General features: G+C 44.7%; 1 protein-coding gene and 1 pseudogene across 1 annotated transcript; one reads left to right on the top strand and one right to left on the bottom strand.

Annotated features, from left to right (window-relative positions):
* Nucleotides 1–19974: 19974 nt before the first annotated feature.
* CDH3 (cadherin 3) lies at nt 19975–65699 on the bottom strand. Its single transcript, XM_039223235.1, has 16 exons — nt 65640–65699; nt 65316–65436; nt 38750–38835; nt 37544–37669; nt 37185–37340; nt 36950–37094; nt 35353–35528; nt 34560–34688; nt 33096–33281; nt 31464–31705; nt 30939–31084; nt 29988–30212; nt 26109–26315; nt 23391–23521; nt 22858–23004; nt 19975–20825 (listed from the first exon to the last, which is right to left on the bottom strand). The coding sequence occupies exons 1-16, from the start codon at nt 65697–65699 to the stop codon at nt 20616–20618; spliced, it is 2493 nt and encodes an 830-aa protein (XP_039079166.1). The 3' UTR covers nt 19975–20615.
* Nucleotides 65700–92074: 26375 nt separating this feature from the next.
* On the top strand, nt 92075–92363 carry LOC120225459 (annotated as a pseudogene).
* Nucleotides 92364–115719: the final 23356 nt, after the last annotated feature.

Raw genomic sequence — 115719 nt, 5'->3', positions numbered from 1 at the left:
ATATATAGTATCTTAGCAACTAGAATAGCCATATCAGCGACCCTAGCTGGAGAATGTGACTCTTGATCTTGGGGTCAGGAGTCTGAGCCTCATGTTGGGTGTAGAGATTACAATAAACATACAAACAAACACACTTTAAAAAATAATAATAAAAATGAAAAAGTAACTTTCTGGGATTCCTGGCTGGCTCAGTCAGTAGAGCATGAAACTCTTGATCTCGGGGTTGTAAGTCTGAGCCCCACATTGGGTATAGAGATTACTTAAAATAAATCTTAAAAAAAAGTAACTCTTCTTCTCTGGTCCCCTAGCCACTCTGTTCCTCTCCCCAGAGGAAAGTACTATTACCATTTTTAATGTATTCTTCAGAAATAAACTACCTAATTCTACCTGTTCTATAAAGTAACATGTGTTTTACTCAACAGCAGATAGTGAGCAGCCTATCACATCAATAAATACAGATTCCCAAAAGCATTTTAATGGCTGTATCATTTTCCACTGTTAGATGCCTATACTTTATTTTTTAATATTTATTTATTTTGAGAGAGAGAAAGCATGTGCACGTGTGTGTGTGTGGGGGGGGGGGGAATCCCAAATAGGCTCTCCGCCATCAGCTTATATCGTGATGCAGGGGTCAATCTCCTATACAGTGAGATCATGACCTGAGCTGAAATCAAGAGTCAGACACTTAACGACAGAGCCACCCAGGCGCCCCAATGCCTATAATTTATTAAACTAATTCCTTTTCTGGTAGACCTAGGGGGTTTTCCAGTATTTATTCTAATAAACAATGTTATGAGAAACTCATTTACATATACACCTTTGATGAATCGTACGGATAGGTCTTTAGGATAAATTTTCCAAAGGGAGTTACTGAGTCAAAGATAATGTGCATATTTCAGGGGGTTGAACTATATATTGTGCCCACTAGCAAGGAGAGAGGGTATTATCTTTAAGAGGTCTGGCAGCAGACCTGGTACTGTGAGGTCTTTTGTTACTAAAGCTACTTTAGAGGTTATTCGTCAGCAAAGCAGTGTTAGCCATTCCCAGGACCTCCCTGTGGGGTAGCAGGAAACGGGGTGGCTTCTCCAGCAGAGGAAAACAAGTCTTTATTAAAATGCAATTCACCAAGAACGCTTTATTAGTACAGATCTTGGCCTTGCATTTGGGCAACTCCCATGGAACTACGTCTCCTGGGAGAAGATGAGCAGAAGTCAGGATGTGCCAGGCTCCTTACCAGCAACCCTACTTCCCTTCATCACTACACAGTTAATATCATGCAATATCATGCACTGGAGCCAGATGGCCTGGATTAAAATCCTTGTTCCTCCACTTCCTGGCAGTGTGACTTTGGGCAAGTTTAGAATCTCTCTAGCTTCAGTTTGCCTTTCTGGAAAATGGGGCTAATGATACCCATCTCCCAGGGTTGTTCTGGCATTTAAATGAGTTAGTATACAGGGGCGCCTGGCTGGCTCAGTCAGTAGAATAGGTGACTCTTGATCTTGGGATGGTGAGTTTGAGCCCGACATTGGGAGTAGTAGAGAGTACTTTATTTAAAAAAATTTTTTTTAATGTAAATTTATTTTTGGGGCACCTGGGTGGCTCAGTCAGTTAAGCGCTTGACTTTAGCTCAGGTCATGATCTCACAGTTTGTGGGTTCGAGCCCCGTGTCGGGCTCTGTACTGACAGCTAGCTCAGAGCCTGGAGCCTATCTTCGGATTCTGGGTCTCCCTCTCTTTCTGACCCTCCGCCCCAAATGTTAATTTATTTTTGAGAGAGAGAGAGATAGACAGACAGACAGACAAAGCACACGCTGGGGAGGGGCAGAGAGAAAGAGGCAGACACAGAATCTGAAGCAGTCTCTAGGTTCTGAGCTGTCAGCATAGAGCCCAACATGGGGCTTGAATTCAGGAACTGAGAGATCATGACCTGAGCACAAGTAAGATACTCAACCGACTGAGCCGCCCAGGTGCCCTGGAGTAGAGTGTACTTTAAAGAAATTTTTTGAGTATGTGTAAAGTGTATATATAAAGTGCTCAAGGGGTGCTCAGTCGGTTAAGTGTCCAACTTTGGCTCAGGTCATGATCTCATGGCTCGTGAGCTTGAGTCCCGCTTCAGGCTCTGTGCTGACAGCTAGCTCAGAGCCTGGAGCCTGCTTCAGGTTCTGTGTCTCCCTCTCTCTCTGACCCTCCTCTGCTCAAGCTGTCTCTCTCTCTTTCAGAAATAAATTTTAAAAAATTTATATAATGATTTTTTTAAAAAAAAATAAAGTGCTCAAGACACACAGGACATGCTGAAAATGTGCTGTAATTATTAACTATCACCAGGTACCTGCCCTGCTAGGTACCCACAGTCCCTACCCTCAAGGTGTCCTCAGACTAGTGGAAGAGATAGTCAGGTAAAGAGGCATTTATAATTCAGGGTGATAAGTGCTAATGCAGGTGCTAAGGAAACACTCATGTGAAGGAGACTTCAAACCCAGAAGACTTCCTGGAAGAAGTGACATTATGGAAGGAACCAAGTCACTTGTAGGCTAAAGGAGGGGCAAAATGGTATTGAGAGTTGAAAGGCTAGCCATTAATTAACTCCCTTTACTGGAAATGTGAAGATGGGATTCAGAGAAGGTTTTCAGTCTTGGCTTTCAGTTCAGCATTTCTTAGCAACCCCCTGAGTCCCAGGTACATTGTGTGGTGCTGCAGTAAGAGTGTGGGCTGGAGGGGGACCTGGCTGGCTCACTCAGTGGAACGTGCTACTCTCTATCCCAGGGTTTTAAGTGTGATCCCTGTGTTGAGTATTGAGGTTACTTAAAAATAAGTAAAAATCTTAAAAAAAAAAAAGAATGTGGGGTGGGAATATTAAAGCAGAGGCTATCAGTGAGCTCAAGACATAAAGGAGGAAATGGACACAAAACACATAAGACTTAGACTCTCATGGTGCGCCTGGGTGGTTAAGCCTCAGACTCTTGGTTTCAGCTCAGGTCATGATCTCATTGTTCGTGAATTTGAGCCCCACGTTGGGCTTTGCGCTGACAGTGCAGAGCCTGCTTGGGATTCTCTTTCTCTCCCCCTCTCTCTGTCCTTCCTGTTTTCTCTCTCTTTCTCTCTCAAAATGAGTAAACTTTAAAAAACTTAAAGGGGCGCCTGGGTGCCTCAGTTAGTTAAGCATCTGACTTCAGCTCAGGTCATGATCCCATGGGTCTGTGGGTTCAAGCCCTGCGTTGGGCTCCGTGCTGACCGCTCAGAGCCTGGAGCCTGCCTCAAATTCTGTGTCTCCTTCCCTTGCTCACATTCTGTGTGTGTCTCTCTCTCAAAGACAAATAAACATTTAAAAAATTAAAATTAAATTAAATTACTTAAAAAAAGAGTTAGACTCTCATGAGCTCTACTAGTGTAAGGAATAAAATGTCAAGGGAGCTGCTAATTCAGACTCTCCTAGGATTATACGGAAGGCTCTGCAGAGGAAATGCTTGTAAGAGCTTATCAGATTCAGGGACAGATGTGGTGAGAAGGAAAGACTTACCAGGTAGGGGAACAGCACAAGCAAAAGAGAGGCCATAGGAAAGCTTATGTTCCAGAAGAGTGACTTGCCCAGTGTGGCTTGTGGGGCCTGTATCTGGGGAGAGCTAATGGGTGGGCAGGACTTAAGGCTGTAAGGTCAGTTTAGGCCACAGTTTTGAGAAGACTTCATATGACATGCTACTTGGACTTCATCTAGTAGGTCATGGGAACGGAACCGAAGTGTTTAAGCAAAGAAGGGACATGATGAGATCTATGTTCTGAGAAGGTCACTCTGGCACAGATAGGGGAGGGGTAGTCCTTGAGGCGGTGAAACTGAAACACCACAGTATTTGTCTTAGGCAAAAAAAATCTGGTGGGCAGAGAGAGGACAGGCAGAGCATTTGTAAGCAGCCCTCTGAAACACTTGAAACGAAAAACCTGAAGTTATTCCCTGGTGGCTCATGAGTCAAGATGTCTAATATCCCTGGAAAAATAAACTTGCTCCTGACCCCAGCCAGCAGGAGCAAGCGCAACCTGATATGCTTGTTGATTAGCATTAGGGAAACTTTTCCTCTTCGATTGCGGGTCAACTGAATTACTAGGGGAAATAAAAAAGAGTGACGTATAAGAATGAAATGACTTGATTTTATTGTTTTTTCCCTAATGGAAACAATATATGAGATCCACGTTTAAAATATTTCTCAAGGATCATAAAGTACATTCCACCAAAAACAATCTTGACTTCATTTCCACTGAGACATGGAGAGGGAGGGAGGGGAGGGACGGAAGGGTGGAGAGGTATCAGGAGGAGGAGGAGGGGGGAACACTGGCAAAGGGCCAACATCACAGGAGGGAGAAAATGGCAGGCAAGGGAGGGTGATGTGTTGGGCCTAGAAGTGGACTGCATGAGGACCTTGGAGTTAGGAAAGCCCGAGTTCAAACCTTAGCTGCTTCCCTACCTATCTTATCCCCATTTTCTTTTTATTTCCTACTTGTTTTTTAAAGATTTTTTGGGGCGCCTGGGTGGCTTAGTCAGTTAAGCGTCCAACTTTCGCTTAGGTCATGATCTCGTGGTTCGTGGGTTCGAGCCCCGCGTGGGGCTCTGTGCTGACTGCCAGCTCAGAGCCTGGAGCCTGTTTCAGTCTGTGACTCCCTCTCTCTCTGACCCTCCCCTGCTCATGCTGTCTCTCACTCTCTCTCCTAGAAAATAATAATAAATTTTAAAAAAAAAAGATTTTTTATTCTTATTTTATTTTTTTATGTAGGTGTGTTTCGTTTTTAATTTTTATTTACAGAAAACCTTGGTTTATGAGCATAATTTGTTCCAGAAACATGCTTGTAATCCAAAGCACTTGTATATCAAAGCAAATTTACCAATGAGAAATAATGGAAACTCAGATGATTCATTCCACAATCCAAAAAAAAAGTCATATATGATTACAATACTGTAATATAATACAAAATAATAAAGAAAATACAAGATATAAAAAAAATAAACAGATGAACCTGCACTTACCTTTGAAAACCTTTATGGCTGGTGTGAGAGAGACAAGATAGAGGAGGGTTATTGTATAGGACAGACTTTCACTATCACTAATGTAATCACTGCTATCTCTTGGCTCAGTGGAATCTGCTTCTGCACGGGGACCACTGTATACACTCACATGCATGTTGACTATAGAACAGTATTAATAAACTCTTGTCATGTACTGTATAATGTAACTGGCAACAGGGCAGTAGAGGAAAGTATCTATATTTGCAGGCAGCCTAACCTAGAATGAAGCAAAACATTCCTAATCTTACTCTTGTTTGGAAATGCAAAGGACTGTCCATAGATAGGTGCTCTGAAGTGACAAAAAATACAATAGTGCCAGTTGTAGGCACCTTCCAATGTTCTGAAAAATCACTGACTTCTGCCCAACACTGTGGCTGAGACAGAGCATTGGAGCATGGGAGACAATAACCCACAGTCCCACAGAGAAAGAGAGAAGAACCATTGGCTCAATTGTGATCCTGTGATGTTCAGTATCACGTACTACTTATTGCAAGACATTGCTTGGGGCGCCTGGGTGGCTCAGTCGGTTAAGCGTCTGACTTTGGCTCAGGTCATGATCTCACGGTTTGTGGGTTTGAGCTCTGTATCAGGCTCTGTGCTGACAGCTAGCTGAGAGCCTGGAGCCTGTTTCAGATTCTGTATCTCCCTCTCTCTCTGACTCTCCCCTGCTCACACTGTCCCTCTCTCTCTCTCGCTCTCTCAGAAATAAATAAAACATTAAAAAAAAAAGACATCACTCATTTGTCAAGTTAAAATTTATTAGAAATGTTTGCTGTTCTTGCAGAACACTCACAGAACAAGTTACTCCCAATACAAGGTTTTACTGTATTTATTTTTTTATATTTATTTATTAAATGTTTACTTATTTTAAAGAGAGAGAGCATAAGCAAGGGAGGGGCAGAGAGAGGGGGACAGAGGATCTGAAGCAGGCTCTGTGCTGACAGCAGAGAGCCCGATGTGGGACGTGGACTCACGAACTGCGAGATCATGACCTAAGCTGAAACTGGAAGCTCAGCTGACATCTACCCAGGTACCCCTGTATTTACTTTTCTAGAGAGAGCACGAGTGGGGGAGGGGCAAAGGGAGGGAAAGAGAGAGACACACACAGAGAGAGAGAGAGAGAGAGAGACAGAGAGAGAAAGAGAGGGAATCTTAAGCAGGCTTCATACATAACGTGGAGCCTGACAAGGGGCTCGATCTTATGACCCTGGGATCATGACCTGAGCCAAAATCAAGAGTCAGATGCTCAACCAACTGTGCTAGCCAGATGCCCCTCCCCATTTTCTTACCTGTCAAATGGGGGTCATAATATCCTTATCATATTGCACAATGAATGTTATTGGGTCTATACCTTAAGATTAGATTGCTCTGGCCACCTGATTGGAACGGGTTAAAAGAAAAAAGAAAGTACTCTGCAGACTGCTTGGCTTTTTTTACATGTTTTCTTAAGCTCTTGAGACAAGGGGGTTATTATTATTATCATACCTTTACTTATTATCATTTCCTTTTGAAGTTCTCATTGGCCACTTGTTTTTCAGTTTTTCAGCTGCTCTTGTTGAAGCTTTCCTATGAAAGGGTTAGGGTTAGGGTTAGGGTTAGGGCTCATTGATACATGGGGTCATCCAACTTGGAGGTGCTCTCTTAGATCTTCAGTATTGGGGTTGGCCCGGCGACATTCTACTTCCCCCATCCCCACGCTTTCTTACCGCTGGGCCTGCCAGGAAGCACAGGGGTAGACAGGGTACCTTGTTCCTCTTATTGCCTCCGCCTCCCAACTGCCTGGCAACTCACACGATGATACAGCAGGGTCCATGAAGCTCTGTCTCTCCTTCATGCCCTGTACTTTGGTCTTGCCCCTCAGCTTTTGCTTCTCTCCCCAGGAAACCACTCCAAAGAAATGAAAATTATGACATAAAGGACTTGAAGGGGCTCCCCACTTCTCCTTTACTCTTCCTCTTCCTTCCTCTCTAACTGTTGGCCACTTCCTTCTTCCAACTCTAGCGGGACGCGGGACGGAGGCTGTGGGAAGCCCATACCAATGCCCCTCCCTTCCCAGGTCCCCGCCTGCGTGCAGCCCAGGCTCTCCCCACAGCCCAATTCTCATATGACCGTACTGCATCTGAGCATCTGCGCTGACGTGTCCCAGAGGCACCTCAAAATGTTAAAAATACAGACATGTCCAAAACCAAAGTCATCATTGCCTTTCTCCAACCTGTTCCTGTAATTTTCTTAATTTCAGAAAATGTCATCATTATCAACCAGTTGCCTAGACCAGAAACTTGAACATCTAGTCTGTAACACCTTCCTTTTTACCTTTTTTTTCCAACATTTTTATTTATTCTTGAGCGACAAAGAGAGACAGAACACAAGCATGGGAGGGGCAGAGAGGCAAAATCCAAAACAGGCTCCAGACTCTGAGCTGTCAGCATAGAGTCCAACATGGGACTTGAACCCACACACCGTGAGATCATGACCTGGGCCAACGCCAGATGCTTAACTGACTGAGCCACACAGGCGGCCCTCTTTTTTTTTTTTTTTTTGAGTAAAATCTACCCCCCATTTGGGGCTCCAACGCACAATCCTAAGATCAAGAATCACATGCTCTACCGACTGACCAAACTGTTGCCCCTGTAACTCCATCCTTTCACTCACTGATCAGCCATCCAATCCTCCCAAATATCCCTAAATCTACCCACTTCTGTCTACTCCGTACCACCAGTCTTGTCCCACCCATCATCACCCCTACTTGGGTCACAGCAATGTTTTCTGTGTGAGTGAATAGACTATTTAAAGTTTATCTATTTTCTTATTTTTAAGTAATCTCTATACCCAATGTGGGGCTCATACTCATGACCTCAAGATCAAGAGTTGCATGCTCTTCTGACTGAGCCAGCCAGGTATCCCTCCGCGTGTGGCTATTCAGGTTTAAACTTAATAATAAGGTAAATTAAATGAAAAAACATTCAGTTCCTCAGTCACACTGGCTACAGTTCAAGTGACATGTGTGGCTAGTGGCTACAGTGTTGGTCAGCACAAATACAAACCATTCCCATCATCACAAAAAATTCTATTGATGGCTATTCTATTCTATCCTAGGGTTTCTCTCTGCATGTTTAGATAGAAAATATTAATAATAATAATTTAAAAATTCATAGTCTCACTTTTCCTTCTTTTTTAACAAAAAATGGCACACTTTACACATTGTGCTCTAACTTGCTTTCTCACGTGGGAGATACCTTAGAGATCTTTCCATATCAGTGCATAAAGAGCTTCTTCTTTCTTTGCTTTCAGTTGCAGAATATCCATCCCAAGCCGAGAATGTGGCAGAGTCTGAGGGATGTTACCAATATTTTGCTCTTATAGACAAAGCAACAACCACGTTGAATGGCCTTGAACATCTGGAATTTTGCATATATGCAAGTATATGTAGGACACATGCTAGAGGAATCATTCTAGAGTGCCAGTTTGGTCATGCCCCTCTGCCTGCTGAGCACATGCTGATTCTCCTGATATTCTCTAGCTCCTGACAAACTTCTACACAGCCCTCAGGTCTCAGCTTGGTGTCTTCTCTTCTGGGAAGCCCTCCCTGACTCCATACCAGGTCAGGCCAGGTTCCTCCAGGTCTCCTCCCTCGGTCTGGAGCTTTATGAAGGAAGCATGGGGTGGGGCTTTCTTGTTTTTCCATATATCCTCAGGGCCTGGCACTCAGTAGGGGCTCAATAAATATTTGCTGAATGATGAGGCAGGCACCAAGTCCTAGTAGTTGTTCTTTCCAGTACTCCATGGGCTCCCACACCTCATGGAGCAGGAAAGGAGAACCCCAGAGAGCAGGTGATTCTGTTGGGAAACTGAGGCAGAGAAGTGGCAGCCTTTTAATCAGCATACCTTTTTTTTTAAATTTTTTTAATGTTTATTATTTTTGAGAGATAGAGAGAGCACATGCAGGGGAGGGTCAGAGGGAGATGGAGACACAGAATCTGAGGCAGGCTCCAGGCTCTGAGCTGGCTGTCAGCATAGAGCCCGACACAGGGCTCGAACCCAAGAACCATGAGATCATGACCTGAGCCGAAGTCGGACGCTTAACCAACTGAGCCACCCAGGCACCCCAATCAGCATCCTTTTTTTATTTTTTTTATTTATTTTTTATTTTTTATTTTTTATTTTTTTTTTAATGTTTTATGTATTTCTAGGAGAGAGAGAGAGACAGCGTGAGCAGGGGAGGGTCAGAGGGAGATGGAGACACAGAATCTGATGCAGGCTCCAGGCTCTGAGCTGGCTGTCAGCATAGAGCCCGACGCGGGGCTCGAACCCACGAACCGTGAGATCATGACCTAAGCGAAAGTCGGACGCTTAACCGACTAAGCCACCCAGGCGCCCCATAGCATCCTTTTTTTAAAAATACATTAAAAAACGTTTATTTATTTTTGAGAGGGAGGGAGAGGGAGAGGGAGACAGAGGATCCAAACTGGGCTCTGTGCTCACAGCCCAGAGACCAACACACTGCTCGAACTCACAAACCATGAGATCACAACCTGAGCTGAAGTTGGACGCTTAACCATCTGAGCCACCCAGACACCGCAATACATTTTTTTAAGTTTAGTTATTTGAGAGAGAGATGGAGGGGCATAAAGAGGGAGAGAGAGAATCCCAGGCAGGCTCTGCACTGTCAGCTCAGACCCAATGTGGGGCCTAAACTTACGAACTGATAGATCATGACATGAGCTGAAATCAAGAGCCAGACACTAAGTTGACTGAGCCCCCCCAGGCACCCCTTGATCAGCATCCTGACTCCAACCTCTTTTTTTTTTTCCAGTCCACCCCATAGTTAGTAATAATCATAATAACTATAAGGATTAATACTTATTGAGGACTTGCTATAAGCTAAGTGTTATTATAAGTTTGTTACATGCATTAATTTATTTGCTTGTTATAGCAACCTTGTGGGAATGTACCCTTGTTATCCCCTTCTTAATGAGTAGAGAAATTGAGAATTTGTCACGAATGACAGAGTGACATGAACCCAGGCAGTGAGGCTACAGAGCTCATGCTCTTAGGCACTCTGCCTACTTGTTTGCTGTTCTTAGGGGCCTTTCCTTTTTTCCAAAGCCCACTGCGGCTCCTTACTGTCTCAAGCCCAAAACTTCTCTTAAAATTTTTTTAATGTCTTTATTTTATTTTGAGAGACAGAGACAGAGGGCGAGCAGGGGAGGGTCAGAGAGAGAGGGAGACACAGAATCCGAAGCAGTCTCCAGGCTCTGAGCTAGCTCTTAGCACAGAGCCCGATGAGGGGCTCGAACCCACGGGCTGTGAGATCATGACCTGAGCCGAAGTTGGCCGCTCAACCGACTGAGCCACCCAGGCGCCCCAAAACTTCTTCTCTTGTCCTCTCCTTCCCACCCCCACTGCCACCCTGGTTCTCGTTGTCCCTGTTTTCCCTGCCACCGTGGTCCCACCTCCCCTGCCTTGGCTTGGTTTATTTTCTACTTCACTGGGTTCCCTCAAGACTTGAGCTAGACTGGGCTCCCTATTCACTTGCTGTAGCTACTCTCTGGGGCTCAGTCTTCTTACCTGTACAGACAGCACTTTGATGGCAAGTGAAAGCAGGGGACTCTTCTTTCTTTCAGCCCTTATCTAACTCCTATATATCCTTTAAAGCTGACTCAAAGGGCTTCCTCCTTCAGAAAGCTTTCCTGGATTTTTCCAGTCCCTAAAGTTCCCTTCCACTTCCCTTGAAAAGTAGGCAACTTTTAACACCCAGATTAGCACACATAATTTTTCTTTTACTTTCTGGATGTAAATTGCCACCCAGTCTGAAGACAGTGAATACTCTTTGAAAGAATACATGAATCGTAGAGCATGGATTTTAATTTTACAGCTTCTTTCTTTGAAATGTTCACTGTTTATGGCATCCTTGAGTTCTACCTTCACTAATCTTCACTAAATATTGTTTCTTTAAGTGGATTCACTATTTATTTATTTTAAAAATGTTTATTTATTTTGAGAGAGAGAGAGAGAGAGAGTCCACTGACGCGCATGTGCAAGCGATCAGGGAAGGGGCAGAGAGAGGAAGGGAGAGAGAGGATCCCAAGCAGACTTTGCACTGTCAGTGCAGAGCCCAAAACAGGGCTCAAATGAGATCGTGACCTGAGCCAAAATTAAGGGTCAGATGCTTAACTGACTGAGCCACATAGGCACCCTTAAATGGATTCACTATTTAAAACTTAAGGAAATATTTATTTATTTATAAAATGTATTTTATTTTAAAGTTTATTTAAGTAATGTCTACACCCAGCACAGGGCTCAAACTCATAACCCCAAGATCAAGAGTCACTGTGTGCTCTTCTAACTGAGCCAGCCAAGTGCCCCAAGAAAATACATTTTATTTCATGATTTTATTTTAAAGTTTATTTATCTATTTTGAGAGAGAAAGAGAGAGAATGCAGAAGAGGCAGAGGGAGAGTGAGAACCTCAAGCAGACTCTGCACCATTAGCATCGAGTCTGATGTGATGCTCGAATTCACGATTGTGACCTGAGCTGAGGTCAGTGGCCTGAGTGAGCCACCCAGGCACCCCAAGGAAATCTATTTTTAAATGCAAAAACACTAACGATAGTATAAATGGAAAACCACCATCATTTGCCGTAACCAGAAAGTAAATATAAATATAATGATGACAGAGCAATGCTGTTAAATTCTAGGCCTTCTAAAAAAAATTTTTAATGTTTGTTTATTTTTGAGAGAGAGAGAGAGAAGGAGTGAGAGAGAGAGGGAAAGCTGAGGCGAGAAGAGAGAGACAGAGACACAGAATCTGAAGCACACTCCAGGCTCTGAGCTGTCAGCACAGAGCCCGATGTAGGGCTCGAACCATGAGATCATGACATGAGCCGAAGTCAGACACTCAACAGACTGAGCCACCCAGGCGCCCCTAAGCCTTCTTTCTGTGGTTAAGAGAGAGAACTGTTAAGTCTTAAGTCATTAGACTTGCTAAGCACAAAAAAAGAAGGACTCTTTTCTTGATGCAATCAGGATTGCAAGAAAATTGAAAATAGAGTGAGTTTCCCTCTGTGTGAGTTAGGATCATTTAATACTTCCATACCTGCCTGGTATATCGGTGAAAATCGTCTCAAATCCCGCCACAGACAGGAAGCCCTCATTCCACGAAACAATGGCTTGGTCAGGACAGAACCAGCTTCATCTCTCACCTATGCCACTCTCCACCCTCAGTTTGATCCTGTGTAAAATGGGATGATCATAAGCGTTCCTGGGTCCACTATCAAGGTTAAATGAGATGTCACACGTGCTGTTCCTGGATGCTCTCAGCTCTGCTGCTTACCATCTGTACATGACCCCAGGTGACTTGCTCTGTCTCCCGGGGCCTCAGTTTCCTCATTTCTGGAAAGGAATTTATAAAACCTGCCTTGAGAATTGCAAAGCACCTTTATTCAACAAATATTTACTGAATGCCTGCTATGTTCCTGTCACTATTTTGTGGGTTGAGGATGTAGCAGCAAAGAAAGGGGACAAAAATCCCTGCCCCAATGCAGTTAACCTTCAAAGGAAATGGGGAGGAGAAAAACTAAATAGGACAATAGATAAAATATATAGGGAAACAATAAACGCTATGAAAAAATAAGGTATGGTGAGGGGGCAGGGTTGCCAGTTCTAAACTGGGTAAACCAGGGACTGAATCTCTGACAGGTTGATATTTGGATGATGTCTGAAGGAGGTGAGGGAGTCCTGAGATATCTGGGGGAACGGCATACCAGGCAGAGGACACAGCAAATGCAAAGGACCTGAGGTGGGAGCCAGCCTAGAATTTTTCAGGACAAATAGGAGACTGATGTAGTCATAACAGTGTGAGTGAAGAAAAAGACCAGTAGGAGGCGAGGGCCCAGAGGCCCAGGGGTCAGATCCTAGAGACATTTATAACTCTGTTTATGATTTGGAGTGAAGCTTTAGCATATTGCCTGGTCCATGGTCAGGGCCTAATTCACAGGAGCTGTAATGATAATAATTCCTGTAATCACTTAGCACTGTTTCCCCACAATGCCTTGGTTGTCAGGTTCCACGGTGACCCACAGAGGCCTGCCCTGCCCTATCAGCTGGCCCTGGTTTACTGGAAGGCAGGGGGCACAGAATGGATGGAACCCAGCCCAAGCATTCCTGACCCACCCATCCCCTCAGATTCCTCCTCGGCCCGCCACACCCCTGCAGCTTGCTGGGCAGTGGGCACAGGAATGCTGAGGCAGCTGAGGGTTGGGCCTAACTTGGAGGAGGCCAGATAACAAGCAGCAGCAACAATAACAGCAGTGACCACTTACTGAATGCTAACTGCACATGAGGCGGAGAGCTGAGGGCTTCTCAAGTGTTACCTCCCAGCAGCCTCTTCTCAGCCCTTTGAGAGAGGGGCTGTCTTAGGGGCCCGAGGCTTGGAGAGGTCACACCCTCGGGTGACACATTCTGTGCCCTTTCACTCTTCCCCAGGACTCTGCCCCACCGGACTTCAGGGACCCTTTCTGACAGGCTGCGCCCCCCCCCGCCCCCCCAGTGAAGAATCTCACAGCTCCTGCCAGCCAGCTCCGCAGCTGCCCGCAGGCCTGGACAGGTCCTGGCTGCAGCCTCCTTAGTGGCTGCGGATGGAGCAGAGGAGGAATCAGGTTTCGCCAGCTCTGGGAGAGAACCCAGGGTGCTGAGTCAGGCCTTTTTCCAGGGCCTCTTAGGCTCCACCTCCAGCCCTGGCATAGTCAGCAGCCCAGAACTGGGCACACTGGGCCACACTCCTTACCCGTCTGCCCTCACTCCCTACTGCCCTCTCACTCTTGCTCTGCTCCAGGCACACTGGCCTCCCTGCAGAATCCCACCCAGTACACTCCTGCCTCAGGGCCATTGCACTTGCTGCTTTTGTCCAAACACACCTGCATACTTGCTCCCCAGTATCTTCCACTCTTTGCTCAAGTGCTCCCTTCTCAGTGAGGCCTCCCCCGACTACTAGAACTGCCCTGCCCCCAGCCCCAGCTTTCCTGAACACCATCCCAACTTTAACTTCTACAGCTTCACCTTTCACTGTGCCATGTATTTTATGGATTTATCTTTTTTTTTTTAAATGTTTTATTTATTTCTAGGAGAGAGAGAGAGAGAGACAGCGTGAGCAGGGGAGGGTCAGAGAGAGAGGGAGTCACAGACTGAAACAGGCTCCAGGCTCCGAGCTGGCAGTCAGCACAGAGCCCGACGCGGGGCTCGAACCCACAAACCGCGAGATCATGACCTAAGTGAAAGTCGGATGCTTAACCGACTAAGCCACCCAGGCGCCCCTTTATGGATTTATCTTATTTATGGTCTTTCTCCCATTGAATGTTAATAGGATCACCTTTTGACTGGGCAGGAAGGGCCTCTGCACTGTGCTCTAAAAAGCCCTGTTCTGAGGCCAAGGAGTTGTGACAGCTAGTACCTGGGTCTGCCTCCCTGCCTTCTGGACCTCTCTCTACCCAAATGGCTCCAGGCCCTCCCCAGGTCTGTCCAGAGGGCAGCCCAGGTATATACTCCTAGGCTCAGGGGACGGAAGGCTGTCTGATGGGATCCATGGACAATGCTTGGATGCATGGGCTGAGGTGTACACACAGGAATGTCATGGTGTGGATGGAGCATGAGGTGAGTAGAAAAGTGGATTGACCTTCGCTCCTAGGCTGGGTGCTGACTCTGCTCGTGCAGCCACATTGTGGCTCAGGACTCTGGATGTCTGGAGATCTGGGAAACCTGGCCCTCCACATAGCTGTGAAGACATGCTTGTTCCAGCAGGAAGATAGAGTATCTTTTATATAACAGTGCAGTCAACTCCTATGATATGTGGGCCCTACACACAATTTTCCCCAGAGTCCACAGTGTATTAAGCTGGGACTGTGAATATTTTCTGCATTTCTGTATCTCCAGCACGTAAAACAGTGCCTGGCACAGAACACATGCTCAGTAAATAGTTAAGTGAATGAATGAAAAAGCCCTGAGGCAATGCGCCACGTAATCAAGGGAACCCCAGAAGTGGTTGGAAATGCTTTTCAGGAGCGCCTGGGTGGCTTAGTCGGTTAGGTGTCCAGCTTCCGCTCAGGTCATGATCTCACAGTTTGTGAGTTCGAGCCCCGCGTCAGGCTCTGTGTTGACTGCCAGCTCAGAGCCTGGAGCCTGTTTCAGATTCTGTACCTCCCTCTCTCTCTGACCCTCCCCTGCTCACACTCTCTCTCTCTCTCTCTCTCTCTCTCTCTCAGAAATAAATAAAACATTAAAAAAAAAAAGGAAATGCTTTTCAGTGTTAGGGCCTCAGTGTTGCAGGGTCAGGTAGGATCAGCTCTGCCTTGCATGGGGGACCCTCTGCCATATATGAGGACCCTCTCCCACCACATGCCTGCGCCCACACCTCCATTATAGCTGGAATTTTTATTCTTTTTTTAAATTAAGATTTAAAAGGCTCAGTCAGTTAGGCACTGGACTCTTCACTTCCACTCAGTTCATGATCTCACAGTTCTTGAGATTGAGCCTTGCATTGGGCTCTGTGCTGGCAGCATGGAGCCTGCTTGGGATTCTCTCTCCTTCTCACTCCACTCCTTCCCAGCTTGCCTGTGAGCTCTCTCTCAAAATAAATCAACATTTAAAAAAAGACTTTATTTTTAAGTAATCTCTACATCCAACACACGGCCTCAACTTACAACCCCAAGATCAAAAGTTGCAAGCTCCAGGGGTGCCTGGGTGGCTCAGCTGGTTAAGGGTCTGATTTCAGTTCAGGTCATGCTCTCCCAATACATGAGTTAGGGCCCTCACTGGCTCTGTGCTGACAGCTCAGAGCCTGGAGCCTGCTTTGGATTCTGTGTCTCTCTCTCTCTCTTTCTCTTTCTCAAAGATAAAAACATTTAAAAAAAAAATTTTTTTTTAAGTTGCAAGTTCCACCAACTGAGCCAGGCAGGTGCCCCTAGAGTTTTTATTCTTAATAATAAAAAGAGCTCATACCTGGGAATCAAGGAAACCTGGACCCCAAAACTCTGTCATTTATTGTCTATATATGGCCTTTACTCTTTACTCTCAATTTCCTCTTAAAAAAGAAAGCATAACACCTGTCATGGCTGTTGGTGGAAGAATGTAGGTAACTGACTCCACCCATGTGAAGGGTATGGCCAGTCATTGCCCAATATTGACTGCCGCCGTCACCGCCTCCACTGCCGGCACCAAAATGTCCAAGGCACTTCCTGGCACACAGCAGACTCCCGTGCAAGGTGCATGCCAGTCAAGGAGACTGCTCCGCCTCAGATTCCCTTCCGGTAGACCTTGCCCTCAGTCGCCAGAGTGGAAGGCGCTGTGGAAGGCAATAGAACACTCCGTGGCACTGATGAATAGTGCCCTCTGCTGGGCATGTGGGGAAAGGCTTGCGGGGAAATCACGGCTGTCCTCACTACTTTGTGCAGACAGGGAATGTCTCTCTCCAGGTGGGAAGTGCAGTTTCCACTCAGGCTGTGGGTGTGGAGATAAAGGAGCAGGAACTGGCCCTTTCAGTCTGGCCACAATCTATACAGTAGAGCTAATACTTATGCAGCTTTGTATGCCAGGCACCCTTGTAAACACTTTATAGATACCAACTCATTTACTAGGACCTTTTTACAGATGGGAAAAATAAGGCACATACACTGGAAGTGCTGGGAATTGTATCTGTGCCCTGAACCATGCCTCCTTAGCGGAAGGTGGGAAGTAGCTCCACCTTTAGCCAGAGTTGGCCCTGTGGAGTTGCTGAGTGAGTTTGGAACTGGACATATAAGGTATGGGCTGAAAAAGGGGCTTTCCAGTGACAGCCCCCACCCGCTCAATGGCAGGCCACCGAGCTGACCTCAGGGCCCCTTCCTGACTGGCCATCCCTCGGCATTTCCCTGCCTGGACCTTCCTGCAGAGCCTGTGTGGGCCTGTGGTCAAGGAAGGTCCGTGCCTTGCAATGGAGGCCATGAATTTGAGGCCTCAGCTACTTACTCACCTTCCAAGGATGATAGTCATTTTCCTCAAGCCTCCTCAAGGGCCTGGACAAGCCCACCTGGGAAGACGGGTCCTGTCTGCAGCCCCTCAGCTCAGGTCAGCAGCAAAGGAAAATGCACCGCATGAAGTAAGGCCTGGGCGCTGCCCATCTCAGCCCCGCTGGACGATCTTAGGGGATTGCTTGCTTTTGGAACCTCTTTCTTTTCCCATCTGAAAAATGGCAGGGGTGGAGTAGGGACACCTTTCAAAGTGCTCTGCATTTGGGGGTTTTTAAGGAGAAATACTGGGAAGATGAGGCCAAATAGGCAGGTCTCTTGGCCATCTACACTCTATTTCCAACAATTTCATTTTTGAAATTGAAAGATTTTTAAGGAATCTTAAATTCAAAAAATTTGAAAGATTTTTAAGGAATCGCTATACCCAGCATAGGACTTGAACTTTCAACCCTGAGATCAAGAGTTGCATGCTCCACCAATCAAGCCAGCCAGGCACCCCTCCAACAATTTCATGTTTTTTTGGATTAGAGATCTGTGACTTTGCTTTTAAATCTGGATGGGGGTGGGGGTGGGGGATCATTTGAAAGTATGAGCCCAAGCAGTCCTTTCAGCACCAAGCTGTCATCCTTGACTGAACCCTCCGCTTGGAAATAAGCAGCCTTGATCCCAAACAGGGCCACAGCCCCCTGTCACCCTAATGAGACTCATCCCTAGTCACTGGAAGACTGGCTTTGAAGTATCTGCAAAGATGGGTGCTCCAGGGAATTTATTTCAACATTAAGGGCAAAAAACTAGAATCATTCATGTCCATGGATGGTGGGGAGATTGAATACATGCTGACATCCACACTGGGTATGTCGTAGACATTAAGTAAGGCAGCTTCCTAGGCCGTGCTATGAAAAGGTATAATGCAAAATGTGTAATGCACAGTGGGAAAAAGATCGGAAGGATACATACCGAATGGTTGCACCACAAAACATGAAGGATTAACACTCAGGTGGTCCCCACTCGTAGAACCAAGCACACTGGTTATGCTGAACTCTGGAGTGGTTAGCACTGGTACCTTATCATATTTGGACTCCTTAGTATAGGCCCTAAAGACCAGAGTCCTAAAATCCCATTTTGCAGATGAGAAGTAGGCCCAGAGTGAGAAAGGGATGTTACATAATCAATCCCATCCCAGAACCCAGGCTGGTTTTCTCCAAATCCCTCGGAGGCTGGTTCCTATTTCCATTGCCAGGGGAATCTAGATTCATCCACAGAGATCAGGCTTGGCTAGAAAAAGCCACTTTTTCTCCTCACCACCCTCCAAAAATCCCAGGGGAGGAAGGCCAGTATGCAAAGTGGCTGTTTGGTTTTATTATTAGTCTCAGCTGAAGATAGGGCTTCAGGCTTTATTTAGGCTTTTCAGAGAGGAGTTTAAGATAAGGGGCAGCAGGTGTTTGCTGGCTGAGACACCAAATCCTCTCACCTTATCAACACAAGCAGCAGGTCCCTGGTAGAGGGAAATTTGAGGCCACAGGAACCAGAGGCTGCAGCTTGAGTGAGAGCCAGGAGGTGGCCTTGACCTGCGGGCGAAGGAGCTGTGGAGTGAGGATGGATAAGGTTTCCCACACAATTTCGTTCCCCTTTGATTTCCCATCCATGATCTGGGGCATCAGGACACCCTCAGTCACATTCTTCAGAGCCTTGGTAGCAAACTTGACCGGACATCGGAATTGCCTGAAAGGCCAGTTAAAGCAGATTGCAGGGTCCCACCTAGAATGGCTGATTCGGCAGGTAATGCAGAGGCTGGCGGTCTAGGCACTGCACTCTGAGTACCATTGCTTAAAGAATTAGTCCCTCTTGTGGAAAGAAAGCTAATAATTCAATTCAGCAATCCCTACAGCTTCACTTGAGACACTTTTCTCTTGGTTCATCGCAAAGAAAATGGTAAACTTCGCTGTAACAAAGGAACATATGGACTAGTTCTTTCCCTGCTGTCTTTTCATCCTTATTCGTGCATCCAACTATTGTTAGGAACGCTTCAATTTCACGCACATCCTGGCTGAGTTCTCTAGTTTTCTGTCTGGCTTGATTTTGATGATGATCAGGTGCCATTAAAAAAAAAAAAAATACAATGAGGCCATTCTTTAAAGGAGAAAAATCCCCTCAGAGGGTGATTGTGACGATTTGTTTAAAGGAAATAGTGGAAGTGTTATTTGGCCCTAAAATGTATTAAATAAATGGTAGCTATTACCAGTGAACACAAATTGTACCTACAGTATGCCAGATATTAAGTCATCCAGTCTCCATAAAAATTCCCCATTTTCTTGAGGCAAATAGAGGTTAAATCAACTTGCTAGGAAGAAGCAGTATCAGATCCTCCCCACCCTCTCCTTGCCTTCTGATACAGAGCCCACCACACATAAGAGGAAGTGCTTGCCCTACATTATACCAGTCACTGTTCCAGAAAAGATGTTGCCTGTAGTCCTGGTAGGGTCCAGCCCAGGGGTAAGGAAGCTAATGGTTCTGCCACACAGAAGAGCAGCTCAGAATTTGTAGAGAGGGGCGCCTGGGCGGTGGCGGAAGAGCACATGACTCTTTGATCTCAGGGTTGTGAGTCTGAGCACCACATTGGGGGTACAGTTTACTTAAGTAATTTGTGGAGAGAAGGCAGGCTCACCTTCATCAGGCCTTCCTGGGCACATATTCGAATCCTGAGCTTCCTCTACCATCAGGACCTAGGTCCTTCTCCTAGGTGAAGCCAGGTTAGAAGTGCTCACTCCTCTTATACAACTCTGAACCCTCTAAAACCCGCTGAATTGGACACCAAGGTGGGTGAATGGTATGGTATGGGACTCACAGGGAAATAAAACGGCAATTAAAAAAAAGTTCACTCCCCTGGTACCTCTGGGAAAAATTTCTTTAATAAAAAAAGTTGTAGTACATTTACACGATTGTCATCACCCTTATCTACAGCGCTCAATAGGGAAAATAAAAAATAAAGGACAACCTAGTCGCGCTCAGTATAAAAACGCAGTAATTCATTCCAACAGGAGACCTGGTTGCCTGAAGAAGAGACAAACGTATGAGGGCACATAAGCCAAGCAGCCGAGGTCTGGGCTTCTGGAGGAATCCAGGGGACGGTTGAGGACCCGCCTCTAACTTTTTGAAGATAGTATTAAAAAAAAAAAAAAAAATCCAGGTTGCAATAAGAGGCCTCATTCTAAGGAGAAGGGTCCATTCCAAAGAAAACATCACTGGGGGGCGGAGGGGATGGTCAGAGTCTCTCCAGTCACAGGACAGAGCCAGACATTGTACAGTAGGTTATAGAGTCCTGGAAATTTGTCCTCAAAAGCAGCCCTGGCCCCGTCTGCGAGGTTTTCAGAGGTGAAATTGAACTGCCCATGGCCTTCTACTCTGAAAGGCTTAGAGACCAACCCTTAATGTCAGACTTGACGCCTCTCTCCTCCAAGTTGCTAAGGTCACTTCTTGACAAGCTCCCAAGTTCTTGGTTGAGGGGAGGACTCAGGCTCCTTGGAGATGCCACTGCAGCCAGCCGTTAGCCCGGGTCCTGCTGGAAGGCGGCCTAGTCATCCTGGCCACCACCATACATGTCCGCCAGCTTCTTGAAGCGACTGCCCCACTCATTCAGATAATCATAGTCTTGGTCCTGGTCAGAGGCTGAGGAGGTGAGGGAGCTCAGGGACGCAGCATCAGAGCCGCTGCCCTCGTAGTCAAACACCAGCAGGGAGTCGTAGGGCGGGGCCGTGGGGTCCGTGTTTGCCGCCTTCAGGTTCTGTGGCGACAAGAGCGGGTGGTTAGGAGCAGCGGTCAGACACGCGGCAGCTGTGGGAGCTCAGGCACATTAGTTCACCCTGCCCCGCCTGCGCTTCCTCATCTGTGAAGACCTCTTTTTCCTCCATTAAGGTTTGAAGGGTGAAATGAAATAACGCGCATAGATACTTAGCCCTGAGCCCGGTACACAGCAAGTGCTCAGTGTGGCAGGTCAAGAGGAGGGAGGAACTCTGAAACCAGACAGCTCAAGTCAGAACTCAGGCTTCACGTACTAGTTTTGTGACCTTGGGCAAACCCCTTAATCTCTAGGTGTTGTTTTGTCTGATCTCTGCAACGGGAGACTTCAAATAGTTTTAGAGAAACACACTAATACATGTAAATATGTGCAAAGTGCTTATGAGAATAGTACCTGGCATATAGGGGAACATGATCTTCCTTATTTGTAAAATGAGGATAACACTAGGATTCCTTCCCTGCAGTCGATGTGGGGATTGAATGACACGGTATTTGCAAACTATCTGACACAGGGACCTTTTGGAAATGGTCTTCATCTAACTGGAGGGAAAAGTTCCAGGTATTTAGCTCCAAGGCATCTTCTCAAACCATCTGCTCTGAGCAATTTCCCCAGACGCTTTTGTTTTTGCGTAGCACTCTCAGGCCAAACAACAGAGTCTAACTTTACCAGACTACTTCTAGAAGGCAAGAAGGGGAAGCAGAAAGTTCAAGCCCAAGTGAGGTATTCTGACAAGCCACTGGGCCCTCTGCCCATCATTGCTTCCTCACACTCCCTAAAACCCATCCATCTATCTTTCCTCCCTTCCTCATATCCTTCTTTCCTTCTTCCCTCCCTCTTACTGAGCACCTCTATTTTATGGGGCACCTGACTGGCTCAGTCAGTAGAGCATACAACTCTTGATCTAGGGGTCATGAGTTCAAGCCCCACATTGGGTGAAGAGCTTACTTTAGGAAAGAAAAGAAAGAAAAACCTTCATTTACTGCTAGTGAGGTACCAGGCTGTGCTAGGCTCCTATCATTTATCTTCTATGTACCTAGTTCAGTGGATCTTACAATCCTATCTGTACATTTGATTTTAAGCTTGGGGAGCTTAAAAAAAAATAGAGTCTAAAAAAATAAATGAATCCCTGGATTCCAGGAATGGTTACTTTTCAAAATCCCACAGATAATCAAATGTGTGATCAGAGTTAAGAACACTTGAGACACTCAGCTATTGTCAACAATAACTATCATTACCTAATATATGCTACATGCCAGGGGTACCTGGGTGGCTCAGTTGGTTAAGCGTCTGACTTCAGCTCAAGTCATGATCTCATGGTTTGTGAGTTTGAGCCCCACGTCAGGCTTCTTGACAACACAGAGCCTGAAATCTGCTTCTAGTTCTGTGTCTTCCTCTCTCTCTGCCCCATCCCAGCTCACGCTCTTTTTCAAAAATGAACATTGAAAATAAAATTTTTTTTAAATAAAATAAAAATAAATGCTACACACCAAGCCAGTGGTTCATAGACTCTTATTACTTGGGAATCTTCTTAAAATTCCGAAGCCCAGGCCACATCCAGATCAATTAAATCACAATCTCCATGGAAAGTCAGAAATGTCAGTTTTTTAAGTTCCCCAGGAGATTTCAGTGTTTGGGGACCACTGTTCTAGGTGCTTACTCATCTGACCCTTAAAGTGACCTTTAACAGAGGGTCCTCAACTCTGTTCCACATTGGGATCACCTCGGATTTTTAAGCACTCAAACCCAGGTAGTCTGCCTGCAATTTTCAAGCAACTGTTATGTATGTTGAATAAATGAATAAATGATTCCTAACCTACTGTTAACCACTCTGCAACTTAGGGTTTTATGGAGGAGAAAATAGAAGCCGAGAAGTTAGCCAAATATGTCAGGGGGTCACACAGCTGGTTGGTGGGGCAACTAAGATTTGAACCCAGAGCCAAGACCCAAAGCCCATGTCTTTTCTCTCATGCTGGTGCCTGAATCACAGGCTTCTCCTGGCTGGCCCCCTACGCCTCACCTCGATGATGAAGTTCCCAATCTCATCTGGGTTGGCTGGACGTGGACGGTACATGGGTGTGGGGATAAAGGATGGCGCCACGTCATTGCGGAGAACCACCTCAGGCCTGGCCTCCAGACCCCGGTGGAGTTGGGTGATGTCATAGTCCTTCATAAAAATCAAGAAGAGCATGGAATTGAAAAGTGAACTCCCCCACCGTTTGCATTTCATCCCATTTCCCTGCCACTTGGATGTTCTGATTCACGGGTAGGTCTTAATCTTTGTCAGATATTTCTGAAAGCCCTTGTTCCCATAGCCCTCCTCCAAAATTAAGCACAGGCTCAAGGTCATTTTAGCTGAGGCCAAAGGGACTACAGCAATGGACGAGACACCCTCTCAGAAGAGAAGGGGTATCAATCTTACATGAAGACGGATGCTTCAGGCGAGAGTTTGGTCAATGTAGCTAACGTGGTTATGTTGGTTAACCCAACCATTCCTGCCAGCGGCCCTGGAGGCATCCATTTCCCAACCCTTAGACCTTCCCAGTGCCTCACCTGGTCCTCCTCACCGCCTCCCTCTTCGCCATAGTAGAAAACATTGTCACGGGTGTCATCTTCTGGGAGCAGAAGGGGCTCCTTGACCTTCCTCTTCTTCCTCACCAACAAGAGGAGGACCAGCAGGAGGACTGGAAGAGTTAGGAAGGGTAAATATTCACCCCCCCACAACCACAGAGCTGGCCAATACCCCCAACCCTTGAAGCTCCATCTAATTTTAGACCCCTCCACTCGGCAGCCAGGGTTGAAAACACTTCAATGGCTCCCTTGCGCCTAGGAAAACCCCCAACTACTTATCAAAGTGTACCGGATTGGGCCCCCCCACTTTCTGCACACATATACACTACCATGTGGGTCTGGTCACATTTGCCTCCTTGGGGTTCCTCAAATAACACCTACCAGTTTACCACTTCAGGAGCTTCATGTGGGCTCTTCTCACCTGGTACATTCTGCACGCATGGCTCTCATCTTTCAGGCCTCAGTCTACTATCCCCTCCTCCTAGCAGCAAACTGACTTCATTCCCACAGCAATAAATCTCTACCATTTATTGTCAGTCTTCCCTTTTTGGTGATATTGGTCCTCATGGAAATCCTCTTCTATGGGGATGGGAATCTCCTAGCACGTGTTACTTTTCAACAAGACTCTTTTTCAGTCCCCAATGACCCCTACATTAGCCACAGATTTTAAGTTAAAAAGCAAGACAGTACAACTCCGTGGCATAAGTTGAACTTAGGTGCAAATGCTATTTTGATATTTCAAGAGAGGAACTGGCTTTAGTAATATGGTTTGAAAGGTTGGCAGGCCATGTGGACATGGGAGTATTGGCCAACTAATGCCTGGCTGTTCTCCCCAATGCCAGGACTACCCCCCAGTTAATCCCACATTAAGAAGGGACCCCAGGGGGGCGCCTGGGTGGCTTAGTCAGTTAAGCGTCCGACTTTCGCTTAGGTCATGGTCTCACGGTTCGTGGGTACGAGCCCCGCGTCGGGCTCTGTGCTGACAGCTCAGAGCCTGGAGCCTATTTCAGAGTCTGTATCTCCCTCTCTCTGACCCTCCCCTGCTCACGCTGTCTCTCTCTCTCTCTCCTAGAAATAAAGAAAAATATATATTAAAAAAAAAAAAAAAGAAGGGACCCCAGGGCCATCTCTGGATACAGCAATGTGAGAGGATACAGCCACCATTTAGTTTTAGCACTTTTTTTTTTGGCCTGTTTATGCAATTCCTGTTTGTCTCTGGCCGAACAAAAAAGACCTAGCCTTCTTGGGGAGTCTGTGGATTATCAACATGCACAACCTATGTTGGATATACTGTAATCTTGGCCTCCCCTTTTCCTCCTCACAGAGTCTGGGGAAAGGCAGGAAGAAGGTGAACTGGACTTCTCAGTTGCACCAAAACTTATGTGTCTGCCTACTGTCATCTCCATTTGGACTGCCTGGCAATTCTCTTCCCATGATCCTTTTCAAATTGGTTAGTGGAAACTCCAGTTTCTACTTGCTTGGGTATTAGAATCCTTGATGGTTCTTCTCATTACCACACATGAATCTGAATAGATTCTTCCTTGAAATATGACCATTTCTCACCATCTCATTCCTAGAATATGGCAATAGCTTCTTAATGGTCTCCCTGTCTCCACCCTTACCCCTGTACAGTCGTTTAGTAGGAATCCTAGAAAATTCAAGTCCAATCACATCACTGCTTTGTTCTAAACCTGGATGATTTTCCATTTCATCAGATCCTCACAAGAGCCTACAAGGTGCAACAGGATGCACTGCCACACCCTTCATCTCCTTTTTTTCCCTTTTGCTTTTTCCACTCCAGCCATTTGTTGTTTCCACACGCCAAGCACAGTGGTGCCTCAGGGCCTTTGCACTTGCTGTTCCTGAGATATTTGCATGATTTGGTACCTCACCTTTTTCAGACCTTCACTCGAATATCCCTTCTCAGCAAAGCCTTTCTTACCCATCCTTCCTAGGATGGCAGACCTCTTCCCTCTGCTTCTTTTTCTCCATACCAACCCCAATTTCTCTGCCAAATGATTTACTGTCTGCTCTCTGCACTGCAAATAAGCTCCAGGAGGCCAGAGAGTGGTCTGGTCCATAAAATGCTGCACCCCCAGCACTGGAAGTAGTGCTTGGTATATAGTATGTGGATTCATTAAAGCTTGCCTTTGTTGAATTCGTACCTGATTGTATGTTTTTCTGTGTAAGGGATTCAGAGAGTGGAAAAAACAAATGTGATAGGTTCTACTTTTAGAGTAAAGAACTTAGCTTGTAACTAAACACTTCCACCCACTAGACTAATGACTTTCAAACTCTAGCATACATCAGAACCCGAGGCCTTGTCAAAACACAGATTACTGGGTCTTACCCCTAAGTTTCTGAATCGATGGGTCAGGAGTGGGCCAGAGAACTGGCCTTTTTAACAAGTTGTTGGGTAATGCTAATGCCATTGGTCTGGAGATCACACTTTCAGAACCACTGCTCTAGCCTCTAGATGACATGACAGCTGGGATGGGTCTGTCTGTTCATCACTATATCCCCAAAGCCTGGCACATTCCAGAAACTCCATCAATATCTATCCACTGAATGACACTCCTAGAATTAAGAGTATCAGGAACAAATGGGCAATGTTGGGGATGTCTTAGTCCCAGCAGTTCAGAGTAGAACTGGGGCTTCTAACTACCCCATCCTGAGAGGGGAGAGGGCACTGGTACTCACGCAACAGGGCGAGGACAGCCCCCAGGACGGGGAGGAGGAAGCCCCCATTCCAGGGCTCGGGGCAGTTCACCACATGGCCATGGCAGTCACACACGGTGGCTTTGATCACCGTCAGCTGTTCCTTGTTGCCATGGTCAGACAGAGAAAGGTGCACATCATATGCGTCCTGCTTCAGGAACTTCTTCAGGGACAAGGACACTGTGTTTCCTGCAGTGGACAGATAACATTCACCGTGGGAGATCACAAGTGGAACCGAGTAGATCATGTTGGAGGTGTGAGGAGAGGGCCTCTACATCTGGGCAATAGGGACAAATAGATATCCATCCCCAAAGCACACTTATGCCAAGTGTTAAAAACTGACATTTGGCCAAAGCCACCATCATGGAAAGGATCATTGGGATGGAAAAATATATTCATTGGGGCACCTGGGTGTCTCAGTCAGTTACGCATCTGAACTCCTGAGTTTAGCAAAAGTCATGGTCTCACAGTCCGTGGGTGTTAAGACCTGTGTGGGGCTCTGTGTTAACAGCGTGGAGCCTTCTTGGGATTCTCCCTCTCTCTCTGCCCCTCCCCTGTTCATGCTCCCTCTGTCTTCCCCCCTCCTCTCTCAAAATAAACAATTTTTTAAAAAATAAATTATTAATCATCTCCCCCTTAAAATCAATAGTCACAGTATTTTTAAAATAATGCAGTTTTTTAAAAAGTCTGTCATACATGGCCAATAATTGCTCAGCACCATTAGCTGCTAGACTGTTCTCTGCCTGAAAAAAAGAATACATTGGAATACATTCTTCCTGAGAGATAACTAACTTGTGAACCTTGAGATCAAGACCTGAGCCGAAGTCAGAGGTTCAACTGACTCAGCTACGCAGGTGGGCTAAAGCCATTTTTAGTTCAGAGTTCAGACTCTCTGGCCTCCTCTTAGCAAGGCGGCCGGAGGGAAAATCCACCCTGTTCTCATTCAGCAACAGCAGGCAGGCAGACAGGTAGCCCTGCAGGCTGAATACTTAGTCCACCATGCAGAGGACAACGTGGGGTGTTTCACGGAAACATCCCTACCACCACCCTGGTGATTCTCAGGTGCTGATGATGATGGTGGTGCCAGTGACTAAGTGGGCACTGACTGGGTGCCATGCCCTATGCTTCTCCACTACCACTTTAAGAGGCAGGTACTATTTTTTTAATATTTATTTTTGAGAGAGTAAGTGGGGGAACGGCAGAGAGAGAGGGACAGAGGATCCAAAATAGGCCCTACACTGACAGCAGAGAACCTGATGCGAGGCTCAAACTCATGGACTGCAAGATCACAACCTGAGCTGAAGTCTGACACTCAACCCACTGAGCCACCCAGGTGCCCGAAGAGACAGATACTATTATACTCATTTTATGCAGAAATTGAAGCTCAGGGAGGTCAAGTAATTAACGTGAGGTCACACTGGGGTAGGGGTTGGATTGACTCCCCTGACAACAAGGACATGATCAGGTAGAAAAACTAATCTAAGGGGCCCCTGGGTGGCGTCCGACTTTGGTTCATGTCATGATCTCACAGTTCCTGCGTTTAAGCCCTGGGTCGGACTCTATGCTGACAGCTCAGAGCTGTTTCGGATTCTGTGTCTTCCTCTCTATCTCTGCCCCTCCCCTGCTCGTGCACGTGTGCGTGCTCTCTCAAAGATAAATAAACATTAAAAAAAAAAAAGTAAAGAAAAATTAACTTAAAACCAAGAACCAGGTTTCAATACTATCACCAGGTGTTGGTACCAGTGGGCTTTGGTCATAGTGCTCACACCTGACTGAGCCAGATCTGTGATTGCTCTCGGGAGACAGTGGTGATGAAGGTGACTGCTCACACCTACTGGGCACTGATGTACCAGACAAGATGCCTCTCGTGTTACCACTTAATCTTCACATTAACTGTATGGAAGGAGGTACACTTATCGGCACCATTCTACAGATAGGGATAACTGAGGAACAGTGAGGTTCAGTAACTTGTCCATAATCACAAAGCTAATAAATGGAGCAACTGGGCCTTGAACTAAGGCATTCTGGTTCCAGAGTCCATGCTCTATAAATGATAAGGTCAGGGATGGGGAAAAAATGGCTTCTAGGCCACAAGGGGGTAAAAGGAGTCCAAGTTGTCTTCTCAAAGGAAAGGTGCTGGCCATATATATCCAAATCACAGAAATCATAAAATTGAGATGATATGGGTGTCTAAAGCAGGTCTCCTGAGTCCTTTCAGGGCCTGGTTCAGCAGGAGTAATAGCCACTGGACATTTGGATCCTTCGGGGCAGAACCTGTATATATTGGTTCCCCATTTCCTTCCTGAGGGACCTTAGCCCCAAGAGGAAGGAGGAGACATTTTAATCCAAAGTGGATATTGTCTCTCCAGAGGCCTTCCTGACACTTGGGGTTGGATCTGCCTTTCTCATACAACTCTCGTCCTCACCCGCTTGACGCCAGGTTAGACCCCTTTTCAGTCCTGTGACAACTCAATACCATGACAGACTGAGAACCTCTGAGTGGGTGGAAAGAGAATGGACAGGGAGGTGGACTGGAGCAGAGGTGCGGGGGAAAGGGACTGTGGCTTCAACTTCTGCTCCACACTTACCTACTCTGTGCCCTGGGGCATGCTATTTAACCTCTCTGAGCCTCATTCTCATTTTTTAAAAATATTTTTTAATGATTATTATTCATTCTTGAGAGAGTTAGAGAGACAGAGCACGAGTGGGGTGGGTCAGAGAGTGAGGGAGACACAGAATCTGAAGCAGGCTCCAGGCTGTGAGCTGTCAGCACAAAGCCTGACGTGGGGCTCGAACTCGTAAACCATGAGACATGACCTGAGCCAAAGTCAGACGCTCAACCGACTGAGCCACCCAAGCTCCCCCCTCATTCTCATTTTTAAATAGGTATAAAAATACTGACCACAGAAGGTAGCAGAAATATTAAATAAGAAAAAGTACCTTGCGTATTGTCAAGGTTCAATAAATGATAGGAAGCAGAGACCTAATGGTAAATCAGACCGCCTGGATTCAAATTCTAGTGGCCATCATTTTCTAGCCATAATGCCTTTGGCAAGATAATTTAACCTCTGTAAGCCTTGGTTTCCTCATATGTAAAATGGGTGCACACACATGTATGTGTGTTAATACTACCTTCTTCACAGGGTTGTTGTGAGGATTAAGTAACCTAATTTATGAAGCATCTGAAGTGGTGTCTAGCACATAGTAGGTATGCTCATGGCATGTAAGCTGTTATCACTGCAGGAATCCTAGCTCTTTCATTATGTGATACTGAGAAAGTCACACCCTCTCTCTCCCAGCCTCAGTTTTTCCATCTGCATAGGAAGGTGGTTGTACTAGAATAGTCTTAAAGGGCTACTGTAGAATCCCACAGGCTAACACTAATAAGCAGCAACAATGTTGAACAGCACTTCTCCAATATTTTGATTTTTTTTTTTACAAATAGTTTATTGTCAAGTTGGTTTCCATATAACACCCAGTGCTCATCCCCACAAGTGCCCTCCCCCATGTCCATCTCCCCCCTCCTCTTTTTTTTTTACAGTAGGCTTCATTTCATGCCCAGCATGGAGCTCAATCAGGGGCTTGAACTCATGACCCTGAGATCAAGAGCTGGATGCTTAGGGGCACCTGGGTGGATTTGTCTTTTTCCTCTCTTTCTGCTCCCCACCTCCCCAACTGGTGCATGCTCTCTCTCTCTCTCAAAATAAATAAACTTTTAAAAAAGTCAGATGCTTAACCAACTGAGCCACCCAGGCGCACCTTGGCTGACGTTATTAACTCTGTGACACGAGATGCTGGGAATGTGTACAGGGTCCTGGTATGGGGCAGACACCCACCTACTACCCACCACCACTCAATTACCTTTCTCATTGACCTCTGCTGTCCAGTGGATATCCGAGTCATGTGTGAGCTGGGCCTGGAAGGGGGAGGTGTGGGGGGACAGGTCCTTGTCCGTGATGTTCAGCACTTGGGGCACAGGGCTTTGGTTGCAGATAATGATCTTTCGGGGCTCAGGGACAGGGCCATGGTCGTTGATGTCCATAAGTGTTAGCAGGAGGGTCCCCGTGCCAGTGGTGGGAGGGTTCCCTGTTGATAATTACACACAGCATCCCTTTTAGTATCTGCCCTTGGTTGGGGCGATTCCTATGACCTACCCAATCAGCCCAGAGAGGTTCCTGTTTACTGCTCAGCTGTAACTTTTCAAGAGCTTCTATGCACTGCCCTGGGCTCATCATAGAGCAAACCGGTGATAGTTAATCCATGGCAGTCATGCCATCTTTCTCATAGCAGACGTTCTCAGTGACCAGAGCTTTGTTACAGCCACTTCATCCATATGGCCACTACCAATCTACCACAAAGGGAAACCTACTGGCTGTCTCAGGACCAACGCAGTGCTTGCTGATGAGCTTTAGGGATGCTTCCCTTCACAGCCCTGCGGTGACCTCTGATCTGCCTCCAGGCTTGCTTCACTGTGTCAAGCAGCGATGTCAAATCACAGCCTAACCCCCATTCCTGCCATGGTATGACATCACTAACCATCATGGCGCTTTCCAGGCAGCCTGTTTCAATCAGTCACACGGCCAATTCTGGGCTTGGTGAACCACACACGTGGGTTGAAAGAAGTCATTCTCCTAACACTCAGGTCTTGGGGAAACCATAGCCAGCCAATCCTGGTCTCAGAAAGACTCCTCTGCAAGTCACCTTTGACCCTCCAGATTGGTTTGCTGACATCCTTCCCTGACACTGTGGAGGGGATGAGCTGTCATGGGCTCCAAAGGTACCCAAGTGGAGGGACCAGGAGGAAGCTCTCACCATCATCTGTGGCCAAGACCATGACTTCGTAGATGTTGTTTTTCACAAACCGTTCATCCTCACGGTCTAAGACCCCTGTGGCAGTGACCTGTCCGCTGTCTGGGTCCATCGCTAGCCACCCTGCTGGGTCTCTCAGGATGTGGTAGCTGAGTGGAAAAGTTGAGAAGAATCACATCCATAATACTTAGAATTCTTGTTGTCCTTCAAAACCTACTCATTCCAACTGGCAGGTGGGGTTATGGGTATGGGGGCTCCTAAGCAAGATCACATGAACAATGCATCTCACCCCTAAATGGGAGCCTGAGCAGCAGATAGAGGGCGCAGCAGGGACGCATGAGAGAGAGTGGGAATACCTGCCCCCTAGACCTCAGCCTTGGGGAGAGTAGGAAGGCAAGGCCCCGTGCAGGGGTGATGTTCAAAATATTTAGCAATCTTTCTGGTAATGAGACCAAATTCAGCCATAATAAATAACCCGTCTAGTACTACTAATGCTGTTGGATGCATCTGAGCCCAGCTCTTGTGTACCTGATCTTCTGATTCCCCCTGTCAGGGTCCTGTGCAGTGTAGGTACAGACAGACTCCCCGACAGAGATACCCTCCTGGACCTCGATGACTTTGGAGGGTGGGACAAACACAGGTGCCTCATTCACATCCTCCACATGGACCACGACGGTGGCCGTGGAGGTTGGGAGCTTCACCACAAAGGGAGCCTCATTGGTCACTTCAATGTACAGTGTGTGCTGGTTTTTGGCCTCGAAATCCAAGCCCTGAGGAAGAAGAAGAAAGAGAACCTGAGCTGTGAATTTGTGAGGAGGCCCCATGCAGTGCTTTGAGGTCAGAAGGAAAGGGCCCACGGTGAGGGGCTCAAGGCTCCCAGGAACAACAACGCTACCCTTTCCATAAAGCCTCCTGTACTTTGGGTGGACAGCCAGTGGGGTCTCTCAGAGCACCCCTAGACCAGTAAGCTCTACAAGTGGTTCCCAATGGGGTGGTGGCCCCCAAGGGGGCGTCACAGAAAGTTGGGAAGGCCTTTCTGGTTATCATAATGATTGGGGATGCCTCTGGCATTTATAGGCTGGGGCAGGGACACAAAGAACTGTCCCACAGGCCGTGACTTGCCAATACCCCCTTGGACATTCATGTATTCGTGGGTGTGAAAAATCTGTTTATAATTACAGTCTAGAACACATTTTACATATAAACTAAGTTTTTGGTGTGGTTTTAATATATATGGACTTTTCTAGGAATGCAATCTTCTGAGGGGAGCTTATAATTTGATTTGTTCAGACCCTTCCCAAAAGCAGTTTATCTGCTGTCCTGTAAGACTCCAGTATGACTTGTGGTGTGTATGAGCCACCAGAGTGACACACATAACTCGCTACAGGCGGATGAGTCTACAAAGAGATACAACTGACCACTTCATTATATGTTCTAGTATGTTCCCAAAAGTCTACATACAGGAATAGCTTATTATCAGTAACTTTTCCTGTAAAATTCTTCTTTATTTCACAGTTGGGGCAATCTATTTTTCTAGAAATTATGTAAGTTAGGTAAGTTTCATTACAAATGAAATTCATTTCACAATGTAAAAAGGGCATTACAAAGTTTTTGCTGAAAGAAGGGGATAGTTTTTAAAGTATTATATAAACCTCTGCTTCTCAAACTAGGCTCTTCTAAAAGCATCAATTTTTTTCAAAGCCTTTTTGAGAGGCAACCATCTCTCCAACTACTAAATAACATAAAACATTTTACTATGCAAAAACCTAGACATGTATTATGGATTAAATGCAAAATCTGCAAGCATTCCAATAAAACAGAGCCCCTGTGTGTAAGACTGATTAGAGACAGCCGCTGGACATCAGATCACCAGGATCTGGCAGGAGGGCCTCTGGTAGATCTAGGAGGAGGATCTGCCTTAATCACAACAGTGACTTTCACCTGTTTTATGAATGGAGTCACTGGGTGAGACTTAGTTTGCACAAAGCAATACACTGACACAAGAGGGATGGTAAAGGGTGAGAAGCCACCGGCCTGGTGCACTCCCTAGTTGAATGGTTCAAAGTAGGAGTCCCAAGGCAGATGATGCCTCCTTCTCCTGGAGGCTACAGACCTGACTGCCCCAGGTGTGGCCCCTGTCTAAAGCCCAAACAGACTCACCTTCCTGGTTGTCAGAATGCCCTGGTTGCTCTTGGGGTCGGTAGTGATGGTAAAATGATCCCCATCGTCACCTTCCAAAATGCGGTAGGTGGCATGCCATGCCGGTGAGCTGGGGGCATCCAAATCAGTCACCATCAGCCTCTGCACCTCATGGCCCACCGCGTTCTCTGGCACTTGGGCCTCGTACTGGTGGTGTGGGGAGCACAGCACAGTTAGAGCAGAGACTGATCACCCTGAGACTGTTCCTCTCTTCCCCAGCTACGGATCCTCCACGTAATTCTGCGGGAGCTGCCTGCCGCTCAGTCTCTCTGGGACCACCCAACCCCCATACCAGTGTTTCAGGGCACACACAGATGCAGAATGTCCCAGCTTCTGGGACAGACCACAGGGATGTTGGGCCTGCTTTTCCTACATCCAGGGGCCTAATGCTCCAGTAATCTCACTTGTCTGGGCACCCTAAACCCTGCCATGTGTAGCCACCCATCTAGCTGAGATCAGAAAAGTATGAAGAAGGTGGCAAGAAGGACTAAGGTGCCTGATTGCTTTACGGCACTGACCAGGAACTTTTTTTGGAAGTTCTGGAATAAGTGGCAAACACTGGGACCTTAGCTGCTCAGAACACATTTTTAATCAAGTCTAAAATAATATTCAGTAGCCAGAGTTATCTAAAGATGGAAGGGGGGTGGGTGTCATCCTGACTGGTACTGAGTCCTCTGTTGCTGGAGGTATACAAAGCATTCACTGGGCGAAGGTGGACAGGTACAGGTGTGAGACAAATTATAAGTTTTCATATCAACATGGGTTTTTTTCCTTTCTTCCCTCCTTCCTTCCTTCTTCCATTCTCTCTGTCCCTCCCTCTCTCTTTGTAAAGTAACCTCTACCTCTAATGTGGGGCTCACACTGATGATACCAAGATCAAGAGCCACATGCTCCCCTGACTGAGCCAGCCTGGGGCCCCTCAACAAGGATTCTCATATTGACCACTTACGTACCAGGGATTGTGTTATGAACTGTACATAGATTATGTCATTCAAAACTCAGAACAATGCAGCAGGTATTACTATAGTCTCCATTTCACAGATTAGGAAATGGGGCACAAAGAGGTGAGGTCGTTTTTCTCCAGGCCCACATCTAGTAAGTTGTGGGACAGGACTGGAAGCAATGTGGGCTGTTTCCAGAGTTTCATGAGAAAGGAAAACCTGAGGGATGTCTAAGTGGCTCTGTAAGTGAAGTGGCCGACTCTTGATTTTGCCTTGGGTCATGATCTCACGGTTCAGGAGTCTGAGCCCTGCATGGGGCTCTGCACTGACCATGTGGAACCTGCTTGGGATTCTCTCTCTCTGCCCCTCCCCTACTTGTGCACGCATTCTCTATCTTTCTCTTAAAATAAACAAACTTAGAAAAGAAAGGAAACCTCAGTCCCTCATCATAGGATGAGGAAAGATGGACTGAGATGACATTTACCTTCTGAGGGTCAAACACAGGAGCATTGTCATTGGCATCGAGGATTTCCACTATGGCCACTGCTGTGGTGGTAGAACCATCGCCATCCATGTCTGTTGCCTGGATGGTCAGTGTGTACTCAGGGACTCTCTGGGGAGGAAAGCAAAGTTCAGGCCGAGGGGTCCCTCAGCCTGGGCTCGCAGAGGCACAGCCCTGGATGTATGTGGAGGAAGGGGAATGTTTATCTTCATCACAGGGCTCTCTTGAATCCCTGCCCCACTGCTCACCCACCGCAGAAAAGAACAGAGGCAAAGGGTGGAGGAGGAGGGGAAACGCAGAACCAAAGTGTTCTCCTGGGCCAATTTCGAGGTGGAGCCTGGGCATTGCCCCCTGACCCCGGGTTGATACAGAATGGGAGCTTTGCGTGGGGATTTGGGTGAAGGTATTAATTAGGAAACAGTAGGCGACTCCAATAGCCATGGAGCTAATTCTACTTTGTAGCACACAAGGGACAAATCTGGGCAATGCATGCTAAGTGAGCCATTCCTAGAGGAAATGAGAAAACCTATAGAAAATATCAAACACTTGCATTTTACAGCTGCCTCCTCAGCCTTAACGAGATCACTTGGCAGCATGCCAGTGGCCCAAGAGAGCGGTGGACCATCAACATAGGAACACAGCAGCAGCCCTTCCCCGCGGACTTGGATTCTCACTGCTCTGTCTTGGCCTTTGGGGGCGTGGCTTCTGCTCTTGAATGCCAGACCACAGCCTGAGCAAGCCTGGGTAGGCGGCACTTTCCCTAAAGGCCACTCACCTCACGGTCCAGGCCACTGGAGATGACACTAATGGTACCCGTGCTCCGGTGGACAGTGAACATGAGGTCATGCGGGTCCTTTGGCTCTTGGCTATGGATGGAGTAAGCAACCACCCCATTGTAGGTGTTGATGGCATCGTCCTCATCTGTGGCTGTCACCTGCATCACAGAAGTGCCTAAAGGGGAGAAGGAATGAGTGAGCACCCTTCTCTGCCAGCCCCGATTCCAGCCTTGCCTACTTCTGGAACTCTGAGCAGCTCCACCCTGCTTATCAGCTTGGACCCAAAATCCACTTTGCGGCTGACTGCTAGGTGGTGTCCATTTTCCTTTCTCTGCTTCCTTCTTAGAAATAAAATCCTCATAATCATTTTAAGCTGAGCACATGGCCTGCCTGGAACAAAGATTATGTCCCATCCCTTCTTGTAGCTAGCTGTGGCCTTGAGACTAAACTCTGACAAATGGGATATATGACTTTGGGGTCAGTGTTTTTCTGAGTGTGGGGCATATTCTTCCCATCCCTTCCCTCCTTCCAGGTGTAATGGCTGGAGCTCCAGCAGCAACCATGAGGTAATATTGCAAACAAAGCCCAAAGATCAGAGCAAAGAGAGAGAAGGAGCCTAGGGCTCCCACACTGCAAAGCACCATTCTAGTTTTGATTGCCCACCTCTAGACTTCCTGAATATAAAGAGAAAATAAGGTTCCATCTCATTTAAGGTACTCTTTTTCTTTGGGAGATTTCTGTATTGGCAGCCTAACCAATTCATACTTCTGGAATTCTCCACAACTCAGAGAGGAAGAAGAGGAGAACCCCTCCCCACTAGCATCGGTCTTTGAGGTCATTATGTGTTATATCTAATCTTCACAATTCTTTACGAGTAATATAACTCCCATTTGCAGATGTGAAGATTGAGGCTCAGAGGTCAAGAACTTGCCCAGGGTCACAGCAAAAGAGGTCACATGTTAAGAGGCAAATCAAGATTCAAACCTAGATCTTTGTAACTCTAAAGCTGGTGGTTCCCAAACCTGAAGCTTCTGGGAAACTTTCAAATATACAGATTGCAAAACTGTATATTTAAGATCATCCTCATTTAGGGATCTTGGGAGGGAGGAGGGGGATCTGAATTTTTAAAGATTTTTTGTTTTTAAATTTTTAATTTTTTTTAAAGAGAGAATGTGTGTGCAAGTAGGGGAGTGTGTCAGGGAAGAGGGAGAGGGAAAGGGAGAGGGAGAGGGAGAGGGAGAGGGAGAGGCAGAGGGAGAGGCAGAGGGAGAGGCAGAGGGAGAGGCAGAGGGAGAGGGAGGCTTAAGCAGAATCCACGCTCACCTGCAGACAGGCCTCAATCCCACACCTTGAGATCATGACCTGAGCTGAAATCAAGAGTCGGATGCCCAACTACTCAGCCACCTGAGCAGCCCGGGAATCTGAATTTTTAAGAGTATCCCAGGTTATCTGATGCACAGCCAAGGAAATCAGATATGGAGGGTTTTTCCAGCCTTTGAGGGTCTGAGCTGACCTCCAGATGGTCCTAAAAGTTGTCCCAAGGCTATGTCTTGGTCCAACAGACCTCTCTAGCTGTCCCCTCCCCAATCCTCTTACCGGGTAGTACCCCTTCCAAAACGCTCCCTCTGAAAACATCCTGGGTGAACTTGGGCTTGTGGTCGTTCTGGTCGGTTACAATGATGGAGATGTTCATGGGGTCTTCCACCGAGGCACCGTTCTCTGATACAGCGTGGCCAAAGAGCTGCAGGTGCACAGGTCCAGGGTCAGCCTGGCCCACCCTCCCCACCTGGCCATGGGCCCTGTTTCTTATTGGATGCTCCAGGTTACCTACCTCATACTTTGCAATCTTCTCCCGGTCCAGTGGCTTATTTAACAACAACCAGCCTGTTTCCTTCTCTATGGTGAAGACACCCTCGGGGGGACTGTCTGCTCCAGGCCCTGTGATGCTGTAGAAAATCTTGGTGCCTCTGTCCTTATTAGATTTGAGCTGGAAGCACAAGAAAATAGCAGCTGACAAAGTGACAAATCCCTCACAAGTGCAACAAAAGTGGGGAGGGGTGAAGCAATGGTGCCTTGTCAGAAACTATTCCCGGTACAGAGGCTTTCAGGAGCAAGAAACCTTATAGTCAGGGCTGTGGATGAGAGTCTCTGAAGCCACCAGTGACTCCCTGGGAGAAAGCACAGTCATACCTGATTCAGCTTCTGGGGGAAGGGACCCTTGCCGTTTTCAGGGACAGATATCGGTGGAACCACCCATTCTCTCTTGCGTCTTCGCAAGATATGGTTGGATGGGAAGATCTTTGATGCTTTCCTCTCCTGCAAGGAGAGAAGACCCCTTAACTCAGACACGCAAACAGCTGGAAGATACTCAACATCCTCTCACTTACAAAAGTTAAGGGTTAGAAGATCTAAATAGGTTTATTGCAAAAAGACACATTGAAAAGAATCCTAAGTATTTATTTATAGAGAACCAATTAAATACACTAGAATATATCTATCTAGTGGAATTGCTATACAGCTCTAAAAATTAGGAATGAATAAAAAAGAACAAGGTATACTAAACTACAGTATAGTTTAGTATTTTATTTAACTTAGAAAATTACTATGTACCAACTTTTGTGTAAAAATGTAGGAAAATAAGTCCATGTATTAATAGTGGCTTATATATAAACAAAACCTATTTTTAAATGCAGAAAGAAGGTGCATACATGTGAATAGTATACGTTTTGCATAAAAAAGAGAAGGAAAAAGAGTATTTTTATATCTGTAAATACATAAAATGCATAATAGGTATGTAATATAAATAAATATAGAATATATAAATAAACTTCAGAATGAAAAAAACTGGTAACAGTGGTTATCTGTGTATTCTCCTGGAAAGGACATTAGGTAGGTGCAGAGAAACAAACGGAGTTTATTCACTGTGTAACTTTTTAATATTTTAAAATTGTTGAACTATGTGGACATATTAGCTATTCAAAAAATTAAAAGAAACAGAGAAATGTGGCCGAGTGCCTCAGGTTTGTCTTCCTAGAGGCTCATGGGATTGGTAGCCTTGTGTTGGAATCACCTTCCCTTGGGGTTTAGCAAGATGATAGGGGAAAGAAGAAAAGGGTGGTGGGAAAGAGAATGGGGGTTACAAAGGGCACTGGGCCATTGCTCACAAGGCAGTTCTTTGCCCCACTGGCCTGACTCTCTGGTGCCCCTAGTGGAAGGGTGTAGGCATTACCCTGCTTAGATCAGTAGCCATGCCCATAGGTGTGGGAAAACTGAGGGTGTCTTCTGAAATGGTAACATGGTTCATAACCCAGCAACCTCCAACTCCTGGCCAACGGCAAACTGGGCATGCATAGAGAATATCTTTCTTCCACCTGGCAGGTGCACATGGTGTTTTACCTGGACTGTTCTAGCATTCAGCACAGCAAAGTCACCATCAGTGCTAAGCAGGGCTGACTCTTGCCCAGGGCAGTCGACAAAAATCACTGTGGGGAAGAGAGAAGCAGAGTATTAGGAAGAAGGGGGCTTCTGCTACCCTAGTGAAAGACAGTAGCCCCCTGACTGGATCAAAGATGGTTTCAAGCCTCTGGAGGAGACCTGGCTTTGGTCTCCACTGTAATCAAATATGAGTTCCAGATGGGGATTCCAAATTCGGCCTCAAGAAGGAGGACCACATTGCGGTTTGTGGGCCAAGCTCCTTTCTTTGTTCATGAGACCAAAGAATCAAGATCATACGCATTCAGCAACATCAGCCCCAGACGGCCTCATAAGACATAGGGTTGACCGAAGGTCATGGTTGGAGGCAAGAGATACTCAGCATTTCAGAAGACCATGAGTCCACCTACATGCAATATTCATCCTGCTACCCACACAGATCATTCTGGACAATCTCTAGCTGTTTCAGTTTGTCATGTTCCCTCTGAATTCCCCCTGCTTAGCCACCTTTTAAATAAGCACTCTGAGGTGATAACTACCATTCACTAAGCCAGAGACTGGGCCCATTTCATCCTTACAACTGCTTAACTAAGGTAGGTATTAGCTCCTTTTCAAAGATAAGAAAACTGAAGTTCAGAAGCCATATCAGCCCATCTTCAAAGCATTCACTAGAGAGTACTTAACAACCAATGTTCTTACCCACCCTTCCTTGTGGCCAAAGCATGAAAAGAGGGTGCCTGCTGAGGGCACACCTGGGCCCAGACACCAGTCTGTATCGTTTTCCGAGGCTGCAATACAAAGACCACAGGGACAGTGCTGTGCCACAGAGATGTCCGCATGAGGCCACCCAACTGTCCTTTTTTCAAAAATTGTCCTTTAGTTGCAGATGATGATGACTGTTGTTTTTTCTGACTGCCTTCACCACTCCCTCCCTCACTTTTTAAATTTATATTTATTTTGAGAGAGAGAAAGAGAAAGAGAGAGAGAAGAAGAGAGAGAATCTCAAGGAGGCTTGTACTATAAGCAGAGAGCTCAATGTGGGGCTTGAACTCACAAACTATTAGATCAAGGCCTAAACCAAAACAAAGTGTTAGTTGTTAAACCACTGAGTTACCTATGATGACTGTTTTAAAAAAAATCCTTCCCTGGGTCGCCTGGGTTGCTCAGTCGGTTAAGCCTCTGATTTTGGCTCAGGTCATGATCTCACGGTTCTTGAGTTTGAGCCCTGCAACAGGCTTTATGCTAACAGCTCAGAGCCTGCATTCAGATCTTCTGTCCTCTTCTCTCTCTGCCCCTCTTCCACCCATTCTCTCCGTCTCTTTCTCTCTCCCTCTCTCTCTTCATTGGGGCACCTGGCTCTGTCAGGCTTATTCTGTAGAACACGTAGAAACTTCATCTCAGGGTTGTGATTTCGAGCCCCACATTGGCTGTAGAGATTCCTTTTAAAAAAATCTTTAAAAAATTTTTTTAAATGTTTATTTCAGAAAGAGAGAGAGAGAGCGCATGAGAAGGGGAGGGTCAGAGAGAGAGGAAGTCACAAAATCTGAAGACCAGGCTCCAGGCTCCGAGCTGTCAGCACAAGTCTGACACAGGGCTCAAACTCATGAACTGTGAAATCTTGACCTGAGCCAAAGCCGAATGCTCAATGAGTGAGCCACCCCGGGGAACCCCCCAAAAAAAATATTTAAAAAAATTTGGGGTGCCTGGCTGACTCAGTCAGTAGAGCACGTGACTCTTGATTTTGGGCCATGGTTGAACATGTGGGGGTAGAGATTACTACATTTGAGGTAGGGATTACTTAAATAAGATCTTTTTAAAAATCCTTCCATAAAATAAGAAAGGGTAACAGATGAGTTTAACTACAAAAGTAATGTGAACACAACATATTCAAATAGTATATAATATAAAAAAGAATTCTAAATTATAAGTATCCAGAATATAAAAACTCCTAAAACTCAACATCAATAAACATTCCAAATTTAAAAAAAAGAAACAAAGAAAGAAAAGAAAAAGGGGGGACAAAGCATAAGAGACTCTTAAATACAGAGAACAAACTGAGGGTTGCTGAGGGGTTGTGGGTGGGGGGATGGACTAAATGGGTGAGGGGCATTAGTGGGGACACTTGGGATGAGCACTGGGTGTTATACACAGGGGATGAATCACTGGAATCTACTCATGAAATCATTATAGCACTATATGCTAACTAACTTGGAGGTAAATTAAAAAATTAATAAGTGGATAAATTAAAAAGATAAAAGAAAAAGCAAAGGATCTGAAAAGATCTTGGGCTAAAGAAGATATACAAACAGCAAATAAGCATATGACAAGATGCTCAGTGTCACTAATCATTGGGAAAATGCAAATCAGAATGACACTGTGGTACCACTTCACACCTAGGAAAACGATTTTATTTTATCAAAAATTTTTTTTCATGTTCTATTTTTGAAAGAGAGAGTGCAAGCAGGGGAGGGACAGAGAGAGACCAATATGGGCTCAAACCTACCAACGGTGAGTTTATGATCTGAGCTGAAGTTGGACCCCCAACTGACTGAGCCACCCAGGCGCCTCTAGGAAAACTACTTTTTTTTTTTTTTTTAAAATAACAAGGGCGCCTGGCTGGCTCAGTTGGTGAAGCGTCCTATTTCAGCTCAGGTCACGATCTCACGGTTCATGGGTTCGAGCCCTGCATCGGGTTCTGTGCTGACAGCTCAGAGCCTGGAGCCTGTCTTCGGATTCTGTGTCTCTCTCTCCTTCTGACCCTCTCCTGCTCATGCTGTCTCTATCTCTCTCTCAAAAATAAAACATTAAAAAATTTTTTAAAAAAATAAATAAAAGAAAAATAACAAGTGCTGGCAAGGTGGGAAGAAAATGGAACCCTCCTGTATTGGGAATGTGAAACGGTGTGAAAAAGTTTGGTGGTTCCTCACAAGGTAAACAGAATGACCGTACGATCCAGCAGTTCTACTTCCAGAAGTAAAAGCAGGAACGCACATATAAACTTGTACACTGATTTTCACGGCATCATTTTTCACAATAGCTGAAAGGTGCAAACCACCCAAGACTCCATCAAAATATGAAGAGATAAACAAAATGTGTTATATACATGCAGTGGAATGCTATTCAACTCTGAAAGGTAATACAGTTCTGACACATGCTACAATATGGATGAACCTCACCAACATTAAGCCGGGTGCAATAAGCCAGTCACAAAAGGACAAATACTGTAGGATTCCGTGTATTTGAAGTACCCAGAATAATTAATAGAGATAGAAAATAGAATAGAGGTTACCAGGGGCTGGAGAGACAAGCAAACGGGGAGTTACTGTTCAACGGGTACAGAGTTTTTATTGGAGATAATGAAAAAGTCCTGGAGCTGGATTATGATGCCAGTTGCACAACACTGTGAATGTGCTTGAATGCCACTGAGCTATTTACTTTAAAATGGTTAAAACGGCCAATTTTAGGTCATGGATAGTTTACCTCAATAAGAAAAAACAGCTGAAGTCTGATGTGGGAGTGTAAAACGGAACAGTCATTTTGGAGAATTGTTGGGTGGTATTTACTGAAGCTAAATCTACACATTCCCCAGACCCAGCAATTCCCTTTTGCGGTAGAGACCCAACAAAAATACATTCACCGGAAGGTATGTGTTACAATGTTCACAGCAGCAGTTTCTAATAGTGAAAAACTGGAAACAGCCCAAAGATCCATCAGGGGAAAACAGACACAAACACCACAGTATATTCACATAATGAAATCAACCACAAGGACCGACAGCAACATGGGTGAATCTCACAAACATAAAGGCTGAATGACAGAGGCAAGATATAAGAGAGGACATAGGTATGATCACATTGACATGAGGTTCAAAAACAGGCACAAGCAACCTAGGTGAAAGAAGTTAAGACATTGGTCATCTTTTGGAGTGAGGGGTCAGTGAATGGAAGGGAAAAGAGGGGAGACTTAAAGGTATAGAGAGTTGCCTCCAACTCCCAGAGCCCGGTACAAGCTCCCTAGAACCCAAGAGCCCACAGAGAGAGGCAGGACCCAATTGGGGAAGGCTGGAATGTGCCTGTGACAAAGAGAGAAGAGGTTTAAAAATCAGACTGTCCCATTGGCAGTACCCCTACTGAGGAGTGGGGCTGTAAGAAATGCTTGGCCAGTAGGAGGAGAAAGTGGGATCTAGGCCTGAGTCGGCTCCAGAGGGCCATGGAAACCACCACACTCTCAGGTCACCTTTCAGGATGATCCTGACCTTTGCCTCCTACACACAGCTCAGTAGTCTCATCATCTGAGGAATTTGCTCTAGGGCTAAAATGACCAGGAATGAGATGTGGCAAAGGTTAAATCACCTTAACACAGAGCAACAGTTAAATAATCCATGGAGTGCTTACTCTATGGATTATTTCTCCAACTACGCAAAATGGTATTTATAGTAGAGTTTTTAAGTTATCTAGGAAGTGCTTACATTATAAAATGAAACACAGTAAGCAGAATGTAGAAAAACCTATATAATATATGCAACTATGCACATTTTAGAAGTTTGGAAGGGGACACCTATGTGGCTCAGTCAGTTAAGTCTCCAACTTTGGCTCACGTCACGATCTCACAGTTCATGAGTTCGAGCTCCTTATCAGGCTCTCTGCTGTCAGTGCAGAGCCTGCTTCAGATCCTGACTCCCTCTCTCTCTGCCCCTCCCCCAATCACACTCTCACAAACATTAAAATTTTTTAATTAAAAATTTTTAAATGTTTTATTTATTTCTGAGACAGAGAGAGACAGCGTGAGCAGGGGAGGGTCAGAAAGAGAGGGAGATACCGAATCTGAAACAGTCTTCAGGCTCTGAGCTGGCAGTCAGCACAGAGCCTGACATGGGGCTCAAACCCACAAATATGAGATCATGACCTGAGACGAAGTCGGACGCTTAACCGACTGAGCCACCCAGGTGCCCCCATTAATATTTTTTAAAATAATAAATTAAATTAGATACTGGAAGGAGGGGCACCTGACTGACTCATTCGGTAGAGTATGTGACTTTTTTTAAAAACCTTATTTATTTTTGAGAAAGAGACACAGAGTGTGAGTGGGAGAGGGGCAGAGAGAGAGGGAGACACAGAATCTGAAGCAGGCTCTAGGCTCAAACTCACCAACCCTGGGATCATGACCTGCGCCCAAGCCCCACACTTAACCTGCTGAGCCACCCAGGTGCCCCAAGCATGTGACTCTTGATTTCAAGGTTGTGAGTTCAAGACCCTCGATGGGTGTAGAGATTACTTCAACAGTGTGACTATTGTCCTTATAGAGAGAATATGAACACAGATACAGAAAGAAGACCCTGTAAAGACACAGAGAAGATAGCCATCTACAACCTAGGGAGAGAGGCCTCAAACAAAACCAACCTGGCTGACACCTTACTTTTTGCTGTTTAAGTCCCTCAATCTGGGTTACTTTGTTACAGCAGCCCTAGCAAAAGAATACAACACACACCATTCTCAGGAATTAAGAATCCCCTTGCTTCTGAATTACTACTAACAGCTGACATTTAAATCTTTTTAAGATTTTAAGTAATCTCTACATCCAATGTGGGACTCAAACTCACAACCCTGAGATGAAGAATCTCATGCTCCACCAACAAAGTCAGCCAGGTGCCCCGATAGCTGACATTTAAATACTTTTTCTCATCTTAAGAGAAAAAAATGTGGAGCCTGACATGGGGTTTGATCCCACAACTCTGGGATCACCACCCGAGCCGAAATCAAGAGTCGGACGTTCAACCGAGCCACCCAGGCACCCCTTAAATATTTATTTAATCTTCACCAAGCACCCTATGAAGTAGATTTAATGTCCATTTTCTAGAATCGAAAACTGAGAGGTTAAATTAATTCACTAAAGTTACATAGCTAGGAAATAGAGGAGCTAGAAGTGGTACCCACGTCTGTCACAGCCTGGGTCATTTTCTTAACCACAAGGTTAATCTTTCTGATACACCCAACACTTAATATCTTTTCCCCACCTCCCATTACCTCTTCTTCTCCAACTACTGAAATAGCACACTTTGATTTTTGGATGCCCAATGAGGCAGTGTGAAGCTTGGAGAAAAGCACTAGACTTGGAGGAAGGAACAGTACTTCTTTTATAGGGTTGATGTGGGGACTGAATGAGAATACAAGGACTCTGCTGTTGATTCAGTTAATGGACACAGAGACCCCTGTAAGCATTGACATAACTTGCTTGGTGCTCCTGGGTAAGGCACTTTAATCCTGGGGTTCCCAGAATCAATTGTTTGCTGAAGCTTTGAGCCTGCGGCCAGGTTTCCCTTGGTTTGAAAGGAGAAATGCATGCTGTGTATTTAGAGAGTTATTCAAGAGTAGTATGGGGGCGCCTGGGTGGCTCAGTTGGTTAAGCATCTGACTCTTGATATTGGCTCAGGTCATGATCTCACAATATTGGGATCAAGCCCCATGTTGGGCTCTGTGCTGGCAGCATGGACTCTGCTTAGGATTCTCTCTCTCCCTCTCTCTCAAAATAAATAAACTTAAAAAAAAAAAAAAAAAAAAAAAGAGCAGTAAGACCAAACACACTTGGTCCATGATGTAATAAGAATTAAGAAAAGCTTGGGGTACCTGGGTGGCTTAGTCGGTTAAGTGTCTGCCTTTCGTTTAGGTCATGATCTCGCGGTTTGCAGGTTTGAGCCCCGCATCAGGCTCTGTGCTGACTGCCAGCTCAGAGCCTGGAGCCTATTTCAGAGTCTGTATCTCCCTCTCTCTCTGACCCTCCCCTGCTCACGCTGTCTCTCCTCTCTCTCTCTCCTAGAAATAAAAAATATTAAAAAAAAAAAAAAGAATTAAGAAAAGCTCAAAAGGAATGCCTAACACTCCTAAGGTGATTCAGCGCTCCTGCCAGGTGTGTTAAAGATGCACACAAAGATCCCACAAAACTGTCAGTTGGAAGTATCAATATGTTGATGCAAAAGTTGAAACAACTTATTAGGAATTTAGGTTTTCTTGGGGCACGTGGGTGGCTCAATTGGTTAAGCAGCCAACTTCAGCTCAGGTCATAATCTCGCAGTTTGTGGGTTCAAGCCCCACACTGGGCTCTGTGCTGACAGCTCAGAGCCCGGAGCCTGCTTTGAATTCTGTGACTCCCTCTCTCTGTCCCTCCCCTGCTCATACTCTGGTCTCAAAAATAAATAAATGTTAAAAAAAAAAAAATTCAAGAGGCGCCTGGGTGGCTCACTCAGTTAAGCGTCCAACTTTGGCTCAGGTCATGATTTCGCAGTTCTTGGGTTTGAGCCCCGCGTCGGGCTCCTTGCTAACAGCTGGCTCAGAGCTTAGAGCCTGACTCAGATTCTGTATCTCCTGCTCTCTCTGACCCTCCCCTACTCATGCTGTCTCTCTCTCAGAAATAAGTAAAACATTAAAAAAATTTTAAAACAAAGCCACGTTTAAAAATTTTTTTTTAATTTTTTAAAATAAAAAAAGGAATTTAGATTTTCTCATTTGGAAGATGGAAATTAGACTTTACAGAGCCATCTTGAACACCAAACTTAGGGCACCTGGGTGGTTCAGTCAGTTAAGCGACCAACTTCAGCTCAGGTCATCAAAGTTCATGAATTTGAGCCCTACACTGGGCTCTCTGCTGTCAGCACAGAGCCTGCTTTGGATCCTCTGTCTCCCTCTCTCTACCTCTCCCCAGTTTGCACTCTCTTAAATAAACATTTTAAATAAACATTTAAGATAAAAGCCTCAACTACAAATTTGTGAGCACCGAAAGCCTACATGGATTCTTATACCACATGAGAAGACTGAGGTTCAGAGCTGAGATGATAGCCCAAGGTTACAAAGCTAGTGAGCGGAAGTGGAGTTGGAATCTAGGCTAGTCAGATTTTACAGCCCTGTCCCTCTTGTTCATTCAAGAGGTAGCTGAGTGCTTCCTACGTGCTCAGTTTTCTTCTAGAAACTAGGGATGCATCAGGGAACAAGTTGTCCTCAAGTACTTTTATTTAAAAAAAAATTTTTTTTTACATGTTGGTTTATTTGAGAGAGCAAGAAAGAAAGCATCAGTGGGGGAAGGGGCAGAGACAGAGACAGAGAGAGACACAGAGACAGAGGCACAGAGACAGAGAGAGAGAAAATCCCAATCAGGCTCTATGCTATCAACGCAGAGCTAGACTCAGGGCTCAATCAAACAAACTATGAGATCCTGACCTAAGCTGAAATCAAGAGTTGGACACTTTACTGACTGAGCCATCCAGGTATCCCTCAAATACCTTTAAGTACAGGATACTGCTTCGTGTTCAAAATCACCTTTTTTCAACTATCTACCAAACTAATCAACGATGCACTGATTGTAATAGCAAAACTCCATACAATCCAAATGTCCATCAGTAACAGGTTAACTTTATGTTATAACAACATCTATACGAGAACACTATGCAGCAACAAAAAAGCTATAAATGATGAGGAATCTCCTGTGTATTGATATGGAAAGCTTTCTAAGATATACATTTAATTAAAAAAGATACAGATGAATAGTCTTTGCTAATTTGCTAACATTTGTATTTTTAATTGTGTTTGAAAACTACCTTTGGAAGGTGACCCCCAAACTGGGCTTATAGGTGGAAAAAGCAACAGGTAGGGAACAGCGATGAGATTTTGAATTGACCTGCATCAATCTATTAGTTATTCAAATGCTGTTTTAAAAAATTAAGTCACTTTTCACATTCATTTTTTAATGTTTATTTTTGATAGAGAGGGAGAGAGAGGGAGGGAGAGGGAGGGAGAGGGAGGGAGACGGGGAGGGAGACGGGGAGGGAGACGGGGAGGGAGACCCGAAATAGGCTCCAGGCTCTTGAGCTGTCATCACAGGGCCAGACGCAGGGCTTGAACTCATGGACTGTGAGATCATGACCCGAGACGAAGTCAGACACTTAACTGACTGAACCACCCAGGTACCACTTCCATTCATTAGAAGAAAAAAAATTATTAAAAAAAATGTTTTAATGTTTTTATTTATTTCTGAGAGAGAGAGACAGTGTAAGCAGGGAAGGGTCAGAGACAGAGATACAGAATCCGAAGCAGAATCCAGGCTCTGAGCTGGCAGCACAGAGCCCAACATGGGGCTTGAATCCACGATCTGTGAGATCATGGCCTGAGCTGAAATCGGACTCTTAACCAACTAAGCCACCCAGACGCCCCTTAAAGAAAATTTTTTTTGAGAGTGCACATGCTTGCACAAAAGGGGTAGGGTTGGGGAGGGGTGGGGACAGAGGATCCAGAGTGGCCTCTGCTCACAGCAGTGAGCCTGATGTGGGGCCTGAACTCATGAATCGTTGAGATCATGACCTAAGCCAAAGTCGGAGCTTAACCTACTGAGCCACCAAGACGCCCTACACTTTTCCTATTCTTCAAACAGCCTTCTTCCTAAGGTTAGGTCTTCAACTAGCAGAGGGCTGGCCAGTTAAGTCTGTCAGCTGTTCCCCTTTACCATAGTCTATGAGCGTTCCAATCCTCTCCTATCAGGTTATCCAACCAGTAGCTAATGGTCTCACTCCTCTAAAAGAAGCCTTAATCCCCCAAACTCTCAAAGGTGCCCTCTCACAGAAACCCTCTCCCTATTTTCTACAAAATCTGCCTTGCCCCCCAAAATGTACAATACACTTCAGTGTTTGCTGGCACATTTCCATTATCATATGGTTCCACATATTTATAGTTGGGCTGTTGTCTATTCTTAGAGGGGACAGTGCCAACAATCAAGGAGAAGTCAGCAGTCATGCACTCAGAGTGTATGTGCCTCCCACTCAGACTACATATTCCAGTTGCATCAGAGGGCCCGGCCCCATCAGCTCTAACCTGCATTCAGTTAGATACAGAGCACAACCAAGGGGCATGAGTCAGGCAGGCAGAAACAAGCTTCAACCCATTCTGCCTGAGACACCCGGCTAAGTGTTCTCCTATCCAAATCCTCAGAAAATAACCTGCAAGGTGGCTATTACTGTCCCCATTCTGACAAGTCAGGAAACAAGAGGCAGCTGCAGAAGTAAAGTATCTGAGGCGCCACAAGTAGGAAGCATTAGGACCAGATTTCAAATCCTAAAGGTGAGTAAATGATGAAGAGCATGGGATTTCAAGTCCAAAAGACTTGGGCTCAAATTCATATTATGTGAGTATATGGAAGTGGTTTCCTCATCTAAAAATGGAAATACTACTACTTAACTTGTAAGGTTTTTGGGAGGATTAAGTAAGATAATGTTTGTAAAGCACTAAGCACTATGTCTGGCCCATAGCAAGCCCTCAATAAAAGGCACCTCTTACTTACTCACAACTAATCTAGGTTTCTGACTCCAACTCTGGGCCTCTCCCTAAATCATAGAGAAACCATTAGCTACAACGAAACGCTTTACCTGAGGGATGGAGCACCAAAGCAAGGAGGAGACACACAGGACCGGAGAGCCTAAGAGGGAGCTGGCTCAGTCTGCATTTGGAGAGGGCTGAGTTGGAGGAGTGCTCCATGATTTATCGGGGACCTTACAGACAAGCTCAACTGCCCAGTGAAACTTGTGGAGGCACCTGTAGGAACATGAATAGTTTTTTTCTGCAAGCCATGAGTCACAGAGAGGCTGGTAAATGGTAAGCCCTGGGGCAGATCATTACCACTTCCTCCCAGATGTTTCCTGGCACCACAGGCTTGTAGTACTGGTTTCAAAATGAAATTGATCTGAAACCAGGTCTCCTCATCACTCACCCCCTTCTACCCCACCTTGTAACAGCTTGTGAAGTAAGCTGATTCCCATTCCTGAGTGCAGCTAGCTCCAAAAGGCCACGCATCTTGGCCAAGTCATGGGGGCATGAATGGACTTGTGTCAGACTCTTTCTGGGGCAAGCTGGTGAGCACTGACGAGCACATGGGGCAACAGCTCAGATCCTAATACTGGAAAATACACCTAAACACAGCTCTTCCACACCCACTTGGGACCTTAAAGTCATTTGACCAAGTTAGACTCCAGAGATTCTGAATTGCGAAGTCAATGAACCTGATGGAGAGTTCAGTATTTCTACCAATATAAATTGATAGCATTCGGCCCTGAACTTAAGTACACAATTCCTAGAATATTGTTGGGGAAGGGAGTTAGAAACTTGAGACTGCTTCCAGGGAAATAATTAAAGAATCAGAGCTCTGTGTATCTGAACTCAATAGAAAGACATCCAAGGGAACCAAAGTCTCTGGCCTGTGCTCAAAGCTCCTCTCTCAAGATCATCCTGCCAAGCCTGGCCTCAGATCCTGAACTGGTACCATTATACATGCTGGGCAAGAAGAGTTGAGTCCCTTTGGGTAAAAGAGCTGTTGAAAAGACAAAGATTTTTTTTTAATATTTATTTTTTATATAATTTTTTAATGTTTATTTTTGAGGGAGAGGGAGACACACAATCTGAAGCAGGCTCCAGGCTCTGAGCTGTCAGCACAGAGTCCAATGTGAGGCTTGAACCCACAAACTGCGAAATCATGACCTGAGCTCAAGTCGGACACTTAACCAATTGAGCCACCCAAGTGCCCCAAAAGAAAGCCTTTAAGTAGACTTATAGGAACTGATGGATACTGGGATAAGAATTCATTCCTGGCCAGCTTTTAGGGTGGAATTGCCTACACACCTCCAAATTGACAAGGGAATACCTTGAAAAGCAGAAGCTTGTCTTCTCAGCATGACATGCAGATACTATATAGTCCCAAAGTCCAACCTTACTGGGTGTCCTGACAAAATAAAACCACCCATCTCTCAGGGAATAAAATGTCCTTCAAGTGATCAATCTTGGCCTATTTCCCTGCTGATTTTTGGGCATTTTGACTAGAATGGAAGGGTAATATCTATTTTAAAGTATGGCAGCCCAAAGGAAGCTTATGCGGGATGGAAGAGAGATAATCAAGTCTCCATTCTGGCTTGGTTTAGGGAATAGATCTAACTCATAAAGCCAACAAACATGTGCTCATAGCTATCACCACTTTCTGGGGTAAGCATGAAAACTGCCTTGAAAAAAAGATTCTGGCATTTTCCTGAGTAAAACTACATGTGGGAAAAAAGTTCACTAAGAAATACAAATTAAAAGAACAAATGTTGTAGAATACTTTGGAAACAGGTGCTGCTATATACTATTAGGGGGTAGGGGAGTGTAAATTGGCACAACTTTTCTGCCAACTAAGAAGCCTTAAACAAGCCCTTTGACCCAGGAATTGTGCCAGAAATCATCCCAGACAGGACAAAACCATACCTGCAATTATGTCCTTAACTGTTGCTCAAATTGTAAAAAAAAAAAAAAAAAAAATAGGGGCGCCTGGGTGGCTCAGTTTGGCATCTGACTTTGGCTCAAGTCATGATCTCGCAGTTCATGGGTTCGAGCCCCAGGTTGGGCTTTATGCTGACAGCTCAGAAACTGAAGCCTACTTCAGATTCTGTGTCTCCCTCTCTCTCTGATCCTCCCCTGTTCATGCTCACTCACTCATGCTCTCTCAGAAATAAATATTAAAAACATTGTAAAAAAAAAAAAAACAGTCTCAACAACTTAACATTCAACAGAATAATTATTCGTGCCACTGTCACTCAAAGGTCTCATCTACAGCATTGACTGTCATATAAAAGAAAACCTATGGTGGGGGGTGTGCTGGGTGGTTCAGTCAGTTAAACATTGGACCTTGGCTCAGGTCATGATCTCACAGTTTACAAGTTCAAGTCCTGCAGAGGGCTCACTGCTGTTAGCATGGAGCCTGCTTCAAATCCTCTATCTCCTTCTCTCTCAAAGTAAATAAACATTTTTTTAAGTTAAAAAAAAAAAAGAAAACATATAGGGTGTCTGGGTGGCTCAGTAAGAAGTGTGTGCAACTCTTGATCTTGGGATCTTGAGTTCAAGCCCCACACTGGGTGTAGAGATTACTTAAATGAATAAGAACTTTAAAGAGTATCTATTAAGGAAAAACACTGCTCTGCTCAAGAGAAACAACTGGTCACAAAACAGCCATCTATTTATTTATTTATTTTTTAGTAATCTCTACACCCAATACAGGGCTCACACTCACAACCCCAAGATCTAGAGTCCCATGCTCTTCCGAATGAGCCACCCAGGTGCCCACAAGGCAGCCATTCATACTTTGACAATCATAACATATTAATTTTTTTATACTTGTAGAAGAGCAGGGAAATGGGGGAAGAAAAGACACAGAAAGAGAATGGAGCTACACCTTGGTACCAGCAAGGTGGCCTAGCCTTCCGCAGAACCAATGATCCCAGAAGCAAAAGAAACCAAGATGGTGGAGAGTGAGCAAGACCTAATCTAAGGCACTCAATGGGTCAAGGGAGTGGGTGTATGTGATGGGGGAGAGTCCCTAAGGCATGTTGGGAAGCCAAGGGGCTCCAGGCAGCCCCAAGGCCAAACTCAGTACACAGACTCTTCCAAAAGCTGAGAGCAGAGCTAGCCAACTTGCTGTCATAGAGGTGTTCCTAATAATGCATCATTACCAGATGGCCATTTTCGGACATGCCAAGGAGTCCAGCACTGTGCTAGAGTGGAAGCGCTTGGTGAAAAGCGTTCAAAAGCGGTCACTGATGCAGCAGAGGCTTTACACAGCCAGCCAGCACCTGGATGACAGCATGACCCTGGCAGAGAGTCCTCTCAATGCGCCGCTCATCCTGGAGCTTGATCTTCCAGCAGATGGGGCCGATGGAGCTTTAAAGACCTCAGCATGGAGCCCTTCTCCTACCCACTGAAGTAGAAGATGATGCTGGATTGTTAGGGAAGCAGGACTAGAGGGCAGTTAAGGAGTGGAACTCAGGCCTTCTCTCAGATCAGACATTAGTGAACGCTTGGTTAAAAAAACTGACCCAGAGTATCTATTGACAATGTTCATTTGAAACAACAGAAGTCCTTTATGGTTGGGGGGGGGGGGGGTGTGTTTCCACTGTGGTGATCTTCCAGTTTTTCCATAGTTAAACATGTTTTTGATTTGCTACCAGAATGAGATGTCATGATTCGCCCCCCCATCCCCTGACTAGAAAAGTTGTATGGTAACCCCATATTATTGAGGAGAAAACATTTCTTTCTAGGAAGTTCCTTTTGCCTCTCTGTTGAAAACTCTCTGCAAAGAGCTGCATTACTCAGATCCCTCTTTACCCTTGGGGGCAGGGGTCCTCCCTTAAAATCTGCAGAGAGAAATCCAAGCTGGGCTGTACTCCACAGTACTCTGGAGTTTGGAATAGGGCTGACTCAATATTCAGCATGAGGTATGCTGTCTGGCTTACTGATTCTCAACCTCAACGACCATACCAGAACAGAGATCCTGGTGATCACCTTGGGACATCTGGGCTAGCAATTAACGGTCTTGTGGCTAAAAGCATTGGTTCCCAAACATAACTGAATGGTTCACCTGGAGAATTTTTTAAATATCCAGATCCCTTACTTCCTGTCTACCCATCACTTCTTCTCAATCAATTTCTGGACGTAATCTTGGGAATGCAGTTTATTGGTTTTTAAAAGTTTCTGGGGTGCCTGGGTGGCTCAGTCAGTTAAGCATCTGACTTGGCTCAGGTCATGATCTCATAGTCCGTGAGTTCAAGCCCTGCGTCAGGCTCTGTGCTGACAGCTCAGAGCTAGGAGCCTGCTTCAGATTCTATGTCTCTCTCTCTTCCCCTACCCTGCTCACATCTCTGTCGCTTGCTCTCTCAAAAGTAAATAAACAGGGGCGCCTGGGTGGCTGGTTAAGCATCCGACTTCGGCTCAGGTCATGACCTCATCGTTCGTGGGTTCGAGCCCTGTGTCGGGCTCTGTGCTGACAGCTAGCTCAGAGCCTGGAGACTGTTTCAGATTCTGTGTCTCCCTCTCTCTCTGACCCTCCCCTGCTCACGCTGTCTCTCTCTCAGAAATAAATAAAAAAAATTTAAAGTTAAAAAAAGGTAAATAAATGTTAAAAAAAATTTAAGTTCCTAATTGTCTCATTTCTTTCTCCAAAAAAGGTCAACTGGAATAGATTTGAGGACATTTTAAAAGATGTTATCAAGATTTCAAACATCTAGAGTCTTCCTCTGAACACATGTATGTGATTATTCAGTATCTCCCCATGGATGTTTCAAAGGTGTCTTGAAATCGGTATGTCAAAAAGCAAATCCATGATCTTTATCTCAGCCTAAATATGGTTCTTTTCCATTGTCTTCTAGGGGAATGATGTATCATGTACTTAGGTACTCAAACCCAAAATCTCGGTCTCAGAAGCAGCTCGGTCTGGGTCTAGAGCACCCGGGCTCAAATTTTGGCTCCACCACTAACCGTGGGCAAATTTGTTTCTTCATCTGTAAAGTGGAATATTGCTAATATCTGGGTCAATTAAATGAGTTAATACTTAGCACAGTGCCTGGCATATGGTTAACTGAATCATCTTCTATGATCATTTCTCCTTCAGACTCTCCTTCCAAGTCAACCACCAAGACTCATCATGCCTCTTCATCTCTAATCATGCTACTTTAGTACATACCACATCATATTTAGCCTAAATTAGTACAAAAATCTCCATTTTTAAAAAAGGGATCTTCTAAAAATGCAACAAATGATACATTTGAGAAAATGAAATAAGATCACTTCCTTGTTTGAAACTCATGAATGGTATGTCATTGTTCTTAGGATAAAAAAAATCCTTTAGTGTGCTGTTTCCACTGTCTAGCCACATTAGTATTCTTCTTAAATGCAGCATAACCCCCTTACCACAGGACCTTTGCACATGCTACCCCCACTGTCTAGAACAGTGTCTCCCTACACTCTCACTCCAGTTTATCCAGTTAATTCCCAACATCTTTCAGATCCCAAAGCAGGTTACTTTCTCAGGGAAGCTCTCTGTAACTTTCTGTCATATAATTCATTACAACTGTAATTATATGTTTACTTGTTATTATCTAATTGCCTATCTCCCTTAATACTCTCAACATATGACCAAAGGCAAATGACTATGTTAGAATTTGCTTATCACTGTATCTCAATACTTAGCTCAGGGCCTGATATAAAAGCAGGTGTTCAGTAATTGTTGAGTGAATTATCAAAGTCCTTTGATCTAGCAATTTTGCTTCTAGGAATGCATTCTATTTTTTTAATTAATATTTACTTATTTTTGAGAAAGAGAGTGAGCACGAGCAAGGGAGAGGTGGGAAGAGGATCCAAAGCGGTCTCGGTAAGGCCAGCAGAGAGCCACCCAGGCACCCGTAGGAATGTATTCTAAAGATATATATACACCAACTATTCCCATTTTAATACTGTTATTACCACTGATAACACCTAAACATACATTTATTTAGTAAATGCTTCTTCACATACTAATTCATTTAATCCTTACTAGAGCCTTATCAAATCCCCATCATTATCCCTATATTACAGATAAGCAAACTGAGGCATAGAAGTTGAACAACTTATAGCTAGTAAGTAGACTAACAGATTTAGTCCAGGCACTCTGCACATTATAATACAGTTATATTTTACGTAAACTTCATTGTAGAAATTTGAAATGGTACCATAAATACTTGTCTGGCTTTGTATGCAAAGTTTGAAGAAATGCAAATCTCTTAAATTAAGAAACAGTATTTAGTCGCACAATTTCAGAATTGGAGAGGCTAATGAATGTAAGCAACCCCCTAGGTCCCCTACCCCACACACATACACTTCACATATGTTCAGATGAGAACTTAAGTCTTGAATCATGAGAGTTATGAATTATTTGAGGTTTTCAAGAATGCATCTTTTACAGCATGCAACTGCCTGTTCAAGACTGTTTATTGCAGCAATATTTGGGTTTAAGAAAAAACCCATAAGCAACTCCTGGGGGAAAATGAGATCATAAATGAGTATCCTCTTTATTTTTTACTTATTTATTCAAAAAAATGTTAATGTTTATTTATTTTGAGGGAGCACACATGCAAGCAGGAGAGGGGTTGAAGGGGAGGGGCAGAAAAAAAGGGAGATAGAAGGGGAGGAGGGAGAGGGAGAGGGAGAGGGAGAGAGAGAGGGAAGAGAGAGGGAGGGAGGGAGAGAGAGGGGGAGGGGGGGAGGGAGGGAGAGAGAGAGAGAGAGAGAGAGAGAGAGAGAGAGAGAGAGAGAGAGAGAATCCCAAGCAGGCTTTGTGCTGTCAGTACAGCATACACTTAACCCAGTGAGCCACCCAGGCGCCTGAGCATCCTCTTTAAGAATAGAAATTAACTTTTATTCAGCAAAATGCTGGCTAGCTAAAGGAAAACAGGAAAAATTTCCTTTTTGTTTTGACTGAATGCCACATTAAAAAAAACTTTTAATGTTTATTTATTTTTGAGAGACAGAGAGACAGAGCATGAGTGGGGCGGGGGCAGAGACGGGGGGAGACACAGAATCCGAAGCGGGCCCCAGGCTCTGAGCTGTCAGCACAGAGCCCGACGCGGACCTCAAATCCACCACAAGCCAGGAGATCATGACCCGAGCCCAAGTCAGATGTCCAACTGACTGAGTACCCAGGCGCCCCTTAATGCCACATTTTCAAGCTCTCAACACTCAAGGAAAATAACGTAAGTACTAAGAGATTTGACAGTTTACTTCTGAATTAAGCAATTTACATTTTTAAAACTTTTGATGATTTGAAACATTCAGATAATTAAGTCATCAAACAGTAGTTAGTCTGAAAACTAACAATTTTTAAATGGCATAGTAACCTTACTAAGCTTACTGTGAAGCCCGTCTTAAAGGCATTATTCAAACATAAAAGCTTAATTTATCTGAATGGGGTTAAGATGAACAATTCATGTGGTCATCCTTCTACAGCAGTCTTTCCTAATAAGGTGATTCCTGAAAATCCAAACACTTTACAACTTTTATGTTAACTCCTCCCCACTTCCACATCTGCAAAAGATAAAAACAGGGGGTTAGCTAAATAAATCATGATATATCCACCACGTAGAAGACTATGGAGCCGTTAAAGACAAGATAGATGTGTATTTAACAGTCTGCAGAGATGCCTGTGATTAAGTTAAAAAAGCAAGTTACAGGGGCGCCTGGGTGGCTCAGTCAGTTAAGCCTCTGATTCTTGGTTTCGGCTCAGGCCATCATCTCATGGTTTGTGAGTTCAAGCCCTGAGTCAGGCAGGCTCTGCGTGGGCAGTGTGCAGACATTCAACCGAGTGAGCCACCCAGGAGCCTCCCCTTCCCAATTCTTGTTTTAAAAATTCCTGAATGCACACAGAAGCTTCCCCTAAAGAGAAAGGTCTACAAGGATTCACATTAAACCATTGGATGTACTCATCCTTAGGCAGGGGAACTGAGGAAGGGAAGAACTTTCATGAGTTTATTTCTGATTTGCTTCTATTGCAAGGCAATGATGTTCAGTGGTTAAAGCTTGGGCTGGTTAGATTTGAATCCAAGCTCTGCTATGTACCACTTGTATGACCTTGGGCAAGTTGCTCAACCTCTCTGGCCTCAGTTTCCTCATCTGCAAAATGGGGATAATAATAGTACCTACTCCCAAGAATGTTATGATGATTAAAGCTACACACACACACACACACACACACAATCATATAATACATATAAGATAGAAAAGCTGTACCTGTCGCATACTAAGTGCTACAGATTTTATTGAAATACACGGTCTTTACAGTGAACATATATTCATGTATTAATGTAAAATTCCAACCAACCAGCCCAACCCTAATAAACAATATAAAATGGTACATATGGAGGAGGATGTGATAAAAATAAAAAGATCCCTAGGCAATTCTGATATTCAGCCAAGCTTGCAAACTACTGACTCAGGGGCCAAAGACACGCTCAGCTGGGGAATGCAGCAGAATTCTGGAAGCGGAAAAAGACCATAAAAGACAAGAAAAGAGCAGGTCAGGCAGCCCTGGTGGGAAGCTCTGGCTGGGACTGACTCCACAAAGAGAGGGCAGGGTGTGGGCCTGGCATCTTGTTCTGACTTGTGAATGAGGAGCCCCCAAGTAGCTGTCTCTTCTCACTGCCTGAAGCTACAACAAGATGGGACTCGTTATGAGAAGGCAGCCAGCCCTATGCAAGATACCCAGCACAGTAGCACAGCACTCCCATCCTGCCCCCTAAGTGACCAGCCAGCAGTGCACCCCCTATAGCTCCAGGCACATGAAGGCACTTCTCACAACACAGGACAATTAGAGCCTCAAGGCCGAGGAGCTGGGACCAGAGTAACTTGCCTCAAACCACAGTTTGGGATACGAAACCAGGTTGAGAACCCCCATTTCCCCCTGCCACCATCAGGTCTGTCCCCACCACCGCGTTTGACAAGACTCTGAAGAACTGAATGGACGTGGGCTGGGGGCTTTTGTGGGGACAGTGCGGAATATGCTAGGTTTCCCAAATTTGGCGGGGGCAGGGGAGGAAGGGGGAATCTTCTCAGAAAAATAATGAATTCCAGGGGAGCAAAGACTTCCTAAAGCTAATGTGAGACCCTGAGGTCAGAACTCTGGGCAAGATCAACCTACTTCCAGCCTCCATATAGGTTTAAGATTTCTTGGTAAGAGAGATATAACACTGAACTAATCTTATATGCTCTTAAGCAAAAGTCAGGGTCCTGAGACAGAGGGAAGAGGAAACCTTGGGATTGTGCCTCCTTGGCCCGATCTCCTCATCCGGCCCTTGGGATGCCTGGGGGTGCCAGTGGAGAACAGCTCTCTCTTCCCTGGAGTTCTGTGTAGCCCAGAGAGGCTCTCATGAAGCTACCAACTCGCCTGCCTCCTGGCTGTGGGTCCTTGGCTCTGAGCCGCCTCCTTGGAGGTCAGGCAACAACAGAGTCAGAGCTGTGAGTTCAAAGATGCGGAAGAGGAAACAGGAAGATGTCTGTTTGGCTTTCTTTCCAGAATAAGGCAGTTTGGTGTATTGGGAACACAGCAGGCTGCCAGCACCCCAGACATGGCTACCATAGCCTGGAGGGGATTCTGTCAGCTTGAGGAATTTGCAGACCACTGATGCTCTAGGGAACCAGAACCGCCAGGGTGCCCAGATTTGGCTGGGGGAGAGGGAGGGAGGCAGAGTATATCAGGCTCCTCCACTCAGAGCATGGTGGGGGGTGGCAGGGAGAGGGGGAGAAAGGTAGGGGTGGGGTGAGGAGAGGCAGGAGATAACCAGCCAGAAGCAGATTCTCTCCTGAGGGCTGCCAGAGACATTGCTTGCTATCAGGCCTGCTATCTGAACCTGCCCTACCCTCCCACATCCTAGAGGCGGCCAGGGGTCCTGGATAGAAATACCCCCGCTCCCCAACTCCAGCTTCTGGTGATTAACAAGAGGCCTGTGGAGGGAAAAGGAATTCAAAGCCCTTGGGTCAGAAGTTAACTATTTCCAATCTTCCTTTAGCTTGGCTGGAGCCAGAGGACTCACAACCTCTTCCCCTCTCTCACACTTAGGGAGACGGAACTGGGTTCAAATCCTACCTCCACAATTCACTAGCTGGGGGACCTTCGATAGGTTACAAAGTTACAAGCCTGGGTTTCCTATCCAGTTAAATGGGGGCAATTCCACCCCTCCCCCAATGGGGCTTTAGGGAGGATTAAAAGGGCTTATTACATAAAGTACATAGTGTAGTTTCTGGAACTCAGTAAGCTCTCAGTAAATGGTATTTAGGTTGCGCTTTTTTTTTTTTTTTTTTTTAATGTTTTGTTTTGAAGCCCTTCCTTGACGGGGAGCCCTGCTGACTGGCAATGACAGGCAACTAAATGAAATGAGGGGGAAAATCTGACTGAGACTTACAACATCCTGAGGTCTGAGAAAAGCTGGGAAGGGGAGTCAGGGAGCGACGTTGAAGGTGAGGCCTGTCCTGGTTCCAAAGGAGACTTCAGAGACCCTGGCCTCCATGAAGTCACAATCAGGACTTGAGCCACATCTGCCTTTCCCAAACACTTGCTGCCTCCCTGATAGGGTGGGTGACAGTCTAAGCTGGACTGGGCCCTGCCAACTTCTTCAGCTTCTGCCCACCTTACAATCCATGGTCCAGCCAGACTACGTGTATTTAAGTTCCTGGCCCCCCTGCTGTCCCTTTGCCAGCAACACTCCCTGCCACGTCTCAGGCCCCAACTCCCCTGCAGAATCCTTCCTCAGCCTTCACTGTGGACATCACTTCCTTCGGGTCCCCCCAAGAACATGTCAGCAGCCCTTCCTATTTGACATCTGACTCTGTATTTTTTCTCCCTCACCTTCTGCTTGATCATATGTATATACAACATATGTTTATGTGTATATATATATATATATATATATATAATATAACTTATTTTGTCTGTCTTCCTCCACTGCAAGTAAATGGCCCCAAAAGCCTGGGTTTTGTGGATGTTTTGCTCACTAATAGAACCCTAGCACTTAGAACAGTAGTATCTGGCACTTAGTAGGTGCTCAATAATACTTGTTGTAGGTCGGATTTATAATTAAATTGCCTGGTGGCTGATCTGCTTCCTCCTCTAACTGGGGAGCTCATTGATGTCAAGGAGCTATGGGTCTTTGTCATCTCTGAACATCTAACATTGGTTAGCTGAATGATCACTCAGTTTGGCCTTGGGTCTCAGACACTTCATTGCCTCATAATGAGGCAGGAGCTACACTTAATCACCTTATCCATGTGAGGAAGCTGTTGCCCACTCAGACACTGTCTCAGATAAACATCATACAGGAAGCCCTCACCTAAAAAATTCAGGGACATTTTCAGATTCCCTTCATATTTGGCGGGAAAATAACAGGCATTGGCTTATGAACAAATAAAGGGAAGGACTTCTCCCTCAACACATAGGATGTGACCAAAGATATAATAAAGACTTGCTGTCTCTTAGCAGAGTGCTAGGGGAGAATCAAGAATCCAGGATGGATGGGGCTTCCGGGTGGCTCAGTTGGTTAAGATTCCAACTTGATTTCGGCTGAGGTCATGATCTCACAGTTTGGGGGTTCGAGCTCCGCATCAGGCTCCATGCTAACAGTGCAGAACCTGGAGCCTGCTTCAGATCCTGTCTCCCTCTTTTCTGCCCTTCCCGCACTCCTGCTCTGTGTCTCTCTCTGTCTCTCTCCCTCTCAAAGATAAAAGCTGACTTCTCAGTACAACAGCCACAGTATGGAGATCCTCAGTTAACCCAGCAATTATGCTCCCAGGTATGTGCCTAACAGGGACTGTACAGAGACTCGAACAGTAATCTTCCCAACAGTACCAGCCAAAACCCAGAAACTCTAGTCAAAGTGTCAATTGTCACATAATGGAATGCTATAGGATAGGGAGAATCACCTACAACCACTTCCAGAACTATGGAAGCATCTCACAAAATGTGCAATGTTCAAGAGGATATTATTTGGTTCTTTTACATAAAATTCAAACACAGGCAAGTTAACCTATGGTATTAGAAGTCAAGATAGTGGTTTTCTTGGTGGGCAGAGTAGAGAACAGGAAGGAAGGGGCATCTGAGGTGCTGCAATGCTGTTTCTTAATCTTGGTACATGGGTGTTTTAAATCTGTGATGCTCATTGAGCAGTACACTCATCATTTGGGCACTTTCCTCCATTTATGTTATTCTTCAATAACAGTGATTCTCTGAATGGAGACAGTTCTGCCTCAGAACCAAAGCCTCAACTGATTTAGACAGGGGAGGTCCTTCTCTCCCTCCTGATCCTCCATCATCCTCCAAATGTTTTGCACAACTATAGTTTCCAGCCTTAGAAACCCACTACTTAATGTAAGCAATGCCTTCCTCCTCACACAGCAGGGAGGTGAGGGCACCCTGCACTGGGTAACCTAGGAACAGAGTGCCATGTGAGGAGGTGGGAAGGGAGATTAGAGGTTTGGGACCTGATCCCCAGGCACAAGCTAACAGGGATGTGCAACAGGCTTTAGCAACCTGCTGCTTAGCCAGGAAGGCAGTGAGCCAGGCTCAAAGCCCCATTTCCCAAATCATTCATTCCTGAGGCAGATTTATTTGACCCTGTGAAATTCCACTGGATTACTGCTGACTGCCCCAGTGACCTCACACCAAGTTGCTTAACAACCCTTTTACAGCAAAAGTGAGTTACCACCACCTGCTTCGCAAAACAATCATAAGCATAAAAAACATTAGACTATAAGCTCCCCAAGGGCAGGAGCTTGGTTTTGTCCATTGCTTTAGCTGTAGTTCTAGAACTCTGCCTGATATGTGCAGATGCTATATATATGTTTACTCAAGGAATAAAATACAAACAGAGAACATGCCCAGGCTGGAGGCTCCAAAACAAAAGGCAATTTTTACACAAGTTCAAATAGCCAAAGCATCTTGAAGTGAATTCATGCTCAGTCAGATTCATTACTGAATTTTGAAGTTTCCTACCAAAGCTAATGAGGGTTAGCTTTAATCTTACTCCAACACTGACTAAGGGTGAGTTGAACCTGCTGAGGGGCCATAATGAAATACTGGATTTCTTTACTGTGATTAAGCTGTCTCTCTCAATTGTTTGCCATTAATGATGTATAGACCATGATTAGGTCAATCACTTTTAATTAGTGTACTAATACCATGCAAATTCCTGCCTCCCCTCTCTTCCCCAGACTGCACTTGAAGGCAGCCCCCCAGACTGTGAGGTTGGGGTCGGGGGAACATTCCAGCTCTTCCTCCAGATTAATCTCTTGCACCCAAGAGATGGCACCCAAGCCCCATCACTGGGACACTTAAGAGACTGTATCTAAGCCAGTTTCCCTACAGGAATGTTTCTGGAAAACTTTACGATAAGAACCAACAAATGATTAATTGCTCTTAGGACAGGGGGTTGTAATTGGTGTCTTTGGGATCTGGCCCTCCAACATTCCACTTCATTTCATCCACCTCCCACTTTCTGGTAGTAAAAAAATGCCACTGAACTTAGGAGTCAGAAACTTCCATTCAAGTCACTGTATTAATGACTTTCATGAAGCCACAACCACTCAAGTTTCATTTGTAAAACAGGCAGGCCTTCACCAGATTGTCATGATTCATGTGAACACCTACTGGGCATCCTGTGAAGTATCAGGTCCTGGGAATAAACCTAAAGGTAAAAGTCATGTTTGTGACCCTCAAGGAAGCTCATGAGCTGTTCAGCCTAGCAAACTGAATCCATTAAGCTGTTCCTGTTTCTCCACCTTTAAAACCCCCAGCAGGGCTAGGCTACAGGCTTTCTGAAGTACCAACTCTGAGATTAAGAGCTCAAGCTGTTTAATAGTTACCTTACCAGCTTCAAGAGAATGTCAGGAGGACAAAGCAAGCTCAGAGCTGTGGAAGTGCTTTGAAGAGGAAAGTGCACATGCAAACAAGGTATTAATTATATCAGATAATTTCTCTGAGCTTGACTTCATAGACACCTGTGATATTCATAACCCAGGGGCGAACAACAGAGGCAATTGTTCCTTGGCAATAAGGAAACTTGTCTGCTTGGCCAAACTTGAGAGTTTGTATGTACCCTCAGGACAGCCCTTTCAACATGGCTGGATCCATCCTGTGCACTGAGGACAGAGAGCCTGAGGTGGAGGGGGGAGGTAGAAAGATGTCAGCAACTGAGGACTAAGGAGAGAATTACCCCTATTTTTTGTTGAGGTGTCTCAATGAATTGAGATCAATTGGACCAAGGAACTTGCTTTTACTTAAAAAAGAAGGCAGCAGTCTATCTCACAGGAAAACTACTCTAAGAACCAGTCATGTTACGGGGAGGCTCAAGGTTAGCCAAGCACATGAACCCCTCCCCCCTTTTTTATAACCCAGGTGTGCTCCTGGCATGAACCCACCATTTGCACAACCATAAACCAGACATCCAAGAAAGCAGAATTTTCTCAAAAGGTTTAAAATGCCTGACGTCACTGGGAAACACTTGCCAGCCAACCGGACCATGAAATCGAAAACCCGATCACCGCTTCCCCTCAACAACCTCAAGCTTAGTGAAGTGACAGTTAATCTGATATTTCTTGCTTCAGTAAGAAAGATAAGGCACAGTCAACACTCAAAAGCCACGAGATTGTAGTCAGAGAACTTGACAATGAGGGGGAATACAGATCTGGCAGAGGTCTGTAGCAATAAAGCTTCCTCAGGGAGCCGGAATTGGATTTGGGGCCCTGCCCAAGTTAACATTTTTACAGGTTGGCTGAGTTGCAGTTTGTTAGCCAGTCAGTAATAAACCCATGTGCAAGAATTCAAAGTTTATGAGGCATAGCCTCTTAATGCCTCTGCTTGGCTCCCTACAGCCAAGAGTTTAAGGAGCCTGGCCTAGCCTGGGTGTTAATTGTTTTGTCAATCTGCAGGGTTATTTGGGAAAAGAAGGGGAATAAAAGGCCCCCACAAACTCCAGACCCCAGTCCTCTTTTGGAGAAACAAAGGAGAGCCATCACCTAGGCACGGACACCCCAACATTCAAACTGTGGAAATTTGTATGTGGGGGTGAGAGGTGCGCTGATGAGGGCATTGGAAAAATGCTAGGTGGCAACAGTTTTCAGTTGTTTTGAAAGCCAGGTAAACTGTAGATCCCCTCCCTGGGGAAAATGCATACACAAATTCTTCAACAATTTCACAGGTTAGGGATCCTCTGGAGCCCCACCCAAGGATCCTGGGTTATAGCTCTCTTTAAGATCTTGGGTTTGACCCGTGAGGTTTGACCCCCACTGTCCTGGATGGAGGGAAAGAGGCCCCCATCAGCAGGCAGCTGCCCAGGTCTCCTAACACACTGGTTCCCCTAACACCAAAATGACTCCCCACTCACAAGTTCTTGAACTGGGGTGGAGGGGGGTAGGGAAGACAAATAAACTGATCAAAAGCGGGCTTTGATCTCCCATCCACCTCCCCCTCAGCTCAAGACCTTCGGCTCGGGACCCCTCACCCCCCACTCCCGCAAGTGCCCTAACATTCCAGTCTCAAGACGGGGGTTGGGGTGGGGCGGGGGTGTCCCCAAGTGCGTGATGGCCCCAGCCCAGGTGTGCCAAGCCCAGTTTCCAGGCAGGCTGCAGGGGCTCAGGCCCTCCGGGAAGGGCAGGGTTAAGAGTGCATTCCAGCAGCCCGAGAAGAAGGGGGGCGGAGGAGGGGAGCGCGAAGAAGAGAAACAGACCCGGTCTGTCTGTCGGAGACACAAAGCACGGTACACAAAGGGGGCCCGACAGGGGCGAAGGGGGCTGCCCGGGGCACGGCTCATCCCCACACCTGCGCGGGGGTTGGGGGAGGAATGTGGGCCGCGCATTCCTTCGCTGGGGCCAGTGGGGGAGAGCTTCTCCCGCCCGGGCTGCCTGAGGAGCGCAGGCGCCCCGCACCCCGAAGGAGGTCCAGGTAAGTCGCCGCAGAGGGGCAAAGAGGGGCAAAGAGGGGTTGGACGTGAGAGGGCGCTATGCTCTCCCTCCTCTTGGGTCAGCCATCCACCCACGCGCTAGCCCCGAGAGGCTGCCTAAGGCGGAGCCGGCGGCACCAGAAGCCCCCCGCCCTACCCTGGGCGCCCCTCGCGCGGACCACACCGGAGCGGACCACGTGCAGCCCCCCGCCCTGCGGTTCCACGGGGCTACCTCCCGGAGGGTCTTACCTCCCCTCGGCGCCTGGCCAGGCTCCATCTCCGCGCCTCGCGACTCCAAAGTCACTTCGGCTTCCCCGAAGCCCGCCCTGCACGGCTTGGAGGCCACGCAAGGCAGCCAGCAAAGCTGCGCCTGAGGGAAGAGGGTGGAAAGAGGGAGGCTGGGTCACAGGCATGCCCGGCTCTGTACACCCATCCCGAGATTCCTTACGGGGCTTTCCGGGCCACCTGGACCCCAAAGAGCCCAGCCCCGCGCTCTCCCCGACGCCACCACCGCGTGCGGACCCCGCGCAGCCAGAACTGCCCGGCCCGGGCTAGGGCAAGACAGTGGAGTACCTGAAGCAGGAGGAGGAGGCGGAGGAGGAGGGACGCGAGAAGCCCATTAGGGGGCCCCATGGCTGAAGAGAGGACGAAGAAGCTGCCGCGACGGCGGGCCAGTGCTCGGCAGTGCTTTCTGCGCCCCTTTGAGAGCAGCATCCCGCGGGAGCAGGCGGGAGGGGGCCAGGTGAGCGCAGGTGGGTGCTGATTGGCCCGGCGCCGCAGGGTCCCGCCCCCTCGCAGGTGGGGCCGCGGCTGGTGTGGTCAAGGCACCAGCGAACACCCTCCAGTCCTTTTTGATGCTTTTCTGCCTTCCTTCGGCTTTTCTGCCTTCCTTCGGCTTTTCTGGAGCTGCTCCCGTCAGGCACCCAGGCCCTGTCTCACAGATTCTGGAAAAACAAAAACAAAAAACAAACAAACAAAAACCCACCCGGTTCTTCAGCCTCCGCAGCACGCGAAGAAAAATGTTTTGTGCCTTTCAGCTACAGTGGAAAAAATGGTGGAGATGCATCTGAACCCGACTGGAAACAGAGGCGCCCCATTCATACTCCCCCAAGGCATTCTGTTATCCAAAGCTTTGATGGAGGCCGGGTGGGTCCGCCCCACACCCGGCTACAGCGGGGGCTACCCCCTCCCTCTTTCTCCACCTCCCACGCCAGCCCGCACAGAGCAAGGCTCAAAACTGGCAGTGAGGTGCAACTCATTACGTGCACTGTACAGCCTAACAAATGGAGGCTGGAGAGAAGGTTCCAGTTTGGGACAGTTCGGAGGCTGTCGTGACGCCCAACTGGGCAAGGTAGAGGGGTGGTTATTAGCCCCATCATCTTCAGCCACTCCCTTCCCCCATTAAGTATAAAGGACACTTTCTCAACTCTAGGTAACATTTTAATTTTTTAATGTTTATTTTTGAGAGATTGAGAGAGCGTGAGTAGCGCAGGGGCAGAGATAGGGAGATGCAGAATCCAAAGCAGGCTCCAGGCTCCCAGCTATCAGCACAGAGACCCAGGCCGGGCTGGAACCCACCAACTGTGAGATCATGACCTAAGCCGAAGTCAGGTGCTTAATGGACTGAGCCACCCAGGTGCCCCAACTGTAGGTAACATTTAAATAAAAACATTAAAAAAATAAATAAATAAAGACATTTACCTGCTCCTGAGTGGCTCAGTCAGGCGTCAGACTCTTGATTTGGCTCAGGTCTTGGTCTCGTGGTTCATGGGGTTGAGCCTGCTTGGGATTCTCTCTCTCTCTCTCTCTCTCTCTCTCTCCCTATCTATCTCGTCCCTACCTCCCCCCACCTCAAAATAAAAGATAAAGACATTTTTTTAAATGCAGCTGTTTTTATTGATCTGAAATACTGATACAATCTAAGTGAAAAGTGCTATATGCAAGCAGCCTTTCAGTGAGCCTCCTTTGGCAACCACTCTCCCACCACCCTTCTCCCACCAAACTTCTGTAGAAAACACCGAAACACTTGAGGGGGAGGTGCTAGGATCTGCTCCTCTACTTTACACCTGAACTGCTTTCCTCTTCAAGACACACAAGTGAGCCCCAGACACCGTCCTGAGACCCAGTCGCTCCACCCTGCCCGCCCTCTCCCAACCAAGCTGAGCTTTCTTCCCATTTTCCTGGTCCCTGAGGCCTCTCCACCTTCTTGAGCTGCCCTGAGATCCCAAACTGACACCTCCTCGTCCCTCTTCCTCCTCCCCAGCTCAGATTCAGAGATTTGAAGAGGGGACTAGAGTCTCTAATCAGAGACTATTTGGCCCTCAAGGGCTAACCTGGTGGCCTGCCTGGATTTCTAACCACCAGCCTGTGGCAACTAGGATAACACTTGCCATGCGACCATGGTAGTCCTCTCTCGACCTGAGCATCAGCTCTGGGGCCCCACTGCCTGCATTCAAACCTGTGTTCCGCCATGATTAGTGCTATAGCCTCCAGCAAGTGAAATACCTCTTTGAGGCTCAGTTCTGCATGCATCAAATGGGGCTATTAACACATCTGCCCCCTAAAGTACTAGGATTAAGGGATTTAATACATACAAATGAAGATTAAATTAATACATTTAAAACGCACATCTCAGTACCTGGCACAGAACAAGTGCCCAAATGTTGCCTGGTATTATTGCTTTAGGATCTGGCTCATTTGTCCTCCACCTCATGAATGGTTTCTTTCCTCCTTAGCACCCTCACATTCCCCAAACTAAGAAATGAGAAACGCTGCAACCCTTCAATTTCACGGCTCATGGTAAAAGCAAGCAATTGGCATCTGGTATTATGGGAGAGCTCGTATATCTGGCCTGTGGTCCCGGCAGCTGCGGGTTGGGCGTAGACAATGCGCAGGAATAGCCTGAGGCAGCTTGCTGAGCTCCAAGCCTGCCTTGCTCGCCACGCTCTCCCCGCAGGGGTCGTTTCTCCCGTCCCCCCACCCCCTCCCTGCAGTGGTCGCTTTCCGTGCTGGAGAGGTTAGATGTCAGTGCTGGGGCGCATTGTATCAGCGAAGGCCCCAAAGAGTACCCGGTGGCTCCACCTGTCTTCGCCTCGCAGGTTCCGTTGAGTCGGCCCGGAACCAGATGAAGCCATTAAGTGGACCGTTAAACACAGACGAGCCTGGAGATACAGGCCCTAATTAAGAAAACACCAGCTAGAGGGCTGTTGAGCGGCTCATTTCCGCCTCCTTCTAGGGCACTCAGCATTCCGGGAGAGGGAGAGGAGAGGAGAAATTGAGTCAGCTCTTCCGCCTGCAACTTGGACAATGCTCCTTCTCTGTAGCTCCCCCTCGTTGGTCGTTTATTCATTCATTCATTCATTCAACAAATATTTGCTGGTAGCTTGCTATGTGCCAAGCACTGGAGATGCAATAGTGAACAAAATAGACAACTCTGCACCCTTGGTTGGACCTTCCATCCCCAAGTGTGGCGTGGGGTGGGGCTGGGGGGAACGGAGGAAAATAGCCAAATAACTAAATACATGTTAGATAACACAAGCTGTGTAGATGAACAAGGTCTAAGTAGGAAGTGCCAATTCATGAGACATCAGGTAGGGTTGGAAATTGTACATAAAGTGATCTGGAAGGTATTTCAGTCAGGTCCAGCAGAAGACAGAGTCCAGGTCCGGTGGATGGGACAGCGGTTCAGAGAATCAAGAGGAACGTTGAGGCAGTGGAGACCCACAACAGCAGCAAGGCCTTCAGACTCCAAAGGCTGACCGGCAAAGGGAAGAAATGGTATCACTGAAGGCTGGGGGCTGGAGAGAGCTGGAGAGCGGAGAACCACCTCTCCCAGATGCAGCTGCCACCCAGGCGGACCCAGCCGCTGCCCAGAGCAGGGAGCATGTGGGGAAACCCCAACATCTCTTTCCGTTTGCCATTTATCTCCTGGCAGAGCCTCCCATGGACTAAACCCACCCAAGCGCCTGGGGGCAAGAAAGCCCAGGTAAGTGGTGTGTCTAGGGGTCATTCTCCCCCGTCACAGGGCAGGATGGGGAAAGACAGAAATAAGATGGGTGAGAGGTGGGTGAGCAAGGGTGAAAGTCCAGAGGCCTCGCTGAGAAATGGACATTTGAACAATACCTGAAGGAAGTGAAGAAGTAAGTTACACAAGGATTCTGAAGAAAGAGTATGCCAGGCAGAGAAATCTGGGCAAATGCCCTGAGGCAGTAGTTTACTTGGGACAGGAAAAAAAAAAAAGAAGAAGAAAAAGAGCCTGAGTGGCTGGAGTAGAGTGAGCAAGTAGGAAATGAGTCAGAGTTGGAAGGGTGGGGACTAAATCATACACCACTGTCAGAACTTGGATTTTACTGAGTGGGAAGGCAGGCAGGCACTGGAGGCCTTGAGCAGAGGAATAGTGTTGAGACCACAGAGGAGGAGGGTAGAAGCAGGGAGGTCAGCTGGGATCCCACTGCAATCATCCAGGCAAAAACTGAAAAGGCTTGGTTTACTGCTCCTGCTGTCTCTTCTTCTCTCTCAGAAATAAATAAAACATTTTTAAAAAGTGGGGGGGGGGGGCTTTTGGGTGGCTCAGTCAGTTGAGCATCCGACTTCGGCTCGGGTCATGATCTCACAGTTCGGTTGGTGAGCCTGGAGCCTGTTTTGGATTCTGTCTCCCTCTCTCCCTGACCCTCCCCTGCTCACACTGTCTCTTCTTCTCTATCAGAAATAAATAAAACATNGCGCCTGGGTGGCTCAGTCAGTTGAGCATCCGACTTCGGCTCGGGTCATGATCTCACAGTTCGGTTGGTGAGTTCGAGCCCCATATAGGGCTCTGTGCTGACAGCTGGCTTGGAGCCTGGAGCCTGTTTTGGATTCTGTCTCCCTCTCTCCCTGACCCTCCCCTGCTCACACTGTCTCTTCTTCTCTATCAGAAATAAATAAAACATTAAAAAAAAAAAAGGCTTGGTTTAGGGTGGACATTGTAGAAGGGATAAGAAATGATCAGATTTTTTCTTCTTATGGTAGTTGTATTTTTAATTTTTTGAGGGAGTGCCATACTTTTTACCATAGTAGCTGCACCATTTTTCTTTCTTTTTTTCCCCCTTAGTTTACTGTCAAGTTTGTTTACATATAACACTCACTGCTCATCCCTCAGATTTTTAAAAAACACAGAAAATAACAAGTGTCGGCAAGGATATGGAAAAATTGGAATGTTTGTGCACTGTTGGTGGGAATGTAAAATGGTGCAGTCTGTATGGAAAACAGACTAGCAGTTACTAAAAAAAACTAAAAATAGAATTGCCATATGGTCTAGCAATTCCACTTCTGGATACATACTCAAAAGAACTGAGACCAGAGACTCAATTAGATATTTGAATATCCATGTTCATAGCAGCATTATTTGCAACAGCCAAGAGGTGGGAACAATCCAAGCATCCATCCACACATAAATAAATAATCTCCCGATCATGAAATCCAGCCCCATGTTGGATGTAGAGATTGCTTTAAAAAAAATTTGTTTTTCAATAAAGATCTTGCCAACAACAAGATTGGCCAAGAACAAGGATTGGATATGGGTGTGACAGAAAGAGTAAGTCAAGGAAGTCTCCGGGGTTTGAGGCCTGAGCAACCAGCAGGATGGCAACACCATTTCTGGAGTTGGGAAGGTATAGGTAGTAGACATTGTCAGGGTACCACTCAGCGCCTCCCTGGGATCCTTTTGATGGTTTCTGAGCTCCCCTTTCTTGGCTTCTGTGTGCTGATGCTTCTAGCAGCCTGCACACGTGACTCTCTTCAGAGATCTGCCTGTCGGCTACTGGGGTTCCTTTGTTCTTGCAAGGAAGTGCCCAGGAGCTCACATCCCCAGCTCCTACCCAATAACCAGCTGGTGCAGGAGTATGGAAGCCCAGGTCTCTTTCCCCTAGCCAGCCAAATTCCGAGAGGTAACGCACACCCAGCATTCCTCTGTGGGATCAGTCTGAAGCTGCTCTCTGGGGACTTGGTCTGAAATCACAACCCTATTCAGCGTCTTGCCTCCCCCTCCCCCTCCCCCTTCCTCTCTCCCTCCTCCTCTTCCTCCTCCTCTACCACCTCCTCCTGCTCTTCCTCCTTCCTCCTCCTCCTTCTCCTCATTCTTTTTTAAGTTTATTTTTTTAGTAATCTTACACCCAACATGGGGCTCCAACACACGACCCTGAGATTAAGAGTCACGTGCTCTTCTGACTGAGCCAGCAGAGGCCCCACCTCTCGCCCTTTTTGTCCTGTTTCTCCCACTCCTTTCTTTACCTGCTCCTCCTGGGATCCCTTCCTTAGTCAGTCGTCCAGACACACGAATCCCTGTCTCAGAGTGGGCTTCCTGGAATCCCACTGCAGGTGGAGCAAGTTTGGAATTGGGGGAAGACAGAACTTCAAATCGGGGCATGATTAGTGATGCCTGGTAGTGGTATGATGAGGAGGCTGTGGTTGGAGACACCAGGTCAGGGGAGACGTCTGGCCTGGGGATATACATTTGTCACGATGGGAAAGCATCAGTTCTGGGGCCATCTGTAGACAAGGACCTGCCGGGGTAGAATTCTGGGCCTCTGGGCCTTCCCATCTCTCATAAAGCATGGCCTTCAGCGGTCAGAATGTCTGTACTGTCCGGGACACCCTCCACATACACAGAGCCAGGAGTTTTTCACTCTTTGCTCTTTTGAAAAGAAGTACAGGGAGAGAGAGAGAGAGAGAGAGAGAGAGAAAAGAAAAGAAACATAAGAAAAGTAAACTTCTCTCTGATTCAAAAAATAAGAGTTGCACTTTTCCTGAGCTTCTTGTCTGCGTTTAAACTCCTGCTTAGGGGGGCACCTGTGTGGCTCAGTTGTTTAAGCGCCTGACTTCGGCTCAGGTCATGATTTCACGGTTCATGGGTTCAAGCCCCGCTTCAGGCTCTGTGCTGACAGCTAGCTCAGAGACTGGAGGCTGCTTCAGATTCTGTATCTCTCTCTCTCTGACCCTCCCCTGCTCACATGGTCTCTCTCAGAAATAAATAAAACATTAAAAAAAAATTAAACTCCTGCTTAGAGGTGCCTGGGTGGCTCAGTCAGTTAAACATGCGACTTGATTTTGGCAGACAGTCATGATCTCATAGTCAGGTCTTGAGATCGAGCCAGGTGTCAGCTCCCACTGAGTGCAGAGCCTGCTTAAGTCTCTCTCTCTCTCTCTCTGTACCTCTGCCCCTCCCCCGAGCATGCTCTCATGTGCCCGCTTTCTCTCAAAATAAATAAATAATAAACTCATGCTACTTACTGTGGTGTGGAGTCTGGCATTGTTACTTTCCTCTGTCTTTCTGCTTCACTCTCTAGCACCTCTTTTCTCCCTCGTTGGAAGCTCCTTGGGTCAGGGATCAGAATATAACTTCTCCAGATTCCCCCACAACACCCAACCAGGAGAAGGCCTGTGGCTTTGAAATTAGGGTTGACAGACACAAGTCTGAATCTTGCCTCTAAAGACTGCCTGGGTGACCTGGGGTGAGTTATTTAATCCCTCAAAGCCCTCTGGAATTAGTCGTTCTTGTTTGATGGGTGATGGTGAGAATTGTCCCACACTGAACTCCCGACCTTCCCCTGCAAACCTGCTCCTCTCTCAGTTTGTCCATCTCGGCGAAAGGCAATTGCGTCCTTCCAGCCTGAGGTGTCTTTCACTCCCTGACTCATCTCTTACTTGCTCACCCTCCTTTTCTGGCACTTGCCTCCCTGCAGTTCTCAGAACACACCGGGCGTGGGCCTGCCTCCAGCCTCTGCTCCTGGGCTTCCCTCGGCTGGATCGCCCTTCCCAAAGATGTGCACCTGCCTCTCTCCCTCGCTCCTTCAGGCTCCTGCCCAGATGCTGCTCCTTCAAGATGCCTTCCTGACCACCATGCATAGATAGCATTCTCCCATCACCCTCTTTCGCTCTTCACCCTGCTGTATTTTTTCATAGCACTTATCACACACTAATTTATTATTACATACATTAATTTTTTTTTCCTTTGGGAGGCAACACACAGTAACGATTAAGAGCAAGGACTTCAGGGGCACCTGGGTAACTTAGTCGGTTAAGTGTCTGACTCTTTATTTTGGCTCGAGACATGATCTCATGGTTCATGGAATCGAGCCCTGTGTTGGGTTTTGAGCTGGGTGTGGAGCCTGCTTAAGATTCTCTTTCCCTCTCCCTCTGCCCCTCTCCTCCCTGTGTCACTTGCATATGTTCTCTTTGCCTCCCTCCCTCTCTCTTTCTAAAAAAAAAAAAAAAAATAGGACAAGAAAAAAAAAAGCAAGAACTGCAAAGTCACACTGTCAGGCTTTGAATCCTGAATCCAGCTCTTCTGATCTATGAGACCTTAGGTAGGTGATTTTTAACTCCTTTGCATTCCAGTATTCTCTAGGGGTTCCTGGGTGGCTCAGTTGGTAGAGCGTGAGACTCTTGATCAACTCCCTTGTGCTCCAGTGTTCTCATCTAGAAAATGGGATAGCATAATAATACTTTTTCCATAGGTTATGATTATTTGTAAAGCACTTTAGAACATGAGAAACGTAAGTGCTTATTAAATTATATTTATTGCCAGGCTCCCTCATTGGGTGTATCCTCTGTGAAAGATAGGTATTTTTTTAAGTTTATTTATTTATTTATTTATTTTGGGAGAGAGGTGGGGGAGGAGGGAGACAGGTGGGGGAGGAGGGAGAGAGAGCTGGATTGGCACAGAGAGAGAGGGAAAGAGAATCCCTCTTTCCCAAGCAGGCTCCACGCTGTCAGTGCAGAGCCTGATGCTGGGCCCGAACTCATGAACCATGATATCATGACCTAAACCCAGGCGCCCCTGATAGGTATTTCTGTCTGCTGTTCACTGTTGTATCCTCAGTGCCTAGAACAGCCTCGCATAAAATACTCAAGTATTTATTGAATGGGTGAAATCAATAAGATCTAACTGATGAGAGATCCAGTGAGCTAATATAGGGATAAGTGTTTTGCAAAGTGTCATACAAATAAAACAAGTCATAATAAGATGAACCACTATCACTTCCTGAACACACACTGGGTACAGACTCTTTACTAATTACTTTTATGCATGAATTCATTCGAATCCTCACAACTTGACACAGTAGTTCATATTATTCCCTTTTCACAGACAAACTGGGGTTAAGCCCCTTGCCCAAGACCACACAGCTAAGGCAGAGGCAGAGCCGCAGTGTAACCCTGTCCTGCCTCACTCCAAAATTCATTGCCTGAACCAGTTGCCAAGCTGCTATCCATCAATATTTGCTGGAAGAATGAATTTGTGAAGCAGGTTTTTGGTATATTAGGAAGAATTCCACAATATCCAATCCTTTCTCTTAAAAACCTCTTAAAATAAACATATTTGCCCCTGGTTCAAGGTTAAATTCTGGGTCCTCCAAGAAACATTTAGAAAGAGCTTTTCTGCCCATTTTTGGTAGCAAAATTCCTAGATCTCCACGCCCACACAGCACATTTATGGGGATGTGTCCCAAAGACAAGTGGGTATTTTGCAGTCTTTTCTAGGAAGTAGCCTTAAAACTGGATGAGGTTCTATTTCCTGTCCCTCCCCTCCACTGCCCAGTGCTCTGAACAAATAACTCCATAGTCTTACTTCTTTATATTTATTTGTGATTTTTCTGGGACCCTCCTTTTTGTCTGGTGATGTCACTGGCCAGCTCTTTCCATCTTTCACTTCTGAATCCTTCAAGGTGCTGAGGCAGCTGATCCCCAGCAAGAAACCTGGTCCCTATGCCTTCTCTTTCCTTGAGTCTTGGGAGGGGCTGTGCTGCCTTCAGCACCAGTGAATTTTTGCCAAGGCCTGAGCTGTCAGTTTCTAGAGATCAGAGGCCAAGCATTTATGTATGTGTGTACACTGAGCATACAGAATCAATTAATCGATAAGCACTCACAAAGCCCTGAAGACTTGTGGTTGGCCAAGGTCTAGAGATTTTGAGAACCATATGGCTGAAAAGGGCCTTAAAGAAAATCATCGTCATCATCTTATCATCGTCATCTATCCTCAAAGCCATTCTTGATCCTACCTTTAAAAGGCAGGTGACCTGCAAATTAGGTTTCCCAGGCTCACTTGAGGCATGACTTCCTGCTGGGGTCAAACAATGGGAAGCACTAGAGGGAGACTAGAGGGTTGGACGATGGAAAAGCTAGGGTATCCCTTCTCCTACAGCGATGTTTTGGCAATGGCTGCGTCTTGTCTACAGCGCCAGCTCCTGTTGTGGTTCCAGGTTCTGCCAGACCCTGGGCTCCAGTAACGCCACTTTTTCCCTCTCTTCTTCCTGCTCAGTGGTGGATGACTTCTTGCTGCCTAATCTGTAGGTAGCATCACTGTCCTCTATTTGACTTCTCAGCCTCTCCATCACTTCTGCATTAAGCGCCCTTTGCTTTAAAGACTCACAGTGGTTTTTGCCTTCCCTATTGGACTTTGACTGATGGAAGAGTTAAAACTTCAACAGTAGTGGAGCACCTGGGTAGCTCAGTCAGTTGGGCATCTGACCCAGGTCATGATCTTGAGGTCTGTGAGTTCAAGCTCCACATCTAGCTCTCTGCTGTCAGCACAGAGCTCACTTCAGATCCTCTGTCCCCCTTTTTCTCTGCCCTTCCCCCACTTGCACTCTCTCTCAAAAATGAATAAACATTTAGAAAAAAGAAAACTTACAAAGTACTTACTATCCGCCAGTGTTCTAAGTGTATTATGTAAATTAACGTTCTCAATTTCACCATCTGAGGAATGACTACATTCTACAGATCACATTTACATCCTACAAAACCGAGGCACAGAGAGATTGATCTACTCTAGTAACATCCCAAATCTGGATGCATACCAAAAATTTGCTCAAGAAGCAAATTAAAAATAGAGGAGGTGATGGATGCCATCCTATACCTACTGAATCAAACTCGTTGGTCTGTGGGGCCCAGGAATCTAGATATTTAAAAGCTTGCCAGGTGATTCTGATGCTGCTAACCCAGCAGCCCTCCATGAACTGGTATTCAGGAAACCCTGACCTTGTTCTGGTGATGAAGACACCTCTATCCAGATCAGGAAGGTGACCTACCCCAGCTGTACAGCAAGCTCTACTGCAGACAAAAACACCACCAAGGACAGGACAGCACTTTCTGCTACCTTCACTGCCTTCTCCTTCAAGGTCACATGGCTGGATCTGATGTTTAGACTTGCTTTCCCTAGGAGGCATCTGAAGCCACTTCTTATTAGAACTGTTTTGGAAAATTCAGTGTATAAACAGACATGTGAGCAGGATTTCTAAGTGGCTGATTAGTGTTTGGAAAAGAAAAAGGAGGTAGTTTAATCCACATAATCTCTTATTTTCAGTCCTTTCTGAATAACTTCAGGGAGTTAGTTAATCCTCTAATCTACCTTACCCATTCTGACCAAGACTATGGTTGGGCGAAGAATCTATACTTTTTAACAGGAGCCTATGGTGATCAGACAATTTGGAAAAGATGAGCAAAATCCAAAAAGCCCACAATCTAAATGGACTTCGTAATAACCAACCCCATAAAGGTTTGATTTTTGTCTCTTCTTCTTATGCCATTGCTATATTTCCAGCACCAACAGCAGTGCCTGGCACACAGCAGGTGCTTAATAAATATTTATTGAATTAAATAATAATAGTAATATTTTTTCTTGCATTTTGAAAATAGGTTATTCCCTGATCCCCACAATGGACAGGATAGATATCAGAGTCTTTTTGAAAAGTTTTTTCTTTTATGTTTTTTATTTATTTTTGAGAGTCAGAGAGAGACAGCGTGAGCAGGGGAGGGTCAGAGAGAGAGACACAGAACCGAAGACAGGCTCCAGGCTCTGAGCTAGCTGTCAGCACAGAGCCCGATGTGGGGCTCGAACCCACCAACCCTGTGAGATCATGACCTGAGCCAAAGTCGGACACTTAACTGACTGAGCCACCCAGGTGCCTCTCAGAGTCCTCATTTTACAGAAGATGAAACTGAGTACGGAGAGGCTGGGTGACCTACTAGGTCACACAACTAATGAGAAGTGTTAGAAGCTCTCTCCATGAAATTCCCCCTTCCCAGCTGATGGTGATGAGAGAAATACAAGTGGGAAGATGCACATATGAATGAAGAACAAACTGTCAGAATACGGTTCAAATAACTTGACAAGGGAAGAAATTCTAGCCTTTCACCAGAGGAGGAGATTGGAGACTCAAAAAGTCCAGAGGATACACAAATCTCTCTCTGAACTCAGAACTTTACTTAGTCATTAGTTCAAGCAGCCCTTGCTTGCCTGCTTTATTGGTAATAGTAACTCCCCCTTTATCCACATCATCAACTGCTAAATGCTTTGTGCATCTTATTCTATCATCTCTCTTCTGGACAATGGCAATAGCCTTCCTTAATTTCACTCCAATCTGTTTTTTCCACTAATGTCAGACTGATCATTTAAAACTGCCTAAATAGGGGTGCCTGGGTGGCTCAGTCGGTTGAGTATCTGACTCTTGATTTTGGCTCAGATCATGATCTCTCAGTTTCTGAATTTGAGCCCCGCATCAGGCTCTGTGCTGATGGCATAGAGCCCGCTTGATTCTCTCTCTCTCTCTCTCTCTCTCTCTCTCCCCCCTCTCTGTCTCTGTCTCTCTGTCTCTCTCTGTCTCTCTGTCTCTCTCTTTCTCTCTTTCTCTTTCTCTCTCTGCCTCTCCCCTGCTTATGCTCTCTCTCTTTCTCAAAATAAATAAACGTTTTAAAATAAAACCACCTAAATAAACAAAACATAAATAAACAATAAATAAATAAATAGTCTGATCACTTTGTTTCTCTGATTAAAATTCCTAAAGGCCTCCACACTATGCTCTGTCAAAGTTCTGCCTCGTCTAGTCCACACCTACCTCTCCATTTATTACATTCAAGAACTACTTATTGAGGGCCTACCATGTATCAGATGCTATTTTGGGTATTGAGGATGCAGCAGGAAATCAAATAAACAAGGTCCTTCCATGGGGTTTATAAGAAAAAAAATAGAGAAGTTAACAAACAAGATAATTAGAAGCTATTGAAAGTGCTAAGGTGGAAATAAAGTAACAAGATAATCTCTAGGGAAGCCCATTTATTGATAGAATAGTCAGGGCAGACATTCTGAGGAGGCAACACTGAAGCTAAGACCCGAAGGCTGAGAAGGAATCAGTCATGGAAAAGTTGGGAGAAAGTATTCCAGCCAGACAGAACAGCATGTGCCAAGGTCCTGAGGTAAGCTACTTCTACAAACCAGGAACAAAGGAGAAGTCAGTATGGCTGAAGCAGAATGAGTCAGAGACAGAGAGATGATGTAAGATCAGAGAAACAGGTGCATGTCAGATCATACAGGGCTCCATAGCCACAGAAAGTAGTCTTTTATTCCAGAATAAAATAAAGCCACTGAAGAATTTTAAGCAGAGGAGGAATACTGCCTGATTTATACTTTGTAACAATCCTTCTCACTGTTGTATGAAAAGGAACTGACGCAGGAGGAATGAATGAAGGATAAGAGAGAAGGCTGGTGCTGGGTCCAGACAGGAGATGATGAGCTTGCCTGGGACCATAAGAGGAGATGAAGTAGAGTGGTCAGATTCTTGATAGAGCTTTGGGGTGAAATTGACAAGACTTGACGATAGACTGATTTTGAGGATGAAGGAAAAGAGGAGATCATGCTATTTATTGAGACAGAATCAAGTGCAGTAGGAATCAAGAGTTCCATCTGGATTATGAAGTTGGAGCTAGCCAGATGCAGATGTCAAGTTCACCATGGGCTATGGGCTGGCTTGGATATAACCAACATGTGCATCTCCAAACAGATGATACTTAAATGCATTAGATTAGCCCTGTTGGCCTCTGACATTGGAGGACTGGGCAGGGAAGGAGAGACTAAGAGAGGTAAAAGGAAAACCAGAAGATTAAAGTCCACAAATGAAACGGTTTCAGAAAAGAGAAAGTGATCAGTTGGGCCAAAGCTGCTGGGAGGCCATGAAAGATGTGGTCAGAGATATGTCCGTTGAATTTGGCTGCTCGAGGTTGCTAGGAGCATAGTTTTGCCAAGAAATCAACCCAGAAACTAGACTGGATTAGACAGAAGAGTAAATTAGAGGTGAGGAAAAATGTATAGACAATTATTTTCAAGTTTCCTTCAACGGAGAGTGTAGCTGCAAGTGTGTGTGGAGCCAAATGAAGGTTTGTTTTTCTAGATCAAATTTACTAGAACCATGTTCTCCAAACTTCAGTCATTGAAGAATAGTCTTTGGGGGCGCCTTGGGTGGCTCAGTCGTTCGAGCATCTGACTTTTGATTTTGGCTCAGGTCATGATCCTAGGGTCGTGGGATCAAGCTCCACACAGGGCTCCACACATTCTCTCTCTCTCTCTGTGCCCTTCTCCCCCGACTTGCATGCTCTCTCTCTCTAAAATAAAAAAATAAAAAATAAAAAATTGTTAAAAAAAGAAAAGGAATCATTTTTGTTTCTGCTCCATTCATGTACCACAGGTATTCTATATGTAAAATCAGTCTTTTTTTTTTTTAATATTTTTTATTTATTTCTAGGAGAGAGAGAGACAGCGTGAGCAGGGGAGGGTCAGAGAGAGAAGGAGACACAGAATCTGAAGCAGGCTCCAGGCTCTGAGCTGGCAGTCAGCACAGAGCCCGACGCGGGGCTCGAACCCACAAACCGCGAGATCATGACCTAAGCGAAAGTCGGACGCTCAACCGACTAAGCCACCCAGGCGCCCTGTAAAATTAGTCTTAAAATCAACTCACTTTTAATTTAAATTTGCTACAAACATTTCCTTGAAAAAAAGCACTATCACTACATCGAATGGGAAACCAACACCACTTGCCATAAATAGCAAATCAGCTCAATAAAAATAAAACAATGTCACTAAGTTCCAGTTGGAGATTATTGCCTGCTGGGGGCTGAGCCCAGGATCAGCTCTATTTTAAAAGGGAAATCATTGGGGCCCCTGGGTGGCTTAGTCGGTTAAGCGTCCGACTTTCGCTTAGGTCATGATCTCGCGGTTCGTGGGTTCAAGCCCCGCGTCGGGGTCTGTGCTGACTGCCAGCTCAGAGCCTGGAGCCTGTTTCAGAGTATGTGACTCCCTCTCTCTCTGACCCTCCCCTGCTCACGCTGTCTCTCTCTCTCTCTCCTAGAAATAAATAAAAATATTTTAAAAAAATAAAAATAAAAGGTAAATCACTAAGTGTTAGATGTTAAAGACATGTGGACATCAAAGTGAGATTTTCTCCTTCAAGAACTGAAAGAGAATTAAAAGGAATTTTTTTTAGGTAGGTGGCCTGTGTGATTTAAAACCCCCTAATAGTAGGCCTATACTCTGAGAAATACTTCTTAGAACTTTTTTTTGGAGAAATAACTTACACTTAGTTACGTGTACAAATCTTAAATGTGGAGCTTCAATAATTTTTACATATGTATATACCAGTGTAACCAGCACCCAACTCAAGCTCTAGAATTTCCCACCAAGCAGGCCAGGGTGAGCCTTTAAACAAAACAGACAAAGGGTGTATCTTCATGGAATTTACAGTTTTCTCCCCATGAGATCCCTAGCACCTAGCACAGTGCTGGTACATAGTATCTGCTCTCTTTCTTCCTTTTTGGCTGATCTATATGTTTCTTTCCTATTAGTTTTCTGCAGAGAGCGTGTGTTATTTGTGAGTTAAAACCCAGTCTTATCCAGGACACCTGGCTGGTTCATTTGGTAGAGTATGCAATTCTTGGTCTTGGGTTCTAAGTTCGAGCTTGATTTTGGGTGCAGAGATTACTTAAAAATAAAATCTTAACATAACACCCTCGAGTTCCATCTACATTGCTACAAATGGCCAGATTTCATTCTTTCTCATTGCCATGTAGTATTCCATTGTACATATAGACCACTGGGTGTTATATGGGATCCAACTTGACAATAAGCTATAAAAAAAATAAAAATTAAAAAATAAGATAAAATATGGGGCGCCTGGGTGGCTTAGTCGGTTAAGCGTCCGACTTTCGCTCAGGTCATGATCTCACGGTTCGTGGGTTCAAGCCCCGTGTCGGGCTCTGTGCTGACTGCCAGCTCAGAGCCTGGAGCCTGTTTCAGTCTGTGACTCCCTCTCTCTCTGACCCTCCCCTGCTCACGCTCTCTCTCTCCTAGAAATAAATTAAAAAATTAAAAAAAAAAAGATAAAATCTTAAAAAACAAAAACAACCAATCTTATCCAAACTCCAATTTTCCAGAGTGTCTAATCCAGAATTTATCCATGAAAACCAGAAAGAACAACATCAGGATCTCCCTGTAGATATAAAACCCTGGACTGAGAAGAGAGAAGTGTCCAAATAGAAGAATCCAGGAGCAAGTCCCCTGATTCCAAGCCTTTCCCTCATTTACTAATCTGTATTTTGTAGGTCTTTGCAGTGGTCTTTGCTTTCACACCCTCACATACAACAGTTACAGACCCCAGAACCAATTTGTCTGCCCTCCTCACTAAAACAGGGACAGCAAGACAAAACATCACCAACAAGTCTTTAAAAATTTAAAGAGCCTGATAAAGTCCTTCATTTGGCATCTGCCATGGACGGAAATTGCCTCTGGCATGTGTGTCTGCCGTGCTCCCCCTTCCCAGACACCTTTTATACAAACACCCCTCCCTAAGGTTTACCTGCAGCTGCTTGTAGGAGGGCTTCAGGACCCCTTGCAGTGAAGGATGGGGAAAGCCCTTATATTCAGACAGTGAACCTAATGAATTGATATTCTTCAAGCACGTTGAGGATCAAAGCGTGAGATCTGAAACTTTGGCAATTATACAGCCACCTGTGGGCACAGGTGGGCCCAGGCTGGGGGGCCCTGGAGAACAGCGCCAGGTGCTGTGCTCACTGGCTGAGACTGCCTGCGACAAGACAGGTGTCAGGGCTGACTGGAGAAGGCCAGGTCCCCAAGCTGCATGCAAGAAGAAAGAATTCAGAACAATTGTAATTAAATTAGTTACAGGAAACTGGGGAGTTGGAGAGGGGTGGAAGGACAAGGAAATAGAAAACATTCCCACCAAACCAAATTAACAAATGGTTGAGTTGGAGCTTTAGTTTGCTTCCCAAATGATGCAACCAGTGTACTTTGTGTATACTAAGAAATAAGAGTAGTGTGATTAAAATAAAAATACTTGATTTCTATTTAGAAATCCATTCCCATCTTTACCTTCAAAGATGCAAACACTCTGAAATAACTTATGTGCTGCTCTCTGAATCTAAAAAATACTTTTACATAATTGTAATAGCCTAACAACTTACTTTTTCCAATAAGTTATATATTTGTAAGAATTTTCCAAGTTGATATACATGAATTTATTTACTCCTTTATCACCTCCAGCACATACATGGACCACATTTTGTTGGTGGCCATGTAATACCAATAGCCAACACTTAATAGCATTCCTATCTCCTGAAATAGTTTCCAAGTCCTCTTTGTATATGAACCCCTTTAATTCTCACAAGGACCTAGGAAGGCATTAGGATAAATCAAATTTCTCATCATCACGCAGCTGGTAAGTTGTCAGGTTAAGATTTGGGGCCCAAGTCTGGGGCCAAAGTTAGGCTCTTACCCACTGCACCATCCAGCCTGCACTTGAGTTGCTTCCCAAGTTTTGATCTTTCAGACGAGTCGTCCCATTATTGTATCAATTAGCTATTGCTCGCTAACAAACCATCCCCAAAATGTAGTGGCTTAACACAATAATAGTTTGTTATTTCTCATGATTCTGTAGGGTGACAAGATGATTCTTCTGATCTTACTTGGACTCACTTAGTAGCTGTGGTCCCCTGGTAACTTGACTAGTTGGCTTATGGTGGCCTCAATGACATGTCTGGAGCCTCAGCTGGGATTTCTGGCTGTCACTTCCCAGCTAGACTTCTTCAGAAAATGGTGGCAATGTTCCAAGAGAGTGAGAGCAGATGCTGCACGGTCTCGGCAATATTGGTTTCAGAAAGTCACAGGGGTGCCTGGGTGGCTCAGTCGGTTGAGGGTCCGACATCAGCTCAGGTCATGATCTCACTGTTTCTGAGTTCGGGTCCCTCATCGGGCTCTGCGCTGACATTTGAAAGCCTGGAGCCTGTTTTGGATTCTGTGTGCGTGTGCCTCTCTCTCTCTCTTTCTCTTTCTCTCTCTCTCTCACTCTCTCTCTCTCTCTGTCCCTCCTCTGCTCACACTCTGTCTCTCTCTCAAAAATAAATAAACATTGAAAGAAAAGAAAAGAAAAGAAAGGAAGGAAGGAAGGAAGGAAGGAAGGAAGGAAGGAAGGAAGTCAGTCACAAGTCCAGCTCAGATTCAAAATGTGGGAAAATAGACTCCACCTTTGATGGGAGGGAAAGCAAAGAATTCGTGGCCACCTTGAATCTACTAAAGTAACGATCCTTATTGATCCTTATTTATATCCCTGATGTATGGAGAGTGTGTGTGTCTCTAAAGTGTACCAAGAACTAGAATTTCTGGAACTGGATTTTCTAACTTCATAGTTTTTTTTAAATTGAAGTAGAAGTCACATACCATAAAACTCACAATTTTATTTTATTTATTTTTTAAATATTTGTTTATTTTTGTCAGAGAGAGCGTGAGCAGGCACCTGGGCAGCTCAGTCGGTTAAGCGTCCAACTTCGGCTCAGGTCATGATCTCATGGTTCATGAGTTTGAGCCCCACGTCCTCTTCTCATTCTCTCTCTCTCTCTCTCTCTCTCTCTCAAAAATTAATAAACATTAAAAATTTTTTAAATAAAAAGTAAAGTGGTGAATTCAAGACTTTTTAGGCTGTGCAACCAACACTATTATCTAATTCTGGAACATTTTTATTAACCCCAAAAGAAATCGCTAACTCATTAGTAGGAAATCTCCATTTCCCTCCTCCTCAGCCCTTCGAAACCACCTGTGGATTTAACTATTCTGGACATTTCATATAAATGGAATCATACAATATGTGGTCTCTTGTATCTGGCTCCTTAGACTTAGCATAATGTTTTCAAGGTTCATCTACACTGTAGCAAGAATCAGCACTTCATTCCTTTTTATGGTTTAATACTATTCCACTTTATTGACTAACCACATTTTGTTTACCGTGGTTGAATATGCATCAGTTGATGGACATTCATGTTGTTTCTGCTTTTCGGTTACTATGAATAATGCTTCTATGAACATTTATGCACAAGTTTTTGTACTAACACACGTTTGCAATTCTCTTGGATATACATCTCAGAGTAGAATTGTTGGGTTGTATGGTGACTCTGTTTTAACTTTTTGAGGAACTGCCAAACTGTTTTCCACAGTGGCTGCACCAGTTTATAATTTCTACAAGCAATTCACAAAGTTTGAACTCACAAATTGTGAGATCATGACATGAGTTGAAGTCACTTAACCAACTGAGCCACCCAGGCGCCCTTCCTTTGTCTATTTTTTAAATGGATTGTCTTTTTATTGTTGAGTTGTAAGAATTCTTTATATATTCTGGAAATGCATCCTAATAAAATATATGATGTTCAAATATTTTTCCCCATTCTGTGGGTTTTCTTTTTACTTTCTCAATAATGTCCTTTAAAAAACACAAGTTTTGGGGCACCTGGGTGGCTCAGTTGATTGAGTGTCCAACTTTGACTCAGGTTATGATCTCACTGTTGGTGACTTTGAGCCCCATGTCAGGCTCTGTGCAGATAGCTCAGAGCCTAGAGCCTGCTTCTGATTCTGTCTCTCTCTCTCCCTGCCTCCCCCCGCCCCCCGCTCACATTCTGTCTCTTTCTCAAAAATAAATAAACCTTAAAAAAACTAAAAACACACACACACACACAGAAGTTTTGGGGCATCTGGGTGGCTCAGTCAGTTGAGCATCCAACTCTTGATATCTACTCAGGTCATGGTCTCATGATGTGGGTCAAGCCCCTGCGTTGGGCTCCATGCTGAGCATAAGCTTTGCTTGGGATTCTCTCTCTGCCCCTTCCCAACATGTGCTCTCTTTCTCTCAAAATAAATAAACATTAAAAAAAATAAAACACACAAGTTTTTATTTTGATGAAGTCCAATTTATCTATTTTTTCTTTGGTTACTTATGCTTTTAGTGTCATATTTAAGAAATCATTGCATAATCCCAGGTTATGACAATTTACACTTAGTTTTTTTCTAAAAGTTTTACAGTTTTAGCTCTTACATGTAGGTCTTTAATCCATTCTGTAGCTCATTCTTGTATATGGTATGAGGTAAGGGTCCAGCTTCATTCCTTTGGATAGTCAGTACCATTTGCTAAAAAGACTATTCTGTTGCGTAGTTCGGGGATCATTGTTGAAAATCAATTGGCTACTATTACAATATCAAATAGTAAGAATAATAGCAAGCATCCTTGCCTTGTTCCTAGTTTGGGAATAGTTCTACTGTTTCACCATTATGTATGCTGTTGGATACGCATATGTCAGGAACAGGACTTTCTCTTTAATTCTGGTTTACTAATGTTTAATCATAAATGAGTATTGGATTTTAGCATCTACTTTTTCCTATAGTTATTGAGATGATCACATTTTCTCCCTTAACCATACAGTGTGGTGTATGTATTACATTAATGGATTTCCTGTTGTTGAAATTCCTCTGCATTCCTGGGGTAACCAACTGCAATTATTTTCTATTCTGAGTTTCTTTTATAGCTCCCTGTCTCAACTCAGGCTTTGGAGGGTTAATGTTGTTTCATATTCTGGATCCTCATCAAAAGCTCCAGTTTCGTAGTTGGAATGTTCTCCTAGAAGCTTCCGGAAGCTCAGATTTGTTCATTAGTGATGTGGTGGAGGTGGCCGAGAGTCTCCAGGGCAGAGCCCAGTGCTTTAGGCTGTGGGAGCATTTGCCACAGAAGAGCCAGATGAAAGCCAGGTGTAGAGCAAGTAGCAGGCTTCCAAAGTCGTTACTTTGGTCTTGAAGCAACAGAATTCAAATTCTCTGTCCTTTTCTGTAAAGTTTATTCTGTCTCATAAACATTCTTCTGGTAAAAAGCATAACTTTTACCATGTTGAGCACTTCCTATATGCCAGGGACGGTGCTCAGCATTTACATGCATTATTAATCGTGATGCTAGCTACCACTTGGAGATCCTTCATCCAGTGGTAGGGATTGGTCTAATTGTTCTACAGTAGTATTTCATTTAATCCCTTAACCTCCCTATGGGGCAGGTATTATCATCTCTAATTTACACATGAGGAAACTGAGGCTGAGAGAGGTTAACTTGCCAGTGCTCATTGGACAGAGAGCCAAGGTTCAAAATTAGGTTTGTGTCATTGTAGCGCCTGTGCCTTTATCCATTGCTATACATGCTATGTACAATTAGCTTTGTCAGCCCAGGCTCCCATGATCAGGATTAAGTACCAACAGCTCCGTGTGACCAGATCGTGACCAAGCATCACCAAGTATGATTGGCTGGAGACATTTGTGGTCTAATTGGTCTCAATGTCTGGCCGTGACACATGCTCACATGAGGTGTTCTGCAGTAACAGCCCCCTTAGGGAAACTGCTCTGTGCCTTTCTTTTAAGCTTTTAAGAAATAATAGTGTTATTTGTGATACAGCTAATCTACCATACAGTTCCCTAATTTAAAGTGCAGAATTCAGGGTTTTTTGTACATTCACAGACTAGAACAGTCATCACCATAATCAATCTTAGAGTATTTTCATCATCCCTAAAAAAGCAGCTCTGTGCCCCTTAGTAGTGCTCATTTCCTTCCAGACTCCTCACCACCATTTTGCTTCCTGTCTCTATAGACTTGCCTTTTTTGGATATTTCATCTAAATAGAATTGCACAATATGTGACTTTACTGACAAGCTTTTTTCACTTTAAATAATGTTTTAAAGGATATGGTATATATGGTATATGTCCTTGTCACATATACAAGTATTTCACTTCTTTTTATTTTCAAGTAATATTCCAATGTATGGACATACCCCATTTTGTTTTTCCATTCATCAGTTGATGGCTATTGGGGTTGTTTCTACTATTTGACTATTAATAATAATGCTGTTATGAATATTTATATACAGGTTCTAATGTGGACATATATTTTGTGGGTTTTTTAATTTTATTTTTTAAGTAGCTTCACACCCAGCACAGAGCCCAAAGAGGAGCTTGAACTCACAACCTGAGATCAAGACCTGAGCTGAGATCAAGAGTCAGATGCTTAACAAACTGAACCACACAGACACCCTGTGCACTTCTCACTTTCTAATATAACATAATTTACCTTTTATTATGTTTATTTTTCTCCCTTCCTCTTACTCTGCCATCCTCACCCTTGCCAAGTCAGTACAAGAGGGCTGAGATTTTTTAGTATTTTTTTCCAAAGTCTGGAACAGGCCTGGCGTCTACTAGATACTTGTTGAATGAATGACCCAGCTGCTAGGTTGGATCAGCCCATCCCAAGCGTCTCTTCCCTCCTTTTCTCTCTCCTAATACAAACACATCTAAGGGACACTCTAAGGTTCTTTGCTTTCGGCTCCCCACTCTCACACTAGCTAATTTCCCACTAGCAGGTAATGCCTGAAACCTCCTTTCAAGCTGTACCTTGGGTTAACATTTTATTTTAAAGTTTATTATTTTGAGAGAGAGAGCATATGCACAGGGGAGGGGCAGAGAGAGGGAGAGAGGGAGAATCCCAAGAAGGCTCCATGCTGCCAGTGCAGAGCCCCACATGGGGCTTGAACCCATGAACTGTGAGATGATGACCTGAGCCAAAATTAAGAGTCATCAACAACCAACTGAGCCACCCAGGTGCCCCTGGGGAGACCCTCCCTTCCTCCTGTTTTCTTTTCTTTCCTTTTCTTTTCTTTCTTTTCTTTTTTCCCTCCCTCCCTTTCCTTCCTTCCTTCCTTCCTTCCTTCCTTCCTTCCTTCTTTCTTTCTTTCTTTCTCCTTCCTTCCATCCTTCTCTTCCCTTCCCTTTCTTTTCTCTTTTCTTTTCTTTTCTTTTCTTTTCTTTCCTTTCCTTTCCTTTCCTTTTCTTTCCTTTTCTTTTCTTTTCTTTTCAGGACAGGGAGCCTGACTGGCTCAGGTTGGCCTGAGAGTTGGTGTCCCACCTCTCCTGAATCTGTTGTCCACTCTACGTTCGGTCAGCCCTGGCCCAAGCGGTGAAGTCACGAGACACAGCACAGCCACGGAGGCAGTGGGCTGCAGTCCTCTCAGACCTGGATGTGGCTGAAAAGACAAGGAGCAGCCTCACCGGCTCCCCCAAGAAGCACAAACAGGGCGGCAGCTGTGCTCAGGAGGTCCCCTGGTGGTGCTGAGGTGGACCTCAGTTCCCCGTGCTGCCTGCTGGCTGTCCCAGCCACGGGACTGCAATAAACCATCCATCCCACAGGGTCATCTGTGCTGTCCAAAAAAGCCTAACTAATACACTCTCCTCTCACAAACCAGTGCCGGGGGATTTGCTGAGACCTTTTCCTCTCAATTCACAGAAATTTCAAGAAAGAGAAATTTTGAAAAAATAGGTCAGCTCCAACCACAATGCTGCTAAAGCCCCTGAGCTGATTGTTACGGTGAAGGCAATAGAGAGGAAAATAAGAGCAAAGGAAAGGAGTCTCCAAGACTCTGAATTTAGGCAGGTGTGAAGGTAATTTCATTTTATTTTTAGAAAGTACTATGATAAAAAATAAATATACCACTCCAGCTGACTCCAGCAATCCATGTGAGAGAAGGGAAATATTCAGCTCCAGTCTACCCTAGCCATCATGTCCCAGCTACAGGGGGAGACAACCAAGAAGCACATGTGAAGTTCACAGTCCAGAGACCCAGGGTCAGAGTCTGAGACCTAATCACAGGACTGGAGAACACTCCTCTCACCAACACCTTACCACTGTAGTACTTAGCCTATTTGCAGCACTTCCTTTTACATAGTGCATCATGTCTGGCTATTAAAAAAAAAAAAATTACAAGACATACTAACAGGCAAAAAACACAGTTTAAAGAGACAGAACAAGCCTCAGAACCTGACTCGGAAATGGCAGGGATGTTGGAAGTATCAGACTAGGAATTTGCCACAACTGTGATTAAAATGCTAACAGCTCTGGGCACCTGGGTGGCTCAGTTGATTTTGATTAGGTTTCTGACTTCAGCTCAGTTCATGATCTCATGGTTTGAGTCAGAGCCTGGAGCCTGTTTTGGATTCTGCGTTTCCATCTGTCTCTGCCCCTCCCCTGCTCGCACTCGGTCTCTATCTCTCTCAAAAATAAACAAACATTAAAAAAAAAAAAACTGTAACAGAAATGAAGAATGCCTTTGATGGCTTATTAGTAGATTGGATACAGCTGAGGAAAGAATCTCTGAACTTGAAGATATTTCAGTAGTAACTTCCAAAACTAAAAAGAAAATAGAAAAAGAGTGGGGGGAAAATAAAGCATAATATCCAAGAACTGGGGGCAACTACAAAAGATGTTACAGACTTGTAAATGGGAATGCCAGAAGGAGAAGAAAAGAAGGAACAAAAGAAATCTTTGAAACAATAATGCCTGAGAATTTCCCCTAAATTCCAAAGAACCAAGAAGCTCAGAGAACATCACACGGAATAAATGTCCCCCAGAGAGCTACACCAGGGAATATCATCTTCAAACTATACAAAGTCAGTTAAAGAATAAAAAGTAGTAAATAAGAAGATGGGGGCACCTGCGTGGCTCAGTCGGTTAAGCATCCGACTTCAGCTCAGGTCATGATCTCACAGTTTGTGGTTTCGAGCCCCATGTCGGGCTCTGTGCTGACAGCTAGCTCAGAGCCTGGAGCCTGCTTCAGATTCTGTGTCTCCCTCTCTCTCTGGCCCTCCCCTACTCATGCTCTCTTTCAGAAATAAAAACATTAAAAAATAAAAAAAAGAAAGTAAGAAGATGATTCCTAAAAGAAGACAGAGAAAAAATACCTTGAGGATCAAAGTTAGGAACTAAATACACGTTCTCCTCAGAAACCATTCAAACAAGAAGAGAATGGAGTGAAATATTTACAGTGTTGAGAGAAAAACTCCACCAATTTAGCATTCTGTATGTTGTGAAATTATCTTTCAAAAGTGAAAGAGAAATGGGGGCACTTGGATGGCTCAGTTGATGGAGTGTCCAACTTCTGCTCAGGTCATGATCCCATGGTTGTTGTCAGTGCAGAGCCCGCTTCTGATCCTCTGTCCCCCTCTCTCTGCCTCTCCCCTGCTTATGCTCTCTCAAAAAAAAAAAGAAAGAAAGAAAAAGAAAAAAGTAAAGGAGAAATAAAGTTTTCCTCAGACAAACAAAAATTGAGAATTTGCTGCTAGTTGACCTGCCTTGCAAGGAATGTTAAAAGAATTTCTTTAGAGAGAAGGAAATTTATATAGGTCATAAGCCCAGATCTACATAAAGAAAGAAAGAGCACTGGGGTGCCTGGATGGCTCAGTCAGTTAGGCATCAGACTCTTGATTTCAGCTTAGGTCATGATTTCACAGTTCATGAGATTGAGCCCCACACTGGGCTCTGCACTGGCAGTGTGGAGCCTGCTTGGGATTCTCTCTCTCTCTCTCTCTCTCTCTCTCAAAATGAGTAAACATTTTTAAAAAAGGGAAAAAAAGGACATCAAAGAAGGAATAACTGAAGGTAAAATAAAAACTTCTCTTTTTATTATTCTCTTTTATGTGTTTATTTATTCATTGAGAGAGAGCAAGAGAAGGGAAGAGAGAGAGAGGGGAAAGAGGGAATCCCTATCAGGCTCCACACTGTCAGTGCAGAGCCCAATGTGGGGGTCGATCTCATGAATCGTGAGATCATGACCTGTGCAGAAATCAAGAGTCGATGCTTAACTGACTGGGCCACCAAGGAGCTATTCTTTTTTCTATTCTTAATTGATCTACAGATAAGTTTCTTCAAAAAAATAATATTTGATTTGAATAATATAAGATTTGAAGTTTCTTCAAAATAATAAATAGCCACAATGTATTTGATTATGTATGCTTATCTATACATATGCTTATGCACATGTCAGATAAATGATATCAGTGATATCAGTGATACAAAGGGATAAGATGGAGAATCAAGATTGTTTTGTTATCATAAGGTACTCACACAACCTGTAAAGCAGCTACCCTCTATCTGAGGGTAGACTTGGATAAGTTATAAACGTGTATTGCAAACTCAAGGCAATTACTAAAAAAAGAAAAAAAGGAGGAGGAGGAGGAGAAAAGGAAGAAGTAAACTCATATGCTAAGAAAGAAGAGAAAATGGAATTATATAAAATATTCAATAAAAACCACAAAAGCAGAAAAAGAACAGGAGACAAAAATAAGAACAAAGAACAAAGAGTGCCTCAGTGGTTCAGTTGGTTAGGCATTTGACTCTTGATTTTGGCTTAGGTCATGATTTCATGGTTCATGAGTTGGAGCCCCGTGTTGGCTCCATGTTGACAGTGTAGAGCCTGCTTAGAATTCTCTCTCTCTCTCCCTGCCCCTCCTCCACTTGTTCTCTCTCTCAAAATAAATAAACATTTAAAAAACAAAGAACAAGGAGAGAAAATAGAAAACAGTTGCAAATGTGGCAGATATTATTCCAACTATATCAATAATCACTATGAACACCAATGGTCTAAATGCACCAATGAAAAGACACATTGTTAGGGAAGATCAAAAACCAAGACCTAACTATATGTCATTTATGAGAAACCCTCCCGTTAAATATAAAGACACATATAGATTAAAAGTAAATGGATGGAGAAAGATACACCATTCTAACACTAATTAAAAGAAAGCAAGACTAATTATACTAACTTTAGACAGAACAGACTTCTTCAGGGATAAAGAGGGGCACTGAATAATGATAAAGGGGTCAATTCTCCAAGAAGATATAACAATTCTTCTCATACAGATGTCTAACAACAGAGATTCAAAATATGTGAGGCAATGACTGGCAGAATTTCAGGGAGAAATAGATGAATCCAGTATCATGGTTGAAGACCTCAGCACTCCTCTATCAGAAATGGATAGTCCTCTCTGGGCTCAGGTCTAGTTTGCCCATCCATGACTAACTGCACCAAGAAGGTTGGAATTGTCAGTAAATATGGGACCCAATAAGGTGCCTCCCTCAGGAAAATGGTGAAGAAGACTGAAATAAGCCTGCATGCCAAGTACACTTGCTCCTTCTGTGGCAAAACCAAGATGAAAAGATGAGCTGTGGAAATCTGGCATCATGGTTTTTGCATGAAAAGTGTAGCTGGTGGTGCTGGACCTACGACACTATTACCACAGCACTTCTGCTATCACAGTGAAGTCGGCCATCAAAAGACTGAAGGAGTTGAAAGACCAGTAGAAACTCCAACATTTGAAACATTGCTAGCCTGGGGCGCCTGGGTGGCTTAGTCGGTTAAGCGTCATGATCTTGCAGTTTGTGGGTTCGAGCCCCTCGCCGGGCTCTGGGCTGACTGCCAGCTCAGAGCCTGGAGCCTGCTTCGGATTCTGTGTCTCCCTCTCTCTCTGACCCTCCCCTGCTCACGCTGTCTCTCTCTCTCTCTCTCTCCTAGAAATAAATTTTTAAAAAAACATTAAAAAATTTTTAAAAAATAAAATCTCTTTAAAAAAAAAAGAAATGAAACATTGCTAGCCTATAATAAATGAGTTTATATAACAACAACAACAAAAAGAAATGGATAGACCCAGCAGTCAGAAAATAATTCAGTACACAGTTGAACTCAACATTACCATCAATCAACTGATATAATGGACATCTATAGACTACTTCATCCAACAATAACAGAATACACATTCTTCTCAAGCTCGCATGGAATATTCACCAAGATGGGCCACATTCTGGGCCATAAAATACACCTTAACAAATTTAAAAGCATAGAAACCATACTATGTCTGCTATCAGACCACATGGAATTAAAATGAGATATCAATAACAGAGAGATAGCTGGAAAATCCCCCCCAAACTTAGAGATTAAACAACATACCTCTAGATGAGGCAAAGAAGAAATATCAAGGTAAATTTTAAAATATTTTGGATGAAAAAAATGCAAACACAACGTATCAAAATTTGTGGGATACAGCAAAAATAGTTCTTAAAGGGAAATTTATAGTATTGAATCATTTATAGTATTCAATCTTTCTAATATAGAAAAGCAGAAAGATTTAAAATCAATCATCTAAGCTACCACCTTAAGAAAGTAGAAAAATAAAAAAAAAATTAAATCCAAAATAAGGAGAAGAAATAATAAAAATTAGAGCAGAAATCACTTAAATTGAAAACAGGAAATCAAAGAGAAAATCAATAAAACCAAAGGCTGGTTCTTTGAAAAGATCAATAAAATCAATAAGCTTATAGCCAGGGTAAGAAAAAAAGGGGGTACAAATTGCTCATATCAGAAGTGAGTGAGGGGACATTACTACAGGTCCTGTGGACATTAAAAGGATAATCAAGGAATACTATAAACAAGCCTATAAACGTCCACAAATATGATAATTAGATAAAATTAACCAATTCCTTGAAAGACACAATCTCCTACAACTTATACAAGAAGATATAGACAATCTATATTAATTTAAAAATGGAATCAATAATCAATAACCTTTCAGAACAGAAAACATCATACCCAGATGTGTTCCCAGTGAATGCTATCCAGCATTTAAGGAAGAAATTATACCAACTCACCACAATCTTTTCCAGAAGATAGAAGCAGAGGGATTACTTCTTAACTCATTCTATAAGGCCAACATTACTTTAATACCAAAACCAGACAAAGACATTACAAGAAAAGAAAACTAAAGACAAATATCTCATGGACATATTTGTCATATCAGCAAAGTATTTGCTAGTCAAATCCACCAATGTATAAAAACTGTATATAATGAAATTTATACCAGGTATGCAAAGCTGGTCCAACATTCAAAAATCAATTAATGTGGGGCCTCTGGGTGGCTCAGTCACCTGAGCATGTGACTTCTGCTCAGGTCATGATCTCATAGTTCGTGGGTTCAAGCCCCGTGTTGGGCTCTGTGCTGACAGCTCAGAGCCTGGAGCCTGCTTCTAATTCTGTGTCTCCCTCTCTCTCTGTCTCTCCATTGCTTGTGTTCTGTCTCTCTCTCTCTAAAATGAATAAACATATTAAAAAATGTTCTTGCAAGATTGGGGTCTGAGGGACAGGCACACTCAGGGCGTCACAGCCTACAATTTATCTCCTAGCATGTACTAAGTACTACAGAGGTTACAGCCTTACCCAGACCTGGCCTATGCCCATGTAAGGCAAAAAGTAATCTGGTTAGGGGCGCCTGGGTGGCTCAGTCGGTTGAGCGTCCAGCTTCGGCTCAGGTCATGATCTCACGGTTCATGGGTTCGAGCCCCGCATCGGGCTCTGTGCTGACCACCAGCTCAGAGCCTGGAGCCTGCTTCGGATTCTGTGTCTCCCTCTCTCTCTGACCCTCCCCTGCTCATGCTGTCTCTATCTCCCTCTCAAAAATAAATAAAACATTAAATATTTTTAAATAAATAAAACCTATTAATGTAATCCATCACATCAACAGGCTAAAAAATATTTCATATCAGTAAATGCAGAAAAAGCATTTGACAAAATTCAACACCCGTTAATGATTAAAATTGTCAGTAAACTAGGAATGGGGAGGAACTTCCTCAACTGGATAAATAGTATCTACAAAACACCTGCTGCTAACATCATAGTTAGGGACAAGAAACTTAAAGCTTTCATACTTAAAGATGAGGAACATGGCACAATGTCCCCTCTTACTACTGCTTTTCAACATCATAATGTTGAAACTAATTCAATAAGATGAGAAAAGGAGGGGCTCTCTGCTCTCACTTCTTCTCAGCTTACATTTGATTTCTATCCTATGTGAAACCAAGGATCCTTTTGGCTAGTCCTGCAGGACCCCCTTTGAGTTCTCAGACCCAGGCAGCCTACACCAAAAATGTGAGAAATAAGCCCATGACCCAATCAAAGGAGGGATGCAGAGACTCAGAGCACAGTGAAGTGAGAGGCTTTAATCAGTGTTCTTGTTGGGGTACCTGGGTGGCTCAGTTGGTTGAGCATCTGACTTTGGCTCAGGTAATGATCTCATGGTTCGTGGGTTTGAGCCCCACTTCAGGCTCTATGCTGACAGCTCAAAGCCTGGAGCCTGGTATTCTGTGTCTTCCTCTCTCTCTGTCTCTCCATTGCTTGTGTTCTGTCTCTCTCTCTCTAAAATGAATAAACATATTAAAAAATGTTCTTGCAAGATTGGGGTCTGAGGGACAGGCACACTCAGGGCGTCACAGCCTACAATTTATCTCCTAGCATGTACTAAGTACTACAGAGGTTACAGCCTTACCCAGACCTGGCCTATGCCCATGTAAGGCAAAAAGTAATCTGGTTAGGGGCGCCTGGGTGGCTCAGTCGGTTGAGCGTCCAGCTTCGGCTCAGGTCATGATCTCACGGTTTGTGGGTTCGGGCCCCGCATCGGGCTCTGTGCTGACAGCTAGCTCGGAGCCTGGAGCCTGTTTCGGATTCTGTGCCTCCCTCTCTCTCTGATCCTCCCCTGCTCATGCTGTCTCTGTCTCTCTCTCTCAAAAAAAAAAAAGTAATCTGGTTAATGTGTGATTTACATCCACATTCCCTGAGGTGAGTCAGTCCCTCCTCCCTTGGTTCTTAAGCACATGCTCATTTCAAGTCCCACAAAAATAAGCCCATGAAAGGGAGAGGAGAAGAGTCAGAAAGTGAAGTGTCTAAGGGTTTTGGACTCCATTGTGTGAGGGGAGTGGCTTTTGTACATATTTCCAGTAGGCTGTAAACCTATTAATTAGATAGCACAGAGTTTTATTTGGTATTTCTGAGAACGAATCATCTCCCTTCTGACAAAAAAGACCCAAAATGGTCAACACAATATTGAAGAACAAAGTTGGAATACTCATACTACCCAGCTTCAAGACTTAATATTAACCTACAATAATCAAGACAGTGTGGTATTAGCAAAAGCATGGACAAGTAGATCAATAGAACAGAGGGGAGAGCCCAGAAATAGACCCACATAAATATAGTCAATTGATCGTTGAAAAGGAGCAAAGGCAACACAAGGGAGAATATTCTTTTCAGCAAATGGTACTGGAACAATTGGGCATCCACATGCAAAAGAGAGAGAAAAGAAAAGAAGAGAAGAGAAGAGAAGAGAAGAGAAGAGAAGAGAAGAGAAGAGAAGAGAAGAGAAGAGAAGAGAAGAGAAGAGAAGAGAAGGGAAGGGAAGGGAAGGGAAGGGAAGGGAAGGGAAGGGAAGGGAAGGGAAGGGAAGGGAAGGGAAGGGAAGGGAAGGGAAGAGAAGAGAAGAGAAGAGAAGAGAAGAGAAGAGAAGAGAAGAGAAGAGAAGAGAAGAGAAGAGAAGAGAAGAGAAAAGAAAAGAAAAGAAAAGAAAAGAAAAGAAAAGAAGGACGGATGGACAACGGACCTTACACCCTTCACAAAAATTAACTCACAATCCATCATAGACATAAGGGTAAAACTATAAATCCTTCATAGAAAATCACATAGGAGGAAATATGGATGCCCTTGACTTTGGCAATGACTTCTCTCTCTCTCTCTCTCTCTCTCTCTAAGTAAACTCTACCCCTAAGGTGGGGCTTGAACACATGACCCCAAGACCCCAAGATCAAGACTCACATACTCCACTGACTAAGCCAGCCAGGCACCCCAGTAATGACCTTTTACATACAACACCAAAGACATAATCTATGGCAGAAAGAATTGATAAGCTAGGCTTCATTAAAATTAAAAATGTCTGCTCTGTGAAAGGCTCCTTGAAGAAAAGGAAGTCACAGACTGCATTTACAAAAGACATACCTGATAAAGAACTATCATCCAAAATACAGAAAAACTCTTAAAATTCAATGAGAAAACAAAGGACCCAATTAAGAAATGGGCAAAAAACTTGAGAAGATATACAGCTGAAAAATAAGCATTTGAAAAGATGCTTCACATCTGGTCTTCAGGGAAATGCAAACTAAAAAAAAATATTTTTAATGCTTATTTATTTTTGAGAGAGAAAGAAAGAGACAGCATGAGAAAGAGCAGAGAGAGAGGGAGATACAAAATCTGAAGCAGGCTCCTGGCTCTTAACTGTCAGCACAGAACCTGATGCATGGCTTGAACTCAGGAGCCAAGTTGTGAGCTTGTGACCTGAGCTGAAGTCAGACGCTCAACCAACTGAGCCACCCAAGTGCCCCAGGAAATACAAATTAAAACCACGAGATAACACTACACACCTAGAATAGCCAGCGGGCAGGACACGAATAACACCAAATGCAGACAGGGATGCGGAACAACAGAGGTCTCATTCATTGAGAGTGGAACCCTCACTGCAAGGGAGTATGGGAAGTGTTCTTCCTCCATCTCCAGCTGGAAGAGGGTAGAATAAATCAATCTGAGAGAGCCAATCCACTCCACCCTCCATAGAGGTGACACCATATTACACTCCCAACAACACAGAACTTATGAACTCTTTGAGCTTTACTAATTTAACACATGAAAAACAGTACCTGATTGTTTTAATTGGCATTTCTCTTATTATGGGAGAGGTTGAGTATTCTCTCTTAGAGACCACCACAGTGTGCATCTCTGTGCATAGAATTCAGTATTCAGTGTCGATGCTGCCCCCTGGAGTTGTACAATATGATGGCCCTGTAATATGGTTACATACCATTTGAATTTCCTTTTGCAAATTCTTTATGTACTTTGCTCACATGCTGGCTTTCTTTTTTCACAATATATTTAACTGGAAATACTTGGGGTCTGAGAATATGGCATCTCCAGTACCACAGCTTTCTAAACCTAAACTTTACCTAGTGTGATGGTTAACTTTTTATTTTTTATTTTTTATTTTTATTTATTTCTAGGAGAGAGAGAGACAGCGTGAGCAGGGGAGGGTCAGAGAGAGAGGAAGACACAGACTGTGAAACAGGCTCCAGACTCTGAGCTGGCAGTCAGCACAGAGCCCGACGCGGGGCTCGAACCCATGAACTGCAAGATCATGACCTAAGCGAAAGTCGGACGCTTAACCGACTAAGCCACCCAGGCGCCCCGATGGTTAACTTTTTAAAGTTTATTTTTATTTATTTTGAGAGATTTAGCGCATGCGCACTAGCAGGGAGGGGCCGAGCAAGAGGGAGAGAGAAAATCCCAAGCAGGCTACCCACTCTCAGCACAGAGCCCGACTCAGGGCTTGATCCCCTGAACCTCGAGATCCTGACCTAATCCAAGATCAAGACTCGGACGCTCAACCTGACTGAGCCACCCAAGTGCCCTGATGGTTAATTTTGTGTCAGCTTGACTTGGCTAAGGGATGCCTGCATAGCCAGTTAAATATTATTTCTAAATGTTTTTCTGCTGGTGTTTCTGGAGGAGATTAGCATTTGAGTCAGTAGACTGAGTAAAGAAGACTGTACTCACCAATGCTGGTGGACATCATCAAATTCACTGAGAGCCTGAATAGAACACAAAGGCTGAGAAAGGGTGACTTTACTTTTCTGTTTGAGCTAGAGACATCCATCTTCTCCTGCCATCAGATATCTGTGCTCCTGGTTCTCAATCCCCTGGACTCAAACTGGGACTTACATCATTGCCCCTCCCCCACTTCTCAGGACTTTGGCTTTGAACTAGAACCACATCACCAGCTTTCCCGGGCCCTAGCTTGAGGACAGCAGACTGTGGGACTTCTCAGCCTCTATAAATGCATGAGCCAATCCCTCATAATAAATCTTGTTCTATATATATCTATCTTATCAGTTATGTTTCTCTAGAGAACTCTAAATAATCGACCCAGTGACCCAACCTTTTTTTTCCCTTTTGAGTCATCTCCTTCCCAAATGATGGTCCCAGGAAGAGGTAGAGAGGAACAGCCTCAACTCTGAATGCCGCAAGCATTTCAAATTCTGGAGCTCTAGAACTTTGAGTTTAAATTGTCGTGAAAGTGCTTTCTCAACACCAGTTTACACAAAATTCGAGTTTGCCTCCTGCCTGCCACAGATTTAATTATGAATCATGCTGGATGGACGGATGAGGACACAGTGTGCCCAGTGAGCTGGGCAGCCATTCCTGTCTGCTGGGCTTGTATTCTTGTGGTTTATAATGCCTTTGTGGGTGAATAATAACCTTGCGTTCATGCCAGGCCTTTAGGTCTTTGCTGATGACCTATAGAGGCTGGAAGCCTGAGATCTCAAATTCAACAGCAGGCCTTTTAAGCTTGGTCAATCAATCAGGCCACATAGAGGCACAGAAAGTACAATCTGCTGATGCAGAAGGACCCAAGTACCCAGAAGAACACACCACTTGCCTGGAAGTGTGGGGCTGAATTTTTTTTCCCTTGAAAATGCCCAGTTCCTAGGGGGTTTCAGGTGCTCCTGAAGTGGCAGCGCCAGCTACGAGTATATTTAGGAATTTTCCTCTAAGTCCTGATGTGATGCACCAAATTCCATCATTAGATATTCATTCCTTTGACTTAAACCTTCTCCTAATAACTTGGTACTCCCTCCTCACTTACTGATTATTTCCCACTTGGTCAGGCTCAAACTGTCCCAGTCATTTTTAATCCCTGCCTCTCTTCTTCCCTTCCTCCCCTCCTTCATCTAATTAATCATGAAGTCTTTTCGATTATTCCTCCAGAGTATCTCTAGGGAAAGCCTACTTTATGGTAAGAATACTGGTTGTGTGGCCTTGAACAAGAGACTAAAACTCTCTCTGAGCCTTAGTTTCTTTACTGGTAAAGTGAAGCTAACAACATCCTCCCTCACAGAGTTTTTGTAAAGATGAAAAAGTACATGGTCTTATTTTAAAAAACACGCACCCACCCACACCATTTCCTCTGAAGCCTCTTTGGCTGACTATTGTCAAGCTTAGAGATTTATAAGATGCTTTGTACATATTATATTTTAAAACACACACATAAATAATATGTTGTTTTATAAACGTGAGATAATATTCTGTATTTTGAAAAAAAAACCAATGTGGCCCAAGCTGGTCCTCTCCTTTCTGTTCCCTCCTCCACGACCCTAATTTAGGTCCTTATTCATTTCTGTAACCAGCTTCTTAACCACTCAACCAGCCTCCGTGCCCTCACCAGCACCCCCACCTACAGTTTTCCCCTCTCCAAACATCCTCCTCCTCACTGCTGCTGCTCAGTTAATTGTTCTAAAACACTCGTCAGATTATGACCTCCTCATACTCAAAAACCTTCTATGGCTCCCATCACCTTTGAGTATTAAGTCCCAACTCCTGGTAACAAAGGCTCTCCTAAACCGGCCCAAACCTAGTCCAGTTCAACAGGCATTTCCTGAGTGCCCACTGTGTGCCAGCCGCAGGCTTGGCACAGGGATGGATTCCCCAAGAATAAGATGTAGTCTCCTCCACCATCTACTGGGGACTCAGCTAGATGAACAGACATTTTCTAGAATACATGGTAAACAGTAGGAGAAAGGTAATCCCAGGGAGCTACAGGATCTCCAGGAAGCATCTGCCTTTCCGGTCATGTCCTCACCCCCTATTATCCAAATCCTCCCCATTCTGTGTCTCAAATATATCATGGCACCTCCATCTTTACCCCCAGGTGGGTAGGGCCTGGAGACTCAGATAACGACACCTGCTGCACGTTATTCCATTCATTCGTTAGGCCGCTGCCAAGACTGCACACTCTTCAAGGGCATTGACAGTAGAATGGATAAATCAATTGATGCAGTCACTCAGTGGAATACTGCACAGCAATGAGATGAATGGGCTATGGCAACGTGCACTAACATGGATCAATCTCACAGACATAACACTGAGTGGAAAATGCAGACCCAGGAGGGTACATAGCATTATGATTCCATTTACATAAGTCCAAGTATAGCAAAAAAAAATCTATAGTGTTAGAAGTCAGGATACCCAAGTTTCATGAAACAATGCTTACTCTTAGTATGTGTGATGTGTTCTATTGTTTCTTTCTGGTACTATTTCTTTCTTTCCTTTTTAAGTGCTAGTCATCACTCATTTAATTGGCCCGAAAAAAGGGTCTAAACCTACAGTTTGAAAAACACACTAGGGGCGCCTAGGTGCTTCAATTGGTTAAGCGACCAACTCTTGATTTTAGTTCAGGTTATGATCTCACGGATTGTGAGATTGAGCCCCACACTGGGCTCTATGCTCACAGGATGGAGCCTGCTTGGTATTCTCTCTCCTCCTCTCTGTCCCTCCCATGCTCGTGTACTCACTCTCTCAAAATTAATAAACATTAAGAAATAAATAAAAAGAAAGTGAGCAAACTAAGTAGTCCTCCTTCAACCTCACTTTTTCCTTGAGCTCCTACTTCATAGCATGCTTCCCCTTCACAAAAGAGCTTCTGTCCACACTGCTGTCCCTCTCTCCTCCTTCTTTCCTCATCCTGCACTGGCTAACTTTGAGTTATCTGTTGCATTAAATCCACTCTAGCAGCCAACAACTTCCATGTCACCAATCAAGAGATCACTTCTCTGCTTGCTCTGAACCAAGAGGTATTAACCTGTCTTGGCATATGTGATGGGTAATTATGAGTCATCTTGGCTAGGCCAATGGTGCCCAGATTTGGCCTAGCATTATTCTGGATGTTTCTGTGAAGGTGTTTTTGGATGAGTTTTACATTTAAATCAGTGGACTCTGAGTAAAGCAGATTGCTCTCCATAATTTGGGTGGTCCACATCCCATCAGTTGAAGGCCTAAACAAAACAAATGGCTGATGTCACCTGAGCAAAAGGAAATTCTGTCATCAGACTTCTTTTGGATTTCATCTGCAACACTGGCTCTTCCTGGTTTGCCAGCAGACTGCCTTTGGGCTTGAACTGCAAATCTTCCCTGTGTCTCCAGCAAACTGATTCCCCCAGCAGATTTTCAATTCTCCAAGCCTTTGCTATTGTATAAGTCAATTCCTTAAGAGAAATTTCTTTCTATATATATTTACATTCTATCGGTTCCATTTCTCTGGAGAACCTTGACTAATACAATATCTAACTCTGCGTCCCCTGGTCTGTTCTTTATTCACTGGCCTCTGGGGAGATTCTCAATGATGTAATAAATATAAATAAGGTTTAATACATACACAATATTGGGGCACTTGGGTGGCTCAGTCAGTTGAGTATCCATCTTTGGCTCAGGTCATAATCTCATGGCTCATGGGTTCGAGCCCCGCATTGGGCTCTGTGCTAAACACTTGCTCAGAGCCTGGAGGCTGCTTCAGATTCTGTGTCTCCTTCTCTCTCTGCCCCTCACCCACTCATGCTCTGTCTCACTCTGTCTCTCAAAAATAAATAAATGAAAAGAAAAATTTTAATATATATACAATATTTATAAATTGAATTATCATCATTATTCTCTCTTTAAAGAACCTGTTTCCTCAAAGTATTACCCCTCTGGCTCAGTAGGAAGTGCCTCCATCATCAGGTTTCTGAATGCCCATCTTCTGCCTCCAGTAGGTTCACAAGGTGGCTTTCTGGACTCTACTTTCTACATCTTATTAATTGATTGAATGCCTGCCATTTCCTAGCTGTGAGATTCTGAGCAAATTATTTACCTCTCTGACTCAGTCCCTTCACTTATAGAATAGGAAAAATAGAAGAACCTACCCCATAACGTTGTTGTGAGAATTAAATTAAAATGCTCAGCATGGGGGCGCCTGGGTGGCTTAGTCGGTTAAGCGTCTGACTTTCACTTAGGTCATGATCTCGCGGTTCTTGGGTTCGGGCCCCTCGTAGGGCTCTGTGCTGACTGCCAGCTCAGAGCCTGGAGCCTGTTTCGGTCTGTGACTCCCTGTCTCTCTGACCCTCCCCTGCTCACGCTGTCTCTCTCTCTCTCCTAGAAATTAAAAAAAAAAAAAAAAAAACTTTAAAAAAAAAATAAATAAAATGCTCAGCATGCAGCAAGCATTAAATAGATGTTTGCTAAGTGTGGGCTTTCATTGTGGAACATTAGGGTAATCCCAATTGCCTCCCACCTTGTCCCCTCTCTAAAGGACTATATTGGTTAGCTATTACAGTATAATAAACCATCCCAAAACTTGGTGGCTTGAAACAATTCCTTGTGGGGGCACCTGGGTGGCTCAGTTGGTTAAGCATCCAACTTCGGCACAGGTCATGATCTCATGGTTTGTGAGTTTGAGCCCCACATTGGGCTCTGTGCTGACAGCTCAGAGCCTGGAGCTGCTTCGAATTCTGTGTCTCCGTCTCTCTCTGTCCCTCCCCCACTCATGCTCTGCCTCTCTCTCTCTCAAAAATAAATAATAAAACATTAAAAAAAAATTCCTTGTGAACCTGTGGGCCAGCTGGGCAGTTCTGCTGATCTGAGTGGGCTTGTCTAATCTCTACTGGGCCCATTCATGTATCTGCAGTCAGCCAGCAAGCAGGCTGCCAGTGGCTGGTGGGTCTAGGATGGCCTTGCTCACATGTCTGGCTTCTGGTTGGGCAGCAAGAGTGACTGGGTCTTGATGCTCCAGCAGTCTAGCCTGGGCTTGTTTTCATGGAAGAGGCAATGTTCCAAGAGAAAGAGCAGAAGTATGAAAGGTTTCTTGGGGTCCAGATGTGGCACACCATCACTACCACTGCATTCTAAGGCTGGTCTAGATCCAGGGGCTGCAGAAATAGACCCTACCTTTTAGAGGGGGGAGGTGCAAAGTCATATTATGAAGGGTAAGGACACCAGGAAAGGCCAGGATGGCCAGTTTTGATATCAAACTACCACCAGAACATTGGTGCCTGGTGTGGGGAGTTCAGAATATACATGTCACTTGAGGTAGCAGGGGAATCACCTCCCAGTTTTGAAGCCAGATCAAACTGGATTTAAACACCAGCTCCGGGGCGCCTGGGTGGCTTAGTCTGTTAAGCGTCCGACTTTCGCTTAGGTCATGATCTCGCGGTTCGTGGGTTCGGGCCCCACGTCGGGCTCTGTGCTGACTGCCAGCTCAGAGCCTGGAGCCTGTTTCAGTCTGTGACTCCCTCTCTCTCTGACCCTCCCCTGCTCACGCTGTCTCTCTCTCTCTCTCCTAGAAATAAATAAAAACCTTAAAAAAAAAAAAAAAAAAAAACACCAGCTCCATCAGCTACCTTGCGAAGTTGGGTGATTTACTCTACCTCCCCCAGCCTCAGTATCCTCATAGGTTGTTGTGAAGATTACACAGGTTATGGAGGGAAGGGGCAGAGTACATGCACTGCGCATAGCACACACAGAGCAAATATTCAACAAAGAGAAGTCATATCATTCTTAGAGCACAGGCCCATCCTGGGCTGTGCCGAATCCTCCCTCTGCTTCCCACAGCTGAGGAGATGGAAACCAGGCTAAGCAGGACTGTGATTTCAGATGGGGAACCATGAAATGGCAATTACAGAGTCAGAGCTTAATTACAGTTCTTTGAGAGAGCGAAAAGTGAGGAATGCAATCTGGAAGGCAGAGGGAAGGGGACTGGAGGCAGAGGGCTGGGAGAGAGATAGGGAGGCCTGAAAACAGAGAAACTGAGCCATCGGAAAGGCATCTCCCCTCATCCTCTAAAAAAATATTAATGATACTTTAATGTCACATTTTGTTGCTCTGACTACAAAATTACTCCAGGGTACCTGGCTAGCTCAGTCGGTTGAGCCATCTGACTTCAGCTTGGGTCCTTTGAGTCGCGTATCAGGCTCACTGCTGTCAGTGCAGAGCCCGCTTCAGATCCTCTGTCCCCCTCTCTCTCTGCCCCTCCTTCCTTTCTCTCAAAAATTCATAAATATTTAAAAGTTAAAAAATAAGGGTCACCTGGGTGGCTCAGTTGGTTAAGCGTCCAAATTCAGCTCAGGTCATGATCCCACAGTTCGTGGGTTCAAACCCTACATCAAGGCTCTGTGCTGACCACTCAGAGCCTGGACCCTGCTTCGGATTCGGTGTCTTCCTCTCTCTCTGCCCCTCCCCCGCTCATGCTTTGTCTCTTTCTCTCTCAAAAATAAACATTAAAAATTTTTTAATTTTTTTTATAGTTTATTTATTTTTGAGACAGAGAGAGACAGAGCGTGAGCGGGGGAGGGGCAGAGAGAGAGGAAGACACCGAATCCGAAGCAGGGTCCAGGCTCTGAGTGGTCAGCACAGAGCCTTGATGTAGGGTTTGAACCCACGAACTGTGGGATCATGACCTGAGCTGAATTTGGACGCTTAACCAACTGAGCCACCCAGGCGCCCCCATTAAAAAATTTTTAATAAAATAAAATAAAAACAAAAAACAAAATTACTGTTGATCATTTTCTGGAGTTTAAAATAAAAAATACATAGACTGAGGGCCTTTTGCTAAGTCAAATATGTTGGAGAATGACAAATTCTGTATGATCTCACTGATATGTGGACTCTAAAACAAAAAAACAGAAACAAAATGAAACTCATAGACACAGAGTAAAAATAGGTGGTTGCCAGAGGCAGGTGGGCAAAATGGGTGAAGATACAAACTTTCAGTTAGAAGGTAAGTAAGTCTTGGGGCTGTAATGTACTATATGTGTGATGACTATAGTTAATGCTGTATTGTATATTTGAAAGTTGCTAAGGGAGTAGATCTTAAAGGTTTTCATTACAAGAAAAAAAATTGTAATTATGTGTCATGATGGATGTCAGCTGGACTTATTTTGGTGATTGTTTCACAATATATACAATTATTGAATCATTATGTTGTACACCTGAAACTAATATATATGTCAATTAAATTTCAATTTAGAAGTACATAAGCTATTTCACCCATAACCAATCATACTGGCTGATATTTACATGAGCCTCAATACAAGAGCCCACATTCACAAATGCTTAATACTCCAGTGACTGATGGGGCTACCCCACATTGCAATCCCCATTGCATAGGGGAGGGGTGGAGACAGGGACACAGAGAATGTAAGTAACTCACCCAGGGTGTCACATCTAGCAAACAGCAGAGTGTGGATTCAATCCAAGCTACCTAGTGCCAGAGGCCTCGCATGTCACCACTGGGTCACATTTCCACCTGGACACAGCCGATGCTCGGTGTATTGCTCTCCATCTTCTCTCACTTTCAGGAAAGAGTACCAGTGTTTCATTACTTTTGAAAGACTATTTGAAAAAACTTATCTTTCTCTAATTTTATTTTTTTAGTACTATTCCCAGGAGAGTATTAGTTTATGTGCTGTCCTCCCTGCCTTTTTTGGTAATTTATAATTTTGATATAATTTCAAACTTATAGAAACATTGCAAGAATAGTGCAGTAAACTCCCAGAAGCTCTTTACTTATATTAACCAGTTGTTTACCCTTTGCTTTATCATTTTCTCTCTCCATATAAATATTTATATGGGCCTGGGATTAAATTGGAGACATCATGGCCTTTAACCCCTAAATACTTCAGTGTGTGTTTCCTCAGATTTCCATCCATAACCACAGACCAACTGGCAAACTCAGGGCATTTAATATTGCAACAGTACTATTATTAATGGTACTAATCTACAGTCCATATTTAAACCAATCAATCAGCTTTGTGTGTGTATGTGTATATATATATTATATCTTATATCATATGTATATACATATACATACACATATACATATATATACAATAATTCTTTCCCAATCCAGTATCTAAACAACTAGGATCTTGCTTTGCATGTAGTTGTCACATCACTTCAGCCTCCTTTAAAAGGGAATAGTGTCTCAGCCTTTGTCTTTTTTGACCTTGACATTTTTTATGATACAGCCCAGTTATTTTACAAAATGTTCCTCAATTTAGGTTTCTTCCAGTTTTTTTTCTATGCAGACATATACATACTATTTTAAAAATCAGTATCACATAGTTGTGCTATATTTTTAAATTTTTCATTTAAACAAAAAAGTGAACAGATCATAAGTGACACTGAACACATGTTACCAACACCCAGAATAAGGGACAAAACATGACCTGCCCCAGAAACACCTTGTGCCCTCTGTCAGTCCCTGACTTCCCCCCAACCCAAGGGTAACCACTAACTTGACCTTTAAAACAGAGGTTAGTTTTGTCTAATTTTGTGCTTTATATAAATGGACTTGTATAGTGAATAATACTATTTTTGAACCTGGCTTTTTCACTTAAAAATTTTATGAATGCTTTTCCATACATTGAAAGTTCTGTCCCAGCCTCATATTTAATGATTTCAGAGTATCTCTTCCAGGAAGTATACCATGATTTATCTGGTCAGTGTCCTGTTTTGGGGCATGTAACTTGTTTTCCATTTTTCCATATTATAAATCCTATCATAGCATAAGTCTCCCAAGCAAGGAGCAGCACAGGGTAGTAGCTAAAGCACAGCCCTCAAAGCTGTCCTGCCTGGATATGAATCCTGGATCTAACACTTGCTACGTGACTTCAGGCAAACTGCTTCATGGCTTGGTGCCTCAGTTTCCCCATATGTAAAATGGGGGGTGATGATAATGATGATGATGGCATCCGTGTCCTCTCATGTTGTAAGGATCTAAATGTATTAATAGAAATATAGTGCTTAAGGGGCGCCTGGGTGGCTTAGTCGGTTAAGCGTCCGACTTTCGCTTAGGTCAAGATCTCGCGGTTCGTGGGTTCGAGCCCTGCGTCGGGCTCTGTGCTGACTGCCAGCTCAGAGCCTGGAGCCTGTTTCAGTCTGTGACTCCCTCTCTCTCTGACCCTGCCCTGCTCGCGCTGTCTCTCTCTCTCTCTCTCTCCTAGAAATAAATAAAAAAAATTAAAAAAAAAAGAAATATAGTGCTTAATATAATGCTTGGCACAAATAAAATGCTCAATAAATATTAATCACTATTATCAGTCATTGGGAATATTTTCTAGAAGAAAAAAAGCATAATAAGTTGATCCTAATGGGCAGTTTTTTTTCTTTTTGTATGGTATTTGTTGGTAAAGTCACTGAGTGGGATTTGCTTCACAATATGATGAAGTGAGAAAGCCCCAGACTGGAGGGAATAAAACCCTGAGTCTCAGCCTTGCTTGCTAGTTTAGGAGCTGTTGTGTGATCTTTGAAAAGTCCTCTGATGTCTCTGATCTCCTATTTCCTCACATGAAGAAGTGGGACAACTAGTGCATACTCTGTAGTGGAAGGGTAAGTAGGCTGGCTTTGGGCTTGTGCAAAACTGAGCTTCAATTCTTACTCTGCTGCTTATTCTCCTAAAACCTTGGGCAAGTTACTTAACTTACTTAAACCCACTCACAAGGCTGCCGTGAGGACATAAAGATGCTTGGGAAAGACTTGCAGAGGGCCACACATGTAGGTTCACTATTCCTGTCTTTTTTTTTTTTTTTTTTTTTTAAGTAGGCTCCACACCCAGCCTCAAGACCAACACAGGACTTGAATTCACACAGGGCCTGATATCAAGACTTGAGCTAAAATCAAGAGTCAGATGCTTAACCAACTCGGCCATGCAGGTGCCCCTATTGTTGCTATTATTAATGTTACCAATCCTAGCCCCAAATTAAAGTAAGAGGAAATTATAAACTTTCAAGTGTTTTTATTGAATAGGTTAGGAGCACGAGCTCTTACATAGGGGAGCTGTTTGGCAGAGTGGCAAATCAGGGTGAAACAGCAAACAATGCAAGTTCTAAAGTTTGTGGGGAAAGGTATAAATAAGAAGCAAAACAACTTCAAGTTGGGACAGCCCCATTTCCCAAACTTGCCCAATTATAGGACTCACCTGGAGAGTTTTTCAAACTATAGATTCTGATCAGTGACTCTAAAGTGGAGCCCCAGAATCTTTATTTTTAACAGATGCTCCAGATCATTCTTATGATCACACACGTTGGGAACATAGGTTCTGAGCAGAGAGGAAGGCATGGACTCACTCCCTGGGGCAGCTGGGAGAGGTCAGGTAACTCTACATGGAAATCATCATGTACTGAGCACCTGCTAGGTGCCATGTACAAAGCTCAGTATGTTCCTACAATATTAATCGTTACAACAGATCTAAGAGAGATTATTGTCCCAGTTATACAGACGGGCAGCCCAAGGATCAAAGAGTTCAATGACTTGCCTGAGGTCATAGATAGCAAGATATCCAGGTGTCTCTGATTTCAAGTCTTAAGAACTAGCTAAACTGACTGGTCAGAACACTCAGCTCTGTCCATCAGGATAGATCATCCACTATGCATGTGATTATCACTGTGTCTACCACTTTACAGTTTTCAGAGAACTGAAAAAAAATGAGCAGGGGAAGGGCAGAGAGAGAGGGAGACACAGAATCCAAAGTAGGCTCTAGGCTCTGAGCTGTCAGCACAGAGCCCAACGTGGGGCTCGAACCCACAAACCACAAGATCATGACCTAAGCCAAAGTCGGATGTTCAACTGACTGAGCCACCCAGACTCCCCTTAGAGCACTTTTTTAAAAGTTTATTTATTTATTTTGAGAGAGAGTGCGTATAAGTGCTCAGAGGAGGGGCAGGGAGAGAGAGAGGGAGAGGGAGAGACAGAGAGAGAGAGAGAGAGAGAGAGAGAGAGGGAATCCCAAGTGGGCTCCATCAGAGTTGGAGGCAGAGCTTAAACATATGAACAGTGGTTCATGACCTGAGCTGAAACCAAGTGTTGGATGCTTGACTGGCTAGACACCCAGGTGCCCTCAGAGCACTTTTAAAAAACAGCCTTATTAAGGTATAATTTACAAATAAAATTCACCTGGGTTAAGCATGCAATTCGCTGGGTATTTTTATGAATTATTTTAATTTTTTTTTTTTATTTCTAGGAGAGAGAGAGACAGCTTGAGCAGGGGAGGGTCAGAGAGAGAGGGAGTCACAGACTGAAACAGGCTCCAGGCTCTGAGCTGGCTGTCAGCACAGAGCCCGACGCGGGGCTCGAACCCACGAACCGCGAGATCTTGACCTAAGCGAAAGTCGGACGCTTAACCGACTAAGCCACCCAGGCGCCCCTTTATGAATTATTTTAAAGTTTATGTATTGAGAGAGTGAGAAAGAGAGCATAAGAGTGGTAGGGGCAGAGAGAGAGAGAGAGAGAGAGAGAGAGAGAATCCCAAGCAGGCTCCACACTGTCAGCACAGAGCCCAATGAAGGGCTGGATCCCACAAACTGTGAGCTTATGGCCTGAGCTAAAACCAAGAGTCGGAGGTTTAACTGACAGACCTACCTACCCAGGTGCCCCACTTCTCCGGTTTTTAATTTATTTACTGAGTTGGGTAACAATGACCACAACCAACTTTAGAACATTTCTGTGACCCCAGACAGAAACCTCGTGTCCATTTGCAGTCAGTCCCATCCCTACCCCAGGCCCCCCAAATCTAATCTATTTTCTGTCTCTATGCATTTGCCTATTCTGGACATTTCATATAAACGCAGTCATATAATATGCGGCCTTTTTCTATCTGGCTTCTTCCCCTTAACATAACGTTTTCAGGTTTGTCTGTTGCTGCACATCAGTTGCAGTACTTCACTACTCTCTATGGCTGAATAATACTCCATTATGTGAATATGCCACATTTTGTCTTCATCAGTTGATGGTCATTTGGGTCCTTTCTACTCTCTGGCTATTCTAAATAATGCTGCTGTGAACATTTGTGTCCAAATTTTGTGTGGACACACATGTTCATTTCTCCTGAATACATACCTAGCAGTGGAATTGCTGGGCCATATGGTGACTCTACATTTAGTCACGTGAGGAGCCATCAGAATGTTTTCCCAAGTGGCTGTGCCATCTTGCCTTTCTGCCAGCGGTGTAGGAGGGCTCCTTTCAGAACATTTTTAGAAGTACAAACTTGGTTAATCTTCACAACAACCCCAGAGGTAGGTATCCTTAATCATATCTTCCTGAAGAAGACGCTGAGGGGCAGAGAGGGGATGTGACTTCTCAGAAGACACCAGCTATGAGGGCTGGGCTCCAGCTTCGGGACTGCCCTCTTTTCTTCAAGAGGCTTGTTTCGTGGGGGCCAAGTCAGTGGGTTCTGGGTCTCTAAGAGGTGATGGGTGATGGTCAGAGAGAAGGAATCTGTGGTGCAAAGCCTCTGAGTGGAGAGGAAAGCTTCCAGTTTTCAGGATGAAGCCATCAAAGCCACTTCTGTTTGTGTTTTAATAGGCGACAGCTGGAGCCAGGTTCTGACTAATTAATGATGATCAAAGTGCTCTGACAAGATGAAGTGCTCTGCAAACGCCAGCCATGAATTATTCACAGCTGGTCTTCTAGCTGGAGGGGAGGAGGCTGGCCAGGAGTAGAACAAGAGGCCGTCACTTCACCCTTATTTTGCATGAGCTTGAGCCTTCCCACAGGACTCAGTTTCTCAGTCTAGAAAATGGGGCCAGCTGTGAGCTCTCATTCCTTCCTTTATGCTCCAAGCCAGGACCTTGCAGAGAGGGCCTGGTGACCTGAGTCCTGTTCCCATCAAGTCAGTACACACCCGAGCTGCCTCCACCAAACAATAATTAATTGATAATAATGACACCAACATATAGTTCATGGGTTGACAAACATTTTCTATAAAAGGCCAGATGGTGGGGCACCTGGGTTGAGCATCCGACTCTTGATTTTGACTCATGATCCCAGGGTCATGGAATCAAGCCCTGAGTTGGGCTCCAAGCTGAATGTGGAGCCTACTTGAGATTCTCTCTCTCCTTTTCCCTCTACACCTCTTACTCTCTCTCTCAGGAAGGAGGGAATGAAGGAAGGAAGGAAGGAAGGAAGGAAGGAAGGAAGGAAGGAAGGAAGGAAGGACGGACAGAAGGTAAATATCTTAGGCTTTGCAGGCCTGTCACACAACTCAGCTCTACCACTACAGCTTAAAGCATCACAAACAATACATGAGCAAATGATGCAACTGTCCAATGAAACTATATGTAGTGGCCACTGGAATCTATGTGATTTTCACATGTTGCAAAATATCACTCCCTTTTTTATTTTTCTCAATCATTTAAAAATATAAAAACCACTCTTAGCACCTGGACTCTATAAAAACTGGTGTCACCTTGGGGTGCCTGGGTGGCTCAGTTGGTTAAGCTTCCAAATTCGGCTCAGGTCATAATCTCATGGTTCATGGGTTCGAGCCCCATGTCGGGCTCTGTGTTGACAGCTCAGATCCTGGAGCCTGCTTCAGATTCTGTGTGTGTGTCTCTCTCTCTCTGACCCTCCCCTGCTCATGCTCTCTCTCTCTCTCTCTCTCAGAAATAAATAAAAACATTTAAAAAAACTTAAAAAAAAAACTGGTGTCACCTCAAATTGTGAAACAGTGGCACCTCAGTGGCTCGGTCGGTTATGTGTCTGACTCTTGATCTCAGCTCAGGGCTTGATCTCAGGGTTGTGAGTTCAAGCCCAGCTCTGAGTTCCATGCTGGGTGTGCAGTCTACTTAAAAAAAAAAATTTGTGGAATGTAATTACTCTTTGATCCAGCAATTCCACTCCTATCTCCAAAGGAAATGAAAACATGTCCATATAAAATGTGTACATCCAAGTATATCTGCACTACTCATGATGGCCAAAAAGCAGAAGAAAAAGTATACGTGTCCATCAGCTAATGAACAGAGAAACCACATGTGGCATACCCATACAATGAAATATCGCTCAGCTGTAGAAGGGAATGGGTTTTATATATGTGACAACACGCACGAACCTTAAAGACATGCTAGCTACGTGAGGAACAAAGAGGGCATATTACGTGACTGCATGGAGAGGAAATGTCAATAGAGACAGAAAGCTATGAGTTGTCTGGGACTGAGGAGAAGAGGGGTCTGGGGTGACGCTGAAGGTACATATGGGGTTTCCTTTGGGTGATAAAATGGTCTAAAATTGTGGTGAGGGTAGCACAACTCTGTGAATGTACTAAAATCCACTGAAGTGTACACTTTACACGGGTGAATGCGTGGTGGGTTAGATCTCAGTAAAGCTGGGAAAAAGGAAGGACAGGAGGTGCACTGTAGTTTGCTGACCCCTGACACAGCGCATACTTGTTTAGCTTTTCACGAAGCACCTTTCCTCATGCTGTCACAAACAGCCAGGCATTAACACCTTCAACCTTGAAGAAAGCCAAGGCTCAAGAAGGGACTGACTTGCTCTAAGACGGTGAGGTACGAGCAGGACCCAGGTCTTTAGACTGAGCACTCCCTCTCCAGTGCTCACTGCAATGCAGAATTTCCCAGAGTTACAGTCAGAGTCTAGGTAGTCACTCCTCAAAGCCCCAGGGGAGAGGAGATGCTGGAGGCCAACCCCTCCCTAGACCGGACTCTCCCAGCTGCTCACTCCTCTGCCCCTCCCCCTCCCCGTTTCCTTCCCAGCACTACTGTGCAAGGCTTTCCTTCCTTATGCTTCACTCAGGGAGCTGGGAGGGGACAGAGGGAGAAAGAACAGGCAGGCTTCTCCAGAAATTCAGTCCATATGACATATCCGGAAAATGGCTCAGGAGGGATGAGGAACGGGTCCAAGGTTGTATAACTAATATCTGACCTTTGATTTCCTTGATATGAAAAGGGAGAGGGTTTGGGGCTGGGGTAGGATCTGAGGTAAGCAAAGCTCCATCCTATTCCTGATTCTTATACTTGGGATACAGGGCTGGTTCAATATCCCCAAAGCAATCAATGTGATACGTCACATCAATAAAAGAAAGGACAAGAACCACATGATCCTCTCAATAGATGCAGAGAAAGCATTTGACAAAATACAGCATCCTTTCTTGACAAAAACCCTCAAGAAAGTAGGGATAGAAGGATCATACCTTAAGATCATAAAAGCCATATATGAAAGGTCCATTGGTAATGTCATCCTCAGTGGGGAAAAACTGGGAGCTTTCCCCCGAAGGTCAGGAACACAACAGGATGTCCACTCTCCTACTGTTATTTAACATAGTATTGGAAGTCTTAGCCTCAGCAATCTGACAACACAAAGGAATAAAAGGCATCTAAATTGTCCAGGAGGAAGTCAAACTTCCACTCTTTGCAGATGACATGATACTTTATATGGAAAACCCAAAAGATTCCACCAAAAGACTGCTAGAACTGATCCATGAATTCAGCAAAGTCTCAGGATACAAAAATCAATGCACAGATTCAGTTGCATTCCTGTACCCCAATAATGAAGCAACAGAAAGAGAAATCAAGGAGTTGATCCCACTTACAACTGCACCAAAAACCATAAAATACCTAGGAATAAATCTAAACAAAGAGGTGAAAAATCTATACACTGAAAACTATAGAAAGCTTATGAAAGAAATTGAAAAAGACACACAAAAAAAAATGGAAAAATATTCCATGTTCCTGGATAAGAAGAACAAATATTGTTAAAATGTTAGGGCGCCTGGGTGGCTCAGTCGGTTGAAAATCTGACTTCAGCTCAGGTCATGATCTCATAGTTCATGGGTTTAAGCCCTGTATCAGGCTCTGTGCTAACAGCCTGGAGCCTGGTGCCTGCTTAAGATTTTGTGTCTCCCTCTTTCTCTGCCCCTCCCTTGCTCACGCTCTGTCTCTTTCTCTCAAAAATAAAAGAACGTTAAAAAAATTTTTTAATAAAAACTAAAATGTCAGTACTACCCAAAGAAATCTACATATTCAATGCAATCCCTATCAAAATAACACCAGCATTCTTCACAAAAAACAAACAATCCTAAAATTTGTATGAAACCAGAAAAGACCCCGAATAGCCAAAGCAATCATGAAAAAAGAAAGACAAAGCTGGAGGCATCATGATCCTGAACTTTAAGCTGTATTACAAAGCTGTCATCATCAAGACAGTATGGTGCTGGCACAAAAACAGACACTCAGATCAATGGAACAGAACAGAGAACCCAGAAATGGAGCCACAAACATAATGGCCAACTAATCTTTGACAAAGCAGGAATGAATATCCAATGGAATAAAGACAGACTCTTGAGCAAATGGTGCTGGGAAAACTGGACAGCGACATGCAGAAAAATGAACCTGGACCACTTTCTTACACCAGACACAAAAATAAACTCAAAATGGATGAAAGACCTAAACGTTAAGACAGGAAGCCATCAAACTCCTTGAGGAGAAAGGAGGCAAAAGCTTCTTTGACCTCAGCCACAGCCACTTGTTACTCAACACGTCCCTGGAGACAAGGGAAACAAAAACAAAATTGAACTATTGGGACCTCATCAAAATAAAAACCTTCTGCACAATGTAGGAAACAGTCAGCAAAACTAAAAGGTAACCAATGGAATGGGAGAAGATATTTGCAAATGGTATATCAGATAAAGGGTTAGTATCCAAAATCTATAAAGAATTTATCAAACTTGAGGCGCCTGAGTGGCTCAGTCGGTTGGGCATCTGACTTTGGCTCAGGTCATGATCTGCGGTTCATGGGTTCAAGCCCCGCATCAGGCTCTGTGCTGACAGCTAGCTCAGAGCCTGGAGCCTGTTTCAGATTCTGTGTCTCCCTCTCTCTGACCCTCCCCTGCTCATTCTCTCTCTCTCTCAGAAATAAATAAAACATTAAAAAGAATTAAAAAAAAAAAAAGAACTTATCAAACTCAACACTCAAAAAACAAATAATCCAGTGAAGAAAGGAGCAAAAGACATGAATACACACTTCTCCAAAAAAGACATCCAGATAGCCAACCAACACATGAAAAAAATGCTCAACATCAGTCATCATCAGGTAAATAGAAATCAAAACCACGAGATACCACCTCACACCTATCAGAATGGCTAATATTAACAACTGAAGCAACAACAGACGTTGGCAAGGATGCGGAGAAAGAGGAACCCT

The sequence above is a fragment of the Hyaena hyaena genome, unplaced genomic scaffold, assembly GCF_003009895.1.
Source record: "Hyaena hyaena isolate Hyena2069 unplaced genomic scaffold, ASM300989v1 scaffold_18, whole genome shotgun sequence".
Lineage (NCBI taxonomy): Eukaryota > Metazoa > Chordata > Mammalia > Carnivora > Hyaenidae > Hyaena > Hyaena hyaena.
This window is presented reverse-complemented; position numbering and strand designations above follow the sequence as displayed.

Excerpts from the sequence above, each read along its gene's own strand:
- CDH3 (XM_039223235.1), bottom strand. The coding sequence starts at position 65,699 with ATGGGGCCCCCTAATGGGCTTCTCGCGTCCCTCCTCCTCCGCCTCCTC. Across the intron at positions 35,529-36,949 it reads TTTGGAAGGGGTACTACCCG|GCACTTCTGTGATGCAGGTG; the intron begins GTAAGAGGATTG and ends TCTCCCCTTTAG. Across the intron at positions 31,085-31,463 it reads AGGGGGAATCAGAAGATCAG|CTACCACATCCTGAGAGACC; the intron begins GTACACAAGAGC and ends TTTTCCACTCAG.